General features: G+C 37.9%; 3 protein-coding genes and 1 pseudogene across 6 annotated transcripts; 1 reads left to right on the forward strand and 3 right to left on the reverse strand.

Annotated features, from left to right (window-relative positions):
• Positions 1–2,830: 2,830 nt before the first annotated feature.
• Positions 2,831–24,150, forward strand: SLC17A4 (solute carrier family 17 member 4). Its single transcript, XM_004043362.4, has 11 exons — positions 2,831–3,240; positions 10,175–10,380; positions 11,253–11,486; positions 11,570–11,657; positions 12,112–12,198; positions 14,457–14,575; positions 14,695–14,856; positions 17,770–17,902; positions 17,987–18,134; positions 19,088–19,178; positions 20,216–24,150. The coding sequence occupies exons 1-11, from the start codon at positions 3,150–3,152 to the stop codon at positions 20,348–20,350; spliced, it is 1,494 nt and encodes a 497-aa protein (XP_004043410.1). The 5' UTR covers positions 2,831–3,149; the 3' UTR covers positions 20,351–24,150.
• On the reverse strand, positions 24,057–73,259 carry SLC17A1 (solute carrier family 17 member 1). Of its 2 annotated transcripts, XM_004043363.4 has the most exons (13): positions 73,201–73,259; positions 71,722–71,805; positions 67,659–67,831; positions 60,888–61,121; positions 60,717–60,804; positions 60,276–60,362; positions 54,323–54,441; positions 54,059–54,220; positions 52,866–52,998; positions 52,626–52,773; positions 42,121–42,211; positions 40,009–40,145; positions 24,057–24,360 (listed from the first exon to the last, which is right to left on the reverse strand). In XM_004043363.4, exons 2-12 carry the CDS (start codon positions 71,753–71,755, stop codon positions 40,011–40,013), a joined length of 1,404 nt encoding a protein of 467 aa, XP_004043411.2. In that variant the 5' UTR covers positions 71,756–71,805; positions 73,201–73,259; the 3' UTR covers positions 24,057–24,360; positions 40,009–40,010. The 2 variants fall into 2 exon arrangements, with proteins under 2 accessions (XP_004043411.2, XP_055246385.1); XM_055390410.2 differs by lacking the exons at positions 67,659–67,831; positions 71,722–71,805; positions 73,201–73,259 and adding an exon at positions 62,739–62,816.
• A 3,609-nt stretch (positions 73,260–76,868) lies between these two features.
• On the reverse strand, positions 76,869–115,768 carry SLC17A3 (solute carrier family 17 member 3). Of its 3 annotated transcripts, XM_019029662.4 has the most exons (14): positions 115,658–115,768; positions 115,147–115,196; positions 109,769–109,892; positions 103,404–103,615; positions 102,967–103,200; positions 102,795–102,882; positions 96,305–96,391; positions 91,967–92,085; positions 91,667–91,828; positions 91,256–91,385; positions 91,013–91,160; positions 90,582–90,672; positions 86,591–86,727; positions 86,318–86,509 (listed from the first exon to the last, which is right to left on the reverse strand). In XM_019029662.4, exons 3-13 carry the CDS (start codon positions 109,857–109,859, stop codon positions 86,593–86,595), a joined length of 1,497 nt encoding a protein of 498 aa, XP_018885207.1. In that variant the 5' UTR covers positions 109,860–109,892; positions 115,147–115,196; positions 115,658–115,768; the 3' UTR covers positions 86,318–86,509; positions 86,591–86,592. The 3 variants fall into 3 exon arrangements, with proteins under 3 accessions (XP_018885208.1, XP_004043412.1, XP_018885207.1); XM_019029663.4 differs by lacking the exons at positions 86,318–86,509; positions 115,147–115,196 and adding an exon at positions 76,869–77,715; XM_004043364.5 differs by lacking the exon at positions 115,147–115,196 and having other exon boundaries at positions 86,068–86,509; positions 115,658–115,767.
• Positions 115,769–123,502: 7,734 nt separating this feature from the next.
• LOC101142505 (histone H2A type 1-like) lies at positions 123,503–123,923 on the reverse strand (annotated as a pseudogene).
• Positions 123,924–144,179: the final 20,256 nt, after the last annotated feature.

The following is a 144,179-nucleotide window of genomic DNA, read 5'->3' on the forward strand; positions in this document are numbered from 1 at the left end:
CTCTGATCTTGGTTATTTCTTTTCTTCTGCTGGGTTTGGGTTTGGTTTGTTCTTGTTTCTCTAGTTCCTTGAGGTGTAAACTTAGATTGTCTATTTGTGCTCTTTCAGACTTTTTGATGTAGGCATTTAATGGTATGAACTTTCCTCTTAGCACCGCTTTTGCTGTATCCCAGAGGTTTTGATAGGTTATGTCACGGTTGTCGTTCAGTTCAAAGAATTTTTTAATTTTCATCTTGATTTCATTGTTGAGCCAATGATCATTTAGGAGCAGCTTATTTAATTTCCATGTATTTCCACAGCTTTGAGAGTTCCTTTTGGAGTTGATTTCCAATTTTATTCCGCTGTGGTCTGAGGGAGTACTTGATATAATTTCGATTTCCTTAAATTTCTTGAGACTTGTTTTGTGGCCTATCATATGGTCTGTCTTGGAGAATGTTCCATGTGCTGATGAATAGAATATATATTCTGCAGTTGTTGGGTAGAGTGTTCTGTAAATATCTGTTAAGTCTATTTGTTCTAGGGTATAGTTTAAGTCCATTGTTTCTTTGCTGACTTTCTGTCTTGATGACCTGTCTAGTGCTGTCTGTGGAGTACTGAAGTCCCCCACTATTATTATGTTGCTGTCTATCTCATTTCTTAGGTCTAGTAGTAATTGTTTTATAAATTTAAGAGCTCCAGTGTTAGGTGCATATATATTTAGGATTGTGATATTTTCCTGTTGGACTAGTCCTTTTGTTGTTATATAATGTCTCTCTTCATCTTTTTCAACTGCTGTTGCTTATAAGTTTGTTTTGTCTGATATAAGAATAGCTAGTCCTCACTCCAGCCTGGGCGGCAGAAAAACAAAAAACAAAAAACAAACAAACAAACAAAGAATAGCTACTCCTGCTCGCTTTTGGTGTCCATTTGCATGGAATATCTAGTCCCACCTCTTTACCTTAAGTTTATGTGAATCCTTAGATGTTAGGTGAGTCTCTTGAAGACTATAGATACTTGGTTGTTTACCTGTCTTTTAAATCTTTATATGCTTTTATATATGTATCCAATTCTTTGATAGCTGTATAGTATTTCAGAAAATATCTGCATTTAACTATGCAAATATTAAATAATCATTAGTTAGCTCCTGACTTTTTGCTTTTACAAATATTGCTTTAAGGAATGTCCTGAAACATATTATTCTGTGTGGCTGTGCTTATTAGTCTCTGGTACACACCGTGAAGCAGCAATACAAGTGGGAGGATGCAGCTTGACTCCCTCAAACAATAGCTCATTTCCCCACATTTTTGCCTAAGCTTGGTGATCATAGTCTTTTAAAATGTTTATGAAAATTGATAGGTAAGAAATAATAGGATCTGGTTCTTTTAATATCCATGTCCTTGATAGCGAAGTGAAGCACATTTTCCCATGTTTGTTCTTAATCTATATTCATATATTATTCCAATAGTTTCCTACTTTTTACCAATTTACTGTATTTTTTTATTAGCTTGAAGAAGTTGAACAAATGCTACTCCATATCTGATAGAATGCTGTAATTAATTTCTTCCCTTCTATAAGTGATCTTTTATGGTATCTATTATTATAAATAAGTTTTGCTCTTTTTGTGTCCTGCAGTATCCTTAAATATGTTTAGGTGTAAATTTCATTTCATTTCTCTAGCTTGAGACTCATTTTGATTCCTGCATCTGAGAAATATTGTGGTTTCATCTCTTCTGAAAAATTCCTATTCGTTATTTCCTAAAGTATTGCCTTTTCTCAGTTCTCTTTATTTTGTCCTCCTAGAAGTCCTAGTCAACATACATTGGACCTTTTCACTCCATTTTCCAGGTTCTTAACTTTGCTGTCATCCCTCATCATCTCACTGAGCTTTATTCTGTACAATTTACATAGCTCATTACCGTTGATTTTGCTAGTTCTTTCATTAGCTATGTCTAGTCACTTAGTTTCAAATTTTAATGCCTAATTTTTTTTGTATTTCAAGTAGCATCTTTCTTAAATCTGCCTATTCTTTTTGGTATCTTTTTATGTTCTAGGGTCCATATTTTATTTCTTCAATTATTTAAAGCATACTTACATAATGCCTTTGTCAGTTTATTCTATTTTTGGAAGTTCTCAGTAGTTTAATTTTGCTACACATTGAGTCTGAAAACTTGTTTTGGATGGATCACTTCTTTGAGTGTTTATAATTTTTTATTTTGAGCTCATAATATATAGAGCTTCATCTGCAGTAATTCTGTGTAATCTGTTTTGAGTGAATCAGACTGGGCTTGATTCTTTGGTCAGTTTTTTAGCTGGGGGTGAGTTCTCAGACAATGAAGACAGTATGAATTCCAACCCTCAATTCTCCATAACCTAGATATGAACTTTCACAATTTTCAGGTGAAGTACTTTATTTTCAAACCACAACTCAGGACAAAGAGGGTTGTCACTGTTATTGTTGAAAGGGGAAGAGCCCCTTTAACCAAGTTTGGAACCCCTGTGAGGCATCTGACTCCATATCAGAATCTCCCTTATAATCGCCTCCCTGGCATGGGCTTAAGGCTTCATCCTTCATCCCCACAGGCACTGAGATCTCAGGCCTCCACATCACTGAAACTGATGCTTCTGTGACCCAATCTCATGGTCACTGAAGTTAGCACAGACATCTAACTCGATGGAGATATCTCTTACTGTCTTTGCAGCTATGTAAAAGGGTGTTTGCTATATTTTATGTAATATGTATAGGTGTTTATAATAGTTTTTCAGGTAATTTAATCCACTGGAATCTCCTAGATGAAATTTCAAATAAGGTTGTCAAGTTTTCATGTCCATTTGATACTAGTATCAATTTAGAGACATGGGAACACAGAACTAGAAAGGATATTACAATTTATGAAGGCAATCCAGGCCAGATTTCTCACTTGTGAGATATAGATACTAAGACCCAGGGTAAACTGCGACCTTTCAAAGACCAACCAATTGGTTAGTGATAGAGCCAGGATGACAAATTAGTTTTCATAAACCCTAATCTACCACTTTTCTTATACAGCAACATTTGCTCCTAGTTCTTAGAAAGAATTGGGGTAATATCATATAAGATTCTCCCTGTATTTGCTTTTGTATTCTTTTTATTTCAGTAAGTAAATGCCAGTCCCTAGAAAGAGAGAACCAAAATGTCTACCAGACCAGATGTCAAGGCTACAGTGGGGGACATTTCCAGTGATGGCAATTTAAACGTGGCTCAAGAGGAATGCTCCAGGAAAGGTAAAATCATGCACAGTAATCTGGTAGTAAATAAAACTAGGATCTGTGGCACTGTAACTTGTGGTACTAAATAAAACTAGGATCTGTGGCATCTTTTGTTGATACACATCATTTTCCTTGCTACCACCAATTGCCAATAATTCTATATGGTTATACATTGTTATTGATAATTATTTCATTTCTCATAAGAAACTTTGAAGGTATATAAGACAGGCAGGTATCATGACATTATTTAGAGATGAAGGAAAAAAATCAGAACAGGTTCTAAGTAGGAAATATAGAAACCAACCTTGGCTTGCCTGATTCTAAGTCCAAGACATGTCTTATTAGATCTCTCTGCTCATGTTAAATCCAGACCTGACCCCGAACCCCAAAATGGGCTTTTCGCTTCTACCATGTCATAGAAGTCACCTTTCTCCCTTTCTCTTATCTATATTACAACATCATGCTTTTTATAATATGCATTAAGGGAAACTGTAGAACATCTTATTTTACCCTAAATGCTTAATGAGTTATAACTATGTCATCCATTAATTCTTTTAAAGATATAGTCATTTCATAAGATAATGACTTCAAAAGGCAAAACACTAACCAAGATGGAATGCTTTGTAATACTCAACATTTTAGCCAGTTTGTCTGTTAAGAATTATGCATATCTTCAAGAAAAGAGATTTCTCCTAATCTCATCCATCACAGAAGAAATCAGGAAATGTGCATGTTACTACTCATCCTACAACTAGTCATCATTTGACCCAGGATGAATACTATTCCAGTAGTCTCGGCTGAAGGTCTCATCTGTTTCTAAGGATTTCAGAGTCTACTAGACTATACCATTGGCCAAATTCTTTTATCCTATCATTCTGTCTCTCCCTCAAAATTAATAATACGAAGAACTTATGTGTAAAATTTTACCAAGGTGCAGTATGGCATACTGGGTAAAAGCACAGGTCAGAAATCAGAATGCTTGAGTTTCCAATCCTGATTTTGCCATTTATGAGCTCATTATTACCACTCACATAGTGTCCCTTCCTCAGCCCACCTTTGGGCAGTCATTGGAAATTTCATTTATAATTTGTCTAAAGTGGAACTTCTATGGTCTTTCTGGTTCCTTCTATAGTCTCCTACAACATCTGGCCTACCATGCCACCCAGTCCTCTGGTGACCACTCCAGGCTATAGCTATATCAGACAACAACTTTGTAACCCACTTTACCCTGGCCTGTTGTTTCAAACAGCATCATGCTACTACACTCATCCTGTTTTGGTAGGCTCATCCTACCTAATAAGGCAGAACCCCAGCTACTCCTCCAAGCCTTACCAAGTTATTTTGTTGTGTATCCAAGTATTTCTCACAAATGCTTAGGAATAAACCTTGCAGATTGCTTTGTCAGTTGGTGTCCAACATCAGTTTTCTTCTCATCTCCTTCTCTGGCTCATGCTTACTGGACATGGCTGGATCTTCTGTATCAGACTCCCAGGGCACTGCTGGGGCTTTCTCTGGGTACCAGTACCCCCATCTCCAAAGGTCACTCATGTCTTTGCTGGGTTTCTAAGACACTCAGTGAGCTGAATCCAGGTGTTCCATGGGATGTGGAGAAATGCCCCCTCCCCCATTATCTGGTCACCTGCTTACACAAAGTAACTGTTCCAATAACCCAGAAACCTTGAGTGAAAAAAGCTGGGCCTTCAGGTTCTGCCTGAAGATCTGTAGTTTTTCTCTATCAGTCTCAGTTAGGGATTTCTGGGGCCAGGCTGTAGACAGACATCACTTTGACCTTCTGATCCCCTTTTCCCCCAGAAGTCCATGAGCTTCTGTATCAGTCAGGGTTATATCACAAAATCAAAAGCAAATCTAGGTATTTCTGAGAAGAAAGAAGATTAATATAGGGGACTGGAAGATTCCACAGACGTTGGAAGGCTAGGGAAGCAAAAGTCAGGTTGGTTACTTTCAGAAAATCCAGGACATGACACTGCCAATGATCCCAGCCATGTGCATCACAAAGTGGGTATTTTTCAGGAGGTTACCCCAAAGTCACAGGCAGAAATCCCATGTCTAACATGACTGATCCTCACTTATCCACCTGCAGCTGCCTCCAGAGCATAGTGGTTTCTCATTGAGTTCGGCCTGCCACATTGGGCCAGAATGCCCTCATTTGTGGAATCTGAATGGAATCCTGAGGATTGTAGTTTCCAGATATTTGTCCCTCTGTTACTGTGGAGACCAGAGAAGGGTGGGAAAGGCACTGAGAACAATATCAGGGACGGTATCCTTTCTCCATATCAAATGCCTGCAGGAAAGATATACTGCCCCCCACCATGGGGAAGAATGCCATCTGAAGGACAATTTACAACAACATCCCCTTCTGAAAGCCATGGAAATGAATAAAACAAGCACAACACTTTGAGAAAGTACTTCCATCTAGATTGAAACTAAGGAATTATTCCTACCACACACTACAAACTCCAAATCTTGCAGACAGATTTAATATAACTTGGAAGAAATTGAGAGAGGAGCCAAGAGCTCATAAAACTCCCATCCTTGAGGCATGGTGCAGTGTTATAGGAAGAACAAAGAGGATGCTGTGGAGCTTCAGCTTGTGCTCCTCAGCTTGGAGTGGCAGTGTCCAGAAGCTGGGCAGACCACAGACCCCATGAGCCCCTCAAGGGTATGCAGTGCTGGGATGTGCTGGGTGAAGCGTGCATGGGTCCACATCCTGCAGCTTTCCCCTCACGCTTCACTGGCCTTTCTGATCTGCAATTTAGCATCAGGGGCCAGTGCTACAAAGCAGAGGAAAATATGAGTAACTGCAGAAATCAACTTGGAAATTTGGAAGGCTTTCTCTCAAATTATACAATGTTATTGCAGAATTAAAATGGTACAGTAGTTAGCTTCCCTTGAATTGGTGAAAGAATTCCCTACCTCCTCCTCCCCACCCCTGCCACCAGCCCACCCACATACACCACCACATCATAGCTGGGCCTCAAACCAGCATGGGTGGCCCTGTGCAGGGGTTTCAAAATGTGAGAACAAAGTCACACACAACTGGCTTTTATGGTCCAAGGCTGTAGGGGTGGACTACAAGGAACCGACGTAAATATGTTTGCACAAAGGAAAGAATAAGGTAAGGCATGTGTTAGATAAAAAAAGAAATTGACAGGTACACTTATGAAAGATAACAGTTCATTATATAGCTGTCACATAATGAGTGCATGCCCTGTGTTAGACACTGTTCTAAGCAGTCTGTATGTATTAATTCATTGAATTCTCACAACAATCCTTCAGGAAAAGTGCTACTAGCATCATCCCCATTTTGTAGGAGCCTGCTCAGGCACAGAGGGATGAAGTAACACATCTTAATCATCCAGGCACAAAGAGGTAGCAGCTGGATTTAAACCAGCTGTTGTTAGCTTTTAAATCACACTGCTGTGCTTATGTTATTATGGGGAAATTGAGGAATATTTTCATCTTCAATTTCTTAAAGTTCTCAATAATGACAATAACAATAATAATAAAACATAGAGTGTAGGAAGTAAATCAACAGAAGAATATGGAAGAAGTCCCAATATAGATGAGAAAGGAAACTAAGGAGGAAAAAAATGTCACTGCAGAGTTAAAATGGAATTAGTAGCAGCAAGGAGAAGACAGATTTGAGAAAGGGAAGAAAACAAAGATTGTGTAATAAAAAATGAAAACTAGTTAATTAAACATCCAATTCACTGAGCCTACAACTTCAAGGAAATTACATAGAAAAATGAAATAGACAACTTAAATATAGAAAATAATGTGAACTCAAATCATGAAAAAATTGGATTAAAAATACATACAAGAGCTGGTTCTTTGATAAAAATGATGCTATTCATGGCAATAAAACAAACAATCCACTACTCAGATTAATCAGGCAGAGAGATTAAATACAAGCAATTATGAGAAAATAGGAGACAGAAGCATTGAAAATGTATAATATGCTAATTATAGGGAAAGTACATAAGCAAATGATTTTCTAGGAATTATAATTTATAATTATAAAAACTTTACATAATCATAATTAACTTATTAAAATTTAATATTTTAAATATAATTTAATTATAATTTTGTAGAAATTATTATTTCTAAGAATTATACATTTTTATGTTTCTAATTTATAAATATGAATAAAGAAAAAATTATACATGTCAAAAAACATCTAAGAAATGAAGAAAATTGTCAAAAAGTTATTCCTTTTAAAACAAACACAGAAACAAACAAATATATTCTAGTAGTTTCACTAGAAAAATTATATGAGATTTTTAAGGAGAGGAAAATGCCTATTTATCCTGTGCAGAAGAGTTCCAAATAGTTCGTATAGCACTCTACCTTCTGAAGATGGAGCTTAGCTCCTTGCTCCTTAAGTGTGACTGGTGCTTGTGACTTCTTCCAGAGTACATTTGTGCATATTAATTCATACAAAAAATTAAAAGGAGAAAAAGAAAAAAGAGATTAATTTTACAGTGGAGCAACCTGACAAACACTACCTCAAGCCAGGGCACCAAGATCAACTCAACAGTAAGAAGTCTTGTTGACAGTGTATGGCCTTAATATGATGTGATGAGAATGAGTTTACCTCCATGGCCTTCCTCTCAAAAACACATAATCCCAGTCTAATCATGAGAAAAATATCAGACAAATTTCAATTAAGGGATGCCCCACAAAACACCTGACTGGTGCGTTTCAAAACTATCAAGGTCTTTAGACATTTTAGACTACAAAGTATTTAGAATACATTTTAGAAACAAGGTACGTCTGAGAAAGTGTCATACCAAAGAAGAGCCCAAGGAGACATGACAACTAAGTGTAATGTGGCTCCCTATATGGGATTCTGGAAAAACGACATTAGTTAAAAATTAAGAGATCTGAATAAACTGTGGACTTTAGTAGTTAATAATATATCACTGCAGGTTTATTAATTGCAACAAATGCACCATAAGATGTTACTAACAGAGGAAATTTTGTGTGAGATATAGAGGAACTCAACAATTCTATAAATCTAAAACTGTCCTAAAATTAAAAATTTATTAAGAAAAATGGCTATGTACCTAAAACATTTCAGATCACAGATTGAGATGGAAGCTTATAACTTTAAAAAAAAACAAAGCTAGTATAGCAAAAAATAGCACATACATGTATACATAAACAACATTTTAAGCTCAACTATATATACTAAATAAAATTCCAGCTAAAATGCTAGCAAAATACATCATGTTTTTAAATTTTGTAATAGCCTATTAAGAATAAGAAGAGATCATCCCAATAATATGAAGGTGGTAGGCTATTATAATTATAATAAACTTACATAAACTTATTCAGTTGTTATCACAGTGCCTTGAGGTAGACTCTATTATTAATCTCATTTTTCAGGCAAAATTTGGGGGCCACAGAGAGCTCAGTACCTTGCCCCAGAGCACACAGCTATAAGTAGACCACACAAGCTGGAATTGGAATGCAGGTGTCTGTCTGCATTCTAGGATTAAAATACATTTTATAAAACTTATGTATCCCCATAAAAATATTTAAAAGTAGGAACAGAGTAGTTTAATATAATTAAAGGACATGTCACACCAACAACTAGCAGCATACCTAGTGGAGTAATGTGAGAAGCATTCTCAGTAAATGCAAATATAGCTGAGGTGCCCATTCTTACCATTCCTGCTTTGTCCATTTTTTTGAAAATGCTGGTGAATTAAATTACCCAGGAGAATGAAATAAGTGTTGCAAACGGTAAACATAATCAACTATATTTTTCATTATTTGTCCATAATTTGTCTTTCTTTATTGAATCAAAACTCAGTGGGGGAAATGCTGATGAATATGATAGGAAAAAGAACAGTTACACAACAATAAAAAGTAATTTACAAAATTTGTGAAGGCCTTAACTGAAGATAACTATAAAATTCCACCTCGGACTGAGTAGAAGACCAATACTGGTACATGGATAGGTATCTCTTCTTGACTAGAAGACAGTCCTACAAATGTGGCAATCCTTCTTAATTTAATCTGTCATATCAATATGACTGATCAAAATTCCAATGTAGATTTTCATGCGTGGTGCATTTGCTGAGTTGGGGATGGGGAACTAAATGCTCTCAGAGTTGAACCAAAGGTAAGAGCTAGAACTTAGCAAGAGCATTACTACACAAAATGAAACCATGCTGTCCATTCCAAGAGCATTTGCTCCCTTTCAGGAACCAAGAAAATGGCATCTTCATACCTTGTGATCATACATTACCTCTGGGATTTCTCTACAGGGATAGTGGATGAATTCTTCCCGCTGTTGTCAAACTAATGTATATGGACTCAACCACAGGCATATCCCCAGAGCTCCTACGGAACACTAGCAAATTTTGTGTAAGCATAGATTATAGTATTAAGATGAAGTTTAAATACTTCTATGATCTAACCATAGCCTATCTTTCAAGTTTCATCTCTCCCCAGCCCCAGACAAGCTAATCTTCCATGTTTCCTGGTTATAAATGGCACTTCCAGCTATCCCAGCTGCCCAAGCAGGGAACTTGGGAGTCATCTCCAGCAGTTTCCTCTCTCTCACTGTCCATACCCAATCGGTCACTGCTCCCAGCCAGTTCTTTCTCTAAATCCATTTCTTCCCATTCCTGTTCTAAACTTCTCATCCCAGAGCCCTGCCTAAAAAGCTCTCCCCTAATGCTTGTTCTGACCAACTCCACACATTCTTCAAGTCTCTGTTTGAGAAATGCTTCTGAGGGAGCCACCTCCCCCATTACCTCCCAGGGGGACAAAAGTCCACTACACACCTACAGAGGAATGTCTGCTCTCCCTATATTTCTGCATCTCAGACAGATACCAATCTTCTCCTTCTTCCAGACTTAGGCGGAGTGGGAGAAAAGCATTCTGATTGTGATTTTTCATGCCCTTTTCCTCTCAGGTTTTTGTTCAGTCCGACATGGGCTGGCCCTCATCTTGCAGCTCTGTAATTTTTCAATTTACACCCAACAAATGAACTTGAGCATTGCCATCCCAGCTATGGTGAACAACACAGCCCCACCTAGCCAGCCCAACGCCTCCACAGAACGGCCTTCCACTGACTCCCAGGGCTACTGGAATGAAACTCTAAAAGAATTTAAAGCAATGGTAAGTTTAATGAGACTCTGGACTCTTTCTTTGACTCAAATAATTTGACTTAAAGAGTTATAAAAGAGTGAGATTCATTTAACCACTAAGTATTTACTGAACATGTACTATGTGCCAGGAATGGCACAAGTACCTAAGTATCAGGCCGAGCATGGTGGCTCACACCTTTAGTCCCAGCACTTTGGGAGGCTGAGGCATCTTTACTAAAAATATGAAAATCAGCCAGGCATGGTCATAGGCACCTGTAGTCCCAGCTACTCTGGAGGCTGAGACAGAAGAATCGCTTGAACTGGGGAGGCAGAAGTTGCAGTGAGCGGAGATCGTGCCACTGCACTCCGGTCTGGGTGACAGAGTGAGATTCTGTCTTAAAAAAAAAAAAAAAAAAAGAAAGAAAAGAAAGGAATAAAGAACATAATAAGTATCTAAGGGGATTGCATCCCTACTTAGTGTCTATGAGTGTAACCAGGGACTAAGTTAGAATAAATGAAACATTTTACCATTTAGTGGACATAAATTCTTCCCCTACAATGATGAAAATCACTACAAAATATGTTTCACAGATTTGTCTGCTTTTTCTTCCTTCCACGTATTTTTTTTTATTACCTTGCCTATGATGCTTTCTTCTTTATAGCCTTTGTTTCTTTACGAACTTCCTTATATTTTAATTTTTGGTTAATTGTGTCAGGGTGAGCGGAAAGAGTATATTGGGCATATATTTAGGGTTTTTAAATACATGATACTAGTGTATTGGAGGAACTGGAGAAATGTAAAAAGAAAGATAACTGCCAATTAATTTTTGCCTCTCAAGTCCTCACAATGAAAACTGTCAATCCTTCAACTAAAGACAAACAGTAACTCTCTTTGTCATCTAGGCCCCTGCATATGACTGGAGTCCTGAAATCCAGGGAATCATCCTCAGCTCCCTCAACTATGGCTCGTTCTTGGCTCCAATCCCCAGTGGCTATGTGGCTGGAATATTTGGAGCCAAGTATGTGGTTGGTGCTGGCTTGTTTATTTCCTCATTCCTGACCCTCTTCATTCCACTGGCAGCTAATGCGGGAGTGGCCTTGCTCATTGTCCTCCGGATTGTACAAGGCATAGCCCAGGTACCAAGATGTTTTCCAGGTATAAGTGGAATATAGGTTCCAGAATGACCTCAGATCTCCAAGAATGGAATTTCCCCCCCCAGGTTATGGTATTAACTGGTCAGTATTCAATTTGGGTCAAATGGGCTCCCCCACTGGAAAGGAGTCAACTCACCACCATTGCTGGATCAGGTAACTGATACCCTAAACCCCACTTTACATGCACTGTCCAAGAGAACTCAGCAAAGTCCTGCCAACAGAACCAAGATCTTATGTATCAATCACTGTGTCTTCATAGTCCTTTCCTTAAAGCACTACCCCATACTGCCTTACTTGATTGTAACTGAATGAACAGAATGCTTACTATGTGCCAAACATTCTTGTGTTTTGCACATATTTTCATCTTATCCTCAAAATAATTTTATAAGTCAGCTATATATAATTACTTCCATTTCACACATATGGAATTTCAGACACAAATAGACTAATAACTTCTCCAAGATCACATAGTTACCAAGTGAAGGAACCTAGATAGTTTGGCTTGAAACTCATACCTTCACTCACTGTGCAACTCAGCATTGTAGAAAGCACATAGAGCCCCAAGACGAGTCCTCTCACCCAGAACATCCTCGTCTCTTCTGTTCAGGGTCAATGCTGGGGTCCTTCATTGTTCTACTTGCTGGTGGTCTCCTCTGCCAGACCATAGGATGGCCTTATGTCTTCTATATCTTTGGTGAGTGTGCTTTTCAAATCTCCAATTTTTATGACAGAGAATTCTGTGATGCAATTTATCTATGGTTAACCAAATCCTAATAGATATGGATATTTACATAGCTAAAGCTGGTAGTGTTCAGAGCCAACTACATTTAACATTTAAGTTTCAGCAGCCCGAGTGTGTAGCTAGAATAATCTTACGACATTAGAGGCATCATAACATTCCTTACTGCTTCTAAATTTGACCTAAAGGAATTCAGAGCAAATTATTTCATAAAATGTTGAAAATACTATCTTAGGCTAGGCGTGGTAGCTCATGCCTGTAATCCCAGCACTTTGGGAGGCTGAGGCAGGTGGATCACATGAGGCCAGGAGTTTGAAACCAGCCTGGCCAACATGGTTAAACCCCGTCTCTACTAAAAATATAAAAATTAGCTGAGTGTGATGGTGCATGCCTGTAATCCCAGCTACTCGGGAGGCTGAGGTGGGAGAATCGCTTGAACCCAGGAGGTGGAGGGTGCAGTGAGCCAAGATCACACTACTGCACTCCAGCCTGTGTGACAGAGTGAGACCCTGTCTCAAGAGAAAAAAAAAAAGAAAATGTTATTTTAGTCAGATTACATTTTAGTCATGCTTTTTAATTTAATATATTCTTTAAAATTTCTCCAGTTATTATTATGGCAAAAACCACAATTACTTTTGCACCAATCTAATATCATAGCTAGAAAATTGTGTGACTGTGACCTAATCATAGGTAAAATACTAATTAGAGTAGAGAATCAACTAGTGGAGACTGCAGGACAGGGCAGATTATGTGAGGTTCAGGAGTGGACATAATACACAGAGAGATGCTGCAGAAAGGTTCCAAAGACATGTGGAAAGTTCCAGAGGCAGTATTTTACTACGTTACAGTTTTACCTTCATGGAGCTGTGGTTGGAATCTGCCTAGCTGCTGTTACCTTTAGTTTGTTTAATATTTGAAACATTCTCCAAAATCGCACCCCTAAATTGTTTATGGTAATACCTTATAGTCCCACTAGTGTGTTCATTAGAGGACAGGCCTGTTAGATCAAGGGTTTCTGTAAAATCAGGTGAATATATTCACCAAAAATAAAATATGTAATGATTCCATAGCATATCAACCTTTAAAGTTTTTATCATGAAAACTTTGAAAGGGCAGGTTACAAAAATTATTCAAACAACAAGAAAATCTTACTGTGCTTATGATTTCAAGAAACAGTAAGGAGCATATACACAATAGAAACTCACTAAATATTTGTTGAATAAATATTAACATCCTCCAACCCCAATGTGCAACATTGCTAATTTTCATATCTATCCCTCCACATTTGATTAAGTTCCTTGATGGCAAAATTGTGTCTTCGCCATTTTATATTCTCAAAATTTAGCAAAAAGCCTGGTGTATAGTGGCTGCTGTATGATGTTTGTGAAGGAATTTGTAAATGACATTCTAGCCAAACAAAGAGAGCTCATAAGATTTCTTAAGATCCTAAAAAGGGAATTTGAAGATGGGCCATATTTCCACTCAATGCTGATAATGTTAAATTCCCAACTCTGTAATAATGTATATATTAGAAAAAATGTCTTTGCTGAGGATTCATTTCATTTCATATCTACAAATTGGGTAATTAATTTCACATAATGTACTGCTGCTCACTCTTATGTGTTTTGAGGAAGATAAGAGATAGATCCGGAAAGGTTTAATGATGAAAGGAACTCTGCAAAGCATGACTAGCAGGAGGGATGCTGACTGGTACGTGAATGGTGAGGGCATTTTCAAGCATGTGGGGCAAACACGCTACTAACTTGTAATGGTGCTATAGCTTTAATAATAGTGCATTTCAAAACCTCCCAAAACTCAGTGGTTTAAAACAATAATCATTTATTCCCATGGTTCTTTGTGGGACAGCTGGGTGGCTCCACTCTCTGTGTCTGTCATCTGCCTTGGTCGATGAGCTGGAGCATAGTCTTCCAATAGCAGTGGGCAAGACCCAACAGGATAAGTTTTAAAAAATGCTTTTTAATGCCTAGGCTTGAAACTCCTCCATGCCATTGGCAAAAGCAAGTTGTATGGCCAAGGCCAAAGTCAAGTGGTGAGGAAGTACCCTCCCCCATGATAGGGCCATGCAAGGGATAGATGCCAGGAAGAGTGTTGTACTGAGGCCAGTCACTCTGTCAACCACAGGGATCATCTTAGAGTCAAACTGAAAGAAGTACTTCAATTCATCCAGTGCTAACTGGATCCCCTTTTCCTAGGAGGAATTGGCTGTGCCTGTTGTCTTCTCTGGTTTCCTCTCATTTATGATGATCCTGTGAATCATCCCTTTATCAGTGCTGGTGAGAAGAGATACATTGTGTGTTCATTGGCTCAGCAGGTACATTGAGGAACTCCTCTGACATTTCTCTATGTCCCTCTAGACGTCTCAGAGATGAAGAATGTGATAGAGAGAGCTGCCTTCTGATGGAGGGGACATTAATGTGTGCTTTCTTCCAGGACTGTTCACCAGGCTGGTCTCTTCCCATTAGGGCTATGATCAAATCCTTACCACTCTGGGCCATTTTAGTCTCTTATTTCTGTGAATACTGGCTTTTTTATACCATTATGGCGTACACACCAACGTACATCAGCTCGGTACTTCAAGCCAACCTCAGAGATGTAAGTATAGAGAAAGCTCATTCTGATCTTCTGTTTAAATGCTTAAATAATGAGAGCTCATATATAATCCTCTGTCTGTCCCATAGTCACAAAATCGGGGGATTAGGACCAGGCAGGACCTCCATATAGGAAATGCAATCTAGTTAGTTTGGATTCTGATTGATCTCAATGTGGTTCACTACTTACTGCAGGAGGATGATACATATGGTTCTAGTTTGATTTTCATATACTATCATATTTTATTATACTATTTTCATATACTATTCATATTTATCATATTTTAAGGGCCCTGTGCAAAAATTTTATACTCAATCCCATCAAAATTTGCAAACAAGATGCTCTGCTGGCGGCATAAATAATAAAGATTAACCAAACAAATTCTGCCTTTGAGAAAATTGTGACAGAGAAACATAAACAACATATGCTGAAAATAAGACATTAATAGGACATAAAGTCCCAAATAAGACTTACATAGACATTTGTGGAGTAATGTTTGTTTTAAAAAATCATTTTTATTCAAGTATAACATAGAGAAAGAAAAGTGTGTATATGTGTACAGCTCTCTGAATTTTCACAAAATAGACAGATACTCTGAATGCCTGACAGGAGCCTTTCAATTCCTGCTGGATGGATGTCTTAAAAGTGGCTATCAGATTTCATAACATGTTAGTGACAGTTCATAAAGCCAGTGTTATTCTTGTACTCTCACTCCGTACTCAGGAAGAAGCCTTCTCGTATTGATTGGGTTCCTCTGGTGAAAATGTGCTAAGTAGCCAACAGAGAGCTGACCTTCTTAGCAGTAGTCAGCATCTGCATGCAAGCAGGCTGCAGGCACTGAGATTAGAAAGCCCCAGGAGGTAGTGGCTCTGGGTCTTTTCAAAGAGGAGGAGGGCCAGAAATTAAACCAGAACCTTAATCCAGGGGATTGGGACACCAGATAAGCAGGAGTCCAGTGCTAAGCAACAGACTTCCTGAGGCTGGCTGTTGGGAATGATTTGTCTTTGGTGTGAGGCTGGGTGGGCTTGACCCTCAGAGGCCAAGGCTGGGGAAGAGGAAAATGGGAAAATGAATGGAAAGACAAGTAGTGACCAGAAAGCAGAGCTTTCCAGGCTAAAAAGTCAAGAGACCTGGATTCTCATTGCCTTCAGGGCATTTTCTCACAAAGTCACATAACCTTGACAGCCTTGGCTTACTCATCTGTAAAATGAACTACTTGAACCAGATGAGTGCTGAATCCTTTCCATTGTTTGGATTATATACAACAGAGGAGTCTCCTTTTCATTGCATTATATTCGATAGAATTTTAGTTTAGAAGTTTAATTGATAACAACAAGGTTCAACATTTTAAAAACTATATTGAAACGTAGAGTGGGTCAGGTGTGGTGGCTCATGCCTATAATCCCAACACTTTGGGAGGATGAGGCAGGTGGATCATCTAAGGTCAGGTGTTTGAGACCAGCCTGGCCAACATAGTGAACCCCCTGTCTCTACTAAAACTACAAAAAATTAGCCAGGCGTTGTGGCATGTGCCTGTAGTCCCAGCTACTTAGGAGGCTGAGGCATGAGAATCGCTTGAGCTGGTGAGGCGGAGGTTTCAGTGAGCCGAGATTATGACATTGCACTCCAGCCTGGGAAACAAGAGCTAAACTCTGTCTAAAAAAAAAAAGAAAGACTGAAAAATCTTTCTTTCATTACTGTTCCTAATCTGCCCTGTCCTCCCAGCCCATTCCAATGATAATTCTTTCTATTTCTTTTTTCTTTTTCTTTCTTTCTTTTGAGACAACGTCTCACTGTGTTGCCCAGGCTGGAGTGCAGTGTTTCAATCATGGCTCACTAAAGCTTCGACCTCCCAGGCTCAAGCAATCCTCCTACCTCAGCCTCCAGAGTAGCTGGGACCACAGGCGTGTACCACCATGCCTGGCTAATTTTTTGTGGAGATGAGGTCTTGTTATATTGGCTAGCCTGGTCTCGAACTCCTGAGCTCAAGTGATCCTCCCACTACAGCCTCCCAAAGTGCTGGGATTACAGGTGTGAGCCACCATGGCTGGCCTAAATTTCCTATATATATTCTTTCTTTGTTTCTTTAGGAGAATGCAAGCATACATGAATGTGTATTCTTATTTTCCCAACTTTTAAAATACAAAACAGTATACTCTGTAATATGCCGCTATGCTTATATACTAGGTTTTTGCCACTTAATATGTCATGGAAATCTTCATATCAGTACATGAGAACCTTGCTGAGCAGTATTTGGATTGTTTCCCATCTTTGAGCAATGCTGCAGTGAAAACCTTGTTCATTTCTCATACCTTTGTGCAACTCTCTGTGGAGTAAATTTCTGCATATGAGATTATTGAGTCAAAGGGTAAATGCACTATAAACTTTTATATTTGTTGTCAAATTGCCCTCAATAGAGCACCAGTAATATTTGTGAGAACCTGATTCTCCACAGTGTTAGCACAGAGCATGCCAAAAAAAAGGGTGTTTTTGCCAATTTGATCCATGAAAAATAATATCTCACCATAGTTTTACTTTGTATTTCTTTCATTATGAGTAAAGTTGGATACCTTTTAACATGTTTAGGAGTCACTTATTTTTCTTTTTTTCTTCTTTTCTAAATTGTCTGCTTTTATCCTTTGCCTATTTTTGTACTGGGTTTTGGTCTTTTAAATATTTATTTCCAGGTGATTTTTATATATAAAGAGAGCCTTGTTCTTTTTATTTTTTTGCAAGCAGAGCTATGAACATACACATACTAAAAGTATATTGGCTCATTATAGTAACATGGAATTTGTATTAAAAGTGATGCGTATATAAAGAAAAGCCGCAAATGTGGACAGTCTGTCCAAGGTTGTCTGTGTCGTGGTGGGGGTGGTAAGGGCACATGCACCTGACCTAGTCTCTGGTCCTCAGAGTGGGATCCTGTCTGCCTTGCCGTTTGTTGTTGGATGTATCTGCATTATCCTTGGCGGTCTACTGGCAGACTTTCTTCTCTCCAGAAAAATCCTCAGACTCATCACCATCAGGAAACTCTTCACTGCCATTGGTAAGGGAGAGGCTGGACACAGGGGTGAAGGTGGGAAGCTCAGAGCAGCCTTCAGTTTACTCTGTGTTTGTCCTCCTACCCCAGGGGTTCTGTTCCCATCCGTGATCCTCGTGTCCCTGCCCTGGGTCAGATCCAGCCACAGCATGACCATGACCTTCTTGGTGCTGTCTTCTGCCATCAGCAGCTTCTGTGAATCAGGAGCCCTTGTTAACTTCTTGGATATTGCTCCTCGGTAGGGACCTCTTTTGCCTCATCCTTTCAGACACTCATTTCAAGTCTAGCAGCCCTAAATCTACTCTGATGTGAAAGTAAAATGTGGCAGGTACAACAGGTTGCAGGAAATGTCAGCACCAGCTCTACACCCTACATCTAAATAATTCCTGGAAGAGACTCAAAGCTGGTGGACCATTGTGAGCTTAGTTTTTCTGGGCGTGAACAAGAGGAGTCAGTGGCCATGCTCAGAGTCAACTGAGGGAGACTCACACAAACCTCTTTCTGTTGAGGAATGCAGCAGTTGCCTAAGGTGGAATCACTGAAAGAATTCTTGAGATTCTATAGGGTATGCTCATGAAAATCTTTAATAAAGGCAAAGGACACAGGACTGCAGGAGAAATATCTGTCTCTGATACAGAAAAAACAGAGTTGACTGAGACTTCTAAACGTAGCTCCCAGGGTCCTGTCCCAGTCAACAGGACATCCTTCATCTTCAGATAATGAACCACCAAGAAATGTGAGAGATGCCTTTGTCACAGGGGAGCCGACGTCTCATCTGGTGAGGGGTCTTTTATACCCACGGAGGGTATAAAAGTTACAAGATCAGACTCAACAGCAGAAGCCAAAACAACAACAACAACAACAACAACAACAAAAACCTTACAAACCAGGTGCAGACCATCAATCTGACCATCTTGCATAAACAATGTTGACAAGTTAATAGAGGTTACCCCCTTGGGAGTACCAATCCCTAGCACAGGATTATACTAATCATTGGTCAGTACATTTCATTCAGGTTTCGCCAGGGCTTACACAATTCCAGTCATCTCCAGAGATAAGCAGAGAGTTGCAGCAGACCAGCTGATATTAACCCTTTGTTTGCACAGGAATATTTGCCTCCCTCTCTCGGGTATTGAGACTTTCAAACATAGGTATACTTGGTTATAATAGAGTACCATCTCTCTCTCTCAGGTACACTGGCTTTCTCAAAGGACTATTGCAAGTCTTTGCACACATAGCTGGAGCCATCTCTCCTACTGCTGCTGGATTTTTCATCAGTCAGGTGAGGTCAAATGTTCTGATGAATATTCATAAGAGAAACATATAGAGGCATGGTTTTTTCACATATGCACGGCCTTGTATCCTAGAAGATGCTTTTAAAGTAGTCAAAAATAAACTAATTTACACGATGACTTAAGAATTAAAGAAACTTAAGATTCTTTAGTTTCTTAAGAATCTTACTGGTATAAACTTTACATGAATAAAGAAGTATGTGGCATTCTTATTTTCTGCCATATACTTCATTTACTGGAGAAAAACACTGCCATATACCATTCACTTACTGGTGAAAAACCACAGGAAAGTTAAAGAATGACTTTCCTGTGGTTTTGCACTGGTAAATCAGAAAAATAAATGAAGAATAACAAAGAAAGAGTATTCTTTATGAAATCAAGTTCCTTCTCTTTTCTTGAAGCTTCAGTTCCCTCCCAGGCACTAGCACACTGTCAGGAAATGGTTGTTTAAAATGGAAATTCTCAAACTGCTCTTGTTTCTCCTGTCATTCAATGACTTATTCATTCATTCATTCAATAAATATTAAACAGTAGTATGGGCTACGTGCTATTTAAGTGAATAAAACACAATTCCTTCCCTTGTGAAACCTATATTGTAGAAAAGAAACAGAAAGAAATATATGAAAGTAAAATATATGATATATTGAATGGTAACAGGAGAATAGCAAATGCTTAGCAAATGCTAAGAGGAGAATAAAGCACAAGGGGTGGAATTTCTAACTACAATGATCAAGGAAGGACTCACCGTAATCACTTGCTTAAAAAGAACACTTAAGCAAGGACTGAAAGGGAGTGAAGGTGTGAGACAAATAGGTATCTGGAGGAGGAGCGTTCCAGCCAAGGAAATGCCCAGTGCTTTGGACTCATGGCAGAAATGTACTTGAGTATTCTAGGACCAACTGGGAAGCCCATGGAAGCCAGAGTGGAGGTCGGGGAGGGAGCAGGAGGACACAGAGCCAAAGCCTTTCTGAACCAAGAGGGACAAGAACTGGGTGACCGTTAATAACTTGTAATTTTCTGCCTCCAGGATTCAGAGTTTGGTTGGAGAAATGTCTTCTTGCTTTCAGCTGCTGTTAACATATCGGGCCTGGTTTTCTACCTCATCTTTGGCCGAGCAGATGTGCAGGACTGGGCTAAAGAGCAGACATTCACCCACCTCTGAGCAAACCGAGAGATGTGCTAGATCCTGGTGCTTAGTTCATCATTGTTTTCCCTCACAGACATTTCTCTTTCATGCCTGCTTGACTGATAAGCCATTAGCTAGACCCTGACTATGTAACACTAAAGATTTTACCATGCCTGGAAATTTTACAGGGGAAGAAAACACGCTAGTTATTTAACTGCAAGCTACTAAAAGCATAGGTGTGTTGAGATTTCTGCGTTCTCCACTCTTCCACTGTTATCCTAGTAAAAGCATCAGGGGCTGGGGACAATTTCTTTCCAAAGCAAAAGAGGAAGCCAGACCTTAGGACCGAGAACTGAGAATCACAAGGGAGTTGCGCCCAACATGCAGAACATGAATCCTCTGAGCTGTCCTCAAAAGAAAGCCCCAAACAACAGAAAGCATAGTGTTTTCCATTGTTAGTGAAAAATGTCAAGGAGGAAAGAACAATAATGATTCCATCATGATAAGAGGAATGAACGTGTCTGCAACTAATGGGAGCAAGATAGTACACTTTAACTCTTTCAGACAACTTGCATTCTGTGGATGCCAGCTTTGGAATCAGAGCCACCTCTGGAATACCTGTGCTTCCAGAGTCAGCTTTTGGACAGTTACCTTCTTTCTGGCCATCTTGACTTCTGCCCCACATCTGCTTTTTGGCTTTGTGCAGATCTTTAACATGTTAGTGAACAGACATTGCCCAGTGTCTCTTCTAGCCCCTCCAACAGTTCTTCATGTAGCACTGCTTTTGGACAGTGACCCATGATATCTGCCTTCGTCTGCCCCTCTGACTGTTGGAATCCCACGCACCATTCAGTAGGATTCAATTCAACGTGGAACCATTCAACATTCACCTCATTAACCTAAAATGTCTCCCAAAGATGTATGTAAGACACACACTGCCCTAACCTCACTCCAAATGTCTGGAGAAATGTGTGTAGTGCTTTTGTTAAAGCCCCTATATGGGCAGCATGGAGGACCATAAGATAGCAAAACCATTTCAACACTAAATGAATATTAATGTACACACACCTTGTGGGGATGGCAGAAATCAAAACCATACACAGCATTAAGGAGTTCAGTGTCTCGGGAGGGCAGATAACTTTAATCAAAGTATCACACAAGTGAATATGTAATAACAACTGTAGAAATAATGAGTGGTTACATGGGTTATGAGAGTGGATGATAAGTGCACTAATCTGAGTGTAAGGAAGGGCCACCCCTGCAAAGTTTCAGCTGAGCTGGGATCTGAAGGATAATAGTTAACTGTTGTGGGAGACTGAGAGGAGAATATTTTAGGAAGAAAGAACAGCATAAGCAAAAGTTTCATGGCAGGAGGGAGAAATTAGCTATGGCCAGAGTATAGAGAATAAGGGAAGTATGATTTGTGAGGAGGCTGTAGAAGAATTAAGGTCAGGAGCACACAGGATGATGTAGGCCCAGTGAAGTGCGTTGGTCTTTATTTTGAAATCAGTAGGAAGTGTCCTGGTTTTCAAAGGCACTCTGCATGAGAGATTAGGTTGGAGTAGGAGCTTACAGTGTAGTCCAGGAGAGAACAATGGCCCCTGGCATGAGGCAATAGACATGGTGAGAGGTGAATGGATTATTTGATTTAGGTGGATTATTTGATTTAGGGAATAAACCTGACAGGTCCTATTACTAAGTGAGAGAGTGGAAGATGTCCAGAGTAACTCCTGAGTTTTGGTTTGCTATTATATTAATGGGGATGCCTCTAACACAGACAGCAACACAGATAGCAATTATATCCAAGTGAAGACAACAAGAAGGAAAATGGACACATGACTCTGGATTTCTCTTGTGAGACCTGGGCTCCATTTACAAACGTATAAATCATCTTGATATAGGTAGTGATTACAATTTTTGCATGGATGAGACATCCATGGGTGAAAGTGGCATAAGAAAAGGAAGCTTGGGAATAAGCCTTAAAGAATTCCAGTATTTAATGGTCAGCTGGAGGATGATTAGCAGAAAGAAAGAAAGAAAAGAAAGAAAGAGAGAGAGAGAGAAAGAAAGAAACAAAGAAAGAAAGAGAGGAAAGAAAAACAAAAGAAAGAAAGAAAAAGAAAGGGCCTGAAAGATAGAAGGAAAACCAAGAGAATATGGTGCTAAGAAAGGAAAGGGAAGAGAGAATGTTTCCAAAAAAAGTGAGTAGTTACCAATGCCAAATTTGCAGTGATCCGTCCAGATGAGAAGTGAGCAGAAAGTACAGAAAGGAGACCACTGCTGAGAAGTTTGGGTATGAAAGGGTGGTGTCTTTGTCGCTTTCGTGTTGCTATAAAGGAATGCCTGAGGCTGGGTAACTTATGAAGAAAAAGAGGTTTATTTGGATTGTGATTGTGATGGCTGGAAAGTTCAAGATTGGGCATCTGCATCTGGCGAGGGCCTCAGGCAGCTTCTGCTCATAGTGGAAAGTGAAGGAGTGTAGGCCTGTACAGAAAGCACATGGTGAGACAGGAAGCTGGGAGGGGGAGAGGAGGTGCCAGGTTTTTTAAAACAAGCAGCTCTTGTAGGAATGATCTCACTCACCCCTGAGGAAGAGCTTTAATGTCACTAGGGATTCACCCTTATGACACAAACACCTCCTGCAAGTGGACCCAACATTGGGATCAAATTTCAATATTAGATTTGGAGGGAACAGACATCTAAACCATAGCAGAAGGAAAGAGGCAAGAAAGTAGCTGCAAAAGCATATGGGCTCAAAGAAGGAGTTGAAAATAAACATGTTTAAGATTGTGAGAAGGTGCTAGCTGACAGAGAAAAGTCGCATATGCAAAAAACACAAAGCACTAATGGAAAGTTCCTGAGAAGGTTGTGACAAGGGAGGAATTTTGTGACTTGAAGCCCAGTTAGGAGAATGATGAGAGATGGCGTGAGGACAGCTCCTGCCTTTTCACCTGACAGCCCAAGATGGTGTCTTCATCTGCTAGTGCAAGATCCAGGGAGGGTCTTATTTTTATATCTTTCTTCCTACTTGGAAGGGAGGCAGTAAGTGGAGAAAGATAAAGGTCTGAAGTGCTCTTGTCAGACCAGAGGAGAGAGGCCCTGCAGGTTGCCTGGCAGGGCTATCGCCACACTGTTCCTCAGCTGCTTCATTTATGACAGTTTCCTCTACATAGTCTGAAGACAAGCTCTTAAAGTTCAGGAACCATGACATACATTATTTTGTAGCATCTTTAACACAAAGAACAACAGTATCATATACAGTAAGTGCCAGTAAATGCTGTTGAATCGCAGTATGAATCAATGAATGAACAGCTCCAGAGTGGTGGGAGAACAGTTAGGGGAGAAATGGATAGGAAGGAAAAGGACCAGATTTTTCTTTAATTGTATTTGTTTTCTGAGCATCGAGTCATCTAAACCTGTGGATTATCTTTTTTCATCTGGAATTAAGATGTTAGAGACTGGGTCTGCTCCGTATCATTTCTCCAACAGTCACCAAGCCAACCCTAGCCTCTCCCTGGATCCTGTTCTTTCTTTCTTATCTGTCACTTTTAGTTATTTCTGAAAATGAGTTACATTTCTCCCTGGGCCCACCAGCAAGGGAGCTGACTTGTGCTGTTTCCTCTAAAATGGGCCATCCTTAAATTATGGAAATCTCCTAAAATTTTGCACTAGCTCACACATCTACAATGAGAAAGAATAAAAGTTAAAAATTGTGGAAAAAGTCTTTCATGAAGCCTTAGAATAAAATTTTATCTTGTGTGTATTTATTGGTTTAACAATCATTTATAAAGCAACTGATGCAGAGAGGAAGACTAAGATAAATCACCACCCCCATTTAAAATTCAGATATATTACATGTTACAAACAATACATGTTAAAAAACGATGCACACAGGATATGTGGGAGGGTAAAACCGGCCCCTAGGACTCCTCCTACCACCTTCTTCCTGGTGCTGGTGACTGCCCCTCAGCCTCAGCCTCATGTGCTGGTCCCTCTTCCCTTCAATAAGGAGGTTGTCCCAGGCTCTGCAAGTGCTCTGTTTCACACTAAGTTTTGTAAACAAAGAAAAAAATAGTGCACACAAATGTCATTGGTGAGTCTTTGTACACAGAGGACATAAGAAAGTTTTTCAACATTTCAAAAAGATGGTCTCGTGTATTATATTTTTCTCAAGTTGTCTTCCTTGCCTCAGTGATAGGTGATCCTAAACATTATTTTACACTTCTCTCCTCTGGACATAAAAATAAATATGGCTGTCTGTGCAAGTTTATTATCCTTCCTCTTCCCTATTTTCAAAAATCTTTATGTAAAAGATCCAAACAACTCCAACATTTTGCTAGGTCCAGGTACATGGTATGAAAACATCCATCAGTTGCTCTATATCTATGTTGTGTCCTGAAAACAAAACAAATCCAAACAAAGCAAAAAAACACAGTGCACACCAGTGGGGTTTGACACTCAAGTAGTTTGATATTGCCACTCTCCCTAATAAGAATATATTTTATCCACAGCGATAATAAGACATACCTTTTGTACTGTTGCCAAATTCCCATTCTTTGTAAACCAACTTGTTATTAAGAAAATGAAAATAAAGCCCCCCTTTGTGGTCCAGCACCCACCACACACTCTTTTTTTTTTTTTTTTGGATCCTACCCAAAAGTGTCACTAGTCCTTTCAAAGAACAATTGCTGTCATCTGTGTTAACTGGGATAGTGGTCTCTGGCAAGTTGGGCTGAAACTGGGCTTTACCTGGTTAATAGGCGTCCAGATTAGCTCCTCTGATATCATATTCTCCAAAACCTGAAAAGGGGGAGTGGCCAAGGTTCTAAACTGGGGTGTCAATCCAGGGGCCTATCTGGAGTAACAATGAGGAAGGCACACACTATCTTTCCTTTGTATTGAAAATTTTTTCTTCCTTTTTGTATTTGAAGTTTTATTAGTTATTAAAACATGGCGTCCATACAAATAGACATTTTCTGGGTTTTCCAGTGGAAACAGCTGCTTACATTGCCTAATAACTGTCTAAACATGCTGCAGATGTTTCCACATGTTAGCTGAACATATGTATTCTCTTCACATAGGCAATCATGATACATCTTATCCTAGGGAGACAATATGTGTTGCTATAAAGGAATATCTGAGTCTGGGTAATTTATAAAGAAAAGAGGTTTATTTTGGCTCATGGTTCTGCAGGCTTTACAAGAAGCATGATGCCAGCGTCTGCTTCTGGTGAGGGTCTCAGGAATCTTCCAATCATGGCAGAAGGTGAAAGGGGAGCCAATGCATCACATGGTGAGAGCAGGGGCAATAGAGAGAGAGATGGGAGGTACCACACATTGTTATACAACCATATTCTCTCCTGAACTCAGAGTGAGAACTCACTCATTATCCAAAGGACAGCACCAAGCTGTCATGAGGGATCTGCCCCCATGACCTAAACACCTCGTACTACGCCCCACTTTTAACACTAGGAATTATATTTCAACATGAGATTTGGATGAGACAAACATCCAAACCGTACCTTACAGATATTGTTCAGGATGTCATAAAAAGCCATACGGCTTTTAGAGTCATACGGCTCTGAAACAGTTCAGGTTACATAAAAGTTAAAGCCTCAAGAGAGTGTAGATGAAGAAAGGCTTTGTAAGAATTTTAAAATATGTGTTTTCTCTCTAAGATCAGGAACAAGACAAAGATGTCTACTCTAGCCACTTCTGCTCAACATTATACTAGGGGTTCTATACAGGGCAATTAGGCAAGGGAAAGAAATAAAAGGAACCTAGATTGGAAAAACAGAAGTAAAACTATATCTTACAAATGATATAATCTTGCTTACAGAAATCCTAGGAAATCTACTAAAAATATTAGAACTAATGAGTTTAGCAAAGCTGCAGGACACAAGATCAATATACAAAAGTCAATTATATGTCTATACACTTGCAATGAGCCATCCAAAAATGAAACTAAGAAAACAATTCAATTTCAAGTAGCATAAAAAATAATAAAATACTTATAAATAAGTTTAACAAAAAGAGTACAAAACTTATATTTGAAAACTTCAAAATATTGTAGAAAGAAATTAAAGAAGCTGTCTTAGCTAAGGCTGCTATAACAAAATACTATTACCTCACACTATTTTTAAAAACCATCTCAAAATGAATCAAAGACCTAAATGTAAGAGCTAAAACAATACAACTCTTAGAAGAAAACTTAGGGGTACATCTTCATGACCTTTGAGTTGGCATTGATTACTTCTATATGACAACAAAGCCACAAGCAATAAAAGAAAAAATAGATAAATTAGACTTCATAAAAATCAAAAACTTTTCTTCAAACTTTGCATCAAAGGACATTAACAAGAAAGTAAAAAAAGACAACCTATAAAGCGGGAGAAACAATTTGCAAATCACATATCTGATTCTTATCAGTCTAGTATTTAGAATATCCAATACACTCTTATAACCCAACATCAAAAGACAAATAACTTAATTAAAATGTGGGCAAATACACTGAATATATATATTTCTGTAAAAAAATAGAATAGCCAATAAGCACATGAAAAGATGTTCAACATAATTACTTATTAGATAAAAGCAAATCAAAACCATAATGAGATGCCACTTCACATTCACTGAGATGGCTACTGAAAAAAAAAGAAACATAACAAGTGTTGATGAGGATATGGAGAATTGGAATTCTTCTACATTGCTGGTGAGAATGTAAAATAGTCTGATGCTGTGGAGAAGAGTTTGGCAGTCCCTCAAAACGTTAAACATAGAATTACCACATGACCAGCAACTCCACTTGTAGGTATATACCCCACAAAATTGAAACATATCTTCACATAAAAACTTGTACACACAAATGCACATAGTGGTCTATTCACAACAGCCAAAAGGTGTAAACAACTCAAATGCTCCTCAGTGGATTAATGTATAAACAAAATGTAGCATAGCCATACAGTCGAATACTACTGAGCCACAAAAAAAGAAGGAAGTATTGCTACGTGCTACGACATGAGTGAACTTTGAAAACATGTCAAGTGAAACAGGTCAGTCACAGACATATTATGTAATTTCATTTACATGAAATGTACAGAATAGGCAAATCAATATAGACAAATTATATCAATGGTTGCTTAGAGCCTAGTCTGTGTTTGGGTGGGCCCATGGGTCAGCTGTTGGTTTTCCTGAGGAATCTGGCAGTGAGGGGCTCTGATTTTCCACCCGAGGAACAAGGCAGAAAGACAGTGACCACTGCATTTGAAGTGGACGGGACCTCTCCATTTTGTTGGACCAGAGGCTACATGCGTGTTTCCCATGGATTAGATGCAGGTCACAGAGGACTGATAGCCAGGCCCAAGGGACCACCTAGAAGGGAGAAGGTATATCCACAAAGGGAGATTTGTGTGGAGTGGATCTGTGATGCCAAGGAGATGGGCAGCTGGAAAAACCAAGTGCATTTCCTGCCTTGTCAGCCTCTTATGCATGAAGAAAAGGGTCTGCTTTCAACACCTACCAGCCCAGGGAGCATGTGGGCAACTGACAATGGGGCCAAACAAGCCAGAAATTTCCATGCTTGCTTCCCCTCCTTTCTCTCCTGGTTACACCTCAGGAGGGGTCAGAGGTGGGGTCAGCATCCTAGCGGATGAGCAGAAAAGCCAGACAGAAGAAAGTGCTCACACCCCTCTCCCTGAAGGAGAAGGTCCGCCTGCAGCTTTGTCCCAGCTGGAGACACAGGGAAGGAGCCTTGTATGTGTATGACATTTGACTAGCTAAATTCCATATTTAAATAAATATTTTCAGTTATCTAAGTGGGAATGTGTGCTTGCTATTTAAAGTGACCACAGTACTTTTTACTACCTAAGAGGGCTTAACAAGGAAATAAATAAATAAATAAATAAATAAATAAATAAATAAGAGTGTGGGGTATAGTGGGGGTGGGATAACCTAGACTTAAAATTCTTTCTTCACTGAGCAGGTTTGAAGGGAAAAGGTAAACCCTTTGCATCCTCACTTAATTTTCTGAATTTGTTCAAAAGTTATTGGAGGCCAGGTGCAGTGGCTCACATCTGAAATTCCAGCACTTTAGGAGGCCAAGGTGGACGCATCACTTGAGCCCAGGAGTCAAGACCAGCCTGGGAAACATAGCTAAACCCCATCTCTACTTTAAAAAAAAAAAAAAGTTATTGGGATAGGGTAGGGAAATAACAAGCAAGGTAGGCTGCCTCACTGCAGGGCCAGATTAAGAACAATGATGCCCTAAATGCAGACCAACCATGTTGCCACCTTGAAACCATCCCTATAAACTTTACAAAATTAATCAGAGAAGAAGGGAGGGGGAGAAATGAAAATAAACAAGCTTGCAGCACATCCAGCACTAATCATGAAGTCAACTTATTCTCTCCTGCTTTCTCATAGTTGTTTGTTGCCTACTGCCTCAAAATCACGTAGACCTTGTCAAAAGATTACAGTTTCCCTTAGCTGCTCTGCAGATAACAACTTAAGCACTGTGAAACGTTAAGTTTTCTATTTGAGTTATTCTTTCAGGTCCTGCCTATCAGTGAAACTACAGTGTCAGTTGGTCTACAGGACCCCACAGGGAGCTGGCTCACCAAAGAATACATCCTGATGGCTTCATCCCCCTTACCCTGACCACTCAGTAACCTCAGTTTTCTAGCCCTTGCCCTCCAAGACTCCCTTAAAAATCCCAGCACAAGAGTCCTTGGGGGAAAAGGAGTTTCCTCTGGAAATGGAGATCCCTCTGAGGATTCGCCCAGTCTTCTTGCTTGGTCACCCTGTATTCATTAAATTCTTTCTCTGCTGCAAAACCTATGTGCTGAGTGCATTAGTTTGTTACTGAGTAGTGGGAATATGAATCTGGTGGTTATGTAACACCCTTGGCCCTTCCATTTCTTAAAATAAAGAGCTTAAGTGTTCTTTAAACAAATCAGCTGACGAGTTAAATGCTTGCCAGACACAGCCAGCTTTCAGGGAGGCAAAACCCTTAGAGCATGAGACAGAAACAAATGTTATATCTGATTTCACCTTCTAATCAAACTTTTAAACTTTAGTCACTCACCATGCCAAAGAGCACATTTGAAAAAATTTTAGATTATATCTAAACAGCAAATAAAGGCAATTACAAAAAATGTTACTAGCATCATATGACCAGTGAAAGACTTAAGGGCATGACAGCTGGGGGAAAGCTCTGTAGTGGCCTCTTTTCTTGGTGCCCTAAACACAAGCTTATTTTGCTTAATGGCTAACCTGGGGATGCTCCAGCAGGACACAGTGTGGGGAGCCACAGTGGCCCAGTGAGAGGTGTCAGAGCCTGTGCAGGGCGAGGATTGTGTTCCTGCAGGAGGACAGCCTGGCATAGGATGCTGAAGCCTGACCAGGTGCAGAGGGTGTCTGAGCTGGGTGACAGCCTCATCCACTGAAGTGGGTTGAGGAAAGCTTCTAGGCAAAGTTGTGCAACTTAGCAAAGATGTCCGTGTCCAAGAGATGAGGAAGGTTGCCTTGGTCCAGGAGGTGTGGCCTGTGTCAGGGAATCAGAGCATGGGCAGGAAAGGAGAGCATCCACAAGGGGGCATCAGAGTGAGGGGTGTAGGCCTGGGAAAAGAATGAGAAGGATGTCTGGAAATGGGATGATGGTGGCACACAAGGGGATTGACAATGTAAATACAAACATTAAGCCTAATAGGAGCTCACTGCTGGAAAAGAAAGTTAAAAATATGGAAAAGTAGAAAACTTGGAGAAACTTTGTGTTGGACTGGAATGGAAGTACTGGGGTAAATTCATGGATATCAATAGAAAGGTAGGTAGGTAGGTAGGTAGGTAGGTAGATAGATATGTATGAATACACATATAGTCCCTAACTTTGTCTACCTAGGGAACCTGAGGGCAGAGGCCCCAGAAGCCATGAACACATCTACCACTGAGATCTTGGTTTCTAAATACAATTCTCAAACATTAAGAGGAACTAGAGCTTATTAGAGTGAGGGCTGATTTCAGGGCTTGGTCAGGGAAAAACTCAAGATGACTCTGGAATTTTGTTTTGTGCCACAAAGTAAGAAAGTGCTCAAAGAATGATGAAGAACCTCCAACTGGCCAAAACTGAGATAAATTGAGCATCAAAGTAAACAAAAATAGTAATATATTATAAATCACTAAATAAAACAAAATTATGAGCTTTACTAAAATAAATAAGTGAATAAATTGAAAGTCTGATGTAGGATGAAATATTTACATAGTTCCAAAGTATGTAAATATTTACATAGTTCCAAAGTATGTAAATATTTACATAGTTCCAAATTAACAAACTACCTGTTGATTTCAATGGGAGAAGGAGTAACTTTGCAGAGGCAAAACCTGATAGGCCCCACCTTAATCAAATGAAGAGCCAGAAATGGTGCATATCAGCATCATATGACTCCGGTATAATGACATGAGAAGAACACAGGGACATCTTTGTGGTATACCTAACCTGAATTTAATCATGTGAAAACATCAAAGAAACCCACACTGGGGAACTTCTACAAAATAACTAGCCTGCACTCTCTAATTATGTCATCAAAGTCAAGGAAAGACTAAGAACAATTCTAGAGTTAAAGAAACTAAAGAGACATGGCAACTAAATGCAACATGAAATTCTGAAGTGAATCTTTTGGCCGAAAAGAATATCACTGATACAATTGATGAAATGTGAATGAGGTCTCAGAATTACATGGTAGAAATGTATCAGCATTAGTTACCTGATGTTGATGGTTGTTTTGTGGTTAAGTAGAAAAATGTCCTTGTTTGTAGGATACCCTAAAGTGTGTGAGTGGTGTGGAGATGATGGTGAGGGCGTCATGTTAGCAACTTACCCTCAAATGGTTAAGGAAAAAAAGCTCTTTGTACTACTCTTAAAAACTTTCCTGTACCTTGAGATTTTTTTCAAGTTAAACAAATAGGGAAGGTAGGAGATAAAAAAATAGAATTGCATTTTGATTACATCCCTTAAGTCATCTTTGTTCAACTCCATGGTTATAATGTTAACAATACTCCATCCGGGTATTTGGTAAACATCTGATTTAATACCCCAGTAGATTAATGAAGCCCAGATCCATGGGTCTGGAAGACGGTGGAGAAGCTCTTACCCCTATTTATGTTCTGTCCACAACATTATTCACTCGAAGAATTCAGTCCCAGGAAAGTTTTGCTTCCCTCAAAGCAATGTTGTTGATATATTTTTATTAGACAAAGAGCTTCTATTTTATTTTTTAATTGCATTTTCTATTTTATTTTTGATACTAAGAAGTTCAGAACTAAATATGTTGCTCCATTACCCCTTCAAACTAATCCCAAGTTCCTTGTAATATTAACTTTCTTTGATCTAAAAAGTTTTAATATCAGGAATGGAAGTCTGATTTTAATATTAAAAGTATATTTTATTAATAAATCACAACAAAGAAAAATATGCAATCATCTGAATAGAAGCTACAAACACATTTAACAAAACTCAATTTCTATTCTTGGTTTTTGATTTTCAATCTAAAAAAGAACAAAAAGACAATTCATTGACATAATTAAATGCCTATTTTAAATTAACAGCCAATTTATTGTTTAAGAATATGCCTAGAGGCTGTGCAATTAAAGCCATAAAGAATAAAGGAATCCCAATATTAGCCCATTATTATTGTTATTATTTGCAAATGATGAGGATCATCTACCCGAAAACACAAGAATCTATTATTCAAAACTAAACTAACAAGATAGCTTAGCAATAGTTTTTTCAGTTAAAAAATTAAATATATTAAAATGATATCTTTCCAATATTCCTGAAAATACAATGAATAAAAATCAAATTCAGAAAATATAAGATAACAACCTTAAGTTTTGTAAGAAATGCATAGGAAATGCAGGAAGCAAACTAGTACTTGACTGAGGAAAACCTGAAGCCAAGTTCAGCAATGGAAGTCTTATCATGTTCTTATATCAGTATTATTGAGTACTATTGATATTGAATATTGACATTGAGTACTGTTATAACTACCAATTTCTCTCCATTGGATTTATTGCAATTCAGTGCAACTCTAAAAACACTGCTATAGGTCTTTTTAAATAAGGTCCACTGATTATAAACTTTCCTGGAAGAATAAACAGCTGATACTAGAAAATAATATTTTCAAAAGTGAAAACGATGTGTTTTTTGACCTGCCTGATATTTACAAATATTAAAATTTAGACCACTGAATATATTGTATAATAGATCTAGTAATAGATATTAAACTAAAACTAAATATTAAGCCCAGAAATAGACATAAATATACAGAGATTCCTTTTACTAAAAGTTGGTATTTTAAGTCAGAGAGGAAAACGCAAATTATTTTTTAAAAAACAATGGTGGTAAAATTCAAACACTAGGAAAATAAACCCAAATCTTCACTTAAGCCATGCAATAAACGTCTACAGATGAACAAAAGACTATGAATTGTCTAGAAGGAAACACTCTTCTTTCTCTCCTTTTTGGCTCTGCGTGAGCTCACACCTTCTGGATGACTCCAAAGCTGCTGAATGCTTTAAGTGGTTAACACAGAAAATTTTAAAGGCCTACAGGAGGTTAAAATACTATCACAGTCCTGAAATTCTTTCCTGCCCATTGCCCATGTGGCTGTGACGATGTCTGAAGGAGAAATAGGCCTGTGAAGTGACCGAGTCCATTTGCAGGTGCAAAGGTGGCGGGAACATTTCCTACTACTTACGTGGCTTCATTCTCTGTCTCTGCCTTCAAGGAATAGAGCTGTACAGTCCATTTCTCTTTACAGACCCAAACACATTCACCTAAATCTACTGTTAAAAATCTATTTACATAGTGAACAAATGTGAATCCTTCAAGCCAATTCTTCAAGATGGATCCCAGGTGGCTAACTGGGCCTAAGTTTAAAATAGAGCCAAGAAGCAATTTTCTGACCAGGTAGGAGTCACACACATACTCTCAGTTCCCTGAAAATCTGCATCTTTTTATATTTGGGACTTCCAGCATTCACCTGAACCAACCAATCAGAGCTCAGCAGCCTCAGTCAATCAATCAGGGTTCAGCTGTATTGACCAACCAGAACTCATTTTTGCCAGCCAATGAGAAATCAACTACACTCACCAATCACAACTAAACGTGTTTCCATTTTTTATTTACATAAATGAACCTGATTAAAAACCTAGGTGGGGCCTCACACGGTGGCTCACGCCTGTAATCCCAGCACTTTGGTAGGCCAAGGCAGGCGAATCACTTGAGGTTAGGAGTTCGAGAGCAGTCTACAAGTCTTCCACATATTTGGGCTATACATTTGATTCCCCTTTAAAATTGTTCTAGCCTGTTTTAACAACTGTCTGCAAAAGACCCCCATCAGGATCATGCTGACCCAACATCCTTCATTTGCGTAAAGGAACTGAATGAGGACCTGAGCAGGAACCTTTGCTATAAAACCAGAGCCTTCCTTTTGATCTCTGAAACGTTTCAATTTAATGTGGACAAAATCCTACCCCATCCTCCTCCTTGTCAAGCTTTCCAATCTCGTAATAAACACTCTTTAGTTGCTAAAGCCAAAATCTAGGTCCTATCCTTGTTTCTTCTCTTTCTGCATAGTTCACAATCTCCCTGCCTTGTCTGGCCTGCTGTACCTCCAGAACTCATCTGAATCTGGCTGCTTCTCACCCTCTCCCCTGTCTACATCCTAGTCTGCACTGCCAACATCTCTCACTTGAACCTCTGAAACAGCATCTGTCCTGGTCTCACTGCCTCTACTCTTGTTTTCCTAAAGTCCTTCCTCTAGAAGGTGGCAAAAATGATCTTTATAAATCGTTGATCAGGAAAGTCACTCTTCTCGAAAGTATCCAATGGATTTGGTTATAGACAGAATTGGATGCAAACCAAGCTTTTGCCATGACCTGGAAGCACTACATTAATCACTTAACCTTAACCACTTACACAGTTTATCTCTCTTTACTTATGAGATTGAACCACCCTGCCCTTCATTCTCCCTCTTAGGAATACTGAGCTCACTCCCATCCCAGATTACTTTCCTTGGTTATTTTTTATGCTTGGAATACTCTTTCCCAGAGTATGTAAATTCACAGACCCTAGATTAAGAATCCCTGCTTTCTGATATTCATTCAGACAGTAAAGAAATACATTTAAGCACTTTTATAGGTGCTGGGATAGAACAGTGAGAGCTGGGTGCAAGTGAGAACAAATTTTGCCCAGTAGGTGACATTTGTGTTGAGACTTCAGTGATGAGAAAGAGAGGCACATTATTTTTTATCCTCAGAATACTCACTGACCTCCAGCAAAAACAGCCCTCTTGAACATGCTCTATCGTGTTACCCTATTTCATGTTCTTTTTAGTATATCAGTGCCTGGAATTATCCTGTTTAAATATAGCTATTTGTTTCCCCCTATCAAAATGTGAAGCTCTTTTAGGCACTGAAGTCCTGATGATGTTGCTCACTGCTCTATCCCAGCACCTACAAAAGTGCTTAAATATGTTTATTTACTGTCTGAATGAATATTAGATAGCAGGGATTCTTAATCCAGGGTCTGTGAGTTTACATAGAAAAAAATTGCATCTTTATTCCTTAACATCTGACTAAAATTTAACATTTCCTTCCATTATGAATGTAGGTAATACATCATAGCAGTGGTAGTACTGAGGACTTAGATATCAATAAAAATCACAGGTATTTTCCTATGACATTACAATTGTGAACTATGAAAGAACAAATCCTTCAAGTTGGATGCTGATTGGCTAACTGGGCTTAAAATCAAAATAGAGCCAAGCAGTCATTTGCTGACTGGAGGTCACACACGCACTTTGAGTTTCCATAAAACCCACACACCTTCTTAACTTTGGGAAGTTCATAGCTGCTTGTTCCTGTTTATGTGCCTGAACCAACAAATAGACTGCGGCCTGAGTTGACCAATCAAAATTCAGCAAGTGTCAACCTCTCAGAACTAAGCAAATCTGAATCATGCATTTGCATAAGTGGACCTGAGTGGGAACCTGGGAGGGAACTTTCTCTATAAAGGGTGAACTCTCCTTTTGCTCTTTAGACTGCACCTTAAATCTGCCTCTCCTTAGTTCACAAACTGTTCACTAGGATAGCCTCTTTCCTATAAATTTCTCTTCAGAGAACTTTTATTCAGACAATTATTGCTATTATCTCAAAATACTTTGTTTTGTTCAATATTGTTTTAAAACTAAAGCATTAATAAAAATCATGTTATCATAAACATACTTTTTAATATCTTGATAACTATTTCAACATAATCAGTCTCCTTTAGAATCCTCTGCATTATATTCTGAGTTGCAGTTCATTACACAAGAGATTGAGAAGCCCCACTGTAAAGGAACTACCACAAGCACAATGCATGCCCCTTATTCAGCTATTGTCCCTAGGATCCACTGAAATAAATTTAAAGAAGTAAAAATAGAACATTACAAAACCTAGAGAACTACCTCATACCCAAATCAACAAGGACTATTTACTATAATAAATTCAAAACACTGAGGACCAAAATAAAGGGTGACATTGGACATCAACTCACAGCTGTCTACTAAACTCATGAACCCGGTACATTCAGAGGGAAGAGAGGTGGAAACAGCAGTTCCAGGGCTGCGAAGCAACTTCTTCCTGGGTGAGGCTGGGTAGGAGCCAGGGCATCTGGGAACCAATGGACTTTTGCAATCCTGGTGTGCCAGGCATATTGGCAATGGCTTCTAGGCTACAGGAGAAACGCAAGGCCATGATTCTGCCTTTTCTTATTTTCTTCTAACTTCTAAAATTACAAGGCAAAGTTGTAAGGTAACCCGCTTTGCAACAGTGTGTCAGCTTGAGAGTGACAGGTAAAATACTGCTGATTCCACGAATAAAATGCCTGTGTGCTGCTGAATGGCTGACAGCCCTGAGGATACAGGTTGTTGAAGAAACAACCATCAGCACAGCAACACAAACAGCAAGGCCCAGGATACCTCCTGCACTATGGCACTATCCATACTGGTGTTCCCAGAGCCCCTCTGCCACTTAGCCTAATATCTAAAATGAGAATTCAAAACCTCCACTGCCAGCCTGATGGAAAGATGCCAAGGGCAACCAGGTAAACAAAGGAGAATGGAGGAAATTCTACCCACATCATCTTTGGGGAATTACAGGCTTATGTAGAATTAGCCTGAACTAAAGAAAAATAATTAGAAACATTGAATGTGTTTGATATTTTGGAAGGAGAAAAAAAGCAGAAAAAGAATATAGCATGTAAATAGAAAAAATGAACACATTTTCAAAGAAGAGTTAGAGAGCATAAGCACAATCAAAATTTAAAATATTCTACAAATCTAAATTGCTAGAGTCAGGCAAGGAGGCAGGAGGAGGAGAAGGACCAAAAAGATAAGGAGGATTTTTTTTAAGGGAATAGAAAATAAGATGCTGGAAAATGAAGTATATTTTTAATGACAATAACTGCAGTTGGATTGAAGTCATCTATATAAAGCAGATGGCTCTCAAAGTGGGTGAAATAATTGAACCCAGCTATATGCCCTCTACAAGAAAAACATTAAATAAAATGACTCAGTAAGGTGGAATTTAAAGGCAATGCAAAAGTATTCCAGGGAATCTAAAATAAGCACACACCCACACCCACAATTTAAGGTTGTCATATCAATATCAGAAAGTAAATTAAAAGTAAAAATTATGGAATGGGAAGGATTCATAAGTTTATAAAGTTAAAAGTAAATTTCAAATTAAGATATACTTGTCAAAGTCTTTTTGAAATTGTAACATCAGAATATAGTATTCAATAGTAACTGCCAAAGCAGACATAAAAAGAAAAATGGATAGAAATAATAATGGAAAACTTTGGTATAACTTTCAATATTTAACAGGTCAAATATATACAAAACAAATAAGATTTATGGAATCTGAATAAAGTAAAGTGATTGTTCTCATAGCTGTGCCCCACTCTGTGCCTTGGAAATAGAGGATAAACCTTCGCTAATGTCTATGGGATATTTTCTAGTGCTGTTATATGCTTATTTATAAGGACAATCTCAGATATTTCTACATTAAAATATTCAGATAAGCTTTTGTATTTTTAAACTGCTGGTTATATTCCATTCACTTAAACAAAATGTATTAACTAAGGCTGCATTGACAAACATGCTTAATTCCATATCCAGATTTTTGCCATTTCTAAATCAACGATCTTGAGTTATGCTTGCATCTTGGCAAATTTTTGTGAGTACACCATTATGGGAATTTTTAGTACTTGCAATACTAGATCAATTTAATACTGACTCAATTTCATTTTTGAGTGACGCTATCAATTTTCCTCCTTTAGCTGGGTGTAGTGTTGCATGCCTATAGTCCCAGCTACCCAGGAGGCTGAGGCACGAGGATTACTTGAGCCCAGGGGATTGAGACTGCAGTAAGTTATGATTGTGCCACTGTACTCCAGCCTGGGCAACAGAGTGAGATCCTATTTTTTAAAAAAATTTTTCTTCAAACATCATTTGGATCATTTCTTCCAATAAATTTGTTAACTGGCTATTTTTGTTTAAGGTGACAAATTTATTTATTAATAAATTTTCCAGGAAACTTACTGAATTCATTATTGTTTGTATAGTTTTCCAGTCAACCCACTTGGATTTTCTAAGTAGACAACCGCATCATCTGCTCATAATGATAATTTTACCTTCTTTACCAATATGTATTTTCTTCATTTCCTTGTCTCTCAGCCCCTCTCTGTTAACTGAGAACCTCATTGCTTATTGCACAGATGAGATACCAACCTATATACTAACCCATCACATATACAACACTGCCTTCTCTCTGCCACTGTGGATAAGCTCTAGGTTTCTACCCAAGGCCAACCCTGGCTGTGGTGCTTGAATTTCATCCCTTCCAGATGAGTCAAATACTTTTTAATTCTGTCATTGTGCCTTATCTCCTACATTGTGGGACCTCATTATTGAATTATACCATCACCTTATATGCTATTGCATGTATCTTCTGAAACAAACAAAAAACAAACAAACAAAACCCTCCTTGGTTTTACATCCCTTTACAGCTACCACACCATTTCTCTAATTTGCTTTATAGGAATGCCTATCCTGGCTGTCTCAGTTTCCTCAGCCTGTATTCTCTCTCTCTTGATTTCTCTTTTCATACTATAAAATAAAACACAGTGACACAGAAAATTGCACAAATATTTGGCTCAATGAATTATTATAGGATAAATGTTTGTAATCACTAGCCTGGACATGAAAAATAGAATATTGCCAGGATTCCCAAAGTTCTTCAAATGGTCACTCCCTGCCCCTAAAAGTAACAACTTCTTTGACATTTATAATAATAATCTATTTTTCTGTATTTCTTTATAGACTTATCACCCACATGTATACCTTTATAGTGTTTCATTTTGCCAATATTTAAAAATCTTTTATGTCATTTAAGTTCTTTCTAGAGCATCCATTTCTACCCCAGTTTTTTTTTTTTTTTTGAGACGGAATCTTGCTCTGTCACCCAGGCTAGAGTGCAGTGATCTCGGCTCAATGCAACCTCTGCCTCCTGAGTTCAAGAGATTCTCCTGCCTCAGCCTCCTAAATAACTGGGATTATAGGTGCCCACCACCGCGCCTGGCTAATTTTTGTATTTTTAGTAGAGCCGGGATTTCACCATCTTGGCCAGGCTGGTCTTGAACTCCTGACCTCATGATCCACCCGCCTCGTCCTCCCTATTTTTCTTTATATGTAATTTATTTATTAAAGGCCCTGAGCCTTTTGACCTATAAAATCTCCTACAGTTTAGATTTGCTAATGATACACTTGGATTTTGTCGAACATATTCTCTGTTTTCTATACTTCTTCCAAAGCGGTAGCTGTATCCAAGGTTTGATGAGATTCAGTTTGATTTTCTTAGCAAGATATTAGTGGTGGTGTGTTGTTTCATCAGAAGGTATACAATGTCTTCATGCCTCTCTTTTTGTGATACTAATGATCATTGATATTCAACACCTGGCTCTCTCAATTTATTGAGGGTTGCAAAATAAGGACATTCCGCATCTTTCAATTCTTATTTATGTATTAGCCAAAATTATTCTACAAAGAGACATTTCTCCTCCAATTCATTTACCACTGATAGAGTTTACATAAGCAAAGCACAGTGTTATACCTTGAACACACCTTAAAGGACTCTTTGTCTCCATCATTCATTTGAAAATCATTTTAGTTAGGGTTACCTTTAAAGTTTCTCTTGCCTAAACCATTGTAAATTCTTAGACCTTATATAATGTAATGTCTTGATATTATAGCACTTGCCAAAGGTCCTTGCTCCCAACCTTTTTCACTTCGAGTCTCCATTTTACAACTGTTCTTCCTACTTCGTTGAAGGCCTTTCCCAGTCTTTTTTGCAAAATTCTCTTTTTCATCCTCATCTTTTGATGTTAAAGAGGCCCAGCCTCCCAAATTTATATCTCCAGCCTTAGCATCCCCACAGAGTCCCACAGCCATTTCAGGATGTCTAATATTCTCAGGCTTAACATGGTCTCCTCTTCTCCAAACCTGCACCCCTTATTCCTCCTCATCTGAGGAGTCATCCTTAACTCCTCTGTCTCCTGCATTCTCAGTTTCAAAAATTGTCCTTAATCTGATCACTTCTCACCTTCAGAGACGTGTGTGTTGTTTTTCTTTAGCCCAGTCCTGAATTTCTGCTTTAGCAACTATAAGGTAGAAAATTAGGCCAGTCACATTAATGGCTGCCATCAGGATGAAGGTTTTAAACCAGGCGGATTCCGGATCCTAAGGAATTAAAATTCAAAGTAATTGTAAATTATTGCTCTTGTTTTTTTGTTTTGTAATGTTTAAAATGTAATATTAAAAATGTAGACTCAAGTCACTTAACAAATATGGAAAAACACACTTATACATAGCCGAAAACGTCATCATTTTACTTTATAAAATAATCACTTTTATTTTTCTACTATATACATGTTGTTTAAAATTCTATTTTCATCAGATATTAAGTTTACTAGTTTCTTATAGTTCATAATTAACTGATTTTTTTAATCTGATCTATTATTTTGAAGTTTTCTGCATCTTTTCAAGGTATCTTATGTAGCTGACATATTATTGTATCCTGTAAGCTTATATGGATAAAGAGTGTCTTCATATTTTAATTGGCAAATTTAACATACTTTCATCTATTGTAACTATTATTTTGTTAAGATTTATTACTCCCATATTATTTCATATTTTCCATTGCAATGCTTTTTTTTAAGTTTTGGATTCATTTTGAAGAGAATGAGTTTTCTTCTGCTGGTTTATAAAAGTTAACTATATTACTCATTAAACATTGTTCTTCAGATGTATGCTCAAGTTGAAATAGTTATCAGAGGAGAACCAGAAAAGTTATTGCGGCTGCAATAATTGACTTCCCAGGCTTGACTTCTGGCCACCAAATATTTGATTTACTCAAATTTCAAATGCTCAGAAGAGTATTCAGTTTTTCTCTCCTTTTAAAGCTGAGGCAGGGGCAGATGAGAACTGTGTAAGTTAACTTATAGGCAGAGACAATTTTGGACAGTTCTGGAGCCACATTTCCTTCCACATCTTGGATGTTTGCAGAGAAATTAGCTCCGCTAACAACTTTTGGAAGTCAGCTCTGCACACCTGAGTGAACTCAATGGAAGAATAAAGGCACTATGCTCAGAGGGAGGAAACAGACCATGGCCACCTGGTGCTTCCCATTTCTAATGAGGCCATTTCTCTGACCAGGGAGCTTCTGTGGTTCTAGTGATGTTTTCTTCTTTTCTGATACCATAAATACAGAGATTGTGGTGGTGGAAGACTCCTCTTTATGGGAAATGTGGCCATGGTGGATGCAGACCATCTCTCCCTGTCCCAACTTTGGGATAAGGAACATTCGGAGGAATTATCTACACACTACCATTCCTTTGGTTGTTAAGTGTTCCTACAAATAAAGTTTATATGTGATCCACATGGTGCTAGTGGTATGAAGGTGTAGTCCTTTGTGAGTACAGATTTATGCCAGCATTTCCATTCTGACTCTTCTTATTTGAGTGGCTTTAGGATGTTATCTCTTATCTTCTGCTTGTTCATTATAACTGAAGACATAGATTACCCAGGATAGGCAAAGACCCAAGGCAGCCAGTGGCTTCAATGGTCATTTACCTCTCTGGAATCAGGCTATTCTTTCATTTTTAATCTCTGAAATGTTCTTTTGCTTTACTTTTTTTGCAGATGAGGCATGCATTTAAAATAACTGTTAAAATTTGATAGGGCATTTTCAGTGTCCTTAAAAGGAAGATTTCAGGTAACTTTGTCCATGACACGTGCAAAAACAGAAGTCTGCCTTCATAGTCAGACATAGGTCAGTCTTTAACTTTATTTACTAGTGATTTTTCATTCTTTTTTTGAGAAAACTGTATCTTGTTACTTATATTACCACTCAGCCAGTCAAATACCTGTGTTGATCAATCCACACATTCATTATCAAAAATAACAGAAGTCCACTTCTGTACCAATGGGCAATTACTAAAGAGTTCTCAACATATCTAATTGACAAATAATGAGATAGAAATTGCATTATTTGTAGATTTGGAGAGATGCCTGATTTGACCAAATTTATTTTCATATGTTGCAAAAACTCATAAGTCATCTCCTTCTGGCATCTTCTCTGCAATTTTTCATATGCGTAATCTTTCTCTATACAATTAATATTGGAAAAATAACTACACATCTGTATGTTTCTTACCTGCTTAAGGATCAATCCAGTCAAAGTGGAAGCAATTAGTCCTCCTATCATTCCAGTTAAAGTTGAACATGCTTTAATAAATCCAAAATATCTATGCATAAAAGAGTAATACACAAATGTAAAGTAGTACAAATACTGCAGGAAATGCAAACCTAATCAAATGAAATTTAAGAGAGACAATTGCTCATTTTGCAAGTTCCTACTTCTCAAATTCCATTAAGATGTTAGAAAAAGTATATGAATATAGGCAACTTTCTAGTGTCACCGCAGACTCAGAAAGGTTGGCATTAGCAGTAAAGAATATGATGATATTAATAAAATGGGATTATATTTAGAGTGAAACCCAGTAGAATTAGAAAATACGTAAGTTCCATTGAGAAATTCAGAAGGTGATATGTTTTGGTAATGGGAACTGGTTTGGGGTTAATAAAAAATTGAAGGGCTTTGTTCACCTGGTTTACTCCCATAGGTCCAGAGCTACTGACCTCCAAAATTGCTTCCAATACTCAGGCAAGGAAATCAGAAGCCTAGTTTACAAGCAACTATAATTGGCCAATCCTGGAAGCTCAAACCAATTCCAGCAGAAAATTAGCTACAAACGCAGTGAAGCTGCAGCGAACGATAGATAAAGGGGTCAAACCCGTCAGCCATGAAGAGCAAGGTGGTGCTGTTTGGAGATCAGAATCAGTGTCTAATCAAGAAATGAGTTCAGTCCAGGGCTGGGAGTCTGTTTTTCCTGCCCTGTAGATTTCATCATTAAAATTCAGTGTGTTCAAGTCCTCCCTTTTATGAGAGGCAGAGTTTCTTGTTTCTTTTTTTTTCTGATCTTCTTATTTCCCTAGTCTTTCCCATTCCTACTCTGCCTTTACATGTTGAGTATGGGAGGAGGTGCCTGTTTTGTTTATTAATTTGTGGGTCCCTGTTCATAGAGGAGTCACATCAAGACCTAGAGTCCTTGAATGTTGAGCTATATGCAGTCACTGGGTAGGATTAGAGTTGTCTCTTTTTGACGATCTAGGGAGTGTGTTGTAATGGGAGAAGAAGTACATTTATGGTTATGAACATCCACAGGTAGAGCTTGGAATGGAAACTATTAATTATCCCCACTATTTGTTGTTCTGTTTTTCATTTCAGCAATAGAACCCCTGGAGTTTAGGTGGGAATTGGGACCACTCATGACTTTTGTAAGCCCTTTCCACTTTTGCTTTCATGAGCCTCTTCCCCCATAAAAATATTAAAAATTATATTTTATGACTGCTCTGGCATAAAGGCAAATACATTAACATTATACATTAAATCATTTTCTTCCACCTACGAGTTTGTTTTTTATCTTCCAATTTGGAAAAGATTTTCATGAGTTCCTAAAAATATTGTAGGCCATAGATACCATATCTTCTGTACAACTGGTAGAAATATGATTATTAAATTATTAGTGCATTTTAATTTACATATATTCTATATCACATAGTATATTATTGTTTTCATTTTGCAAATTCAATTATATTAGATTTGCCCTAATATTTTTCCTCTCCATTTCTCTTCTTTTGTTCCTATATTTCTGTGATTATTTATATGAAATTATTATTCTGTGATTATTTATCTGTAATTATTTCATTTCTGCCTGAAGAATTCTCATTTAGTAATCCTTTCATTGGAGGTCTATGACTGCTGAATTCTCTCAGTTTGCCTCGAAATGTTATTTTAACTTAGTTCTTCAAGGAAAGTTTTTGCTGGATATAGACTTCTAGGTTAACAGTAATTTTCCTTTTTGCATTTTAGAGATATCAGTTGATTGGCTCTGGCTTTCATTGTTTCTGTTAAGAAGGCAGATGTCAATTTTATTACTGCTTTCTTGGAAGTAATGAGCCTTTTCTAGGTGGCTGTTTTAAAGATTTTGTTCTCTCTCAGTCTCTCTCTCTCTCTTTCTGTCACCTCCTCCCATTCAATTTTAGCAGTTTCACTAGATAGGTTTAGGTGTGATTTTCTTTGTATTTATCCTATTATTTATTATTTATTTATGACGTTTTAATGACTATCTTCTTCTTTTTTTTTGTTTTTTTTTTTGAGACGCAGTCTTGCTCTGTCGCCCAGGCTGGAGTGCAGTGGCCCCATCTCGGCTCACTGCAAGCTCCACCTCCCAGGTTCACGCCATTCTCCTGCCTCAGCCTCCCGAGTAGCTGGGACTATAGGCGCCCACCACCATGCCCGGCTAATTTTTTGTATTTTTAGTAGAGACGGGGTTTCACCGTGTTAGCCAGGATGGTCTCGATCTCCTGACCTCATGATCCGCCTGCCTCAACCTCCCAAAGTGCTGGGATTACAGGCGTGAGCCACCGCGCCCGGCCCTGCAGGCATTTTTAAGATAGGTCTTGAACTGAATAAGTCAAATAAATACATGTCCTCATTTCTCTAGCACTGAGTTTGTGTAGATCTAGTGGGCAAGCTTCTTTATAAAATTGTAAGAAAGTGAGTTATTCTTGGTTGATTTTGCCTGTCTACCCCAAGGCCACTGCTCTACAAAACTTCAGAAAATTCTGTTCATATTGGATTTATGTTCTTCAGAGACTACTAACCCCACAAGGTACAATGTGAACAGTGTTCCCTGAGAGCTGAAAATGACAGAGCTACTTCTGTTAGTCACACTTATTATATCTCTAGAGGAGATATAATATCTTGAAAATAACATCTTGAAAAGAGCAAAGGTTTTTTGCCAAACAGGTCTGGATTAAAATCCTAGGTAAAATTTCAGACCAGTGGTGAGATTTTGAGCTCAAAATTAAGTATCTGAACCTCAGTTTCTTTAGTTGTAACGTAAATATGATTAACTGGTAGGTTGTTATGAGAATTAATAATATACGAATATGGACATAATAGCAATAATTATGGAGCAGCTAACCCTTACACAGTGCTTGCCAGAGTATGCCAGGTACTATTCTGTATACTTGACCTACATTAACTTATTCAATTATCTTAATAACTCTATGAGTAAACATTCTCTTATTAATCCATTTTATGTGTGAAAAAAATCATCACAGAGAAGGTAAATAATTTGTTTGATATAAATGGCTGTGCTGATATTGAAATTCAACTGTCTAACTCTAGAATCTGTGCTTCTAATCATAAGGATATACTTTTCACATACATATATGACAGACGCATACATCTGAATATATCATTAATGATTAATATCATTAATTAATGATTAACATATCATTAATTAATGATTATATCTGACTTATATAGATATTTCTTCAGAACTTTTGGCCTGGTGGTTATGAACAACAATGTAGCTTAACTATCCAGAATTCTCAGCAGAAACCTTACAAGCCAGAAGGGATTGAGGTCTTATCTAAGCTTCCTTAAACAGAAAACAACTGTCAGCCAAGAATTTTGTATCCAGTGAAACTTAAGTTTCATAAATGAAGGAGAAATAAAGTCATTTTCAGAAACAAATGATGAGGGAATTTGTCTCTAGCAGACTATCCCTACAAGAAATGCTAAAAGGAGTTCTAAATTCTGAAACAAAAGCTGATCTGCGCCAGAATAGAATCTCTTTACAGCATAAAACCCACAAGGCCTATAAAACAATAACACAATGAAGAAAACAAAGTAGGTAACATGATGACTGGAACAGTACCTCACATCTCAATATTCACATGGAAAGTGAATGGTCTAAATGCTCCACTTAAAAGATACAAAATGGCAGAATTAATAAAAAAAAATCACAAAACAAATATTTGCTGTCTTAAAGAGACTCACCTAACTCATAAGGATTCATATAAACTCAAGGTAAAAGGGTAGAAAAATATCTTACACACAAATGTAAACCAAAAGTGAGCAGGAGTAGCTATTCTTATATCATAAAACAGAGTTGAAAGCCACAACAGTAAAAAAAGACAAAGGAGGTCATTATATTATGATTAAAACATCAATCACACAAGAAGATATTACAATACTAAATTTATGTGGACCTAACATTGGAGCTCCAAGATTTATTTACACATTTACTACTAGACCTAAGAAATGAGATAGACAGCAACACAATAACAGTGGAAGGCTTCAACACTCCACTGACAGCAGTAGACAGATCATCCAGACAGAAAGTCAACAAAGAAACAATAAACTTAAACTACACTTTAGAACAAATGGATCTAACATATTTACAGAACATTCTACCCAAGAACTGCAGAATATACGGTCCTCTTATCAGCACATGAAACATTATCCAAGATATACCATATGATAGGCCACAAAAAAGTCTCAACAAATTTTTTAAAATTGATCAAGTATCTTATATTTAAAAATTATATCAAGTGTCTTCTCAGACCACAATGGAATAAAACTAGAAATAAACTACAAAAGGAACCATGAAAACTATCCAAATACATGGAAACTAATCTGCTCCAGAATGGGTTTTGGGTTAACAATGAAATCAAGATTGAAATAAATAGTGACACAAGTTACCAAAACATCTGGGATACAGCAAAAGCAACGCTAAGAGGAAAGTTTATAGTACTAAGTGCCTATTTCAAAAAGTCTGAAAGATCACAAATTGACAACCTAATGTCACACCTCAAGGAACTAGAGGAAAAAAGGAACAAACTAAACCCAAAGCTAGAAGAAGAAAGGAAATAACAAAGATCAGAGTAGAGCTAGATGAAATTGAAAGAATAGCAGTACAAAAGATCAATGAAACAAAAGCCTGGCTCTTTGAAGAGATAAATTAGATGATTAGCTAGATTAACCAAAAAAAGAGGAGAGAAGATTCAAATAAAACACAATTAGAAATGAAATTGGAGACATTGTAACTAATACCACAGAAATACAAAAGACCATTAGAGACTACTATGAACACCTCTATGCACATAAACTAGAAAAGCTAGAGGAAATGGACAAATTCCTGGAAACATACAACCCTTCTAGATTAAATTAGGAAAAAATAGAAACCCTGAACAGAGTAATAACAAGCAGTGAGATTAAATCAGTAATTTTAAAAAATTGCCAACAACAACAACAACAACAAAGCCCAGGGCCAGACAGATTCACAGCTAAATTCTACCAGACAATCAAAGAATTGGTGCCAATCCTACTGAAACTATTCCAAAAGATTGAGGAAGAGGGAATCCTCCTTAACTCATTCTATGAAGCCAGTATCACCCTGATACCAAAATCAGAAAAGGCTATAACAGAAAAAGAAAAGTGTAGATCAATATCCCTGATGAACATAGATGAAAAATCCTCCACAAAATTCTAGCTAACCAAATCCAGCAGCACATCAAATAGATAGAATAATACACCATGATTAAGTGGGTATCATCCTAGGGATGCAAGCATGGTTTAACATATGCAAGTCAATAAATGTGATATATAACATAAAGAGTTAAAAATAAAACCCATATGATCATTTCAACAGATACAGTAAATGCATTTGATAAAGTCCAGCATCCTTTGTAATAAATGTCCTTAACAAATTAAGCATAGAAGGGACTTACCTCAAAATAATAAAAGTCACATATAGCAAACACAACCAACATCATACTAAATAGGGAAAAGTTGAAAGCGTTCCTCCTGACAACTGGAACAAGACAAGGATGCCCACTTTCACCACTTCTGGTCAACATTTTACTGGAATTCCTAGCCAAAGCAATTAGGCAAAATAAAGAAATAAAGAGCATTCAAACTGGAAAAGAGGAAGTCAAAACCTAGGAAAAACTCTTCTGGACATTGGCCTAGGCAAAGAATTCATGATTAAGACCCCAAAAACAAATGCAAAAGAAACAAAAATAAATTAATGGGACCTAATTAAACTAAAAAGATCCTGTACAGCAAAAGAAATAATTATCAGAGTAAACAGATAACCCACAGAATGGGTGAAAAGATTTGCAAACTATGCATTGACAAAGAACTAATATCCACAATCTACAAGGAACTCAAACAAATCAGCAGGAAAAACATAATCTCATCAAAAAGTGGGCAATTGGCATGAATAGACATTTATCAAAAAAGAAAATATACAAATGGCCAACAAACATAAGAAAAAAGTGCTCAATATTACTAATCATCAGTGAAATGCAAATTAAAACCATAGTGAGATACTACCTTACTCCTGGAAGAATGGCCATTATTAAAAAGTTAAAAAACAATAGACATTGTTGTGGATGTGGCAAAAAGAGATTGCTTAATACACTGCTGATGGGAATGTAAATTACTACAACTTCTATGGAAAACAGTATGGAGATTTCCAAAAGAATTGAAAGTAGATCTACCATTCGATCCAGAAATTCCGCTACTGGGTATCCACCCAAAGGAAAATAAATCATTGTAAAAACAAACAGACAAAACACCTGCACATGTATATTTACTGCAGCACAATTCACAGTTGCAAAGATATGGAACCAACCTCAGTGCCCATCAACTGATGCATGTATAAAGAAAATGCGGTATATATACACAATTGAATACCACTCAGCCATTAAAAAGAATGAAATAACGTCTTTTGCAGTAACTTGGATGAAGCTGGAGACCATTATTCTAAGTGAAGTAACTCAGGAATGGAAAACCAAATGCTGTATGTTTTTTAAAATTATTATTTCAATAATTTTGGGGGAACAGGTGGTATTTGGTTACAGGGATACATTCTTTTGTGAGGATATTTGAGATTTTGGTGCACCCATCATCTGAGCAGTGCACATTGCACCCAATGTGTAGTATTTTAACCCTCACTCCCCTCCCACCCTTTTCCCTGAGTCCCTAGAGTCCACTATGTTATTTTTATACCTATGTCCTCATTGTTTAGCTCCCCAATTATAAGTGAGAACATAGAATGTTTGATTTTCCATTCCTGAGTTACAAGTTACTTTGCTTAGAATAATGGTCTCCAACTTCATCCAGGTTACTGTGAATGGCATTATTTTGTTTCTTTTTATGGCTGAGTAGTATTCCATAATATATATATCACCACATTTTCTTTATCTACTTACTGTTTGATGGGCATTTAAGCTGGTTCCATATTTTTGCAATTGCGAATTGTGCTGCTATAAACATGCATGTGCAAGTGTCTTTTTCATATAATGACTTCTTTTCCTCTGGGTAGATACCCAGTAGTGGGATTGCTGGGTCAAATGGTATTCTACCTCTAGTTCTTTAAGGAATCTCCACACTGTCTTCCATAGTGGTTGTACTAGTTTACATTCCCACCAACAGTGTAAAGGTGTTCCCTTTTCACCACACCCATGCCAACATCTATTATTTTGTTTTTTAATTATGGCCATTCTTGCAGGAGTAAGGTGGTATCACATTGTGGTTATGATATGCATTTCTCTGATTATTAGCGATGTGGAGCATTTTTTCATATGTTTGCCACCAAATGCCATATGTTTTCACTTATAAGTGGGAGCTAAGCTATGGGTATACAAAGGCATACAGAGTGATATAATGAACTATGGAGACTCAGAGGGGAGAAAATGGGAGGACGGGCAAGGGATAAAAAAAACCACATATTGGGTACAATGTACACTATTCCCATGATGGATGCACTAAAATCTTAGACATCACCACTGTCAATTCATCCATGTAACTAAAAACCACTTGTATTCCAAAAGCTATTGAAAAAAGAATTTTTTTTAAAAAAATTCAGAGTTAACAAGGAACTCCAACTTAACAACAACAAAATATAAATAACCACATTAAAAAAGTGGAAAAAAGACATAAGTAGACATTTTCAAAAGAAGACATATAAATGGACAATAAGCATATGAAAAAAACTTTCAACATCACTAACCCTCAGAGTAGCGCAAATTAAAACCACGATGAGATAACATCTTGCACCAGTCAGAATGATTATTATTAAAGTCAAAAAACAACAGATGTTGATGAGGTTGCACAGAAAAAGCAATGCTTATACACTGTTAGTGGAAATGTAAATTAGTACAACCTCTATGGAAAACAGTATGGAGATTTCTCAAAGAACTACAAATAGAACTACCATTAGATCCTGCAATTCTGTTACTGGGTGTCTACTCAAAGGAAAAGATATTATTGTATCAAAAAGATATCTGCACTCATGTGTTTATTGCAACACTATTCACAATAGCAAAGATATCAGCCTAAGTGTCCATTAACAGATGATTGGATGAGGAAAATGTGGTTCATATGCACAATGGAATACTACTCTGCCATAAAAAAGAATGAAAGCATGTCTTTTTCAGCAACATGGATGGAAATAAAGGCCCTTGTCTTAAGTGAAACAACTCAGAAACAGAAAACCAAATACTGCAAGTTCTCAGTTATAAAGTAAGAACTAAATAATGTATACACATGGACAGAGTGTAGAATAACAGACATTAGAGACTTGGAAGAGTGGGAGGAGGGTGAGGGTTAAAAAATTACTTAATAGGTATGATGTACATTATTCAGGTAATGGTTACCCTAAAAACCCAAACTTCACCACTACATAATATATCCACTTAACAAAACTGTATTTGCATGCCTTAAATTTATACAAAAGCAAGCAACTTTTAGCAACACTTTTGAGAGCTTGGATTTAAGAAAGAAAAAGATTTTTAAAAACTCTCCCTAGTTACAGTGAACTATCCACACACACACACACACAAAATCAATGAAACAATCCCATATATGATAGTTACAAGAAAAAAATTCTTAAAATAAATTTAACTGAATAGGTGAAAGACCACAATGAAAACTAAAACGTTGGTGGAAGATATTGAAGAAGACACAAACAAATGTAAAGATATCCTGTGCTTATGGATAGGAAGAATTAATGTTGTTAAAATGTCTGTACGATCCAAAGCAATCTAAAGATTCAATGCAATCCTTATCAAAATTCCCATGACATGTTTCGCAGAAATAGAAAAACAATCTTACAATTTCTATGGAAGTACAAAAGGTCCCAAATAACCAAAGTAATCTTAAACCAAAATAACAAAACTGGAGGCAGCACACTCTCTGATTTCAAAATATACTTCAAAGTTTTAATAATAAAAATAACATGATACTAGAATGAAAATAGATACATAGACCAATGGAGAAGAATAGAGAGTCCAGAAATAAATCCAACATTTAGGGTGAATTGATTTTTGACAGAGGTGCCAAGAACACAACATGAGGGAAGGACGGTGTCTTCAATAAATGCTGTTGGAGCAACTGGGTATCCACATGCAGAAGAATGGAATTAGACTCATTGCGTGCCATATATAAAAATCAACTCAAAATGGATAAAGACTTAAACATAAGACCTGAAACTGTAAAACTACTAGAAGAAAACAGGGGACAAGCTCTATGACTTTGACCTGGGCAATGATTTTTTTGGTTAGGATCACAAAAGCACAAGCAATGAAAGCAAAGACAGACAAATGGGATTATATCAAACTAAACAGCTTCTGCACAGGAAAAGAAACAATCAACAGACAGAAGAGACAACCTGAAGAACAGGAGAAAATATCTGCAGACTATACATATAATAAGCGGTTAATATCCAAAGAATACAAGGAACTCAAACTCAATAACAAGAAAACAACCCAATTAAAAAATGGGCAAAGGACCTGAATAGACATTTCTCAAAAAAAGATATACTATCAACAGGTATATGAAAACAATGCCCAACACCACTAATCACAGGGAAATTAAAATTAAAACCACAATGAGATATCCCCCTACACCTGTTAGAGTGTCTGTTATCAAAAATACAAAAGGTAAATGTTGATGGGGATGTGGAAAAAAGGGGAACTTTTGCATACCATTGGTGGGAATGTAAATTAGTACAGCTGTTACGGAAAACAGTATGGATGTTCCTCAAAAAATTAAAAGTATAACCACTATATGATCCAGCAATTCCACTCCTGGGTGTCTATCCAAAGGAAATGAAGTGAGAATGTCAAAAGAGATATCTGCACTACCATGTTCATTGCAGCATTATTCACAATAGCCAAGACATAGGATCAACCTAAGTGTCCATCAGCAGATGAATGGGATAACAAACATGTGGTATATATACACAATGGGATACTATTAAGCCTAAAAATGAAGGAAATCAAATCATTTGTGACAACTTGAATGAACCTGGAGGACATTAAGTGAAATAAGTCAGACACAGAAAGACAAACACTGCATGATCTCACTTACGTGTGGAATCTTACAAAATTGGACTTAGAATTAGAGTAGAATAGTGATTACTAGGCACTGGGAGTGAGATGTTAGCCAAAAGATACCAAATTTTATTTACATATGAGGAATAAGCTTAAGAGATCTATTGTATAACACAGTGACTATAGTATAAAACAATGTATTATATTCTTGAAAATTCCTAAGAGTAAATTTTGTGTTCCCACACACAAAAAAATGCTAAGTGTGTGAGGTAATGCATGTTACTTTGCTCGATTTTAGCCATTCCACAAAGTATCCATATTTTAAATCATCATGTTGTACACAATAAATATATACAATATTTATTTGTTAAAGGTTAAAAAAAGCATATAAACAAATCCTACCTGGGAGCAATATCCAAGCCATTTATAAACACTCCACCCAAGCAAAAGCTGCCTGTTGCACCAGCAAGTATTAGGAAAATGACAATGCTGTAGAAGCTGGAACTCAGGTAAGGCAGGCAGACACCAAAGATTGCAGGAAGGAGAAATCCTGGGGAGTGATTCAGACAACATAGTCAGGTGCATCCTAAAGATAGGGGAGAAGTATCTCCCAAGTGCTTAAATGTTCCGGCTGTTGCTTACCTGCTGCTGTGAAGAGTTTCCGGACAGCAATTACGCTGAGAATATTCCTGGTCAGGAAGAAGTCTGATAACTGACCTGCTAGGTTACCACAGATCCAGGCAAACAAATAGGGAAGGGAAGACAAGAACCCATTCTGAAGAGGAAACATTATTCTTGGAGTGAATTTGATGGGTAAAGCAGTACTGACACACAGAGTAATCCCTATGCTAAAATTTATTATCTAAAATGTGTACTTTCATATAGGAAACCATCAACATACAACAACAGAATTACTGCTGGGACCACATTACCCAAAAGAAAGAGAAAAATAGCTTTGAGGTCAGTAATATTTGTCATAATCTGTCAAATCTTCCAATTTCAGTATCATGAAACGTAAAAGCACTGGGTAATAGAGGAGGAAGACTACATTGGGAATAGGAAATACTGGCCCTGGGGAAAATGATAGGATAAAGATGACAATTACAGACATGCGTATGGTGCTTACACTGGACCAGCTGCTACCAGTCCTTGCAGCAACTTCAGGGTTTCATGAAGTATAAAATTGAGTCAGAGAGAGTTTATAAGACCTTACTGGTATGCCAGCCCCTAGGCTGGTTTACTGGAAGCTCATTACAGAATGCGGCAAAGTGGTAAGCCCAGACAGACTCCATTTCTAAAGGAGTCTTGTCTTGTCTGGTTATTATGGTATCGAACAATAGGAGTTTGCCCGCATCAGTGATTCTCCAAGCCAGATGAGCAATGGGTATGCCAGTCCTTCCAAAGTAAGACTTGAGTCTTGGCTTCATAGCCCAGACTCATTACCTTACTTTGGAGAGGATTGGTAAAAGCTTGGCAGAGTGACAGGGCCTGGCTAAGTGACTTTCGTAGGAGGCCCCCAGTCCCTGCAGGGAATGGTGGTGTTGAGCCTTAAGTAATATACAAAGGGAGTCACACAGTGAATGGGAGATGGGGAATGTGTGGAAATATAGATGCATGTGTGATGTTGCTGGAGTGCCAGACACTTATGTCTACATCAATGCCTTCTGTTTTGGGCAATGTTCATAGAAAGAGCAGAAACAGTTAGTTTCCAGGTGAAGAGCAGTAGCCAGACAGTGTGAGGAGCTGTCAAGAGCTGCGACTAGGGTCGTTAGAGACAGACAAATGTACACAGAGTCTTTCGTGAAGTTAAAAAAAAGAACAAATAGTATACTTACCTCTTTTATATTAACATGAAGCATGGAGTTGATAAACATTGGAGTGTATAGTGTCATGATGTTATGTGACCAGGAAAACGTAAAACTACCAATGGAAATAGCCCAGACTGGAAGCGACTTAAGCATAGCCTTGATAGGCAGAGGTTGTCTACTTGAACTGACCTGGAGAGAAATTCATTAACAATTAGCACATTAGAGCAAACTGGAACATGTTTAGTTTGGAGTAGAATCTGGGAGATGCCAATATGGAGAACTGTATTCTACCTGCTGGACCAGGGAGGATGTGATGTATTCCTTTTCACTGATGCTTATACATGGGTGGTCCTTGGGGTCATCATAAAACAGAACAAACCAGAGAAGACATACAGCACAGCCACAAGCACCTATCAAAGCAGGATAAGTTAGAATTGGAAGTCTCTGTTTGTAGTGGATCTCTTTCCCAAACTGGCATTTTTCAATGTATCAGGCTGAGAAACTGGACCTCCTCTTTCTTTTTTGAAACTTTCCAACAAGGCTTGTGTTTTTCAGTCCTCCTTTTATCCACAGGGACCCCTCCCTACTAGAAATGGGGTAAGGCCTATGCCCTTTCCTGATCTCCTATCCTCTGCTCCCTCCACTCCTGACAGCTGGACCTCCCTGCCCTCAGGCCCTCATCTTTTCAAATTCCTCATGTGTTCCACCATAAGAGGATGGCACAGCTGAGCCTGCACAGGGCTTGACAATTGCCCAGTTGTTTTGTTTTGTTTTGTTTTGTTTTTAATGTTTAAGTTCAGGGATACACGTGCAGGTTATTTATATAGGTAAACTTGTGTCATATGGGTTTATTGTACAGATTATTTCATCACCCAGGTATTAAGCCTAGTATCCATTAGTTATTTTTCCTGATCCTCTACCTCTTCTCACCCTTTACCCAGTGGTAGAGGGTGTTCCCCTCAGTGTGTGTTGTTCCCCTCTATGTGTTCACGTGTTCTCATCATTTAGCTCCCACTTACAAATGAGAACATGCGGTATTTAGTTTTCTGTTACTGTGTTAGTTTGCTAAGGAGAATGGCCCCCAGCTCCATCCATTTACCTGCAAAGGACACGATCTCATTCTTTTTATGGCTGCATAGTATTCAATGGTGTATATGTACCACATTTTGTTTATCCAGTCTATCACTGATGGGCATTTAGGTTGACTCCATGTCTTTGCTATTATCACCCAGTTTTGACAGCTTAGCCTCAGCTATGTTCCTGAGATACAGCCCAGGCTTCAGGGATTATTGGAGTTCTATAAGAGTTTGACAAATTGTTTCTATGAGTTTTTTATATTAATAATTTGACTGTGAGGAATTCTCTGCTGGGACAGAAAGTATATAGTGCTCATCGGTCAGTCTTCCAGAAGACTTGCATTCATTTGACAAATATTGATTAAGTGCCGATTATTTACCATGCACCTATTTTAAGTACTGGGGATACAGCAGTGAATAAAACAGACCAAAGTCCCTGCCTTTATGGAGTTGACTTTGTAGCGGACAAAAAAGAAAAAAATTATTTTATTCAATCAACTTCCCAAAAATTCATATAATACTGTTTATTATCTCTTTTTCAAAATGAGCAAACTGAGACTCAGAAAGTTCAAATTATTTGTGGGACACAAATGTTAGTGAGTGGTAGTTTACCCATAAGCATGAATTATATTGTCCAGGGAGAAACTACACCCCTAGATGGGGAGGCTAGGGTGCTGGAGATAAAAATACTATAATAGAAATAAAGAATGCCTTTGATGCATCAGTAGACTAGACATGACCAAGAAAAAATCAGTGAGCTTGATAAAATGGCTATAGAAATTTCTAAAACTGAATTGCAAAGACAGAAAAAAGAACTAAAAAGACAGAATGGGCTGGGCACGGTGGCTCACGCCTGTAATCCCAGCACTTTGGAAGGCCGAGGCGGATGGATCACGTGAGGTCAGGAGTTCATGACCAGCCTGGTCAACATGGTGAAGCCCTGTCTCTTCTAAAAATACAAAAAAATTAGCCAGGCATAGTGATGTGCCTCTGTAATCCCAGCTACTCAGGGGGTTGAGGCAGGAGAATCGCTTAAATCCAGGAGGCTGAGGTTGCAGTGAGCGAGATACTGCCATTGCACTCCAGGCTGGCCGACAAAAGCAAGACTCTGTCTCACAAAAAAAAAAAAAAAAAAAAAAAAAAAAAAAAGAATGAAATGTCTAAGAACTGTAGGACAATTATAAAAGCTGTAATATACATGTAATAAAAAAATACTGCAAGGTGTGATATACATGTAAAGAAACATACTGGAAGGAAGAAAGAAAGAAATAGAGAAAGAGAGAAAGAGAAAAAAAGAAAAAAGCGAAAGAAAGGAAGAAAGAAAAGAAAAAGCAAGGAAGGGAGGGAGGTAAAAAGGGAGGGAGGAATGAAGGGAGGGAGGGAGGCAGGGGAAAGAAAAAAATTAGAAAAAATATTTAAAGCAATAATTACTGAGAATTTCTTAAAATTAATAATAAACCTCAAACCACAGATATAGGAAGCCCAGAGAATGCCAAGAATAAATTAAAGAAAAAGTTACAACCTGACATGTTGTAACCAAATTACCCCAGTTTTTTAAGAAAACGGGAATGAATTACTATTTTTTGTTTTCTGAGACGAATTACTATTTTTTAAAGCTTTCTCTTCTTTTCCCCTTTCCCCTTTTCCTCTTGCTCCTCATTTCCAACTTAGCCCTTCAGAAATGCAAATATAACGTTTCACCTCCTCCCCTCACCAGACATTCGCTATAGGAAAAATTCTCCTAACTACGTGCTTCAAGACACAGCTCTCCTCCAGAGCTGACGGTCAATTTGCAGACCAAATTGCCAGGGAACTTTCATCTCTAGGGCGTGGCCTCGGAACTTCCACTCTCCTCGGAACTTTCTTCCACCTGGAGAGCATGTTTGAAAACATGCCCTTTTTGGTCACTTTTTCAATCTACTTCTGCCCATGTAAGCGCTACCTCAACTGTGCAGTAGATAACTGCCCGGTAGCAAGGGGACCCCTGCCCTTGCTCATTTCCTCCCCTACCATATGAAAATGCTTACTTTTTTTTTTTTTTTTTGCCACTTCAGCTGAAGGTGAAACGGCACATTTAAAAGCCAGAAATTTTGTGTCCCTTCCCCAAGCTAGCTTTGGAATGTACCAGACCCCACTCTTGTTAATTGGACTCTACATGTGGTAAGCAACTAACTTGATTTTCGGTTACAATATAATATTCAACTTCAGTAAATCAAAGACAATTTTGAAAGAAGCCAAAGGGAAAAAAATGACCTGAAGAGTCATGTTTAAATTTAGAATTCTGAACACAAATCTCTGGCGACTAGACTGAAGCTTGACCCATTCCTACCCAGATCCATTCCCACCTCACTAGGTACTTTGAATGGATATATGTGGAAACTCTTGCCTTCCCCATTGTGCACCATTCATATCTTATGCAAATAGTGCCTCCTACCTCCCTTGGTCACTCCCCGGTTCAATGGATGTTGGGAAGAGCCCTGCTGGTCTTTTCCAATATAACCAATAGCCTTGGTTCTATTTAAGCAAGACATTCCAGGCATGATGATTAGAAGCAGAGCCATGGGCTCTACTGAGCCTACTGTCTTGGCACCTGCCCTATGAAGACAGCCTAGCTAGAGAGGGTCTAGAATGGGCTCTCCACAGTGTGGAATCTAGGGCAAGCGCCCTCTGGCCTGGGCCTCAGGGCAGCGGTGACAGAAGCTGTAAGTGATCTTGACAATAGCTGTGTTTGATGCCACAGACACTAGTCAGATGTGAGTTAAGGAGAGCGTGAGATGCTAGGAAATGTAGGCAATGGGTACAGACAGATTATGCAATGATTTCAATGGTCAAAGGGAGGTTACTTGGGACAGAAGACAGGGAAAGGGAATCATTTTAGAGATTTGAGAAGAGTTAAGAAGTTTGAAATAGTCTTTAGGAGACAAATATAGCAGGATGGCCAGGCCATTTTTTTTTTTTTTTTTTTTTTTTGAGACGGAGTTTCACTCTTGTTGCCCAGGCTGGAGTGCAATGACACGATCTTGGCTCACTGCAAACTCTGCCTCCCGGATTCAAGTGATTCTCCTGCCTCAGCCTCCCAAGTAGCTGGGATTACAGGCGCCTGCCACCACGCCCAGCTAATTTTTTGTATTTTTAGTAGAGATGGGGTTTCACCATGTTGGCCAGGCTGGTCCCGAACTCCTGACTTTAGGTGATCCACCCACCTCAGCATCCCAAAGTGCTGGGATTACAGGCGTGAGCCACTGCGCCCAGCTGGCCAGGCCATTTTAAGTGCAAATGTAAGTCTGTGACTCAATTTACTCTATTTGGTAATCTCCAGCAATTATCAGCTGCTTAAAGACAGTTATTGTCGTATTCTTTAAAACAGTATCTATTCAGATTTGTTCAACTTTATTGGCAAGAATATTCAAATGGAATTTTAAAACAATCTTGGTTTTAATTTTCCCTCTGCCACTAACGAACAGGTCATTTGACATACGTGGACATCATATAATTTATAGTAAAAAGGTTGTGGGAGGCAGATACCTAAATTCCTAAACAGCTGTCATCTAATCCCTTTTCCTCAATTCTTAGTGATAAGGAAAAAACATGTGAGGGACTTCACAGTAAAGCTATTATCATAGTACAATGTGTAGTTGTGTAACACCTTCGTTTGAGTTTCATGAAGCCACCCATGATAACTGTAAGTGGCATACATTGCTGTACATGATCTTATCATAAAAATACAACATAAATATTAGATGTCATTCAACCCTTGATCAGCAATGTTGGGCAGCATTAGTTATTCAAAAGTTTTCCTTATATGGAGCTGAAACCTCACCCCTGCTCCCCTGCTCCCCCGTAATTTCTGTATATTTGGGTTAGTTTTGTAATTCAAAACAGGTCTGCATTTTATTTATATAAAGTCCTACAAGGTATGTTCTCTCAAGTTTTCTCTTCTTCAGGCTAGACATTCTCAGTTTTTTCATCCCCTTTCCTGATAAGGGGCTTTTGTTCCATCACTATGCTGACCATTGTCTACTACTGAAGACTAACACAGTCATTAACAGCAATGGAATTTTGAGGATGGAAGACATGTTTTCAGATTACGCCTCTGCCATCTGCTCACTGTATGTATTGGATGTCTTCTGTTTGTCCCCCTAGATGTACTCCTCATCCTTCTTCACCTTACTTTGGCTACAGATGGCTGATTTGAATGAACATCAGTAGGCCCCCATGTCCTCTGCTTCCACCTGGATTTGGCCAACAGAAATTCCCGGCAGAGATGAGAGGGAGAGAACTGAGTGAGATCAAGGTGTCTTTTCAAACCCTGGTTAGCTCTGTCTTATGATTGCCTCAATCTATGTGTCCTTTTATGAAAAATCATGAGTTCTTTGAAGGCATCCTGCTCTATAGGGCTCTCCTAATGGATTCTGATAACTACTTCCTTGCTTGATGCCTTTGGACCTGGGGATGCTAGATGTTCCGAGCTCCTGTATCGCTAGCCCCAGGTAACTGGACTATTCCTAGAATTTCACCGCATCTCATACCTACCTTTTTAAGTGATCATTTTGTAAATAAATTCTTCCAATTTTGCCTTAAGTATATGACTTTGATCAAGTTACCTAAGCCTTTTGAAGTTTCCTCACATATCAAATGGGCATAATAGAACCTATCCACATTTTCTTATTCACAAACCTGAAACCAAGATCAGAGAGCCAAAAGTGATTTTATCACTTATTTGTAAACCTTATTTCTTTATAGTTTTTTGTGTGTTCTAGTTTGCACAGATTTCATTTTTTACTGTAGAAATTAATGTGTTTGATTATGTGGTAGTGCTCCACATCATGCTTTGAATGTTAAGTATAAAAAGTAATATATTTCTAAAATCTGTAAACTTATTTATTCTGATCATCCTTTTCCTGGAGAGTTTCATATAAAAGCATATGCATCTATATCGCCTACATTATAGAATTATAAAAGTTATGTACAAAAATACATGTATAGTTCTAAGCATAATACCTTGCTTGTGATAGGAACTTAATGAGTATTGACTTCTCTCTTTCACTCAGTGGAGTTCGTGATTTTTAATATTAACTTTATATGAATTATTACATTATATTGGGTTTTAATGTTTAAATTTTTTTAGATTCTGAATAATAACTAGGATTTTACAGAAAGAGACTCACCAAAAATATAGAAGACCATGGGCCAGCCCAGAGATTCACAGATAACTCCAGTCACAAGTAGGACAATAAAGGGTCCCAGCAAAAACCCTAATCAGTAGGTACAAAGAACACCCCTAATTAATGCAGGCATCTGAAAGCAGAGATAATGTAGCCTCACTGTAGCAATGAACAATTTCCTGTGAAATAGATTTGTGTATCATAACACAAACATCAGAAGAAAATAATAAAAATATTTTCTTTTCTCTTTTTCTCTGTTGTTTGAGATAAGGATGCCTCTTCTCCATTCTATACAATTCTCTCATCTTCATAGCAAGAATGCTGAAACAGATGATTTCCAAAGCCCTTGACCATTCAAAACACACATTTCTTATGGCTCTAGGGAAGAATGTAATACAATGAGATGAAAATAGGATTCAAACATTCTAGGCTTTAATTCTTTACCTGATGTACTCATAGAAGTAAGTCGGCCTCGTTCCAGGGGAGGAGCCCATTTGACATATATTTCAAACTGGGCTGTTCCAACTATCCCCTGAAATGAGAAAGATTTGACATTTAATCTCTAATACTTCCTGTGAATTTAAACTCTGTTCAGTTTTAGCATTATTTTAATACCTGGGCTGCTCCCTGAACTGCTCGACATACAATGACCCAAGCTACTCCAATTCCAGCTGCTGGTGGGATGAGCAGGCTTAACACAGAGCTGAGACATAATGCAAAGCCAATCATTTTCTTTGTAGAATATATTCCAGAGAAGTATCCAACAGGAACTTGGATGATGATGACACCATAGGAGGTGGAACTCAAGATGATTCCCTGGATATCTGGGCTCCAATTATACACAGGGTTCTAAAAGACAAGGGGGGCATGTTGAATCACTCTGCATATCAGAAATTTACTGTGACATTTAGGGATTCAGGGAAACTGTTCTGGCTCACCTCATGGAAAGTAGCTCCCCTCTTACTAGTATTCTTTATCACAGGACCTTCTTTATTCTTTTATCACACCATTTTCTGTACATATTAACATTTTATCATTGGAGTAATGTAAAGTCCTCACAGCCAAGGACACCATCTGTACCTCCCTCCAGTACCTTTCACAGCATAGACATTTAATGCTTGTTTCTTGAATGTTGCTAAACTGCATGTAAACTCCTCCTGCGTAGCATACATACAATTAAATAGTTAATTTCCTGTACTTCATAGTACTACTCATACTGCAGTTGTGAATTTCCTCTTCCCTGTTTGCTTTCTCTAACTCCTCCATTAATTTAAGCTCATTCGCAAAATCACTTTTCCCCATATACGTATTGCTCCCAGAGAGCAAAGTCATGAAAGAGAGAAGATAAAACCATGAAGAGTTCTCAGACTGAACTGTGAAAACAACTGCACAGAACAATAAAAAGAAAAAGGCCATTTCTCTTCCTTCACTTGGCTCTGATGTGGCATATTTTTTCCAGAAATGTATTTGTTAGTCCATTCCTAGGTTAGAGGGCCTTCTGTTGCTTCTTTTTACATTATTAAAGAATGATGGCCGGGCGCGGTGGCTCACGCCTGTAATCCCAGCACTTTGGGAGGCCGAGGCGGGCAATCACGAGGTCAGGAGATCGAGACCATCCTGGCTAACACAGTGAAACCCCGTCTCTACTAGAAAACCCCATCTCTACTAAAAATACAAAAAATTAGCCGGGCGTGGTTGCAGGCGCCTGTAGTCCCAGCTACTCGGGAGGCTGAGGCAGGAGAATGGCGTGAACCTGGGAGGTGGAGCTTGCAGTGACCAAGATCGCGCCACTGCACTCCAGTCTGGGCGACAGAGCGAGACTCCATCTCAAAAAAAAAAAAAGAATGATAAAAGAAAATCCTAATATTGAATTTATTGTTGAGACTATGAGGGAGGAGGTTGCACAAGTTTTTGGACCCACTTAACAGGAAGAAATCTTAATGGTAGTAGAGGAGGACAGGATAAAGTTTATTTGGAAGTGTTTAAGATAGTGGCATTTTCTAAACTTTCTCTGTTACTTGCATAATTAGGAGGAACATATTAAATAACGAAGAGTTTCCTGAATAAACAGTGAATGTGCTGGATGTTATTTTTGGTTGAATATTAAATAAAATAGGTAGGAATCCATATGTTTGTTGTCATCACTATTATCCCTCCATTCCTCTTTTTTCTCTCCTTTTCAAGTCACTGTCACCCTATAGCTGTGGCCTCTAGAGTGTAATATTTCTCTTGGATGGAAAAGGACTTCCATGGAAAAATCTGGTAGGAGTGACTCTCTGAGAATACCAAATAATAACCAGTGAGGCACATCCGTACCGTAGCCTGGGTGCCAGGGAAGTTCCAGATCTTTTCCACTGAGGCGAAGGAGGCTACACAGAAGATGAAGCAGAATGCTCAGCCAGGTTTTGTTTTGTTTTATTTTTCTTGTTTTTTATCACAGGAAGCACCAAGGAAGTCAATACTCACCCTTACCCATATCAGGTGGGCCAGCAGGCATTTGTTCAACTCTCCCTGTGCATGTGAACACATCACTCAAAATCTTGGATAGTTTTTCTTATGGCTTAAAGCCATCACTCTCCACAGCAGAATGTAGAAAACAAAAAAAGTTCACCAGAATTGGTTTAAATCCCCTGAGCTCATACTGAAACTACTCACACCAGAAAGATAAATCCTCAGTTTATATTTTTCTATACAGTGCATTAACTAGTTGCCATTGAACAAAGTACTCCACATATAAATGTATAAATGACTCTAAGTAAATCTTAGAAATAAATATATATACTCATTTGTATGGGTCATATAAATGCATAAAAAATACCTCAGTAAGGAAAATGTATCCAGGTATCAACAGATAATTTATAAGAGAACAAAATGGAAATGATCAATAAACATAGGTCACAGAAGTATACAAATGTGTAATCCCATTAGTAATAAAAGAATATATACTTTAAAATTATGGTAGAATTTCTAACTGTCAGGTTGGTACACTTAAAAAAGAATAATGACACAATCTCCTTGACTTTGATGGAAGAGGGAAGACTGACTACAGAATATTCCTCATCTACCTTCTTTGTCATCTTCTTTTCTATAATCAGTGTTTCTTACTGTGGTAAAATATCTGTGTGTGTCTGTTCTTCCGTGTTTTTCTTGTTATTTCGTCTTTTTTTCTAAAATGTTTGTTCTGACTTTTTCATATTCCTTTCCTGTCAATTTCCTTTTTTCATTCATCTGCTTTCCAAGCAAAGCCTCTTGTGGTCTGGCCATGTCTACTTTGAGTTATTGTAGATACTGCACTATGGTGTTCCTTCCATAGCTATAATTGCTTTACTAATTTTTAGGTTATTTTGTAATGTTAGACTACAATTTAGATCTGCTTTGTGGAATAATTTTCTGGTGTGTTTTTCTATTTAGAATAATTATGTATTCTGTTTCTTCATTTTTAAATGTAGTACCTTATGTAGCAGTAAACTGAATTGTGACAGGAAATTTCATGGGATGGCAAAAGGTTTCATGGGGTGGCGGGCTGATGCATGTGCTAGAGAAATCTTTCAAGCTCTATAGCTCAAGAGCTCCCTCCTCTTTTAGAGCCATAGTGAAGGCTCTAAAATACAACTCCCGTGAGTAGCCATTTCTCTAGAATATGAGGTTCTCAGTATTTAAACCAAAGCACTGGAATATCATAAATATTTAAGAATATAATTCAAAACACTTAATATAAAATAGATTTTATACAAAATAGATTTCATACAGAATAGATTTTATGTAAAATAGATAATTGACACAATAAACTGTATCTATATATATACTTGTGAAGCTATCACCACAATTAAGACAGTGAACATATTCTTTATCTCCAAAAACTTCCTCCTATATTTTTTGTAATTCTTCCCTCCTGCCCTCCCCCACCACTGATCTGCTGCCTGTTGCTGTAACTTAGTTTTCATTTTCTAGAAGTTTTATATTAAGGGAATCCTACGGTATGTACTCTTTTTTATTGTCTAGCTTATTTCACTTGGCATAATTATCTTCAGTTTTATCTATGTTGTTCTTTGTGTCAGTAGTTCATTCCATTATACTGCTAAGTAGTACTCCATTTTGTGGATGTGCCATAGTTTGTTCATTCATTCACCTACTGATGGACATTTAGGTTATTTCCAGTTTTTTGGCTATCAGAAATAAAGCTAGACAAAAATGTTTATAGAACATTTATGTACAAGTCTCTGAATGGACATATGCTTTTATTTCTCTTCAGTAAATAACTAGCAGTGGAATGGCTGTCTCATATGGTAGGCATATGCTTAATTTTTTATGAAATGGCAAAGTGTATTCCAAGGTGGTTGTACCACATTGCATTCTCACCAGGACTGTAGGAGAATTCTAGTTCCTCCACATTCCTGCACACACTTTATATTTGCAATCATTACAATTTTAGCCATTTGAATCAGTGTGCAGTAATTTATCTTTGTAGTTGATGTTTGTCTCCAATGTCAAATGATATAGAGCATCTTTTCATGTGAGTATTTTTCCTCTGTGTATCTCCTTTGGTGAAATAGCTGTTCCCATCTTTTTTCCATTTTTTGTATTGGGTTATGTTTTTTAATTGAGTGTTGATAGAAGGTCTTTATAAGATATGATTAGCAAATATGTGCCCCTGTCACTGGCTTGTTTTTTCATTATCTTAACAGTATTTTAAATTCTGATGAAGTTCAGTTTTATGTTTGTTCTTTTGCATATCTTGAAAAATCAGTTGTTCATATGTGTGTCAGTCTCTCTATTATATTTCATTGATCTATTTTCTGTCTTTACACTAATTCTACACTGTCTTTATTACTATAACTCTGTGTAAGTCTTAAAATTAGCAGTAGGTAGTGTTACACCTCCAACTACTAATTTTCAATGAACATTCAGAGGCAATTCAGTGGAGAAAGAAAAGTTTTCTCAACAAATTGGGCTGAAAAAAATTGTATATCCATATGTAAAAAAAGATCTTTAATGCAACATGTACAAAAAGTAATTCAAAATGAATCATAGATTTAACAGTAAAATGAAAAATTATAAAACTTCTAAAACATAGAAAATTTTTTTTGATCTTGGGTTATGCAAAGATTTCTTATATGCAACAACAAAAGCACAACCCACAAAAAAATGTTAAGAGAAGTTCTTCAGGCAGAAGAAAAGTGATATAGCTAAAAAATGTGGATCTACATTTAAGAAGTAAGACCATTAGAAAAGAATAAATGCCATTATCATGTGTATGCTGGTCATCATGATCAGTGTGGTACAATTTTTAAAAATAAACTATCATGCCCTTCATGCCATTAAAAATAAATAAATAAACAAAAAATTAAAAAAGAATAAATGAAAGTGGAAAATATTTTATTTTGAATTGATCTAAAAGATAACTTTTTGTTGAAGGAATGTTTTGAGTGTTTATAACATATAGATACATAAAATGAATAACAGTAGTCACAGACATGGGAGAGAGGAATTAGAAATATTCTGTTATGAGATGCCTTCATGATACATGAAATAGTATAGTGTTATTTGGAGGTAGATTTGTATTATTACAAATGTATATTATAAAACCTATGGAAGCTATTAAAATAGTTTTTTTTCAGGTATAAATGATATATCAAGAGAGGAGATAAAATTCAATCATATAAAATGCTCAGTTAAACCCAGAGAAGGCAAAATGTGAATGAAAAAAAAAATTAACAAAGAACAGATTTAACAAGCAGAAAACAGTTACCAAGTATGTATTTTTCTATTCTTCCTTTCAGTTCTCACAGTTTTTGCCCCCTATATTTTGCTGCTCTGTTGTTAGGGATACACATGTTTAGAATCATTTGTTTTTGGAGAATTCACTCTTTTGATCATTGGGTAATGCCCTCTTTATCTCTGGTTATCGTCATTGCTATAAACTCTGCTTTGTCTAAAATTAATATAGCTACTTCAGTTTTCTTTTGATTTGTGTTTTCATGGTTGCATAGTTTACATCTTTCTTCATCCCTTTACTTCTAACTTATCCGAGTCTTTATATTTTAACAGGATTTCTTGTAGATAGAATATTTGAGGATCTTTATTTGTTATCAATTCTAACAATTTCTGTCTTTTAACTGATGTGTTTAGAACATTCACATTTAAAGTGATTATCAATATAGTTGGATTAAAATCTACCATCTTTCAACTTTTCTTTTGTGGTAAGCCTGCTGGCAGTAAATTCGTATATATGAAGGGAAAATCGAAGGACAAAAATTGAAAGACAATAAAGGCTTTCTCAAGTTATAGCTACAGCTTGAAATTTTACAGTCTTTCAATTTTGTCAATAATTTTATTGAATACAGAATTCTAGGTTGTCAGGGGTTTTCTTTCTTTCAACACCTTAAAAAGTTCACTTTTCTCTCCTTGTTTGCATGGATTCTGATAAGAAGTCTGCTGTAATTCTTATACTTGTTCCTCTGTAGGTATTTTCTTCATCTGGTTTTATTGAAATGTTCTTTTTGTCTTGGTTTTCTGCAATTTAAATATGGTATGCCTAGGTGGCTTTTCTTTGTTTTTGTTTTTGCTATTTATCTTGTTTGGTGTTCTCTGAGCTTCTTGGATCTGTGGTTTGATGTTTGTCATTAATTATGGAAAGTTCTCAGCCAATTTTTGAAAAAAATATTTCTTGTTTCCTATTCTCTCTGGTATTCTGGTCATGCACATGTTATACCATTTGATACTGTCTACAATTTGGGAAATATCTGTTAATTTTTTAAAATTCTCTTTCTCTTTGCATTTCAACTTTGGAAGTTTCTATTGACCCATGTTCATGTTCACTAATTATTTCCTCAGTGGTGTGGAGTCTACTGATGAGCCCCTCAAAAGCATTCTTTGTTATAATTTCCTTGATTTCTAGTATTGCTTTTTCATTCTTTTTATAGTTTCCATCTCTTTACTGACATTATCTATCTTGTTTTTATTTTTTCCTGCATCTACATCTTCTGGTAGATAACAACTGATTATCTTCCAGAGACGAAATTAATGAAACATTTAGATATCCTGCATGTCAAAAACTTAAAAGATGTAATGTGTCTTCACCTTCCACTCCTGATTTAAAATGCTTTCCCTTTTTTTTCTCTTGTCCAAATTTCTTGATTGTAAAGAAGCCCTAACTCTTGGGTTTTATTCTCTCTCACATAGAAGGATTTACACAACGAGCCCTTCAGAAATATTGAGGCATACTTTAATCATGGGACATTTTATTTAGGTCACTCCTGGCAAGGTAGGAAGACTTGAGCTTCTTTTTCAATTATACTATCATATCAATACAATTCCATATCTACACAAATTAGTTAGCAAGACAGGCTTTTAAACATTTGACTGTGGGGAAAATTATTGATGTACCTTTATATTATCCAGGAGCTTCTTTGTGGAGGTGTTGGGCAAACCATGTGGATCTGTGCTATTCACCATGACTACCATTGTGAGGTTCAGGCACGCGCGCTGTGCTGTTATTATAACATTACAACAGTGCACAAGGAAAGACAATCCATAGCGAAAGGAACAGAAACCTGGAACTACAAAGTAAAACAGAAAGTCGCAATTGTTGACAAAGCTGAGATAAAAACATACTTTAACTATAGGAGGGACATTCAGAAATTTGGAACCCTAGATATTAATTTAAAATTTTATTGTACTTAATGACCTTTGGTAATTATTATATAATAGGAAGATGTGAGACTGATATAATAATACCATATTCTCCTTAAAATTGTAATTCCAACTAGAAATTCCAAGAAAATCAAGCCAATCTTTCAAGTTCTTTGGCTCAAGTCTATTTTTTAAAAGACCCTTTATAAATACCCTGTGCTACTCTTGGACATAAGTCCCCCTAATTACAACAAAGACATTTTCTGTCAAGAAAACTATTCCTTTTCCAACATTTTAAAAATACTCTGGTTGAAAGACTTATATATGCCCAATGCAGAGAAAAAATGGCATTTAAAAAAATGTAATTACTTATTGATATAAGCTAGAGTAATCAGTTGGTGTACAGCCAAACAAGTTCATTGTTGGAAGAAAGTAGGGAGTCCAGAAACAGATACACATATATGGTTAACTTTTTAAAAATAAATGTAGTAGTGCAATCCATTGGAGGAAAGTAAAGTGTTTTTCAACTAATGGCATTTTTTTCAAGAGAAATATAGGTATATGTCTACAAAACAACACGTACAGAAATGTTTATAGCAGCTTTATTCAAAATAGCAGAATGTTTGGAAAGAATGGACATATCATGGTATGTTAATACAATGCATATTACTCAGAAATAAAAGGAAAGAACTACTTATACACAACAATTTGGATAAATCTGGATGAATTTCAACAAAAACATGTTCAGTTAAAGAAGCTAGACACCAGACAGTATATACTATAGGAATCTAGTTTTATGAAGTTCAAAAACAGGCGAAGTTAATCTATATGGCCCCCTCCATCTCCAAAATCAGCAATGGGAACCTACTTTATGTTGAATCCCTCTCACACTTTGAATCTAGCTACCCTGCCTCTGACCTGTACAACCAGATTTAAAGGGCTCATGTGATTAGATCTCTCCTAACTGCATAATTTCCCTATTTAAGATTAACTGATTTGGGACTATAATACATCTGCAAAACCCCTTGAAGCAGCACCTAGCTTAATGTTTGCTTAAATAACTGGGAGAAAGTGTGTATACACCAGGGGCTGGGAATCTTGAGAGAAAACTTAGAATTCTGCCTACTACAGTCCACCATCTGGCCCTTAAAGACTCATGTTCATTTCACATGCAAAACATATTCACCCATTTCAAGCTTCCCAAATTCTTCATCTTATTACATTATCAGCTCAAGTTCAAAACCTCATCAAAATCTCATAGCACAAAGTCCAAAATCTCATCATCTAAATCAGGTGTGGAAGAGGTGCCTATGATTAATCCATCCTAGGGCACAATTTCTATCTGTGGGCTTGTGAAACTAAAGAGACAAGTTATATGCCCCTAACACTTTTACCACGTAATGGTGGAACAGGTGTAGGATAAAGCTATAGACATTCCAGTTCCAAGGTGGGAAAAATAGAGGAGAAAAGGAGTCATCGATCCATAAAGGTTCTGAAGTTCAGCCCGGCCAATGTTGGATTTTTCATGAGGTCTGGAGATAATTCTTGTGGCTCTTGGCTCCACCCTCTGGGCTTTGGGCTGTATCCTCTGTGCTCGTTGTTCCACCCAAGAATAAAACAGGGGCCAGGGAGCTTGGGTGCCATCTTGGAATTCTGTCTACTGCGCATTCATAGTTAACTAAGAATTTTTTATTGCAAATAAATATTAATATCATAAATAAATAGATTTTTTATATCTATTGAGATAATCATACAGTTTTCCTCTTTCAATTAATTTGTGTGGAGTGACATGTATACATTTTCTAACATTAAGTTACTCTTTTATTTTAAGAATAAACCTGACTTAGTGTTGGTGGTTGCTTTTTCAATGTTTTTATAAATTCTTAGATTTGTTTTGTTCCGTTAATATTTTTTTTAGGATTTGGTATCTTTATAATTTTCATAAGACTATTTTGCTTTATATGTTGGAAGCTATTTTATTAGATGTATAAATATTTTACATCATCTTACCGAATTGAATTTTATATCATTTTGCAACATTCTTATAGAATCGTTTGAACTAGCAAAAGACTGTAAACAAATTAGATGTTTATAAATCAGTGACCATTTAAATAAATTGTAATATATCCATCCATACCAAAGTCATTTGCAGCTATAAAAATGCTAAGGAAAATCTCTGCCAAAAATTGTGGAATACTCTTTAGATAAACTGTTAAATGAAAAAAAGCATTAGTACCCAACAAATAGTTGGCTAGTTTTCTGGCCAACTGGGCTTCCGTTGTTAAAAGATAAGAATATTAGATAAAATATGCTTAAAATAAACCATTTTTTTAAAATCATGGGTGATCTAAGAGGAAAGATGAAATATTCAGGCCAAGGGCTTAGTGAAGATGGGGGCCTCAAAACATAAGTTGGGCATTGAAGTCAGATGTTTCACTGTGGACTTTTGATCTTGGGATTTTTGGCCTTCCATGATATGGGGACAACAGGAATCATATACCAAGGTCCTAGCGATGCGATAGTGTATAGTAGGAGACCCTCTCCTAAAATGCTTGGATGTCAAAGATTTACATGGTTCAATGGAGGATGAACACATTGCCCCCTTATCTTGTCAGTGGACTGCCAAGAAATTTTGTGCCATATGAACTTAAGAGCTGAATAGAAGGGGGGTAAAAGAATACCCCTGAGAAATTTAATCATCAGCCAGCCCTTCCTTTGATTTGCAGCCTAAACTCATTATCTTAGGGAAGTGAATGGATCTAGAAAGCTATCAGAAACTTTGTAAACACACCTGCAGGAGTCTCTACATGGTAAAGGGGAAGTCATTGTCACCATGTCAGAGAAGGGCTCATTGTCTTAGTCATTTAGGGGTATGCTTTTGAGTTTTACTCATTTCTCTCCTCCACATTGCTCCAGGAAGTCCATGAATTATGTCTAAACAAGTTTTAAGTTACAAAGAAGACCACAGGGGGAATTCTAAAGTGTTTGGGATTGAGTAATAAGAATACCGCATATCAAACTCATGGACAGAGTAAAATGTGCATCTGTAAATATATTTATCAAAAAAGAAAGAATTTAAACACTTGGAAACTGAGCAAAGGAACAAACCCAAAGAGTCTAAAAGGAATTAAATGCATAAGGGCAGAAATGAATAATATATAGAAAAATATATATATATATAAACTTTGAATGCAGATTAAATGGACAACTTAAACAATCAAAATAATTAAGTATCAAAGTTGATACAAGCAGAAATACATAATTTAATATACAGTAATTTTTCATAAGTTGAAAAAGTATACAATCTCTAGCTCATCTCCTTTTCTGGGATTTTGTCCCCTATGACATTGACACAACGCTAAGCCAATAGCAATAATCCTTTATTGTCATTACACTACCCTGCCTAAAATAAACAGCTTCTCTCAAAAAATATTCAGTACACATTCAGCTGTTGATGTCCAAGAACGCAGGGACTCAAGAACATTCATCCTGCCTTACTTCCTCTTACAGATCTATCTCTCTTTCTCTTGGAGATGGAACCAAAATAGCTCAGTTTTTTTCTGATATTTTCCACTAAATGATAAACTGACAAGTGCGCAAAAATGAAAATAAAGTGTAAGCCACCAGAGTATGTAGAATCTTTTTATTTAGGGCTTTTCTGGTGGAAAACCATAGTAGGACTGGTTTCTTCTACCTTCTTTTCTGAACATTTTTAAGACCCCATATGTATATCACAAAAATATTCTTCCACATGGAATCTGTGATGTAATATTTAAGAAAGAGAAAGCCTGTTTAATAGAACAGAATAAAGTGCTACCTTTTTTGGGAGGCAACCCGTTATCCATTTGCATACACGGCTGAAGTTGCTTCTCTTCTTGCTGAAGGGTTTTGCCTCCACCCACTGTGAGTGCAAAACACGTTGATGTCAGCATAATGTAGAGAGGCAACTGACCAAACACTACCCAGTACTCCTCTCTGATTTAAAACTGCTTCCAAGGATAACTTGCTCCATCATAGCAGTGCCCATTCACCTCCATTATGTGCTTCCCTTGATATTTATTTTACTTTTGTGATTGTTTTGGTTGATTAAAAATATATGGAAGACCTGAAAACTACAGAGAACAAACAAATAACCCTGCCAATCCAGAATTCTAAATCCGTGATAATATTCCTCCAAAGTGAGAAATGGAAAGAATTCACTGCCAGTAGACCTGCCCTATAAGGAACACTAAAAGAAGCCTTTCAGGCAGAAGGAGATTGCTATAGGTCAGAAACTTGGTAGTACGAAAAGAAAGGAAGAATGTCAGAAAAGGAGTAAGCAAAGGTAAAACAAACTCCTTTTTCCCCCCTGTATCTTAATAGAGCTGGAAGATACTATCTGCTTATTGATAAGATCAACTCAAGCAGAGGCTAATCATTCATTATACGTCCACATGCCCCTGTCCGTATCTTCAGTTTCCGTGGATAGGGCAGCCACCGCTGCAAAGTTTTATGGCAGGAAGCTCAGTGGAGAATCAGAATGGAGCAGTCTCCTATCAGGCAACCCCTTACCATCAGAATTCAGCACCAATATGTGCTGGTCAGCTTAGAGCTCAGGATTTTACCATATCAGATTATATGGTACCTAGTGCCCCAAAGATACCAAAGTCCTGAGATTGGATTTGCAAAGTATTTTTGAATAAGCAATTTGTTAACCATCATTATCACACATTGGAACCTCTTCTGGGGCTGCTGTTTATTTCAATACATATATAGATACACACCAAATGCACACACAAACCACCCATACGTATGCACCACATACATACATACAACATAAACACATGGTACAAACTCCCCTTATGTTCTCCACACATACACTCCAGACACATAGCAAACCAAACATATAAATACGTTACAATACTGCATCCTCAAAACGGAAGTACAAACTACAAACACCACACACATAACCACACACACACATAAATGATGGGCACAGATGCACCAGGCGTACACAGTGTGCCACACACATTACAGACACAGCACACCACAGCTATACAAGCATCACACACTGTACAACACATACTTCTCTTTTCTTGTGTCCCTATGAACCTCACACTGATTGCTAAAAATATATTCTTTTTTCTCTTGTGAAAAGCCTCAGAAGATAGGGCATATTCCACCCCTCCCCACATTTTCCCCTATTGCTAAGTACTTTCAATAATATCTTTGCCAGGGAATGCCCCCTTATGGCCCTCTGGGGAATCAACTGATTGCTCATTTCATTTAATGAGCCCTGTATAAGAGTGAGACTAACCTGATTCGGGACAAAAAAGTGATTTCTTCTTCCGCTGTGAAGACTTTTCTCTCAACTTTACACAATATTGATTTTCTAGGATTACCAAGTTTAGCCCCATAAATCATTCACCAAATCTTTTGACATCACTGTGTCAAAGTTAAAAGCTTAATTTTTAACTTTACTGTTACCTTTTCCTTAAAGCTTCAGGGAAGGTGTGTGGGTCAAAATCATCCAGTGGACCAGAAACTGGGAATCTGCCAGTAATTTCATGGCATAATAAGCAGACACCCTTAGTCTCTCTCCCTGCCCAGGAGGTAGAGCTTGCCTGCCATAAGTGCTCTCAAGATTTCTCTATTAAGGATGGCTCTGAGTATACAATGCTGTTCTCACAGGAATGTTGTGGCTTTCTAAAAGCCCCATAAATGCCATATTAAATTTTTACTCTTAATTCCCTTCCTTCCTTTCTTCCTCCTTTTCTTCCTTTTTTCTTTCTTTCTTCCTTCTGTTTCCCTTCTTCCTTTTCCCTCCTTCCTTGCTTCTCCTCCTTCCCTCACTCTGTCTCCTCCACACTCCTCTGTAAACAGTACATCTGTTTGACATTCAGCATACTCAGAAAGAGGTACATTTTATTGAGGCATGTCCTCTGGAAGGTGTGGCTTCTCTCATGGCTCTTCCTGCAATTACTGTAGGTTCTGGTTCATCCACTTGGTTATAGCAATATCCAGAAACATTAAAAAAAAAAGAGAGAGAGACAGGATCTCACTCTGTCACCCAGGCTGGAGTGCTATGGTGCAATTATAGCTCAGTGCAGACTTGAACTCCTGAGCTCAAGGGATCCTTCCACTTCAGCCCCAAGTAGCTGGGATTACAAGTATGCAACACTGTACCCAGCTAATTGGTAGAGACAGGGTCTTGCTGTGTTGCCCAGGTTGATATCAAACTTCTTGCCACAAGCAATCCTCGTGCCTTGGCCTCCCAAGTGTTGCAATGACAGGCGTGAGCCATCGTGCCTGGCCCCTAATACTTTTAACTTAGAACTCTTTGAAGGTAATCTACTAATTACTTAAAAATATCCAAGCACTAAAATCAGTGATTTTGCATTATAGGTAATTTATTTCATGCTTAACAAGTTTTTTTTTTATTTTTTATCATGATTTTAAAGTGCTCATTAAATGTTTGGCACATAGCAGATGCTCTGTAAATTCAACCGGTTATTTTTTTCCTCTAAAGAAATGTTGTAAATCTTTAACTCCTTTGCCCAGGAGACTTTGATGTTGTTATTCAGTTAGATTTTTTCTTTTTCAAAAGTCCAGATTCTGCTGGTCCTCTTCTGTGTGTTGCAGAATGTTTGTACTGTCTGTTCTGTTTCATGCTGGGCAATTTCTGGCATTTTCTGAAAGAGGAGCCCTTTTAGTGATTGAAACCCCTAGGTCAGCAGTTGTTCAATGTCCATGTGTTAAATAATAACACTCCCATCTGCCATCAGTATCCCAGTTCTGGATACTGATTACCTGAAGGAGAACCATCTTTCTGTTTGCTGGCCCCAAAGCTTTCTGCTGCTCTGTGAGATTCTTTGAAATTGTTTCTTTTGGATTCTGTGTTTTATGTATTAAGTTTTAAAATTTATCATTTTATTATGGAAATGTTTAAGCATACAAAAAAGTAGATCAGTTTAAGATAACTGTGTACATATTCACCCACTTCAATAATTATCAATATTTGACCATTTGAGTTTTCATTTGGCCATTTGAATGTTATCAACAACATTCAATGGTTGTTTTTTGTAGCATTTTAAAGCAAATCTCAGACATTATGTCATTTCTTCTATAAAACATTCAGCATGGCTATCTAATTCATTAGGACTTTAAAAGATATAACTAACATGGTATCAGCACATCTAGTAAATAAACAATAATCCCTTAACATCACCTAATATCCAAACTTTATGACAATTTTCCCAATTGCTTTGAAATTGTGTCCTTTATATTTGCTTGATTTAAGTGAGGATTTGAATAGGATCCACATAATGGCGCTTAATTGTTACGGCTGTCATGTCTCTTATTTTATAACAATCCCCTCTCCCAGTTTACATTTGCCATTACTTAAAAGCAACAACAATAAAACAGGATCCCTTGCAGAGTGTCTCTCCTAATTGGTTTGGCTAATAGCTCCCTTTTAGGATCATTTGATATATTTTTGTATTTCCTTACATCCTGCAAACTGTGAGGTATATATAGAGGCTTGGTTAGATTCAGCACAAAAACAATTCACAGGGATGTGGGATGATACAGGGTACTATCGCTCCGTGTTGGGAGGCACATAATAGCAGGTTGTCTCACTTTTAGTGGTGGTAAGATTAATCAGTAGTTTCAGATATTCTTAGCCTGACTTATTAATAAAGTTTTCACCAACCTTTCACCTATGGCTTTTAGCTACAGTTAGTAAATGTTGCCTAGATCCATCATTTGATTAGAAGTTATAAAATGGGCCGGGCGCGGTGGCTCATGCCTGTAATCCCAGCACTTTGGGAGGCCGAGGCGGGTGCATCACAAGGTCAGGAGATCGAGATCATCCTGGCTAACAGGGTGAAACCCCGTCTCTACTAATAATACAAAAAATTAGCCGGGCGTGGTGGCAGGCGCCTGTAGTCCCAGCTACTCGGGAGGCTGAGGCAGGAGAATGGCATGAACCCGGGAGGCGGAGCTTGCAGTGAGCAGAGATTGTGCCATTGCACTCCAGCCTGGGTGACAGAGCGAGACTCCGTCTCAAAAAAAAAAAAAAAAAAAAAAAGTTATAAAATAGTGATTTTCTAATTCTATCATGTCTCCTTCATTTATGAGCTAGAATTTTTTTATAAAAAAGGAAATTTACCTTATCAAACATTTGGTAAGCTGGAAATACAGATTTAATAGGAAAGTTACCATAGTTACTTGATAAAGTTCTAAAATAAGTTAGTGTCTTAGCAAAAATGACCAAGTACTATTATGACCTCATGGATTTTATTTGATGTTTTACAGTCTATTGCAGTTCTTATTCCTTTTCGATGCTCCAATTGTTCCTTCTTTGGTCAGTGGGAGTCCCTTCAAGCTGATTTCCATGTCATTATGATATGACTCTTGTGGTCTTGAATAGCTTTCTTGTCTTCCAACACACAAAAAACTTTCCAGCTTCCTCTTATATATTTTCTTTTTTTTCTTTTTTCTATTCTCAGATCTGGGCTTTCTTAGGAAGTGCTGGCTCCTTTCAGCAGGAAATAATGTTTAGAGACCACACTCTGAACACTAAGTGCTCATTGTTCCTGGCTCTCACTGCTTTTAGATGTTTTCAGTGGAAGAACTTGAAAAGGGTATTTTTTTGAAAAGAAATTATAATTTTTTCCTTATATTTCTAATTCAAATTTAGGATTAGGGCTATTCTCAAAATTCCTTTGATTTTATAGTCTTACATATTTCTCTTTTGTTGAATATCTTTGTTCCCAATGAATATACTTTTTTGCTTTATTATAGCATGCCTGTATTAACATGAAAATAATACTAATAGGATTGCCAAAATCAACTGCTGCCTTCCCCAGAAACAGATCCTGAGATGAAGATTAATGTTAAAGTGATGTAATGGTATTTTCAGGAAAACAAACCAACAACAAAAATAGTAAGGAGGTTGGGAAGTGGGCAGGGAAAGAAAGGAGACCAAACAAGGGTACGAAAACAAGCCAAGTCTGGAGGAAGGTAATTTTGGACTAATGCTACAAGAGAGCAGTGGGAACAGTGTAGTCTGCACCTCAGATTCATCCTAACCAAAGGTACAGAAGTTAGAGTATTTATATGCCAGTATCCATCAGTGGTTGGCTACAGGGTATCAGGTTTTGAAGGGAAGGCATGGGTTAAAGAAAGACATATACACACACACACACACACACACACACACAGAGAGAGAGAGAGAGAGAGAGCCTGGCTTAACAGCAAATGCTGGCTTTATGTCCAGCATTAGACCTACAGATGTGGGAGACCAGCTTAATGTCAGGGCCCACCGCTGCTTAAAGACTGGGGCAATTTATAGGTCTGGGCAGGAGGGGTCTGGCGGGGGCACGGTCTAATGCCTGGGAAAATGTTGATTACGTGTTCCCAGAATGAGGCCGTTCTAGCCCTTGTTCCGGCTGAATGTGGTGTTCTTTGCACTTTCGCACTTTCTCCCAGCAGAATATGATAAGAGGCAGGCTGTTTCTTATGGCCCAAACCCCCGTGGAATGTTTCACTTTGACCGAGGTCTGAGAAATGGAGGTGGGGGAGGCTTACAAAGTGGTGTAGTTTGGACTAACATTCTTGCCTTCTACTTTAATATAAAAGGGAAAGGGGTGTTGTTGACTATCTGGTTGCTTCCTGCTGAACAGGGGCTCTGTTATCAGGGTTGGGGTTTTGAAGTAGTGGGTGTCCAACTTCAGAGTTGTTTTCCTGGAGCTGCTGATACCAAACTTGGCAGAGGAGAAGGATGGCATCAATGGGTTTCTGGGTGGTTGCCTGGACAAGGGAGTTCAGCCTTCGGGAGATAAAGCAGGATATGCAGGTGAGTACACATGGGCCAATTGTTAGTATTTGGAGGAGGAAGGTTAGGGGTCCTAAGAAAGCGGTTACCCAAGGCGTATACTTTAGGAGGGATGACCCGTGCTACCAAGAGTTAGTGACTTGATGTTGGATTTCTGCATCCCTGTTACGGAGCCCATGGGCTTCTTCGCGAACAATCCCAGATTCATAAACATTAAAAAGCATTCTTCTTGGAGATACACACATGTGCCCCCATTTTCAGTGATGAGCAGGTCTAGGACCCTTTGGTTTTGGAGAATGACTCCCACAAGAGAGTTTATCTGCCTTGGGAGGCTTGCAATGGAAGTATGCATGTCCTCTAAGGTATTATAGAGGACTGTAGAGATTTTTTCAACATAGGGAAGTTGAGGTTGATATACTTGCTATTCCAGTACCAAGTGCATCTGAGATGCTTAATCCTGTTACCAGAGGAATAAGATTTAGAGCCCACTTAGTGCGTGTGGAGGAAGATGAAACAGAAGCTACCAAAGGAACCTGGATGGTCTGGTTGTTTAGCAAAATGCTAATGTTTGAAGATTGAAATCAAGGTGTACGTTCTTGACCAAATTGCCGGCAAGCAAAGATAAGAGTTTGTGCCACACAGAAAGAAAAGACCGGGGATTGAGAGGCAAAATTTGTAAGTGAATGTAGCAAGCTATGAGAAGATGGGGGTTGAATCCTGGACAAACATTTTGTTCCGACATTTTGTTTCTCCAGGTTGAATAAGCTATTAGCAAGGGAAGACCCTGTGAGGGTCTGATAGGGAATGTTGGTGTGGGAGGAGGTGAAGGCTGTTTGGTTTTGGAGAGAGGGAGAGAAATGGGTTTTTGTTAACTAACAGCCGTTGTGGCCCTGATGGGGCAGAAGGATATAGATTGCAGTTGAGGGAATTGTGTGTGCATTTTTTTTCCAGGGGGTATCCTTGGGTTGGATACATGAAAAGCTGGGCCAGCACAGAGGGGAGGGATTGGTAAGAGGTGTTTTATGGAATCGGGCTTGTAACATGTTTAGTTTAGAGGTTATGAGGTGAAGGATGGTGATGACCCTGTGTGTGATGATGTGAGTGGATTTGATAGATTGGAGGGAAAGGTGTTTAGCTGAGAAAGATTATAAACAGATTTCAGGAGTGGATTGGCTGAGTAGGTAAGATGCAGGTTTATTCTGGACCAGGGTTATGTAGTTAGGTTAACAGAAAGGGCAGTGAACTTCTGGATTTGTGTGGACTAACAAATTTAACAGTTGGAAGAAAGATGGGTGTGTGACTGATTTAAGAGGCAATGTGTGAGGTTGACAACGGGGGCCTGACTGCCAGAGGTTGGGTGGGGTGGGGACACTTAGAGTACCCCACAGACAAAGAAGACAAAAGGAGAAAAAGGAGATTTGAGAAGGAGTGAATATTTGGAAGGCCCTGCAGCCATAGCTCCTGGATTAATGTGAGAAATTGGAGTTGACTATTCAGGGACCTGGGGAGGGAATACCAAGAAATATCTGAAACAAGATATGATATAAAAGATTTACAATTGGAGGTGGAGAGTGTTATGGACTAGGGCCTTCTGGATTGGCAACTTCAGGAATTTTTAAGTGCAGTGAGTTTGGTCCTATGAGGGAGGAAGAATATTTTGGGGGTGAGGAAATTGCTGAATGTGGATCTGGTGCTCTTTTTAGTTTGGAATGGTATGTCCAGTGTGGAAAAGATGTTAGCTTTGTCTCTGTGGGAGTAGCTAGGATAACCTGGTGAGGGTCCAACAACTTAGGTTGGAAAGGGGCAGAGGAGTCTGCGATACAAACCCAGTCCCCTGGTTGTAAGGACAGGGAAGAGTGTTTTGAGGATGGACTTTCAGGCTGGGGCAAGTAAGTGTTAGCGTACTGTCTTATTAGATGTGTGATATATATTCCCTCTAAAACTTGATGAGGTTTACACCTTTTTTTTTTTTTTTTTTTTGCCAAGTTTTGTGATTCTTTCTTAGTGGTAGGAGTTTCAAGATATAACTTGTTCTTTACCTTGGAGATGATATTCTGGCATATTTGAGACCACTGGATCCCTGAAAACTTCACTTATGTGGCTAGTCCCTGACACTTTGTAGGCTTTCTCTCCCCTCCCTTGGGAGTGTATATATTTTTACATGGCATCCAGAGTCCTTGTTCCTTCTTGCTATTCAGCTCTAGTTAACATAACTGCATGCTTATAGTGAAACAATGTGATGTTGCAGATAATCAAGATCCTTTCAGATTGTGTTGTGAAAGAGGCTGGCAAGTTAACACATTCCTTGACAAAACTGTGAAAGAAGTACTGTTGTCTATCCCAAGTCAATGCAAACTACTTATAATCCTCCTTTCCAATGGCTCTTCCAAAGAACACACTCGCCATACTAATACCTGTATAGGAAGTAACAAAGCCTCTGTTGATGTGTTCCATCTGGCACACCATATGCAATTAAGGCTACCACTGGATCCCATCTGTGGTGGTCCTCCACCATCTGCCACAATCTATTTATTCTGGGGCCACATTGGTGAGTTGGATGGGAATACAATAGAGATCATTACTCTAGCATCTTCTACATCTTTACAAATGGCATTACTGTCTGCTATTCCACCTGGGCTGTGGTATTGCATCTGAATTACTAATTCAGCAAGAGTGAACTCTTTTTGAGCATTTTCATGTAAGCTTCAATGATATTAAATCCTGAGTCACAGCAGTGTGCCCTCATATTAACAAGATTTCCCTTATCTGGACTTACCTTCTGCCCCCAACACTCTGGTCCCATATTCTAGGCATGCTCTCCTTGTCCCTTCCACTTTAGCAGGGCCAGCACTACACTATTTGGACCATCCTAAGCCCTGACCTAGCTATTTGTCAAGTATTCAGGTTTACTATTTGTTAAGGTAATAGAGAACATGAGGATAGAATTTGAATAAGCAAGTATTGTCTTGCAAGGCCTCTGTATCAGCTATGTTTTCTGCATGGGAATCTTCAGGAAACGGGATGCTGCCATCCCGCAGCATGGGGTACTGGGATAAGGATACCAATAAGTTTGAGGGTAAATTTTAGGCCTTGACTTTATCATGAGACTTCCCAGGACTTGACTTTAGCATAAAGTTGAGTGTTTGTCTTTGTGTTTTCTGCTACTCTGACAATCAAATCCTGAGTCTGATCTTCAGAACATGTCTGCCCTCTGCTATTGGAGATCAGGATATCTTTAAATGCTGCCAGGGACATTTTCTGACTTTCACACCATTCTCTGATGTAATTGGCCATCTTGAGTACATCGGTGATCATGACCACCATCAAACAGCCAACTTCAAAGTTGTTCTAATTGCCATTTCCACACATTTCTCAAACGCTAGAGGTATTGACCAAGCCAGTGCCTTCCCTTACACCTGTATCCCATCTTTCATTCCAATGCACAACAGGACAGAGTCAGCAACTGTAATGCTACAGCAGGCCCAGGTTATCACCAACGCTTTTACAAACATCAAGGGGGGTCCCTGGGCCACCTGGCTTGTCAGTGATACAACTCTGGAAGTTATTATAAGAATCTGCATCCTAGGTCTTCTTGTGGAAACAACTGGCTTAGGTCAGATTCTTTAGAAGCAGACCCTGAGATGAGGATTCCTGTAAAAATGATTTATTAGGATGTATTTCCAGGGAAACCTGACTGAGGAGAGCATAAGTAGATCTGGAAAGGATATAAAGTAAGGTCCAGTTCAATTCTTAGGGGATTTGGGAGATAGTGTGAACCTTGCTTGCCAAGCAGAAGCAAAGGGAGATGGAGCATTTATATCTGTATAGTGATGCTTTGAGTAAGAGCTGTTCCCAGGCAGACACAAATTCCCAGGCACATCCAGGTTGGCAGGCAAAACTGGCTCCTGCAGCCTGAGGGAGCCCTCTAACAGAAAAAACAGGTTCCAGGTGTTGGGAATGAAAACTCATCAGGAGCTGGTATGCAGCAAAATGGTAAAGGGAACTGAGGGGATATTGGTGGAGTATTGAGTGTGTGCTATAATGACTGAATGCAACTATTTTTAAATTTTGATGGGAAAGAACCTCTAGATTGATTTATTTCTGCACTTCTGCGCATATACTCAACATGTAGTTAATGTGGGCATTGTCTCAGACTGAACCTAAACTGTTTTCATTGCTAATATTCAATGACATTGATACATGCCTGGTTTATGGAGAAGTCTAGTAGAGTTGGAGTCACTAGGAACTTCTTCATTAGTGACTAGAGAGCCCCTGGGAATGAGGAAAATCCCTAAGAAACTTACCCAAAGGAATAATGGAGGCAGGCACACAATGTCAGTATTAGCGATCTGGTAACAATGGTTAGGTAAATAGAAAAGAGACGCAATTAATGGAAGAGCAAAAGTGAGTGTAGGTTCAGACTCTAGAATCTCATGGAAGAGAGTGGCTGGTGGGTCAGAACTAAAGGACTGGCTTTACCAAAAACCTCTCCCAGACGTTGTAGACAAAGCAGTTCTGCTTGGAAACTCAGGCAGTGAATTGGAGTGAGATATTTGGAAGATGCCAATGTTTCAATTTCGTTCACCAGATATTCATTAAGTACTGACACTGAGGGCTCAAAGAAGCATGGCTCAGCCTTGGAACATCACGAGTTTCAGCTCATTGACAAGGTTAAAGATCTTTCATTTGCATGGACCATTTCCAAAGTCCTGGTGGGGAAGAGGGCACTAGTGACATGTTCATATAGTCCCATATTTTTGAAAATTTCTAGAAGTAAGCCATTTTAACCACAATTGTTTAAAGTTACTATCTCCATCCTATTGGGTACCATAGTACTATGGAGTTGCTCTTGGCATTTTTTGATATGGTGAAGGGAAGGCTGCAGTGGGAGTGTATTTCATTGGACTAAAATTTGGGATACATTTATGTGGTTTGGGTTGATAAGGGGAATTGCTACATTATTGCTAGCTACCTTGGTATAGAAACAGCTTCCTGGAATACTTAAATCATCCACTGTGCCTGTGTAATGGGATATCCAAATAATGGAAAATAGTAAATCAAGTGAACATACTGGAAATGGTTTTAAACTTCATATTGACTTGACACACGATCTTGACATTACAATGATAACACAAAACTCATAAAAACAGTCCTTCATTAGGATTCCCAGGAATATTTAAACTTCATTGGAGACTGAAGATTTGATAGAAGCAAACTGTGACTGGAGTCACACAAAGATAATTTTTCCCCCCATAACTGTGAATCATTACCCCATCCCTGTCCAAGGTTGGTATTGCCTGGGGAAACAAAGGTTTCACAATGCATGTCATTGTCTTTGAAAATCACCTAAAAATTTCCTGTCTTAATAAAATAGCTCACTAATTTTACCTTTAAACAGTTCACTCTCAGTATCATGTGGATTATACCTATTTAAAAATTCACACTAAAAATGACTAGATGAAAGACGTGGTACTAGAGGCTTTGTATATGCCTAGAAATGAATTTCTGAACATGAGATCATGGGAAGGGAGATTGGAGTGTATTGATAAAAGCAAGAGTACAGAAAAGAATACCAAGCATAAATCCATCCTAACTTGGTGCATCTCTGGTCATATGTGTGCTCAAGCAGGGAGGCCAGGTAACTGGATCTTTAATAGAAGAAACTGGTCACTTCTGGACAAACAACCCAAAATGCAGAATTTGAAATGTGATGAAGGTGAGCACATATGAAGAGCAGAAGGGGAACTGTCCCTTGCCCTTTGTTAGAACAACAATGAGGTGAGACCCACACTTCGAGAGGAGAACTTTCTCACGATGTTGAGTCAGACCTTGATGGCTGACCCTCAAGTGCCCTCCTTCCTTCAGGATTCTACACTCTGATGGTGAAATACCAACTAATGAAATATCCCTCTCTGCTATATGCCCATCTCCCTTTATCAAATTTTGTGAAAAGATTTCTCTTACTTTCTCTACCCTCTCATTCCCTTTCACTTACCAACAAACTGCGAACTGACCTGTACACTCATCTCTCTGCTAAATGTACCCTGAAAAAGCTACCAAGAATTCCTCAACAGAAGGAGGCTAAGTTCCTTTTCTGACCTCATCTACTTAAACTTCTTCACTACACTTGTTATTGCTCATCAGCGGTCTTTCTTAAAAGGCCATGTCCATGAGTCTTCAATGAGAGTTGTACTCTCCTCTTATTTCTCACACTTACACACCTGACTCTTTCATCTCTGTTATGTGTGGGCATTTCTTTTTTTGGCCCTTCTTAGATGTTGGCATTCTGTCTTGGCTTGTGGTTTTCCATCCACAGGCTCTTGTTGAGGCATTTGGTCTAAAGTCAGGTCTGTGGTACTGAACATTTGCATTTTTCTCCTTTATCTTTTTCTCCATTTCACTCTTATAGTTTCTGTAAGTTTCAGATTAGTGATCTGGCCCCTTATTGAGCTTGCTGCTATGGCTTGAATTATGTTCCCCCAAAAGATGTTGAAGTCCTAATACTCAGTATCTGTGAATGTGATTGTATTTGAAAATAGGGTCTTTGCAGATGATCAAGTTAAGATGATGTCATTAGAGTAGACCCTGATGCGATATGACTGATGTCCTTATAAAAGCAGAACATTTGGACACAGAGACAGATGTGTACAGAGAAGAGATGATGTGAGGACTCAGGGAGAAGGCCATCTACAAGCCAAAAATTGCCTGAGACTACTAGAAGCTAAAAGAATAAAAAAGGCATAGAACAGATTCTTCCTTATAGCCTTTAAAAGGAACCAACCCTGCCAACACCTCAATTTTGGACTTCTAGAGCTGTAAGACAATAAATTACTTTGTTTGAGCAACTTAGTTGGTGGCACTTTGTTAGAGCAGCCCCAGGAAGCTAATACACATGTCCACATGATTATCCCACTATTACCATTAACTCAACATGTCCCAAAGTCAAATCATGATCTTCCCCCCTGAAAAGGGCTCATCTTGCTACATTCCCTGGCTTAGTTGTTCAGACCACTCTCTATTCAGTCTCTCACATTAGAGACCCAGGACTCCTTGACACTTTTCTTCTCCTGCATCCATCTAGTCAAAAACCATGATCTTCCAGTTCTATCTTATAAATATTTTTCATGTCTCTCTTCTTGTCTTCATCTCAGCTTTTTCTGCCCTCACCACTGCTGAGGTGAGTTCAGTCCTCACCACTGCTGTGTAGGCCGCTGCACAGATGGTCATTTAACTAGTCTTCTTGATTCTCAAATTAGGTCAGAGTGTTCTATCTAGAGAGAAAATCTGCCCTTGTCAGTATTGATATGATTCCTATCATACTGCTTGTAGGTTATACCTTGAACTCCCTAACACAGCAAACAAGACCTCCTTACTCTGGCCACTCCCACTTCCCTAAATCCACCTTCTCTCCTTTCCTAACTGATTATGCAGGCAAGTGATTCCCTTCAGAATCCATCCTGCTTCTTACTTTTATTCTTTTGTGCAAGTTGGGCTCCAGTGTAAAATATCTTACCACTTGGTAAGATTTTACCATCACTTGGAATCGGCACTCCTCATCTGGTCTTTCATGATGCCCTACATGTTTCTCTGCTATTGTACCTAAAACAGTGTAGTGCTATCAATTATTGTGTCTGTCCTCCACGTTAGGATGGAGAATGACTGTGCCTCCTTTACTCCAGTGTCCCGAGATTCCAGATTCTGGAACATAACAAGATCTCAGTAATTGTTACGTTTATTCAAGCTTGGCCCTCTAAATCCTTGCCTTGATTTTTCACTTAGAACTATTGTCTATCACATTGCCTCTATATTAAATGGCTCAATGCCTCTAATCTTTATTCTACATGGTAGAAATCAGAACAGGGGTCAATCCAGACCATAGTCCTGAACTCACAAACACCTACAAATTATCATTTTACAAAAATACAAATTCATTCATATTTGAGCTTTATAAGTAATTGAACCACTGAACTATTTGGATCCCAGAAGAAGAAAAATGACAGACTTACAATGGGTAATTTGTGAGCATTGTTGAAAATGACAATTTACACAGGGTTAGGCAGGTGGTAGGGAAAACACAAGGGATTCTGGAGAACCCCACAGCTTGCCAAATAAAGGCAAATAAAAAAGGCTGAAGGGACAAGGAAGAGAGAAGTTACTAGAACATATGGAAAGGGCTGCCTTCCAGGAGCTGTGAGCTGTAGAAAGCTCAGCCATCTGCACACCCTAAAAGAGAGACTGTCAGGGATAAACACCGCCTGACTCTACCTATCTCCCTTAAAAATCTAGCAGAAGCCAATGGACAAGGGAGTGCAGGATGCAATCCATATGGGTCAGCCTCTTGGAGCCTGAGCAGGGTGGAGATAAATGGAGGACATACAGAGAAGAACACATGGACAATACCCAACCCAATAAATAGAAAGTAATATTAATTTTCACAAACAGGAAAAATCATTGCCCTAGTGAGGTTGTCACCCTGGATTAAAGGTTTTAAAACATTGTTTCTTGTATCCAGTAATGGAATCTAACATACTGGGTCCCACACAGCAAGCCCTCTTAATCCATTGTTAATTCTATGAAGATGACAACTGCATTCTTAGTTATCATTTTATTTGAATTTTTATTCATCTTACATTTCTCTCAAAAAAAAGTCTGAATAAAATAATGAACTGATCTCATAATTGAAAAGAGCCACAGGAAAAAAAAATCTTTTCACTGGTATTTTCATCACGGAAGCCTTCTATTTTATGCAATACGGTGCCTAATGACTTTTCCATCCAAGGTGGGATAACTAAGAAAGGAAAATGATATAGAATTTAAAACTTCAGCTGCTTCTATGGCTATAACCATGCATAAAATCACTATCCTTTACCTTCATAAACGAGTGAGTTTTCTCTCTTTAGCCCATTCTTGGACATCTGCTTCTCCAAATATGAGGTAGAAGAGTAGTCCTAACAGGTTAACAGCAAACAGCAAGAAGAAGACATTCCTCCACCCAAACTCAGGGTCCTGGAGACACAAAACCCCAAGTATATATTACCCCTTTCATATTTTTCTATGAAACATTATATTAATAGTTCAGATGACAACATTCACTGGTGGGTTTCCTTGTAGAAATTCATTTCCTGAAAGTGGCTTGATAAATGCAAAGGATTTCAAAATACATTCAGTGTTCTTAATAAAGGGTATTTGGGGAACTTTGTGATTAATCTACATAAATGCATTTGTCACTATTTATCCAAGTGCCATACATTTTCTCTTTTGCATGAATCTCGACTATATAAGCTATGCTGAGAATCCTTTCAAGATTCTTCTTATGTTGTGCTGGAATTGTGAAAAGATTATGGGCTTTTGAGCTATACATGTTTAAGTTTGAAGAATTCTGATTGTTCATCCTTATTGTGGAAAGACTTATGCTAACAGATTTTCAGCTTGTTAGGGAATGAAAATAATAAAATTCCATTTTCACAAGTGATGTGAGAATCAATAGTTAAATGAGTTTACAGCATATGAAATACCTATGCATACATCACACACTTAATGTTTGCTTTCACTATCCCCTTTTTGGCATGATTGTGCAAATGAAAATTTTTAATGTATAATTATTTACAATTTTCTAGAAATTTTGTTTTTTTAAATCAATTAAATTTTAAAAGGAACTATTTTATCACTATTTGAAATAGATAAACAGAATTACTTGCCTTTAATAAAAAACAGCCATAATGAATGCAATGAAACCAAAACACTGTTATTCTTGTGAAAAGAAAACAATGTTCATAGCAGCCTTATTGATAATAGCCAAACAACTCAAATGTCCACAAAAGTACAATAGATAATTTGTGATTAGCCACACAATGAGACACTACACAGCAATAGAAAAGAACAAGCTATTATAACATCCAATGGATGAATCTCAAAAACATGACGGATGAAATAAGCTAGGGTAGGTACTATATGATTCCATTTCTATGAAAGGCAAGAATGGGAAAATATAATCTATGGAAACAGAAGTCAAGGTAATAGTTACAACCAGGAGGGGTACTGAATGGAAAGGAGCACAAAAGAACCATCTGGGTGATGGAAATATTCTTTTCTTTTCTTTTTTTTTTTTTTGAGACAGAGTCTCACTTTGTCGCCCAGGCTGGAGTGCAGTGGCGCGATCTCGGCTCACTGCAGCCTCCGCCTCCTGGGTTCAAGCAATTCTCCTGCCTCAGCCTCCCGAGTAGCTGGGACTACAGGTGTGCACTACCACATCTGGCTAATTGTTTTGTATTTTTAGTAGAGACGGGGTTTCACCATGTTGGCCAGGATGGTCTTGATCTCCTGACCTCGTGATTGCCTGCCTCGGCCTCCCAAAGTGCTGGGTTTACAAGTGTGAGCCCACCGCACCTGGCCAGAAATATTATTTTCTAAAAAAAAAACTTTTAGGCTTAGAGGCACATGTGCAGTTGTGGTATATAGGTAAACTCATGTAATGGGGGTTTGTTGTACAGATATTTCATCACCCAGGTACTAAGCCTAGTCCCCAATAGTTTTTTTTTTCTGACTCTTTCCCTCCTCCCACCCTTCACTCTCAAGTAAGATCCAGTGTCTGTTGTTCCCCTCCTTGTGTCCATGAACACTCATCCTTTGTCTTCTACTTATAAGTGAGAACATGTGGTATTTGGTTTTCTGTTCCTGAGTTAGTTTGCTAGGATAATGGCCTCCAGCACCATCCATTTTCCTACAAAAGATATGATCTCATTCTGCATAGTATTTCATGGTGTATATGTACCATATTTCTTTATCCAATCTGTCATTGATGGGCATTTGGGTTGATTCCATGTCTTTTCCATTGTGAATAGTGCTGCAGAGAACGTAAGTGTTCATGTGTCTTTATGGTAGAATAATTTACATTCTTTTGGGTATATACCCAGTAATGGAATTGCTGGGTAGAATGGAAGATCTGTTTTTAGCTCTTTGAGGAATCACCACACTGCTTTCCACAATGGTTGAACTAATTTACACTCCCACCAACAGTGTATAAGCGTTCCCTTTTCTCTGTAACCTCTCCAGCATTTGTTATTTTTTGACTTTTTAATAATAGACATTCTGACTGCTGTGAGATGATCTCATTGTGGTTTTGATTTACATTTCTCTAATGATCAGTGATATTTAGCTTTTTTCGTACCTTTGTTGGCTGCATATATGTCTTCTTTTAAAAATTTTTTATTTTATTTTATTATTATTTTTTAATTTTTTTATTTCCATAGGTTTTTGGGGAACAGGTGATATTTGGTTACATGAGTAAGTTCTTTAGTGGTGATATGTGAGATTTTGGTGCACCCATCACCCAATCGGAATACACTGAACCGGATTTGTAGTCTTTTAACCCTTACCCCCTTCCCACACCTTCCCCCTGAGTCCTCAAAGTCCACTGTGTCACTCTTAAGCCTTTGCATCATCATAGTTTAGCTCCCACTTGTGAGTGAGAATGTATGATGTTTGGTTTTCCATTCCTAAGTTACTTCACTTAGAATAATAGTCTCCAATTCCATCCAGATTGCTGTGAATGCCATTAATTCATTCCTTTTTATGGCTGAGTGGTATTCCATCATATATATGTATACCACAGTTTCTTTATCCACTAATTGATTAATGGGCATTTGGGTTGGTTGCACATTTTTGCAATTGTGAATTGTGCTGCCATAAACATGTCTGTGCAATTATCTTTTTCGTATAATGACTTCTTTTCTCTGGGTAGAAACCCAGTAGTGGGATGGCTGGATCAAACAGTAGTTCTACTTTTAGTTCTTTAAGGAATATACACACTGTTTTTCATGCTGGTTGTACTAGTTTACATTCCTACCAACAGTCATCCAGGCCAACAACAATGGCCAACCTTGCAGGAGTAAGGTAATACCGCATTGTGGTTTTGATTTGCATTTCCCTGATCATTAGTGATGCTGAGCATTTTTTCACATGTTTTTTGGACATTTAGTGGGGAAAGGACACCCTATTCAACAAATAGTGCTGGGATAATTGGCAAGCCACATGTAGGAGAATGAAACTGGATTCTCATCTCTCACCTTATACAAAAATCAACTCAAGATAGATCAAGGACTTAAATCTAAGACCTGAAACTATAACAATTCTAGAAGATAACATCAGAAAAACCCTTCTAGACACCGGCTTAGGCAAGGATTTCATGACCAAGAACCCAAAAGCAAATGCAATAAAAACAAAAATAGCTGGGACTTAATTAAACTAAAGAGCTTTTGCACAGCAAAAGAAACAGTCAGCAGAATAAACAGACAACCCACAGACTGGGAGAAAATTTTCACAATCTATACATCTGAGAAAGGACTAATATCCAGAACCTACAACGAACTCAAATAAATTAGCGAGACAAAAATAAACAGTCCCATCAAAAAGTGGGCTAAGGACATGAACAGACAATTCTCAAAAGAAGAACGTATATGTCTTCTTTTGAAAAGAATCTGGTCACGTTCTTTGCAAACTCTTTAAAGGGTTCATTTGTTTTTTGTAAACTTAAGTTCCTTGTAGATGCTGGATACAAATTCAAAGTATTGCCCAAAACATAGCAGGTTGGCATTTATGCGTGGAATCATTATCCCAAGACACCTGTGCAGCTGTGTGGTTTCAGTTTCAAAGATAGCAATCACTATTTAGTTCTTTGCTTGAGAATGAACTAGGCTTTAGTTCACCAAAGAAATGATTCTATATTTTTCTTTACCAGGTTCATCTTAATGACAAATTACCCAAATTTAACTTTATTTTTCAGTCTTTGAATACATGCTATCACCTTTATAAGTGGATTTAGCAGAGCATTTTTGGAGTCCTTCATGACAAAAAAATTGTACCTGACTAAGAAGAAATCCGCTGACAGTGGGTACAATGACAGGTGCTATGCTCGAAAATCCTCTTGATGCTCCCATGAGAAAACTGGAATACCTGTGGGTGGCAGGAATGTTCCGGTCTAGATCCAGAGATGTTTGACAGTATCCTTCAGCCCTGATCCAAGTATGAATCTATAACTCAATTATATTTCACAATTATATATAATTATAATTAGACGATTATATCAAAAAGGACTTGCACTATGTATATTCAAGGAGAGGGATGAAGACAAATCAATACCCCTTCCTCAACATACCTGAAAAAAATGGCCACAGGTCTATCTGTGGTTCTTCCCCTGTGGTTTATTCATTTCCTAAGTTTGGGGATCCCAGAAAGCTGAAAGCTAAATCTTTTAAAGAAAATGTGAAACTAATAGTGGAGATCAGAGTCCTACCTTGGAGCAATATCTAAGATATTGATATAAATCCCTGACTGACACAATGTGCTTAATCCGCACGAGAGCGTCAGCAAGGCAGTTGCTGTGATATAGCCGGAATTGAGGTAAGGCAGAGACACAATGAGTGCTGAAGAGGGGAGACTTCCTAGGAAATGAAGAAGAAACCAATTAAACAGTGAGGTGCATTCTTTGGCTGTTGTATGCTACGCGAATTATCTGACCCTCAAGCTCTGTTCTTACCTAAAATTGTGGCAATTTTCCTCACAGTGATGAGTCTGAACTTTTTGGTTAGAAGGAAATCTGCCAGATAGCCTCCCACCATGCCTATGACCCAGGCAACAATAAAAGGAAGGGCAGATAGAAGTCCATTCTAAAGAGAAAAGATTGAGTAAATTACCATAATAAAGGCAGTGAGACCACAACTTTTGTTGATAAATTACTACTAATAATAATGACATTCTGAAATCATACTTTCTTAGGAAAATCAGTAACCTCTTAAATCATACACCAGAAAAGCTACTGGCATGAGTATTAAATATTACATTATTTTTGGTAATAAGAAATACATTTCTCAGATGGAATGATTAGTGAGGGCAGAGTAATTGGTCAGCCATGCAAGCAGGAGAAAGGAAGGGAAGGAAACATACTCACGTCTCTGATGTTAACATGGTACACAGAGCTGATGTAAGTTGGTATGTATACAATCATTGTGCTAACTAACCATTGATGGCTGAAACAGCCTAAACATATGGACCAAATGGGTAGAGATCTGAGCATAGCTTTGATGGGAAGAGGCTGCTTAGAAGACCTGACCTGAAAACAAATTTACTGGTCAGAACGGTAAATCAGACAGATGCTCACACACTTAGTCACCCTTAAAAATCCAGATTTAAGGCCTCAAGAAAATCCAGATACAAGGTCTCAGAAAAGTGTTGGTGTCTTTATATGTACCTGTTGTTTCAAGGAGGATATGATGTATTCTTTTTCTGAGGTGCTTATCCATGGATAGGAAACAGGGTCATCATAAATCACAACAAACCAGAGAAGGCAGCAGACACAGCCAACACCTCCTGTAAGCACAGGGTAAATTTGGTAAATGGGCTGTTTTCTGCTTTTTGGGTGAACTTCTTTTATGTTGGGATATTTTCTGTTATAAGTTCTAGGAAAAGCTCATGTTCATTATATCCCTTTTCCATTTCTGAAACAATTCACCCATTTTACATTTCCTGTTTATTTGTGTGTGTGGAAATTACAGAGCCTAGAAGTGGCACCACACTTGATATCTCAATATTTTTAATATTAGCCATTCTGATAGGTGTGTGGAGATATCTTATGGTTTTTATTTGTATTTCTTAAATAACTAAGGATGAGTTGAGCATCTTTTCATGTGCCTATTTTCCCTCTATCTTTTTTTGATGAAGTGTCTTTGCCCAATTTCTTTTTGGTTTTTTATTATTGAGTTTTGAGAATTATTTACACATTCTGAATAAAAGCCCTTATTATATATGTGTTTTGCAATTATTTTCTCCTGGGATCAGCTTGTCTTTTTATTATCCTAACAATGCCTTTTGATGAGGATATATTTCTAACTTTGATGAAATCCAATTTATCAATTAATTTTATGAATTATGCTTTTGGTGTCATATTTAGGAAATCTTTGTGTAAATAAGCAAGATTATCGCCTATGTTTTCTAGAAGGATAATAATTTCAGGTTTTATATTTAGGTCTGGGATTCATTTTGGTTTAGTTTTTATATATGATCCAAGGTATGGATGGAAGTTCATTTTTTTGCATGTGGATATCCAATTTTTGAGCACCTTCTGTTAAAGAGACTATCCTTTATCTATTGAACCTTTCTCAAATATCAGTTCAGTTTACTTTATATGAAGTAAATAGAATCGTGAGTCTATGATTCTATTTTGTTTCATTGATCTATTTGCCAATCTTTATGTCAATACCACTCTGTCTTAAAGACTATAACTTTATAATATGTCTTGACATCAGGTAGTGTTAGTCCTACAACTTTGTAATTTATTTTCAAAGGTGTTTGGCTATTCTAAAATCTTTGCATTTCCATGAAAATTTAGTTTTCAGTGCACAGTCCTCACATATCTTTTGGCAGGTTTATCCCTATGTTGAATATTTTTTATGCTATTGAAAATCGTACTGTTCTCTTTAATTGACATTTCTAATTATTTCAGCTTTTCTACATCTGAAAACATCTCTATTTTGCATTTGTTTTTGAAACTTTTTTTTTTCACTGGGTCTAGAATTCCAGGTTGACAGGTTTTGGTTTTTGTTTCTGTTTCGGTTTGTATTTTTGCACTACTTTAAAGATGTTGTTCCACTGCCTTCTCTCTTGCACTGCTTCTAACAGGAAGGAATGCTGCATTCAGCATTATCTTTGTTCCTCTCTCTATAACACATCTTTTAGCTTTGGCTACTTTAAGATTTTCTCTTTACTTCTGGTTTTGAGCCATTTGATTAGAATGTAACTTGATGTAGTTTTCTTCATGTTTCTTGGGCTTGAGTTTCATTGACTTTTTGGATCTGTGAATTTATAGTTTTCATCCAATTTGGAAAATTTTTGGCCATTGTTTCTTCAAATATTTTTGAAAAATGTTGTTTTTGTTCTCCCATCCTACTTTTCTGTTTTGGGCACTCCACAACTTACTGATGTTCTCATTTTAATATTATAATTTTCTCTGTGTGGTGCGTTTTGGATGATTTCTATTGTTGTTTTTAAGTTCATTAATCTTTTATTTTATTGTATCTAATCTGTCATTAACTCCATTCAGTGCATTTTTCATCTCAGATACTGTACTTTTCATCTCTATAAGTTTTATTGGGTCTTCTTTATATTTACTATGTCTCCACTTAACTTTCTGAACATACAGACTTATGCTATAATGTAGCTATAGTAACTATTTCAATGCCCTTGTTTACTAATTCTAAAATCTCTGTCAGCTCTGGGTTAGTTTTGATCAATTTATTATTCTCTTCATTATAAGTTGTATTTTTCTCCTTTTCTTCATGTCTGGTAATCTATGGTTGGAGCCAGACATTATGAATTATATCCAGCTGGGTGCCAGATAGTTTTGTATTCCTGTAAATCTTATTAAGCTTTGTTTTGGGATATGATTAAATTATGTGGAAATAGTTTGCCCCTTTTAGGTCTGGCCATCACCATTTGTTAGAGAGATCCACAGCAGTACTCCCTGTAAGACTAATAATTTCTCACTACTGAGGAACAACATTTATGAGTATTCCATCCAGTGACCCATGAATTATGAATTTTTCAGTCTGTCTTATGAAAATGAGTATTATCTCTGATTTTCTGTGAGTGTAGGCACCGTCCTCAGCCTTCACCAATGATTTTCCCCTGCCTACATGAATGAATGAAAAAGTCCTCTTTTTCATTCTTGATATTGGTTATTTTTCTTTCCTTTCTCTCTCTCTCTCTGTTTCTCTCTCTTTCTCTCTCTCTCTCTCTCTCCATCTGGCTAAAGATTTGTCAATGCTATTGATCTTTTCAAATAACCAATTGTAGATTGAACAAAATCTCTTTTTTGGTTTAAATCCATTAATTTCTGCATGTATTTTTTTTTTTTTGGAGACGGAGTCTCGCCCTGTGGCCCAGGCTGGAGTGCAGTGGTGCGATCTCGGCTCACTGCAAGCTCCGCCTCCCAGGTTCACGCCATTCTCCCGCCTCAGCCTCCCGAGTAGCTGGGACTACAGGTGCCCGCCACCAAGCCTGGCTAATTTTTTTGTATTTTTAGTAGAGAAGGGGTTTCACCGTGTTAGCCAGGATGGTCTCGATCTCCTGATCCGCCCACCTTGGCCTCCCAAAGTGCTGGGATTACAGGCGTGAGCCACCACACCCGGCCTTCTGCATGTATTTTTGTTATTTTCTTCCTTCAGTTTGATTTAGATTTACTTAAATCATCTTTTTCTAGGTATTTTAAGGCATAAGCTTAGATCATTAATTTGAGAACCATCTTTTCTAATATAAGCATTTAATGTTAAAAGTTTCTCTCTAAGCATTGTTTTAATTACATCCTACAAAATTTGATATATTGATTTTCATTTTCATTCAATTTGATTAAAAACTTTCCCTCGTGTCTTTTTCTTTAACTCATTGGAAGTATGTTGCTAAGTTTTTAAATATTTAGGGTATTTCCAGAGGCTTTTCTGTCACTCATTTCTAGTTTAATTTTATTATGTTCAAAGAACATATTTTCTATTATTTTCAACTCATTTAAATTTGTTCCATCTTATTTTTGCAGGCCATAAATTGTCTATCCTGGTGAATGTTTGAAGCACACTTGAAAATAAGTACTCTACTGTTGTTGAATAAAATGTACTTAATCTGTGTTCTTATTCTATTGATTATTAAGAGAAGAATATTGAGGCCTCCATCTTTAATTGTGGATTTGTTGATTTCTCCTTACTCTTCTATCAGTTTTTGCTTCATGTATTTTGAAGTTCTGTCATTAGGTGCATATACATTTCAGATTGTTATGTCTTCTTGCGAATTGGTAATATTCCTTGTTCTGAAGCCATTCTTATCTGACATTAATATATCCCCCCAGTTTTCTCTTGATTAATGTTTCCATGGTAACTAACATCTTTGTTCCCTGGACTCTGTACAGTCCCAAGAACCAACAGGACTCTATCTCTGCCCTCAAAGAGCTCACTGTCCAGAAGGGGAGTTAAATGTATAAACAAATGAATGCAAACTAATGAAAGGTTTGAAAGTAGAATGTAAAAGCTGCTAAAGTGGAAGTTATGGAGGGAGCAGTTCTTTCTCGATTTCTAATAACTAAATGGAAGGCTTTGGGACAAATGCGGAGGTTGGCAAAATTCAACCCCTTGGTGTTTCGTGTTTTGTCCTCTCTAAGAAGCTTGAGCCTTACTCAGGATGCCTTGCTCCTGTGCTTACTCTGAGACAAAACCCACAGCAGCACCTACCTCTCTGGATTTCTTCCTTCCGTGTCTTACCACTGACCTGCAAGCCTATCCCCTACTGCCTTCAATGGCAGCAGAGTATGACTGATTACCCTGTGATAATAACACAATATGGTGGGTTAATAGCACTTTATAATAGGCAGGAGAACTTCCAAATTTTTTTATGGCATTGACTAATTATTCCCTTAGATTAAGATATTTTGTTTTCTAGGATTTATCTGTCTTGACTCATTTCCTTTGGAAAACTATACACAAAATATACTTACTGAGGAGAATCTTTCTGCATATGAAACTCTGGGAACTGGGAGATAGTAGCTTACCAAAGATATAGAAGACAAAGGGCCACCCAAGGGTTTCACTAATGAAGCCACCTATGAGGATGGCAGTAAAGCATCCCAGTAACATTCCTGCAAAGAGAGAGAAAGTAAGCTGTGGGACTCTAGACTTCTACCTGGCAAACACATACAGATTGATAGATGACATATTATAGAGCAGTAGCTTTAAACCATAAGGAGACGAGCATATTAGAATGCACAAACTTCAAATTTATGATTTAAGAACATATAATTTCATATGTTCTCCTGAGAGCACATTTTTCTGGTAGCTCCCTATAACATAGCAGATGACTGTCATACTTCCTCTCATGTTCTTTTAATTACACAAGTTATATATGCTTATTGTAAAAGTAAACTACTACAAGGAGCCAAAGTTCCCCTCATGTGCCTTCCTAGCCATTCTCACTCGTTTCTCTAAAATTAACCATTAGTAACAATGTGTTATATAATATATAATTGCATACCTTTTCTTTTCTGCACACATAAATAATATATATCTACACATAGTCATCCTCTTGGTAAATGCATTACATAATATGTAGACAGAAAGCTAGATTTTTCTATAAATTTGCTAATAAATATTTTAACTTTTATAGCTTTTCAGAATGTTCTAATATGGTAGGGCATGTTCCCTTTTTATTACTTTTTCAAGCATTTCTAGGTGATTGTGTTTTTTTATTTTCCAGATGAACATTAATATTAAGCCATCAAATACTATATATGTGTATAGGTATTATCATTTTTAAGTAAACAGGATCATAATGTTTCTATTGTTTTGTGACTTCACTTTTTATTCAACAATTAGTCTTGTAAGCGTTTTTATGTCATTCTAGAGTCTACGCAGTTACTCTGAACACAGACATAATTTATTTCTGCACAATAGAATAGCAGAAGTGGACTTGCTAGGTCAAAGTCTAGATCAAAGGCTACGTGCATTTTAAATTTTGGTAAATACTGACAAAGTACCTTATTAGAAGTGTGTAGTACCAAATTAAATTGCCAAAAATATTGGGTTTTTTTTTCTCGTCTCTTTGACAGCATTTAATATCCTCAAAGGTTTTTTCTTGTTGTTGTTTCTTTTTTTGTTGTTTGAGACAGAGTCTTGCTCTGTCACTCAGGCTGGAGATTTATTACAATGGTGCAATCACAGTTTACTGTAATCTCAAACTCCTAGGCTCAAGCAATCCTTCCACCTCAACCTCCGAAGAAATAGAATGACGGGTGCATGCCACCACACTTGGCTAACTTAAAAAAATTCTTTATAGAGATGGGAATCTTGCTGTGTTGCCCAGGCTGGCCTTGAACTCCTGGCCTCAAGTGATCCTTCCATCTTGGCCTCCCAAAGCACTGGATTACAGGCATAAGCCACCATGCCCAGCCCCTCAAAGTTTTTAAAAGTTGCCTTTCCGGCCGGGCGCAGTGGCTCACGCTTGTAATCCCAGCACTTTGGAAGGCCGAGGCAGGCGAATCATGAGGTTAGGAGTTCGAGACCAGCCTGGCCAACATGGTGAAATCCTGCCTCTATTAAAAATACAAAATATTAGCTGGGCTTTGTCGGGGGCGCCTGTAATCCCAGCTACTGTGGAGGCTGACGCAGGAGAATTGCTTGAACCCAGGAGGCGGAGGTTGCAGTGAGCCGAGATTGTGCCACTGCACTCCAGCCTGGGCGACAGAGTGAGACTCTGTCTCAAAAAAAAAAAAAAAAAAAAAAAAATTACCTTTCCAATATTAATGAAAAAGCGAAAAAGAGAGCTAGGGGTGGTGGCTGATGCCTGTAATCCCAGCACTTTGGGAGGCCGAGGTGGGAAGATCAGTTGAGGCCAGGAATTCAAGTCCAGCCTGGGCAATGAGTAATATCCTGTGTCTACAAAAAACAAAAAGTAAAACATTATCCAGACATGGTGGTGCCTGACTGTAGTTTCAGCTATTCAGGAATCTGAGGCAGGAGCATCACTAGAGCCTAGGAGTTCAAGGCTGCAGTGAGCTGAGATCATGCCACTGCACTGTAGCCTGGGTGGCGAAGGGAGACCTTATCTCAAAAAAAAAAAAAAGTAGAGTAAATAATAAAGAGTATCCCATTTTAGTTTCCTTTTTCATAGTAAAGTTGCACATGTTTTTCTATCTTTAACTATTACTTTTTATTTCTTCTGTGAACTGTCTGTTCATAATCTTTTTATCTTTGTTTCTTTTGCTTGTTTAATTTTGCCTTAATTTACAGAATCTTTATGTATTGGGAATGATCCTTTGTCTGTATGCTGGCTGCAATTATCCTCCCATCTTTAACTTTTTTATGTTGTGTTTTGTAATTCAGCTGTAAGCTTTTACGGAGCCAGATCTCTCATTCTCCTCTATAATGACCTCTACGTTTACTCTTTTGTTTAGAAGATCTTTTCCCACCACATAACGTAAAAAAAAAAAAAGAAAAAAAGTCACTTATTTACTTGTGTTGCCTCATTTAAGCCCTAGTAGTCAGATTTATAATTGAGTAAATAGAGAGAAAAATTAAATAACTTGCCAAAGTTCACATTGTTAATAACAGGGGAAGGTAGTGTTGGAAATGAGACTGCCTGACCCCAGGCCACAGATACATGGAGATGGAAAACAGCATCTTTTTCTACCACTAAGTCCACCAAATTTGCATCTTTTCCTTGAACTCTCTGCCTTTGCTTTGACTATAATGGGGGGCAGGTTCCTGCATTGCATCCATCCAAAGCCAGGTCCCTTCTTGTCCTCTGGACCCCATCTCCTCCAATCTATCCCAGGTTTGGACTCCTAAGAGTATGTATTCTCTCTCTGCATCCTCACTTCCCTCCTCAACTCTTGAATGTTTCCCATAATTTCTGAGTACACAAGCATATGTTATTCGTGAACTTTTTTTGGAGGGGATGGAGTCTCATTCTGTTGCCCAGGCTGGAGTGCAGTGGCATGATCTTGGCTCACTGCAACCTCTGCCTCCTGGGTTCAAGCGATTCTCATGACTCAACTTCCTGAGTAGCTGCAAATATAGCTTCCTGTGGCTCATGATAAAAACAAAACAAAACAAAACAAACCCTTCAGAACCCCCTCCATGCACTTTGACATTTCTGTGCCTCTCTTCAAGGCAAAACTTCCCAAAAGGCTGTGCTAACTGCCTCCATTCTCTTTCTTCTTGTTCTTTCCTCAGCCAACTCCCAACACACCTCCATTTTCACTCTCAAAACACTGACACGGTTCTTGTTCAGGTGTTTTGTGACTTCCACCCTGCTGGACTTGTGGCCACTTGCTCAACCCCAGCAGCATGTGGTACAGTTGGCCTCTGACTGACTGTTGTCTTGAGGCATCTGTCACACACACCTACCTTGTTTTCCCACTGCCTCATGGGAAGCTTCTCAGAACATTTGCTGGCCTGTCATTCTCTTCTGTCTAAGTCCTGAATGCTGGAAGTCCTCACGGCTATTCCCTTGATTTTCTCCTCTTCTCCATCTATGTTCTTTCTCTAGGTGGTCTTGTCCAGGACCAGGGCTTTAAATACCATTCCTATTGAAATACTGAGGAATTTTCAGTATGTCCTGTTTTTTCTCATGTCGCTACCGAATTCCAAATTATAAACCAATCTCCATTCAGATGCCTAACAGTTCATGGCTAATAGTTGATTTACATTGGCTTATTTAATGCTCAAATATACACACACAAATACATATACATGCATTCACATCTATCATAGATTGATATCACATGTATCAACCTGTGTGTGAGCTGTATCATATATATGTTCATATCTAAAGTGTATTTGTTTTGTTTTTATGTTTTGGGCTTCATTAAAGTTGTATCATCCTGGATGTCCTTTTCTAAGACACTGTAATGTGTTTGCTGTATTATATGAGAATATTCATTTCTACCTTAGAAAATAAATAAATTCACCTTATAAGACATTAGTCAAATATCATAAGATGTGTTGGGTATTGATTATAACAAAGTCAGTAATTTGAGAGATATGGATAGATGAGATTCATAAACTATGTAAATTAAAGATAAGTAATTTACTAAGAATACCATGTTTATCTTTGAACATAGATATAAAAGGATATGAAGACTAAGAGACAAATAATGTTAGTCAGGCAATAATTTTAAACATGAGTCTCTGAACATTCATGGAGGTTTAGAGGCACTCAATCAGGGAAGCACTGAAGCTTGTGAAATTCAAATGTGGCCATCTCTTCCCAACTCTGCATTCAGTGACTTGACTGAATCTTGAAATCAGCTATGGTGGGAGTGTTTAGAGCACAGAAACTGATAAATACTATAAATGAGCTTATTTTCCCCCCTAAAAAGTCTGTTTAACAACACAGCACTGCTGACTCAATATTTGTCTGGGCCTAATTCAGCACCCACTGGAGATACCCATTCTGTCTCCATGTGCTCAAGAAACACAAAGCCATGGCAGTTAGTTAGTTCTTTAGGGAATGGAGCTGTGGCCAGCAGCACTCATCCTTGTGTTTTTCCCATTCAGCAAGTGCATGTCATTGGCCCTGATGCCTTTCCTCTGGACACCCCTGTTTGAACCTCAACTCTGGTTCTCAGAACCACACCATCAGTGGTAAGGCTGGTGCAGCAGAAAGACAGAGAAAGGATGTTTGAACACTTGAACATTTTGCACACTTGATTCAGGTCATGCAATCCTTCTACCTGCTTGTACTCTATCTCACATGGGTTAACATACCCCATTTCCACTCCTCCCCCTTACTTTTTACCCTGTGTTTTAAATTGACTGTAACTGTGCAATTACAGCACCTAATGTGGTCTGTGAGCCTATCTGTTCTATGACCTCTGGGATAGCTTGTCTGGTAGTGTACCTTAGGCTACCAAAGTATCAAGGCATTTTCCTTCATGATAGATGTGCTTTATTCATACAACATTTGTGTTTCTAAGATTAATCTATGTTGTTTCATGCAGCTACAGTTTCTTCATTTTCACTGCTGTATGATATTGCATTATTTTTAGATTAAAGGTGTTTGGGTTAATTTTTCTTATCAACTATTAAACCTGCCTTAAATATGAACTACCAGTTCTGTTTGGTCTGCTCAGTCCCTTAAGTTACTAAGCTCCTTAAGTGGCTGCGAAGTTTCCTATCTACAATAGATGCACCTTTCTAGGCTCCCTTAGAAGATACAGTACACCGTGTCCTAGAGGCTGGCAATGCTTGAGCCCTTCCACTAAAGGCAGGTGCCTTCTGGGGTAGTCCTATGCCAACCTTATGAGCTGAGCAATTCCATCCACCAGTACAGTCGGCAGAGGAGCCCCAGGATCATCAGAAATGGTGATTTCTATAAGATCTACTGAGGAAAGCAGGCAGGTTCAGCTCACTCCACCTGCTGATGGGATTCTCCAGTGGCTTTCTGTTGGGTGTCTTCAGACAATCATGGGCTCTATGCTCTCTAAACTAGGTTTGGAGGCCAGAAAGGATCACCTGCCTGGAGCCTCTGAAACAGCCCTTCAACACCGAAGATGAGAAAACTTCTGGAACCTGCACCCTTTGTAGGCTACTGAGATTCCTCTAGATACTGTCATTTTACCTATTCTGGTTGTTCAGTCTCTATATACTCAGAAGTGAGAGGAAAGGGAGTTGCTACTTTCCATAAGGTCAGTGTCTTCAGTCCAAGTCTTTTAACTTTTCTTTCATGCTTTCCATCTCCTGATTTTCTTGTGCTGTATTCTGAGATAATCCCTCAGTGTGATAAACAAAGTGAATTTTCTGAGTCCAAGTTCTAAATGGCAGAGACTAATCTTCCAGAATTGTGAGGGCTTTAGAGTGTGCTGTCAGGGTGTGTGTGTAGCTTATTTTCTGGACTTGAAGGGTCCCTGGCTTCTTGGTACTCATAAATTACCTGGAGAGTTACCCTTTTGTTTCTCACCCAGCACCCACTTTAGCAGTCTCCTGTTTCTTAACCATACACTGTCCATTTTCCACACTTCCCCAGTATAACTTAGACTTCTTCCTCCAGAATATTCATTCAGAGCACAGTGTCCAGGCAGATCATTGTCAGCAAGAAGTTCTCAGGACAACTGAGAGCAACTCCAAAGAAGATTAAGTTGAATCTTGACCTTCCACTGAATAATAGTAAACTCCCAAATGTCAGGAATTAATATATAAAGATAAAACCATATAAACTGAAGAAAAAAAAACATGGGTGGAGTTTTTTTTATAAGCTTTCCATCTATGACTCAAAATCCAGATGCCATGAAAATGATCAATTTGAACACATAAAAGTACTTTTTAAATGCTCCAAGTCATAGTAAAGGCAAAGTCATGGCACAAATGACATCCTAGGGAAAATAACTGAAAGTCATGTCATAGATAAAGGACCAGTCTTTTTAATTTAAAAATACTTCACTGACATTGGGCAGATGATGAGGAACCATGCAATGAAAAGTTGTCAAGGAACCCAGTGGGAGAATGTTGGATTGTAGTGTACCCATTTGGATTACATGTCCTTACCTGATAAAGCAATGCTGCAGAGTCTGCTTCGTTCATGTGGAGGGCCCCACTTTTCCCAAATTGCAAACTGACCCCCAAGTATTGAGGACTGAAATTAAAATGATTAGAGTTCTTAATGTGTGGTGCCATGTAGAAATTCATATCCAACTCAGATTTATAAAATATTGGGTACCTGGCTTAGGCCCTGGACTATTCGAGTTACAATGAGCAAGACTATTCCAAAGTCAGCGGCCAGAGGGATGCATAGAGTGAGAAATGAAGTTGCAAACAAAGAAATGCCAACCACTCGCTTTGTTCCTACTCTTCCAGCCAGGTATCCACTGGGAGCCATTGTCAGTATGCCACCATAGCCAACAGCACCAAAGATGATGCCTTGGATTTGAGGAGACCAGTCATACACAGGAGCCTTAGAGAAACAGAGAATGCTGTAGTAAACCTTACACAAAAAGGTTCTTACATACCCTAGAAAGCTTCTTTAGACCTTTTGCTTGCTTTCAAATCACTATTTTCTCCATTAAAGTTTTTAAACATACATACTCTAGAAAAATAAATATCCAAGCAAACAAACAGCAAAAAGAAAAGCACAAATTTATATCTTATGTTGCTTACCTTTGCAGGAAGACTCTTTGGGGCTTTACTTAGGCCACCAAATGAGTCAACAGGCAGCCCCTCAGAGGAGTCATTGAGCTGGGATTGAGGGCTTGTGCTGTTGACCATGGCTACCATGGTGATGTTCATGATGACATTTTGTGCTATCATTGTGAAATTGCAGAAATGTAAGACGAGGGCTATTCCATAGCGAGCAGAACATAAACTTGGAACTGGAAATATTATGACATCATATTAGTGTTTTTTAAAATTGAGCTAACATTAGTTTTTCACAAGATATGATTTAAAAAGTACCTGATCACTTAACGATTTAAATCATTACTTAAATGACACTTCTGTTGGCTTTATGAAAGGAAGATACAAAAGGAGATCACTGAGTTGAGCTAAAGGACGTTTTATACCACAGCTTTGTAGAGCCTAACTTGATCTCGGGGATTCTGTTCATCCTAGAATTTTGTATCTACCATTCCCAGGTCATTGTGTTCTACAGTTGATGAAATTACTCACAAGAAAATGCATATACATATGTGTGTGTGTGTATATGTAACACATACATATGAAAAGAAAATATATACATATGAATATGTGCACATATTTAAATAGCTACATATAATTTATAATATATTACATATAATATATATTACATATAATATATATATTATTACATATAATATATGTATATATTATTACATATAATTACATACATATTATTACATATAATATATATTACATATAATATATATTACATATAATATATTACATATAATATATATAATATATTACATATACGTTGTATATATTTATAATATATTACATATACATATAATTATGCATGTATAATTATATATACATGTATAGCATATAATTTATATGTGACATGTATTGTTATATATAATGCACTATATATTATGTATAATATGTATAAATTTTATGTATGTAAATGAAATGTAAGTTACACTTTGAAGAGAGTTGTCCATTGGTATAGATGTATTCCATTCACATCTTCAAGTATTGAAGATATACTTTCATTTAAATTTTGAGATTAAACTCCAATGAAGATTCTCTCATTAGAGAAATTGACACCCACAAACTATGAAAAAATCAAGCGAAAAATAGTGGAAAAAGAAATGAGCACAGCATTCAAATAATGTGTATTTGTACAGCCAGGAAAGATGGCAACTAAAACGCAGAAATCTCATTCTCCCTTTTCCAGATCCTGGCTAAATTGTCCAAAAAATGTAGTAAAACATAGGGAAATCAGCATTTGTGGTTGAAATTAAAGAACTCTTCAGAAGTTAAAATCTGGGAAAAATATCAGATGAGATTGAATGGTATAAAAGTTTCAAAGGTTAGGTCTCTACTCAACTTCTTAAAAAGTCTTGCAACATTATATTAAGTGAGTAGAAGGTATCCTGGCAGAACACAGCTAACAGTCTAATTTGAAGAGCAAATAAAATATAAAATGTATGAGCCAAGAAGCTGTATTTATCTGGGCTCAGATTTATTACACAAGGACTTCAGGCAGAGCAGCTCTTTGGAACTCTCTCCAACCCTTTCACTTTTTTCTGTGTGGGAAGAAAGGGGACTTAGATCAATGAGATTGGGTAAATAAATGGAGCATGTGTACCCTTTCTCTTTTTTCTGCGTGGGAAGAAAAGGGACTTCAATCAATGAGATTGGGTAAATAAATTGAGCATGTGTAGCTCTGTATCTTCTCCAACTGCCTGGAAGCTGTCTACTCTCCTACCATGTAGCTACTTTAGCAGAGCAAGCCTGGGATTGTCCAGTTCACCCTATGCTTGGGTGGATAAATCTATTCAATGCAGGAGAAATAGCAGGGAGCTGGATTGACCACTCTTCTAGGCCACGTCCTCCAGTCCAGATTTGACATCTTCAATCAATCATCGAACAAAACACTTATCAATCACCTCCAATATTGGGCCCTAGAAGTGTAGCAGCAAACATAGCACACAAATAGCCCTGTGTTTGGGGACCTCACATTCCAGAGAGAAGCACAAAATATGAAACACAAACAGTAAATCAAATAATGTATTAGAAGGTGATAAATGCTGTAGAGAAAATAAAGCAAGAAAGGAGGAAGTCCCAATGACATACCAGAGAGGTTGTCATGCTGACCTCTGGGGAAAGAACATACCAAGTAGAGGGAACACCCCTGGAGCTGGTTGGAGAGCGCCTGGTATGTTCAAAGAATCAAAAAGAGGGGATTATGACAGAATGGAGTGAGCCAGGGGTACAAGAAGAGATGTCAGGAAAGCTAGATCATGGGGCCTGAATTGTTCAAGACATGTGGGCCATTGCAGGTACTTTGGCTTTTACTTTGAGTGGGATGGGGGCCACTGGAGGGTTTTCAGCAGAAGGGGGACATGATATGACTTACATTTTGAAAGGATCTCTTTGGCTGCAGAAATGAGAACAAAACGATAGGGAGGAAGTGCAGTTAGGAAGCTATTGCAATAATTCAGAAGAGAAGTGAAGCTATCTTGGATTAGGGTCATGGCAGTAGCTAAGATGTGGTCAGACCCCAGATTAATCCCAGCGTGGAAAAAACACCAAATAAGAGTTTCAGTTTTACAGGTGGGTGGAAGGCAAGGAGAAGGGGAGTTTGAGAGGTTCTTGTTCTAAACAACAAGAAGAATGAAGTTCTACTTTCCTAGGAAGAAAGTTCTTTGGAAGGAGCAGGTTTGAAAGGTAGGGTGGTCAAGAGCTTACTACTGGACTTGTTAAAACAGAGATGCCTCTTAGGCACCAAAGAGAAGATGTTGAGCATGTTGGATATACAGTTCTTAAGTTTAGAAGAGAAGTAGGAGTTGAGGCATAACATTGGGAGTTAATAACCTACAGAAGATACTTAAAGCCATAAAACTTGGGAAATTGAAATAAATAGAGAAGAGATCCAAAGACTAACTCTGGGGCTCTCCAGTGTTTGGAGGTTGAATAGATGGGGGAGGAACAAACAAAGGAAAGTGAAAAGGAATGGGTGGTGGGATAAGAAGAAAACCAGGAGAGTGCAGTGTCCTGGAAGCCAAGGGGACAAGAGTTTCAGGGAAGAGGAAGTCAGTAGGTACTTCAAATGTCCGTGATAGGTCATGTAACATGATGTCAAATCCTCACAATAACACTATGAGGCAGCTATTACTACTATTTTACAGACGAAGAAACACAGGCACAGAGAGACCAGCTCACAATGTAGCTCACATGTCTATGCTCTTAACTACTGTAGCACATATATATGGTGGCTTCTGTTTTGTCCAAGATGATTCCATGAGAATACTTCTGTGATTAATACAATCCACATGCACCCAGCTGTAGGGTTTATGTGGCTCTGTGATGTGGGATAAAGAGGTGCCTTGAGATTAATAAAGGAGGATTCCCCTTATGGCTATGCTATCTTCTATTGATGAAGTACAAGTCTTTGTAGTGAATGAACTGAAACATAATATCTTTGTAAGGGTTTTTTTCAATCTGATTCGCCACTGGTGGTGACTTCCTCTACCAATCAAGTCAACTAATAATTTGTGAGTTCTTGTGGCCTCTGATTTTCCCAAGTTCCCTTGGGATCCCAGGTGTCAAAAGCTACCAAAAAGGGTATCAGCAAACCAAGAGACTAATGGCTTACAAATGAGGAGGTTGAACATTTGCCTCATGAGAATGTTGAAAGATTAACTAGAGAGTGTATTTAAAAGGATTAGTCTGGTGCTCGCCAGATGTTAAGTGTTTCCTACAGGCCACTATTTGTGTCCTTAAAAGTTATTTGTGTCCTGTGTCCATTCTGAATGAACTATACCAGTTGTGCCTACTCTAACAGATTGGTGCCAGTGATGTGCTGTCTGTTAAATTTTTTGTGATCACCCCTAGCTATACAAGAATGTGTGGGTCTGTATGCATGTGAGAAAGTGTAAATTAAGAAGCACCTGAGGGTATTCTATTTAACTACTGGAAGAGGGCACTGACACCATGAAATCATAGGTTTCTGAATGTGAGAGGTTATATTAATGAATTCAGTACTACTGTACTCAGAATCCAGGAAGCTTATTTCTTAATTTGATGTGACAGACAGACCTTAAGGTGGCCCCAGTGATTACCACCTCATGGTATCCTCACTTTTATCTAATTCCCTTCCCTTGTGTGGGGCCAGGACCTTTCACTTGCTTGTATCCAACAGAATACGGCAAAGGTGATGGGACGTCACTACCATGATTACATTATGTTATATAAGACTCCATCTTAGAAGGCTAAAGATAAACACTCTTCATGTGGGCTTGATGAAGTAAGCAGGAAGTTGGAGAACCTAACATGATAAGGAACCACAAACATCCTCTAAGACCTGAGAATGGCCTTCAGCCAAAATCTAGCAAACAGCCAGAGCCCTCAGTCATACAGGTATAAGAAAATGAATTTTTCCAACAACCTGAATAAGCCTGGAAGTGGGCTCTTCCCTAGTCTATACTGCAGGTGAGAATGCAACTTAATCAACCAATCAATTGTAGCCTTGTGAGACCCAGAGAAGCAGAGAAGAAGAACCAGTTCAGCCAAACTGTGCCTGGAGCTCTGAGCCACAGAAACTGTAACATAATAAATGTATGTTGTTTCAGACTACTATGTTTATGGTAATATGCATGCAGAAATAGAAAATGAGTACAGTTGGCAAAAAATAATAAAGCCTAGTTGAATGACTATACAAGAATTTTGGGAGGTAAGTATTGAAAAATATTTGCATTACAAAATTTATCATGAGACTAAAATGTTAAGACATTATTGTATTGAAGAATAAGAATACTCAGAAAAATCTAAGGAACAATAGAAAAACATCCAAAAGAATCATGCAGTGTGTAAATGGTGTTGTGGCAATTAATGGAAGAAAACTAGATCATGTAATTAGTACTGCTAAGATAATTGGTTACATAAGTGGAAAATACTATTGGTGCAATAGCATGTTTTAAATTAAAATAAAGCATAGATATAATACAATAATACTGCATTTTGTCAAACTGAAGACACCATTGATACATCATTATTTTTGTTCCACTAAAACTCAATTGATCAACTGATTAACAGATCAAACTGAATAGGTCCAAAACCAAACTCTTGAGCCCTACCACCTCAAAACTTCTACCCAGAGTCTTTCCCAGCTCAGTTGATAGAAATCTCATTCTTCCAAACACTTTGCAATCCTTGATCTGGAATGTACTATTGTCTTCATATTCAAAATGTGTATAGAATCCAACAACTTCTCACAAGGGCCACTGTTATTTTTTGGCTAAGAGCTAATTCCATGTGGTTCTAGTTACCAATATCTCCTGCCTGAATTTCTGCAGTAACCTTCAGCTTGGTTCCTTGCTTCTAATCTATTCTCAACACAGCAGTTGGAGTATTCTCACCATACCATAAATAAAATCACCTCCTCTTCTGCTCAAAATCCTCCCTGTGTTTTCATTTTTGTTTGGATTAAAAACTAACGCCTCTGTAGTGAACAAAGGAAATGAAATACGTAAACTCTTTGCCTCACAATTTTCATTTCTTAGGAATAAACCCTGAAGAAATAATTCCAATGTGGACTAGTGTCATGTTAAATAATATTCATTTATCATCATATATAATAACTTACATACATAGTTCATAAACATCTAATAACCTAAGTAACATATATAGTTCATATATAGATATAATAGCCGAGTAACAAAAGAAAACCCTACAAATTAAATATCCAGTCACAAGAAGATTTTTCAGCTAAAAAATACTTCATCTATTGGATATGTTGGAATATAATGTGTATCCTTTAAGAATCCATATTGCTTTATGAGATTCACAAAGATATTCACACTTTGTGAATCTAATAAAGCAATATAGAAAACTATATGCTGTCAAGTTAGAAAATATACAACACAATACATAAAGTATAGAACTATTCAAAATATGCATACAAAATAAAGGCAATAAAATTAAATTATAGTCATTGAATTAAGCTTATGACAATCTTTTTATTTCTTGTTTTTTGAAGTATCTATAATTAGCTTTTTTACTTTTTTAAATTAAGCAATACAGTTACATTTAAAATATTACATGCAATCAAAAGCAGGACACACAATACTATGTGTAGACAATTCAGTAGCAATTATCAAGAATGTAAAGATTGGATAGATACAGATTGAAAGATAACTGTCAAAAATAAAACACTTCTTTTTAGTAATTTTTATTTCCTTCATATTTGCAAAATATGTTAATTTCACTGGATTTGTAAAAAGAATTAAAGAACTTAAAAATCACAAATTCATTTTTATAGTAATACGTTGACAAAAAGAATTCACTGTAAAATCCTAAAACCAAGTAGTTGAGGTCAAATTTACCTTTCCTGGGGATCAGCGTCTCATCCACTTGCATATCTTGTGCGTTCTTGCTCTCCCTTGCTGTGGGACTCAACTCTGTCTTGGTGGCCATTGTGTTTCTCCTCTCCTAGTGAACAGTTTTCACCTATCAGGGAGATATGTAATTCACATGCATCAGTTGAGAGAAAGGGACTCCCCGTTGAAATATTTAAACAAGGGCACCAAGGAAAAAAAAGCTGGCCCATTCCATCTGGTTGGAGACAGGGAGGCTCATTATCCCCTCTTGGCTCAACACAGCAGGCATACTGCACCTAAGGTTTGGAATTGTTTATTTGTTAGGATCTAGAGTGCTCTCGGTGTGCCAGTTTATGAGCAATGGCTTTGGAGTTAAGCATTCCCAAGTTCAAACTCAGGTTCATGATTTACTGTGCCAAGTGCCACTAGGAGCACATTTGTGTGTTTCAGTTTCCTCATCTGTTGTTAATAACAATAACATCTTCATCAAAAAGTTGCTGTTGGCTTAAACAGATTGCACATGCCTAGAACACTGCCAGACACCCAGTAAGTAAAAGCTGTATAACACAGTTTATTGTCATCATCACTGGAGCTACCATAGCAGTGGGTCACCTCAGAGCTATGCTCCTCTGGAATCCTCTACCTGCACCTGAGAACCTGGCTTCTACTACCCCTGACAACTCCCATACTGCTTCCTCATTTGACTCACTGTAAGTATCACTGATATGTGTGTCACTCATAATTGGGGACCAAATTTGCATAGTGAGAAGATAACATTCAAATCTTATATTATTATTGTCCATAGGTTGATGATGTGTCTGTAGAGTTCTAGAAATAACTAACATGGAGGTTGTGACCCTTTTGCATATAAGAGAACTAAAAAGAACCATTACTACATTACAATACTAGGATCTTCAATGCCTAAGGAGAGTTTTATGTGTTACTATGTGTAGAATTGTAATATTTGTGCTTTGTTTAGTGCTCATATTATTAAATTTATGATTCTCTTAAAGAAAAAGTCTCAAAATATATAACTGCTTCTACCAGTAATAAACCAAACTTGTTAGCTTAATAAATTAAATCCTCTTAAACGTCTAAGCACTAGTACTTAACCACAACTGCCCTGATATCCTTGTTGCAAACTAAGGAATAACTTCTTAGTATCTCTTTATAATAAAAGTTTTATTATTCAGAGGTATGTTTTCACCAAGACAGGAGTGACATAAGGACATACCCAAGGCTGGGTAATTCATAAAGAAAAAGAGGTTTAATGGACTCACAGTTTCACACGGCTGCGGAGGCCTCACACTCATGGCAAAAAGCAAAGAAGGAGCAAAGATACATCTTACATGGCAGCAAGCAAGAGAGCTTGTGCAGGGGAACTCCCATTTATAAAACTATCAGAACTCATGAGACTTCTTTACTGCCATGAGAACAGTATGGGGGAAACTTCCCCCATGATTCAATTATCTCCACCTGGCCCCACCTTTGACACTTGGGTATTATGTGGGCCACAATTCAAGATGAGATCTGGGTGGGGACACATCCAAACCATATCAGGAATTATAAAGTATGTACTCACTTTTCTCCTGGTTTATTTCACTCAGTATAATTATTTTAAAATCCATCCATGTTGTTGTACATATTAATAGTTCATTCCTTCTAATTACTGAGTAATATTCCACCCCATGGCTATATCACAATTTGTTTATCCATTTATTTACCTTTTGATGAAAACCTGCATTGTTTGCAGTTTTTTGACATTACAAATAAAGCTGCTGTGAACATTAATGTACAGGTCTTTGTATAGACATGTGCTTTCATTTCTCTCAGATAAACACTTAGAAGTGGAATACCTGGATCGTATGATAAGTGTAGTATTAATGTCTCTTCAGATCTTGGCATTGGGCATTCTAATTCCATGGTGTGGCCAGGACATTTTAAAAATAGGTCTTCTGTTTCTAGGGAAATTGCCCTGGTTCTATATTCAAAGATTGCCTGGGAGATATTTTACCAAATGACAAAGCTGGGTCAACCTGCATTGTTTTGTGCTACATGGCAATGCTAAACAAGAATATGATGTTTCCATTAGCAATTTTTCTCCCTTGAATGATACTTATTCTCACTCCCCTGCTCCTTTATGAGGTGAATTTAATGTGACTCTATTGCTGTGAGACTTTATACCGCCTACTAGGGGCTCTGCTTGGATTGGAACATTCTAAAATGTCAGGTTTCCATTCTGAAGCCACTCCAAGATTATCCTGAATTAAGCAGCAATGGGAGTTGCCCAGATCTACGGCCTCTTCACAGCACATCAGCCTCTGCATTCTTGAACTTGGTTATATGACAGAAAGACTGGGTGTTGCATCATCAATCACTGTCAAGGAAGAAGTGCTTAGTGAGAACCTGATAGTTGGTGGAGGCCCCTACAACATGGACTCGTGACTGCCTGAAATGAACTGTATTTCTGTCATAAACAGGTTCTGTTTGGTTAAAGTTATACCCTCTTATTTTAGTAACAGGTAGTTGTGTTTGTGAAGCTGCTTTCAACTGACACATAGCATGAAAAACTGATACCATATATGTAATCCAGAAGGGAAAATGAAGGTAAAACTTGAAGATCAAAATGTTGTCTCTTAACAATTGGGTCTGAGTTCAGAAATGATGCCCACATGTTTGAATACACCCCATGTTAGCAGCCAAGAATGGTGGCTTAAGACTCTGGGTTCTCCACTTTTACACTGTTGGTGGGACTGTAAACTAGTTCAACCATTGTAGAAGTCAGTGTGGAGATTCCTCAGGGATCTAGAACTAGAAATACCATTTGACCCAGCCATCCCATTACTGGGGATATACCCAAAGGATTATAAAACATGCTGCTATAAAGACACACGTACACGTATGTTTATTGTGGCACTATTCACAATAGCAAAGACTCGGAACCAACCCAAATGTCCAACAATGACAGACTGGATTAAGAAAATGTGGCACATATACACCATGGAATACTATGCAGCCATAAAAAATGATGAGTTCATGTCCTTTGTAGGGACATGGATGAAGCTGGAAACCATCATTCTCAGCAAAATATCGCAAGGACAAAAAACCAAACACCGCATGTTCTCACTCATAGGTGGGAATTGAACAATGAGAGCACATGGACACAGGAAGGGGAACATGACACACCAGGGCCTGTTGTGGGGTGGGGGCGGGGGAGGGATAGCATTAGGAGATATACCTAATGTTAAATGACGAGTTAATGGGTGCAGCACACCAACATGGCACATGTATACATATGTAACAAACCTGCACATTGTGCACATGTACCCTAAAACTTAAAGTGTAATAAAAAAAATTAAAAAATAAAAAAAAGACTCTGGGTTCTCTGAATTATTGATGTTGGAACAAGTTCTTAGTTTCCCCGTCCTTAGATAACTTAGATGAGGGCTACGTGGCATCTGACTGTTGTCTCAATCCAAGAAATTCAATAACTTCTTGATGGGAAGGATGGTTGGCTTTTTGTTTCTAAGGTTAAATGAAGATCCTAAAAAGAGAAATGAAACAACCAAACAGACATATCCAAGTATGGTAAGTTATATCAGAGGGAAAAATTATGTAAATAGATAAAGGCATGGAAGAACCTGAATTAAGGCAGGGAATTAAAACTATTCTCAGAAAGAATAGTGCACAGTAGGGCAATGATGTACTGGAACCAACTCACTTGGGGCCAAAAGAGCTCATTATTAATGTTTTTAGAAATTTTTCAAGCTAGTTGTTGAACATAGCCATTAACTATTAAATGATATGAATTTAGAGTTCAATTAATTATATTTTTAAAGGTATTATTTTAACTTTATGACTTCATAATTATTTCATGGTATTTTACTGTAAGCTCCACTCTTGAGGCTTTTTACATCTCTTGTATCTATATGGTGGGAATACTGTATAAAGATGTGCTATTGCACATCTCTCCCCAACTCTGAATTCAGTAATGTCATGATGGTAGCTTGGAATTGGCCATAATACGAGCTTTAACACCAAAAAAAAAAAAAAAAAAAAAGGCAAAGGCTGCAAATTTGGGCTTAATTTATTGTTTTATGGACTTCTTGGACTTAAGAAATTTATCAAACAATGTTCATCTAAGTGTGTGTGTCCGTGTGTGTGGGTGTGTTTGTATGTATACACACTACATATCTATATCCACAAAGACACAAAGACACACACTTACATAAACATATAGAAATAGATATGTAGTATGTATACTACATTCATTACTATATATATGTATATTTTATACATATATATTTTTATACATATATATATATTTATATATATAATGAATGCTTTTCCGGCATGAAAACCCTGAAACATGAGTCAGACTTCACTTCCCACTGATTTCCTTTGCAATGATGTGACCTCTTCTGCAAAGCATGGGTACTCTTGCTAAGATGACATCCTTCATACCCAGCCCTACATCTGCATTGCCACTGCCTCTATTCATCAGTATCATCTCCAGTCTCCACAGACAGGTCAAGGTCCCCTGATTCCATACCGATCTTCCCGTTTGTCTCCTGACTTTTGAAAATATTAATACTTTTTAAAGCTATCTAAGGTTTCACATGACAGTCTACCACCTGCACACAGCTTGTACCAACACACTATCTCTAAGCGAACCAGGATGTCACATCTTTTCCTGCCAGCAGGTCTGGTCTACCCACCTCACCATGACAGACACCTACTGCCATGGTAACCTCAAAACATTTCACTGACTTAAAAAGCTGAATTCAAGCTCTGCTGACCCTTCCCACACCCTGGGGCTATAACTAGAGGAAAGAGAAGTAATCTAGAGGGAAATTCCAAGGCACCCACAGGTGAGCCAAGAACAGGCTCAAGTAGCACAACATAGAAAATGCACTCTCATTATCTTCTCTTAAATGTGCCCTTCCAATCAGTCTTATAGCCTGTCTACACCTTGGCTTTACTCAAGTAAATTCCTTTTGTTTTAACAGCTCTCTTTATTTTCCACTAAAAATCTATGCTGGTTATCTGGGTCAGAAACTATATATTGCACTCTGAGAAGTTTCTGGTCCAAAGCAGTGTTCATAGAGAACCACACTGAGGATCAGCTTTCAGTAGAGATGGTTAGTTTAAAGGCAGGGAGTGTTCTAACAGCATCTTCCCACACATCTGTGAAGTTGCAGCTGCCACAAAACGTTGCACCTTCTCCATTCTGGCCTTGAGGACTCCCTGATTCCCTCCTTCCCACTGCCCTCAGCCCACCTACCATCTTCTGCTGACTCTGGTGACTGTCCCATTGCCTCATCTCTCCATTTCCTCTTCTATCCCTAGCCATTTTAGTTTGGTTAAATTTCACACCAACTCACCGGATCTTGATGCAGCATTTCTCCAGATGCTTTCTTGGACCAGAGCCACCCTAGCCATTGGTATAATAGAAATAATTATTATTGCCACTCTTATAAATTACTGCACCAGCCAGTCTACATCAATCCCAGATGGAGATATTACTGACCCTCTTCCTCCAGGTCACCCAGTTGGTAAATGAAAGAGATGATATTGTTCAGAAGCCAGTCTGACCTGCAAAATTTTGCTTTTAAACATCTCACAAGAGTGCCTATTTCTTGGAATTATCTTCCATAGCTGCTACTGTCTCCATTAGCTAGTTTCAAAGCATATGGATGATCAGATACAAAGCTTCAGCTTCCTGCCACTTCTCCCTCACTTTTGTCAGTCTTGTTAATATGGATTTTTACATTTTTCATTTTTATTTTTATCATATGAGGAAACTTGGGGTTGGGGAGTATATAAAAATTGTCCATTGCTATACAGAAAAGAGTTTTGGAGGTCTTCATCTCAATACCAAGAGAAGTGACTTACCGACTTAATGTCTGTGGAAGGGCTTCAAGTTGAACCCAGCGTTTCCTCCAAGCTTGCTCCCTTGGACTTTTTGGAGCAGAGAGATGAGGATTCTTTGCCACCCTAGGGCTTAAGTTGCTAATCATTAATAAAAGTCATCAAACTACAAAGTTGACTCAGAAGGGCTTCTTGCCAAATAGGCTTTGAAGAAGCATTCGGAAATCCAGCCCAATCCCCTCTGCAGTTCTTTCTGCTTTTTGGCTGATGTAAGCTTCTCCACCTTCTCCTTGAGAGTGTCTCCTCGGGACCTCATAGGTGTCCTGTCGTTCAGACACTTGCATATAGCTATTTTGCTTTGCTTTGTGGTGTCTTCAATGTCTTTAGTCTTTTTTGAAAAGGTTAAAAAGAGATAAATTATAATTAAAGAGTTCAGTATTTTTGTGTTTTTTCCTTTGCTATTTTTGATTTTCCCCCTTAATTGAAATTTTGTTAATTTTTTTCTTCTTTGAAATATGTGAATTGTAATATTATGGGTAAACTTGAACTTCATTCACTCTGTTGCTTTCTCTTTCCCTGGGTCCTTGTCCTTTTCTCAGCAAACCAAACCAAACCAAACAAAACAAGCCTGACATAAATATAATATGATTTCTCCATTTTTTTCTATTCTTACTATTTATATGAGTATTCACAAACTATATGTAATAATGCTTTGTATTATTTCTAAATTTGCACACATGCTATCATGTAGTATTTATGGGCCATTCTATAACCACTTTGGAAAATAAGTGGCATAAATTTGGCATACCTACATGTGCACAGTGAAGGCCAAACTCTTTCAATTTCTTGTGGTTAACTCTTGCGCTAACACCCAGGAAGTCAAAAGCACTGTCACTGCTTTCCAAGAATGTGTAAGTTCTGCTTGTCCTTGTCTCATAGATGAGGCAAAGCCTTCAGACTCCTAGCTTTCTGTAGTTTATTTCCAGCTCTCTGAATGCCTTGGGTTCATAATCCAGACTCCTTTCTTTATATGAGCATTAGAGTCAGCCATGGAAATTTACACCTTGTTCTGTGCTTTAATGGCTTTCCTGGCCTTAGCTCATACTCACCACTTTGACTTTAAATCCCTTCTTACTTTATGGCCCTTAGGAGATCTCCTTTAGATTCTAAGTTTGACTCTTTATACCTATTTGAACTGTATTGTGAGAGGAGAGTGAGTAAACTACCTCTCAACACCCTGGCTGAGAAGTGGGAGCCTGGCAGGATATATCATAGATCAAGAATTCAGAAGGAGGAACCCGGGTCCTGGGGAGTCAGAGCTACCATTTACTGCGCATTTATTACATGTCATCCTCACAATGCTTTCAGGTAAGTTTTATTATATTCTTTATAACATAAAAGAAAAAAACAGATTTCTTCCATCTGCACTTTAAGAATTTAAGTATGGAAAATTTAAGCCCGTTATCGTGTGGGGGTAGTGTCAATTTCACCTTTCTAGGTAAAAGATTTTTCCCTGAGTCATTTCTGAAGGACTCTGGACCCTGGGATAAACAATGATCAACTTTGGGATTCACATATCACAGGAAATGTTTCTGACCCTGAATTATCCAAGTCAGAAAATGTTACTTGGTTTTGCAATTTAATGTTTAACTTCATTTAAAGTGCTCCTGAGTTCTTTACATGCTACTTGGTTTGACTTGGTAGAAATAGACCCAAGTTGTCTCTGTGTAGAAAGAATAACAATTCAGCTTTTCTTCACCTCTATGATTAAACACTTGAATATGAATTGAGATATTTCCTTGACTTAGGTTGTAATATCCATCCCTTTTAAAAAAAGAATTTTACATTTTCCTTTTGAATAAGATTTATTTTTAAACTGCTTTGTTTTAGCCATGGGGATCATCAGAAAAGATAGAGTACACATTTCTCCTTTAACAGTTATCTTTAGCCAGGCGTGGTGCTTCACACCTGTAATCCCAGTGCTTTGGGTGGCCAAGGCCAGAGGATTACTTGAGGCCAGGAGTTTGAGACAAGCATGGGCAACAGTGAGACCTCCTCTCTACAAATTTTTTTTAGAAAATTGGCTGGAGATGGAGGACGCATTTGTAGTCCTAACTACTCAGGAGGCTGATGAGGAGGATTCCTTGAGCCTAGGAGTTCAAGGTTACAGTGAGCTATGATCATGCCAGTGCACTCCAGCCTAGATGACACAGCAAGACTCTCTCTAAAACAAAACAACAACCAAAAAAAAAAAAAAAGCTATCTTCAGACTTGTTTCATAAGACTGTGAACATTGTTGTTAATAATCAGTCACATGACAGCTCAGCAGGATGCAGGCTCTGATTCTGGGTTACATTTCAGAGGAGTCCAGTGCACAATCCTGTTGTGATCATAGGAAACCTGTCTCTAGTCTTCCTAGAGGAAGCCCAGGATGGGTCCAGGGAGAGGAAGCACCTTTAAGAGTCAGACCCTCCCTCAAAGCTCACGATGTCCAGCAGGGATTCTGATGAATCAGGGGTAGCTGTCAAGCAAACACACTGAATGAGCCTAAGTCTTAAAACAGAAGACTTGACTAAATGGCAGTGGTCATTCACTGGAGCTTGGCTGGTTTTTCGCACACACTCTGGTCTAAACAATGAACCCATATGTGATGTTATATCTGCTCAGAACCTTACATCTTCATGGTTCTGGCAAATCCTTTTTTCTCCAAGTTCAAGTCAGACTCCTGTTTTGCCTTACCATCTCTATGACAAATGGGGTCAATCTGGTCACTGTAGTTATCAGGCTGACATCATCTGGTCATGGGCTTGGCAGTCCATGTAGAACACTAGTGGAACACTCCATCTCTATTATTTTGTCTTCTATCAGCTGAGCAAAATGGTGCATTTTTTGTTATCTACACAATGCATTAACTTATGTCCTAGATTGCCATACTGAAAACACGTTTTACTTTTTTCCTTACACGTGTCTGCTTTCTAGTCTACTTTCCAGTTTCGATGCCATTTCTTTCAGCAACTATTTTACCAGGAATGCCCAGCTAAAACTGCAAAATCATATATTGAGGACAATGGCTATGGAAAAGAAGAAAGAACAATTGTGACAAGTATAATCTCTAGGAGAATACACACAAAAAAATCAGGAGTGCTTATGGGCTGAGGTGTTATATGCTTTCAGATAGAATAGTAAACAAAATTGATATCTGTAGTGCATAAAGGATGTCATAATTATCAAGTGAGAAAGTGTTGCATTCTTTAACCAGCACAAGTTACAAAATTATACCATGCTGAATTCATATCAAGACAACTTCACCTACTACCTGGGACTTAGAGTAAATGTATTTTACTTTGTTGAGTCTCACTTGGAGATCATTGAAAAAAATTAGGAATAAATCATGAAACAAAATGAAACCATCCACCATACTTTGCATATAACAGAAAATCAATCAATGAAGGTCATCTGTCATAATTATCATTATCATTATTATTTCTATGACCACCTCTGAGATGTCATGATTAATATTCATGATTGAAATAAAGCAATTAAAAATCAAATTCATTCAAAATAATCAAATATAATTTAATTAAAAAGTTGGAGGCAGTCAGCCATCAGTCAAAAAATATTGTTACTATATGCATTCCAAAAAGAAATGTAAAGGGATAGCATTCCCTACAAACAATGAATAAAATAAAATTCCCTGTATTTAATAAACAGCATCTGTAAAACCTACAACAAACATTCCGAAGGTGAATCTTCCTGTTACAATCAGATACATAAAAGAGGTGTTTGCTACATCTATTCACTGGAAGGCCTAACTAGCACAATAACACAAGAAAGAAATGTGAAGCAATTAGAAAACAGGTAAAACTATGATTATTAACAGATGATATGAGTGTCTACATAAGAAAACAAAAAAAATCTGTACATAAATTACTTAACTAATGTGAGTTTGGCAAATTTGACAGATGGAAAAGTGATATTCAAAGACCGACTGCATTTTAATTACCAGCCCAAAACAAAAAAAAAGATATTATAAAAAGAGATACAATTCACAATGGCAATAAAAGAATGTAACAGCAACAAAAGGATATAAAACCTAGGAATAAATCTAATAAAAGCTGTAGAAGATCGTTATGCAGAAAATTGTAAAGCTTTATTGTAAGGTATTGAAGTCGAACTAAATAAAGAGACATAACATTTTTATGAACAGGAACATTCAAAAATGTAAAAATCTCGTCTCTCCAGACTAATCCATATGCCATTCCAACCAATATTCCAAAATAATTTTCCATATAATTTAATTTACTAAATATATCCTCAAATAAAGATGGTGATTATCTCTTTCTTTGTAATCATTCTTCTACTCTGCCCCTCACCCCCTTTTCAGAGACTCCTTGTAATAAGGCCTATTTAACACTAAATATGTGCTGAGCACTATTCTAAGCACTTTACATACAATAACACTTTTACTTCTCATAGCAAACTTCTATGGTAGGTACTATTATTATGCCAGTTTACAGAGAGGTTAAGTAACTTGCTAGTAAGCTATGGAGTCAGGAATCCAACCACCCAGAAAGTCTGGCTGTTGTGTCCATTCTCTTACCCTCCAGACTATTTCATCTGTTAGGCAAACATTGAAACCAACTTTCAACATCAGTTTCCTATAAAATTTACCTCTCATTATTCTTCCTTTTGTATCTTGGTATTACTGTGAATTTCACCTGTATCAATTTTCTTCCAAATTCCTGAGATCACCTGCCTACCTTCCTTCCCTTCCTTCCTTCTTTCCTTCTTCCTTCCTCCCTCCTTCCCTCCTTCTCTCCTTTCCTTCCTTCTTCCCTGCTTCATTTTTTTCTTATTCTTTCCTTCCTCTTTCCCTTCCTTTCTTATTTCTTTCCTTTTTCCCTTATTCTAAGGATATTTGTCATTTCTAAGAAAATCTTCTTTTTCACACATCTAATTTTTGTTTTAAGTATGTCAGCATATATTTCTGATATTATTCACTTATTTATGTTAAATATTTGTACTAACATTCTTCTAGTTTGGAGAGGGGTTCTAGTTTTTCTGTTAATTTTGGTGCTCTGTCTTGAGGATGTTGAGTTGTACTTGTCTATTGGTTTTTGTTACAAGTGATGGTGTTGAATTGCCAAATAGAAGAATACATTTCCAAAACTTAAATGTTATTTGCTACTGAAGTTCAGGTTAATGAACTCTCTGATTCTGAGAACTTGTCTTAGCAGATGAGGGTGAATGTTGGTTGTGCTGCCAGGATGGGTGTATGAGGTGCTGGCATTTTGAATCTGGGAGCTCCATGTTCTTATCTGAAACATTTTTATTTCTTAGCCCCTAGTGACCACATCAATCACTTAAAGTGTAGCTAGATTGCAAGTCTTAGCTTGGAGAAAAATGAAAAAGGTAATTTCTCTCTTATTCTCCTCTTTTTTATTTTATTTTTTCCCTCTGCCTCTTTTATAAAGGGAAGTTTGCTGCGGCTTGACATGGCTTTTCTCAGCTTCCAACATTTACACCAAAAGCTCTTCATTTGGCTCAGTTCCTTTTGATTCCTCCCTCTCCCACTCAGACTCTTATTTTTCTCTTGGTGCTAAACCAGGATGAGGAGCAAGATCATGTCAATGTTGTTACAAGAGAGGATTAAGGGCCAAACCTAGTTATTGGCCTTTGTATTGCAAAGTTTAGTTTTTATTGTACTCAGTTGTGGCTTCTATTTGTCAGACACCTGTGCTTACAAGTGATAGAAGTCCAACTGAAATGGCTTTGGAAGAGAAAGAAAGAGAAAAAGAAAATATGGAGACTGAGGTAGGTCACAGAATATAAGAATGAGCAGCTGTAACAAGCACAGTTCCAGGGACCAGAGACTGGAATTAAATCTCTGCCCCAAAATAAATGAAGACCTTTCGAACTCTTATTTCAGCTGTTCTTTTGCACTTTCTCCCTTCTCTTAAATCTACTCCAAGAGGCAACAGACAAGTCTGTTGGCAGTTTTGGAGTCTCATTCATCACATCCATGAAAGAGAAGAAAAAGCAGCTGTGTTCAAAACCTAGGAGAGGCTCTTATTGGCCCAGCCCAGAGTACTTTATTACCATTTGAACCAATTGCTGCAGCCTTGTGGGTGCAGTGCCAAGTTGTCTGATTGGTCACTCCCATCATCCCAGTGATTTTCAACCTACAGGTCATTACTCTTATCAATTTAGCACCTCTTATCAATTTAGCCACTATGGTTTTTTAAACAAAATGGATGAGGCCTGAATAGAATGGAACAGATCATAGTGCATCCCACTTAGTAAGAGTCAGGATTATTTTGTGAAACTTTTGATGCTGCAACACATATGTTTACATAATAAGCCTATATATTAGTATTGCAGCACACTTTAAAAATGTATGTTTTTTACTCTAGGTCAGTCATACTCCAAAAGGGTTAAAATTCTTCTCTTTACTGCACGTTTTATGTATTTTATTTCTATTGATAATGTCTCTGATTCCCAGACATAATGCTTTTGGTTGGACTTTCAAAAAGGACGGCCTAGAAGATAATTGTTCAACCATGTAATTGCTTCACTTTTCATTACCCTGTGGGTTTATTGGGCAGCTACATCTATTTCTCCTCTGGACTCCAAAGTCAAAGGTTGTATTTTGTACGCATGCTTCTTTCTTTACTCTGGGTCGAACTCTATTCCACAGTCCAGTCTGGGAACAGACGTAAGCTTCTAGTTGTTAGACAATGGTAGCCATCAAAGAAACTGAAGGTGATCTAAAGTTAGGTTTAATAAAAGTAAATTTTAGACTAACATCTGCCATATGCACAGATATTTATGAAACCATCTAACCATCAGATTGCACCAAATGTTCATTCCTAGCAGATGCAAAACCATTCCAGAGACAGGATTTTGTTACCCTTAGAGTTAGTATCAGGCAAAAGGAAATCAATCTAAACCAATGCTTTGGACACAAGCTTATCTAGAAATGAAGCCTAGGGTATCCTCCATAAAACTACAGGTTACAGACCTTACTGAACTCTCCAGATCTGGACTCTGCAGAGTCCAGCTTTGGCAGAAATGTGGCTGATAGAGGCCATTACAGGAGCGTCCTTTGGCCTGTAACCCTCTTTTACATCAGCCTGGCTGACCACCCTGGAATGAGACCTCTTGGGAAAGCTGACAGCCCACAGAGTGAAACCTTCAACCAATTGGCACATACATACCTCCCTATAGTAAAATACCTAAAGGCTAAATACAATCTTAAACATGCCAAATAAAAAGCACTGAAGCATGTCCCTTAGGCTTGAAGAAATTAATCATCAGTTGACAAATTCATTATAACTTGATGGCAAATAAAACAGCCCACATAAACAAAACTGTTTTATAAGTGCTTTTCTGGATACCACATAAAAATCTCTTTCACAAAATTATTAGGTTGATGCAAAAGTAATCGCGGTTTTTGCCATTAAAAGTAATGGCTTCCCACAACCAGATGTCCCCTGCAAAGTAGTGCCCTCTAATGCCAAACCAAAAGCAGAGGTCATAAAGACTATATCCCTTACACACACACACACACACGCGTTAAAATAATGGCAAAAACCGCGATTACTTTTGCACCAACCTAATACAGCTTGCATTGAAATCCAGTGCTAAACTCAGCTTTCAGGAAACCAATGTGACATAATATTGGTAAAGAAAACAAAGTGGAGAGTATCAGGGTAATGAATGAAAGGAATGGAGAGTCTTTATTGAAATACTCTTGGGCATTATCTGCCTATGCTTTTACTTGAACTCGTGGCTGGCTTTTGGTTTTACTTTATCTTTCCCCTCGAAAAGTAGGTCATCTGCTCTGCTGGGCTTTATTATCTGGGGACGTTACTTGCCCTTGGCCTTGTGGTGGCTCTTGGTCTTCTGGGGCAGAAGCACGCCCTGAATGTTGGGCAGGACACCGCCCTGCGCGATGGTGACTTCGCCCAGCAGCTTGTTAAGCTCCTCGCCGTTGCGAATTGCCAGCTACAGGTGGCGCAGGATGATGCGGGTCTTCTTGTCGCGGGCCGGGTTGCCAGCCAGCTCCAGGATCTCGGCGGTCAGGTGCTCCAGCACGGCCGCCAGGTACACCTGCGCTCTGGCCCCGACACGCTCGGCATAGATGCCTTTGCGGAGCAGACGGTGCTGGAGCCCGGCCAGGGAAGACCAAGTCTGGGACTTCAGCGCCAGCCTCGCCACCCTGCTTCCCACAACCAGATGTCTCCTGCGAAGTAGCGCCCTCTAATGCCAAACCAAAAGCAGAGGTCATAAGGACTATATCCCTTACACACACACACACACACACACACACACACACACACACACACACACACCCCTTAACGGCTAACTTCTCTGGAAGGTGCCTCATCCAAGCAAAGCAGAACTGAAGATACTTTTACATGGCTTTTTCCATTATTTTTTATCCAATCAGACTTTTTCAGACTTCCTTTGAATACAGGTATCTGCAGGATTTTCCTTGTCACCTGTAGACACTTTTTCTCTTTTCAAGGAAGCTAGAAACAGATTTTGATACGCCTAAAGTTTTGAAGTGTTCTACAATCTCTAGAAAGGGCTCCAAGAAAGCCATGTGTAATATGCATTTTTTGTATAATTTGAGAATATTTATTTCCTCTATAGAGGGCAAGAAAATGAATGGGAAGTGGATGTATGAAAGTCATGTGTTATGTATTCACGGAAATTAATAAGTATATCATACATAGGTTAAGAAATGGGAGGACAAAGAGATAACTATATTCATGAGGCCTGAAATAAACAAGACACCTGGGCACAAGATACTTATGATATACTAAATATACAGCTAACACTAGATATCCAGGGTACACTGAAGTTTATACAAGCACCCAGTATTTTCAAGGCCTTGATTCAGCCACCTACTGGGGACACCCATTCTGTCACCATGTGTTCTCTGTTCAAGAAACACACTACTATTCAGCCTTTAACAATAAGGAAGTCATGCTGTTTGTGAAAACATGGGTGAACCCAAGGAACATTAGGGTAAGCAAAAAACAAAACAAAACAACAACAACAACAAAAAACAGGCACAGAAATGCAAACACTACATCATCTCACTTGTATATGGAATCTAAGTATATCAAACTTATAGAAGCAGAGAGAACAGAGGTTACCAAACGTTACGGGTTGGGGAAATGTTGGTCAAAGCATACAAAATTTTAGTTAGACAGGAGGAATAAGTTCAGTTCAGGAGATCTATTGTAAAACATGCTGACTGTAATTAATACAATGTATTGTATACTTGAAAATCGCTATGAGAGTAGATTTGAAACGTTCTCACTACAAAAAGAAACGTATGTGAGGTAATGAATAATTATCTTGATTTAGCTGTTCTACAGTGTATACATATATCAAAACATCATGTTGTACAACATAAATATATATATATACAAGATTTATTTGTCAATTTAAAAAAAGAAATAAATAAAACCCATGGCTGTTTAGCATGTCTTTCTCATAGAGCAAGTGTGTGTCATTATCCTCTCCTACGGCACTTCCTGTCTGTGGGCTCCCTTGCTGGAATCTCAGTGCTAGTCCTTGTAATCACACCATTAGCTGGGAAAGTTAATGTGGCAGAGAAAGACAGGATGTTGGCACATTCTGTACTCCCAGGTCAGCACTATGGTCCTACCATCTTGCTTGCTCCCTATTCTAAGCATGTAAAATTATGCTATCTTTCTCCCTTGCTTCTTGCAGTGGATTTTAAATTTATTTAACCAACCATGCATATCTATCATCTTTATTTGGCCTGTGAGATTTTCTGTTCCATAGATGGCCTGCCTCCTTATAGCAAACTTGGAAGCTCCATTGCATCAGAATATTTTCCAACAGGATGCCAGGGTTAAGATCAAGAAAGACGAGAGAAATAGAAGTTCTGCTGCTCAGAGACTCTAAGTGAACAACTAGTAATCTTGTAGGATGTTGAAACAGATACACTGGCATCTGACCCAAGGCCATGTGAATCATAAATTCCTTTTGCAATGGCATCCTTGAGTGGATCACTGGTAAGGCCTCCCATCTGGCCCATTGTAACAGATGATTGACCATACCTCCAGGCAGTTCAAAAGGCCAAATGCTTCCTACTGCCTGGGGTGCTGGACAAGAACACTATTGGCCAACACCAAGTACACTAGCTGCCAGTGAGTTCCTTTTATCAGACTTGAACATCATATACCAAAAACAGTTTCAGAACTACCTTGGTTTTTAAAATTAGAGTTCTAGTTAATGTTTTTGCTAATAATCTATTGGTTGTGTTAGTAATTAATAATTCATGGATTGTGAATCACCTAATCAAGTAGTATATTAACACAGCAGGAGGTGGGGGAGAAATTTTAAATTTCTCTCAACTTTAACATGTTTTCTTATGTGGTTTGTTTTCTTTAGTGGTTTGTTTTTAAGATTATAGAGTACTGTGTCCATGTGCTCTAATGTACCACTTATGAAGTGACAGCCTCTGTTCCTTTGCTTTTTCATTAAAGTCTTTAAATATCATTTTGTGCTCTGTTTGAAGTTTAAATATCTTCATAATGTTCTCAACCTCTTATGGTATCTTGGTTTAATCTGTTTCCTAATTTGCTAGTCCAACTCTTTCCCCATAATTTTTAAAATAATTTTTCCAATTTACTAAGATTTTGAATCAGTCCTGGAGACACTGGTCCCTAAATCTAAGTGCCATGTTTTCCAGGATCACTTTTCTTTTCCAGGTCAGATAATTCCTGCTCAAGCTAGGGTTCACTCAAAAAGGCAGCTTCTGACAGCAGTTGATTGTAGGTGGCTGGATTTATGACCCAAACTTGACCGGTGTCATTTCTCATAGACTTAGGTTGAGGAGGTTAGTTTCTCTCAAGTAGTTGAAGCTGAAACCTACAAAATTTAGGTGCTGTAGGAAGAATCTTTTCAAAGTACTCTTGGTACAGGCCACACTCGGGTACTAGGCTGTCTGGTATTGCTTTCTGAGTGGTTCATGCCAAATATGAACACTATTAAATCAGAGTGGAATTTGATCAGCTCATTTACATGCATTATTTAGTTTTCGTCCACTGAGAGATTGGGTTGTCCCTATGCTTTCTTTGAATATGGCAACTATAAATAATTCCTACTTGGTACTGGCTGCCAGTCTTTTTATCTCTAAGTAGTGTGAGGCTGAATCTACTATGCCTGGGTCTTCCTTTAAGTAGTTTGCTATCACCATAATTGACTTTAAGAACATTGGTTTGCCATCTCCAAAAACAACTCAAAGAAACTTTTACCAAAACTCAGAAGATTAGCATGAGAGATGCCCTACACAGAACTACTCCATCTGCTTTAACAAGGTCTTGAAACAAGTGTGCTCCAACATGGGCATTTCATACAAGGCAACATGTTTTGAGAACTATTTTATCAAGGATATCGTCAAGCACACAGTAGGACAAGACTCTCTCTAGGCCCATTGTAACAGATACTGCACTATCGCCTCCAGAGAGAGCTAATGATCTGTGCAGCTGCTCCTACCCAGGGAATTGATTAGGCATGCTATATCTGAGGACATCAAGGCCATTATTAACTACACCAATTCTATCCAAATAAGCTGCTGTTGAGGATTCAAAGAACATAAGACAAAGGCTCTGTTCACAGCCATCAACATTTTCTGTTAATAGCTACCTCTTAATGTATTCATATTTCTGATGGATAGCCCTTTGTATTACCTCTTTGTGAATTGCTCAGGATCCTATATAATTGACTTAGTAAAACTTTTCTCCTTTCTACCTTAAATATTAAAAAGTAGGTCTATTTTGTTTATGATTTTTCCTAATGAGGGATAGCACATGCTTGTATGTTTGTGTTTCAAAAAACATACTATGTGGCCAAAAATGGTCTCAGTTCACCACATGATTTAGTGAAGGCCCCTGTATTAGTCTGTTCTCATGCTGTTAATAAAGACATGCCTGAGACTGGGTAATTTATAAAGGAAGGATGTTTAACGGACTCACAGTGTTTCACAAAGAGAGTTTCAGAACTACCTTGGTTTTTAAAATTAGAGTTCTAGTTAGTTCTAGTTAATGTGTTTTAGCTAATAATTTATTGGTTGTGTTAATAATTCATGGAAACAGCATGGCTGGGGGGGCCTCACAGTCATGGCAGGAGGCAAATGAGAAGCAAAGGCATGTCTTACATGGCAGCAGGCAAAAGAGAGCTTGTGCAGGGGAATTCCCACTTACAAAAACATCAAATCTCATGGGACTTCTTCACTGCCATGAAAACAGTATGGGGGAAACTGCCCCCATGATTCAATAATCTCCACCTGGCCCCACCTTTGACACATGGGGATTATTACAATTCAAGGTGAGATTTGGGTGGGGACACAGCCAAACCTTATCAGCCCCATTGCTTTTAATGTGAATAGCCTGAATTAATTTATCTAATTATTGAGGTTAGACACATGTTGTATAATTGTTGGATTTATTTTTTTTTCTGGTTTCAATTGCCATCATCTTGTGTCTTAGTTTTAACATATTTTTGGCCACAGTAGGGGAACTGCCCTTTGAAAGTATTGGAATCATCTTTGATTCCAATTAAACCGTACAAATGTTTTGTTTTTCAACTTCTGAAGACAGTTCTATCAGAATTGCATTGAATTTTTAGATTAATATAGATGACAGACATTTGTATAGACTTGTGATTTGCCATTTAAGAAGCTAGATGCTTTGAGGCATGAAAACTCTTTTTGTACTTCTTTAAAGCTTTATTGTGTTCTTCATGGGGCTTTACACATTTCGTGGAGCTTATTTTAAGTTATTTTTCTTGCTTATTAACATATCTGTGTATAAATATAATGCAAGACTGTTACATTATATTTTTAACTGCTTTTCTATCAATGAATGCTATTGATATTTGTGTTATAATACTGTATTTGGCTGCTTTGCTAAATTTTATCATTTCAGTTTTCCAGGTTTTCCTCTAGGATTTTCCAGGTAGACAGTAATCTGTCAAGCAGGTAAGTAGTTTCTAAGCAGCAGCACAGGGGCAGCTGCTAGGCTAGCTTACCACATTTTTACGTATTTAGCCAGGAAGGAGACAACGAATCCAAATGTTAGACAGTTTGTCTTAATCAGTTTGGGCTGCCATGAAAAATTACTATAGGCTTAAAAAATAGAAATTTATTTCTCACAGTTCCAGAGGCTGAGAAATCCAAGATCAAGGCACCAGGAGATCCAGTGTCTGCTGAGGACCCACCTCCTGACTTGCAAATGGCCCTCTTCTCCCTGTATCCCCACATGGCAGAGAGCAGAAAAAGAGAGAGAAAGCAAGCTCTCTCTTGTTTTATAAGGATGCTAATCCCATTCATGAGCTCTCCATTATCATGGCCTATTTACCTCCCGAAAGCCTCACCTCCTAATTCTATCACAATTGAGGTTGAGGTTTCTATATCTGAATTTGGAGAGAACAAACATTCAGTCCATAGCACAGTTTATGCAAAACTGTTTTGCATAATAGCAAAAACAGTTTTTTTGCAAATAGCAAAAACAAAATCAACATGATGTTACATCCCTGTTTGCCTAGTTCCAAAAGAAGACATGAAACTGGAAGGGCCAAATGACAAATGACACAAGAGGTGGGCTGTTCTGTCATTGAGGAGCCAACTCCACACTACAGCCACGCAATTTTATAGCCTGCGTCTACCCAAAGGGCAGATGTAGAAAGTCCTATGCCTCACTGGAACCAGAGAAGTGATAGATGAGAAACTACCTCACAGCAGCTTCCCACAATGTAAGTAACTTCCATCTAGTTGGGGAGGCTGATGATAAGTGGCCTTGTGACAATTCCTCACAAAACTGCCTCTTCACATATAAATATAATATAATTATAATTATAATATGATATATTACAGGGAATTCTGCCATACAGGGGATTCTGGGAGGATCACATGGCATTCTACCATAATGAATCAGAGTGCAACTGAGTCTTGCCTGTGTGGCCTATGTGCAGATCTGCAAAGTTGCCAGGGTGCCATAGAAGAGCCACTGTCCTCCACAAATCATATGATTATTTTACTCTGTTTGTTTCAGTAATTAAACCTCTTCTCTAAACACATTATATAATAGTCTGAAGTGATGATTTAAAATAGTGATAATAGTAGACTTGAATTTCTCAGATATAATACACACTTTTCTTCGATATATATTTCTGCCATGTTACTAACAGGCTTTAATTAAAAATAAGTATAAAATATTAGCATCTACCCATTTAGCAACTAGTAGATGCATATGGTTCTTTTCTCCTTTGTGTCATGAATTACATTTATAATTTTTATCATTAGCAACAATAGAAGCCATAATAATGGAAAAATATCCTGAAAATGCTGTGGCAAAACATTTTTCAATCTAGAATTCTATGCACTGCTAAACTACAATTATAGGATGAGAGTAAAATAAAGACATATAGACAAAGACTGAAAAATTTTACAACTCACAGAAAGACACTTAAGTTAATGTATAGTAAAAGAAAATAATATTTTCACCATTTGGATTTCAGAAATCTAAAAGTTTTATAACACATTGTTAGTAAGAACATAAGGAAATGAGCAATGAAATAAATTATTGATAGATGTGTAATTTGTTGCAGCCCTCTGTGAAGAGCAATTTAGAAGTGTCCATTAATATTTAAACACAGATACTTTTGACCTGCAAATTCAACCAAGAGATTTTCACCTGTAGTTACACTTGCACTGGTGTGGGCTGAAGTATATGCAAGAATATTTATTGCTACATTGTTAATAGCAAAGAAAGAAATCAATAATATAAATCAATAATATAAAACATATAGCATTTAATATGGTGAACACCCTGTTAAGAGCTTTACGTATGTTAACTCATGTATTAACTCTCCCAACAATCCTCTAAGGCCAGAGCAATTATCATCCCACATGACAGATGAGGAAACTGAGGAGCAAAGCTGTTAAATAACATGGCAGGCACTGTTATGAGTCTTTTACCTCTTGTGGAAAAGACAGTCTTAAATTTTGACAAACCCATTTTTATTTTCCTGAGCTACTGGACTGCTCATTCCCATCATCCTTTGAAGTCACCTTGTGTGCCTCCATTGAACAGCCTGCATTGGATGGTGATGCCAGTAGGAAATAAATATTTGCTTTCTTAAACCACTGAGATTTTGTACAGTTTATTTGTTAACACTGTATAGTCTAGCTTACTCTGACTAGTTCAGAAATTGGTACCAGAGGTGGAGTACTGCCTTAACAAAAAAACTAAAATAATTCTGCTGTCATTGCTCCATGAAAAAATCATGGAGGTAGTGAAGATAATGCAGTATGAACTGTATTTCAGTGAGGATGGGGCACAAACTGGATGCAGACAAGTAACAGCCAATTAGTTTTCAAGGGTAATGTGGCATGTTTCACTTCTTTGTTGGCTGGGCCAAACTCCATTTTAAGATCCCTACTTCTTTATTCACCTGTATTTACTTTAAAAAGAGCTCTAAAAGCAAAAAACTCAGTTTTCAAGCCTCCTTGCAACTAATGTGGTCTTGATGCACATTTCTGGCCAGGAACACATAAGGATTTTCTGATTTGAGAGTTGATGTGAACTCTGGATATGCACCCAATGATTATGAAACAGAAAAATGAGGAGGGAAGCCAAAAGACTCGGCATAGGTATATTAGCCTAGAGGTGACAGATAAACTGAAAATCTCAGTAGCTTACAAAAATAAAGGTGTATATCTTGTTCATGCTACATTCATTGAGATTGGCTGTAGCCCTTCTCCATGTCATCTTCCTGTCAAGATCTAGGTCAATAAGGTAGATTCTATGTGGAAGATGAGTGGTTGCATTACGGAGAGAAAATAAATAATTTGGTGAGCCATGAACTGATGGTAAAAGTTTATTGTGGATGTGACTCATGTGACTTCTATTCACATTTTATTGACCAAAGTAAGTCATATAGATATGCCTGATGCCAATTGCCTAGGAAAGTATCACCATCCCAAAAGGAAGGGCAGAGATATTTGTAATTAAAAATACAATCCATCACAATCCAAATTTCTGATCACAAATATTCAGTTCATGCTCCTTTCCACACACAAAATATATTCAATGGGTGCTCCTCTCCCACTCCAAGAAAGAAAACCCAAAAGTCCTATCCAGTCACAGCATCAGCATTGAAGTGCAGGATCTCATGATAATCTCTGCATAAGTCTGGATTTGGGTCCTTTTGTTCTGAAACCAATAAAATTACAAGTCTGCCCCACCACTACTCTACCGCACAACTGCATGTACAACAGTGGAACAGGAATAGGATAGCTACAAAAATAGGAAACAGACAATACTCACTTGTTGGAGGAAATTATGAAATCATCCAGGGCAGATATTGCAAAGTTTTTCTACACTGGAGGTGTACTGACTAATTCCTTGCTTAGTCCGTAGTTCTTCACCCGCAGAACAGCTCGTTATTTTCCATGGCCTTTGGCTCCACCTTCTGGGAAATCTTTTCTTTTCCATTATTCCTTTTGGCCATATTTGAAGAGGACATTGGATATGCCCCTCCTTAGGAACTGAGCATCTTTCGCAGTCCATCTTCTGCCAAAAAAATTAAAAATAAATAAAATTTAAAAATTGGTATACCAGGGTAAACCAATATATTTTTTGAGTCCTGAAGTTACGGTCTCCTTTAATCCAGACTGATTTGTACAACTGTCAAGGCCCTTTACATTGCCTTGCTTACAACCAACTTTGCATGCTAACTTTACTTGCCACCCCTCCCTTCCCAATTAATTTGAAGATGTGCTCTTCTCTCTTCAAATCTTTCTCTCGACTTAATTTTGGGCACTTCAAGCCTATCAGTTTCCCATGGGAAAGCCATGTTCTTTGTCTCATTTTTCTGAGCCATTTTGTTGAATCAAAAGTATTTACTAGATACTATCTTAATTCAGAGGTTTGAACAACAAACATGAACATGGTTGAGCATAGTTCCCTCATTGTTTTGACTTTAGTTCTTGTCATGAGAATGACTTTTAACAAGTTTTTTGCTTCTTAAGTAATTTCTCAATTGAGATGAAGTTTTTTTCTTCCAAACCTAAAAGTCTAGATATTCTGAAACTGGCCGACTATTTTTGGGCCTCCTATATTTTTGGAGAACGTTGTCAAATGCAACCAATAGTAATAAAGGCACACTACTAACAGCCAATATCTCAACCACTTCACCCAAAGCAAGAAGCTCATTAGGTATATTATCAGCTTTCCAAGTTGCTTTAGGCAAAAGTTTAATGTATTTCAAAGGTTATGCTTCTAGCCTCTAAAATTTTTTTTTCCTTTGCCTCCTGATAAGTCCTGAAGCCAACACTACACGCATTTGGACTTTTGTTTGTTCATTTGTTTGTTTCTCTTATGGTAGCATTTGACTTCTAGTACTAATTTTTTTTAAACCAGTCAGAACAGGGTAGGTTATGCTGTAGTAGCAAATAATCCCCCAAATCTCAATAGTTTGCAAGAACCTCCTTCATGCTACATATGCAATGGACAGCTGTTGCTGTGTTCCACATCATCTTCACAATAGCACTGGATTTATAGGACAGCTTCCATCTAGAACATAATAAGTCTCATGACAGAAAAGAGAGAGTGTTGAAAAAGTTTTTGACTGGAAATGACACATCATTTTGGCTTAAATTACAGTAGTCAAATTAAACCACATGAACAATTTTGATATTAACGAAGAAGGGAAATATAATCCTTCCTCAAGAGAGGGGAAGAAAATATCTGTGTACAAATCATTTGTGGACTCAAAAAGTAGAACGAGCTTCGATCCTTGATGTCATCATTTTACCACTGCCTTACTTTTGAGCTGTCTAAACCAGTGTTTCCAGTTCATGAGTTCAGCTATTCTAATTTACTACTTAACTCACATGTTAAGGTCTTGCTTTTCTTCAATGATAGTAATTATCCGGTTTTTACATCTCGTATGCATAACTGTTTGGTCTATTCCTATTCACTCTTTTTGCTATTATAGTCATCATTTCTATTATTTCTTCTTATGTTCACTTATCTGAAAATTTGAGGATGGCTATTTGAATTTCCTTAACTCATGGTAGGTTGTTTCCAGATATGCTTTGTAATTTCTGATGGTGAGAACATAGCAGATAGAAATTTATTTGAGGGTACTCTAATGGCTAGGAATTTAGTGATGAACGCTTTTGAGATGATTTCTGTTTGATTCTGCTAAGTATCACCAAACTATTTTTATGTTCATTTCATGGCTTTCCAGGTCATGTATATATTGTACATTTGAATCCTAAAACAAGGCAAGTACAAACTGGTATTTATGCACTCTCAACATGGGCTAACAGAGAAAACCTATCTTGTCTCCCAGTCCCAATAAACATATGTTTTCTAGTTTACCTGCCACTGCAGCTATGGCCTTTTTGCATCCTGGCTTTATGCAGAGTGGCAAGGGGGAAAAGAGATTCATTGAGGAAATTTTAACTGTAATGTCAAATAAAGAAGGACATTAGATTGGTACATGTAACTAGAAAAAATATGTTTAATTCTCTTGAGTTGTTGGCATGATGTTTTTTAAAGTAGGCTGATACATGATGGACATTGTGTGATAAGAGTTTGTTTTGACTTGACAATGTAGCTGAATGTAATTCAGGATAAGAAATATAATAGTCAGTTACCTCTATTTCTATTGTGTAGGGTGACCTTGGAAGTAGCAGTCATGACCAATTTTAGAAAAATTATAAGATAATAATAAAAAAGACTTGAAGGGAAAGAACCCATCTTACTGCCCTGAAGTAGATTCATAGCAGCAAAGGCAAATATAGGAGAAGTGGGCCTATGAAGATGAAGTCAGGAATGCTTTGATGTGCCTCCAATCTCCTCTTCAGTAAGACTAGCCATGCTTATCTTTAACCATTGTCTTAGACCATTTCATGCTGCTATAACAAAATATCACAGACTGCATAATTTATGAATAAAAGAAATTTATTTATCACAGTTCTGGAGGCTGGAAGTCCAAGATGAAGGTTCTGGCAGGATTGGTGTCTGGTGAAGGCCAGGTCTCTGCTTCCAAGATAGTGCTTTGTTGCTGCATTCTCCAAAGGGGAAAAACACTGTGTCCTTACATGGAAGGGCAAGAGGGCCAAACTCACTCCCTCAAACCCTTTTTTGTTAGGACACCTAATCCTATTTATGTGGGAGCCCTCATTACCTAATCATTTCCCAAAAGGTCCCACTTCTCAATACCACCACCATAAGGATTAAGTTTAACGTGAATTTTGAAGGGAACACCATCATTCAAACTAAAGCAACCATAAGCTTGTTTTTAATTGTTTTTATTCTTTGGACAAATAGCAAAAATCCGTTCTTTTACTGGATTTCAAACTTCCTCTTTACCTAGCCCTTATTCTTCATATATTTTCTGATGACAAGCTAAGATTAAGAACAAGGTTAACTTCTTCATAAAGTGAAGAGTGATGATGGGTCAGGATGAAGGGCCAAGTTTATTTTATTGGCTATCATGCTGGGATTGGGGTTTTCATTGTATCAAGTTAAAGGTTGTGGCTCACATATGTCGGGCATATATGATGCCTCAGGTAGAAAGCCACATTGAACCAACTTCAGGAAAGAAAGCAACTGGGTTAGGGAGCTCACCAAACAGAAAGAACAATGGATGGAGCAAGAACAGCTCCAGAGATCTCATGGTCTGGAATTCAAGATTTTAATCTCATTCTCTTCCTCCCCCTTTCCTTCCCTCTCCCTTCTTTTTTCCCTTTCTTTTTCTCTCTCTCTCATTCTCTCTCCTTTCTTTTTTCTTTCTCTACTCTTTCCTCACCCATGACCCCAGCTGCTCTAATTTCTGTGGTTTTCTTGCCCATCACATTCCTTCAGTTAATCTTTTCTAAGAGAGAAAAGCCCTTTGCCTGGCAGTCTGGAGTCTCATCCTTACATCTTTACTATAAGAGAAGAAGAGGTATTTGGGTTCAGCCTCCATATCAGAGAGACTCATGAAGGACTTTTATTTTATTATCATCAGCTCTGGTCACTTCCCTAATTCTTGAACATATCATCCCAGCTGATAGAGGCAGAGTTCTCCCTTTGGCCAAGCTTGTAGGAACCTTTGGTAACTTGGAGGGCTCTGACTAGCTAAGACCATAAAACCAGAGTTTTCCAAAGCACTAATTATGACTCACTAGTGAAATCAATTTGAATTGATATGAACAATATTTTTAAAAAATGAGATATATAATAGGATAAATCAAGGCCTTATTCAATAAAATTAAAAATTTCAGAGTGTATTTCACTCTGAAATAAAGGTAACTGTTTCGTAAATATTCTATTTTATTTATATGTGTTTGTGTTTCTGAGTATGTCCTGAGTTGCACGATAATACTATATTTCTTATTGGGTAATATTGTCAGAAAAGTTTCTAAAAACTTTCTCTGCTGCACATATTTTATACATTTTATTTATGTTAATAATCTCACATTTAACACACTTGTGATTTGTTCTTAACAGAAGAAGGTGATATTTCTTTCATTTAGTCTTTTAAAAAGCTCACATTATCAAATGATTGCTCAATCATTTAATCTCTTTGCTTCTCTTACATGCATTGATTTAATAAATATGTATACTAGTTTCTCCATCGATTCTTTAGATTTAAACCTTATTTTCCTTTTGTTCTTACAAAACTGACTTGTCTATAGGCCCACTTCTTCCTTTATTCTATCATCCTCCTCAACTTATTCTGTGGTCAAAGAATGGAGAAATAATATTAATAATATGCTTTTCTCTTCAATGACTTCCACCTGTTCTCTGAGAAATTCAGCTTCAAGAACTTTAGTTTGATATGACTGAAAAGATAATACACAGTCTAAATCACAAAAATGTCTCAAAGGATTTTTTTTAATTTGTTTCTTTGAAATATATGTGAACAGGCATGTTTCTCCCCTGTAGTACAATTTGTGTGAAATTCTGGGATGCACTTAAGAGGATGTCCTAAAATACCAATATTTAATTGATTCTAAGTCATGTATTGTATCACATTTTTGCCCATGGATTATTGAAATCCATGGACAAAACTGATAGTATTTTAGAACTTCCTTTGTCTAGTGGCAGTCTTGATATATTCACACTATCTATTGACAAAATATCTAAAGCATCAGGCTCAAAGCTTGCAGCATAGGTGTCAGTGATTTGGAGGAAATCTCCAGGGCAATAGTAGAGGCATTTTTAACCCCTAGCAACTAAATGATCTTTAGAAGTGAGTGATTTCCTCACTCATGACCCCCAACTGCTCTAATTTCTATTGTTTTCTTGCAGACATGAGAGCAGGTGGGGTCATGGGTGAGGAATGAGGTGTTGAAAGTGAATGAGGTGTTGAAAGCAAGATGTTTAGCAGTGTTCTGAAAGCATACATTTAAATAGGCTATCCGGACAGTGTCAATAGCTAAGTGTCAAGCTAAGTACTCTATTTTATTCTAAGAACTATTTTTAGAAATGCTGGATCAACAAATCTGAGAAGGCACAGAGGTTGTCATTTTTGAATAATATGAATATCAGTAATTTTAGTTGGAAAAGAAGACTTTCAAAGAGCCATCTAAGTTTCCAAAATAAGTGTTGTAGTCACATTAAGTACTATATTTTCCTGCCTGTTGATCTACTGCCTGTGAATTGCTTATCAAACCAACAACCAACTGGAATACATAGACTGCATGTCTTGTTCATTTCCTGCATTTGCAAGTAATGGCTTAACAAACTCATGAGCTTACTCTTTAATCTGAACCACGTTTAATTTCAATTATGTTGATTTAGTCTAAGGATGCAGAATTTATTTTATAGTTATGTAGGAACTGGAATCCAAAATGTAATATGCCTCCAAGCTTCTCTTTGTCAGCCTCTGAAGGAGCATCACCCCTACAACTTCGACATTTCTATGAATACCTCTGGGGAGCTGTTCATCTCAGGACCCAAATTTGGAAAAAGGAAAGTGCCACTTTGGAGGAGTGCTCTGAGCAGCTGATCCATTAAATGTCCCAATCACATGCACGTGGAAGTGTCATTGCAATATCTGCACTAACAGAAGCTCAGTGACTTGAGAAGTGAGTCTGGAATTCTAAGAAAAAGGCAAGGCATCTCTCTTGCCACTTGTTATTTCTCCAGTCAGGCAACTGTGACAAGAGGGCATGGAGAGCAGGAAGAAGTGAAAAATCCCAGGAAAGTCTGGAGTGGAATCATTAAACCAATTCTGCTCCCTCTCTAGGCCAACTTGGGCCTATGAATAAGGAGGTCTCTTATAATCCATCTAACTCCACTCAGGAACAATTTGGGGATCTGAGACTGTAAACTCAGTGGGCAAAAAAATATTTCTTGGCCTATCATTCTCTGTAGGATGTTAAGGACAGGTTTCTGTACGTGGAGTCCTCAGTTTTTGCCTTCTCTCCCTGAGATATTTTTATGCCATTTAGTAATTGATGGCCACAGTCGATCAACCACATTTCTGGGCAACTCTAATAATCCTTGTTATATTAATCATTGGACCAATCTTGATTGTGTATGACCATTATCTTGTAGCTACCACCTCTATGTGGATGCTCTCCTCACCCTGCTTAAGTGCCAGTGTCTGTGCTATGGGCCTACCTGTCACATGGATAATCTCTTCACTCCAGTCAGGCTCCAACATTAACACAGGGCTGTTCTCTTGTCCCCCTTTGAAGACAGCTTCATCACTCTATTCAAGTTGCAGTACTCTCACTGGGCCTCCACTGTTGCCTCTCTCTCACTCTGCTTAGGTTTCTTCACTCCACTCCAGGCAACTGTCACTAAACATCCTTCCCCCATATATACACAGACATCTACCTTGCTTGGCCAAACCCACTGGATTTCAGACTCAATCATTCAGAGAGTAAGACAGAGAGGGGTTCATTTTTTATTTTATTTTATTTTTTATTTTTTGAGACGTTGTCTCACCCTGTCACCCAGGCTGGAGTGCAGTGGTGCAGTCTTGGCTCACTGCAACCCCCACCTCCCAGGTTCAAATGATTCTCCTGCCTCAGTCTCCCGAGCAGCTGGGATTACAGGTGCCTGCCACCATGCCCAGCTAATTTTTGTATTTTTATTAGAGACGGGGTTTCACCGTGTTGGCCAGGCTGGTCTCGAACTCCTGACCTCAAGTGATCCACCCGCCTCGGCCTCCCAAAATGCTGGGATTACAGGCGTGAGCCACTGCTGAACAGAATACTGATAGATTTCAGCACCAAGGTTAGAACTGCTACCACACCTAATCCCACCTTATCCCCGTTTCCTTCTTTAATTTTTTCCATAGCACTTACCAGTATCTGACAAACTGTATATGTTTTTACTTTTTTTATTGTCTGTAGCTCCCAAGTAGAATACAAACATCTGAAACTCACTGTATCCATCCTGAGTAATGTTCTTTTCAGCTCAGTCACAATCATTTTTTGATATCCTATCCTATAAGCTTAACTTATGGTGTTAATCAGTATTAATACATCTTAGTGGGAAAGAAGGAAAAAATAAATGATCACACACACACACACACACACACACACATACATTTACGTAACAGAGCAAGTGTGAAAATACCTAAAGGCTTTATAGCTCCTTTTGTCAATGGATACATGACAGCATTTTTGGCATTCTTTACCACTCTTATTCTATGCTCCATTTGTCTTCAGTCAGCACCTCAGCTGCCCTTATGTTTTACTTGGTAAGGCAAATTCCTAAATGAGCCTGGTAATTAGTCATCCAGCTTATATGAAGGTACTATAGTTTTTCATTAACTTTTTCACTGGGCTTGAGAGTAGTAAGGACTCCCAGAGAATTCCTTGTGTTCCAAAAGTACTTCTCCGTGACATCTTGGTATAGGATTAACTCTGTTTACCTTTGATAATCAGGAAGAATGACTCCAGCTAGTACAATTATGTGATGCCTATACATTCCTTTTTTTCTGGGAAAAATGTAATGTGAAATTAAGTGCAAAAACCATGCCTTGTTTATGTATGTATCAAACACTTCTAGAGCTTTCCCAATACAGTTCTCTTCTCAGCAAACAAGAGGACTATACCCTCATCCCTACCCCTGCACTTAGGTGTAGCCAATGTGTTGTAACTTAAAGAGGAGAGGGCACTGGATGAAGGGAAATCTGTCTAACAAGCTTCATTTCACCTAGTGGAAAAAAGCCTTAATCTGCAGTGGGGCAGTTCTCAAGAACATAGACTGAATTGGCTCATGCATTTATGGAAGATGAGGAGTCCCATGATCTGTAATCTGCAAGCTGGAGACCCAGGAAAGCTGGTGGTATGATTCAGTCTGAATCTGAAGGCCTGAGAACCAGAGGAACTGATGATGTAAATCCCAGTTCAAGAGCAGGAGACCAGATGAGATGTCCCAGCTGAAGCAGTGAGGCAGAAAAAAAGGCCCAAATTCCCCCTTCCTCTGCTTTTTCTTCTATTCAGACCCTGAATATCAGGTGGCATAATGCCATCCACTTTGGGAAAGACAGTTTACTTTACTAGCATCACCTATTCAAAGGCTAATCTCATCCAGAAACACGCTCACAAACACAGCCAGAAATAATGTTTAACCAGATAGCTGGTTATCCCCTGACTCAGTCAAGTTGACACATAAAATGAACTATTTCAAAGCTTACTGTAATCAACAGTTTTGTCAAAAAGATAGACACAAATCAGTGGAATGAGATAAAGAGTCTAGAAATAAACCAACAAAAATATTGTCAACTAAGGCAAAGGTAATCAATGGAAAAAAGATAGTCTTAGCAACAAATAGTACTGGAACACCACAGTGTGTTAATAAAGTGAACCTGGAGACATCTCTCACACCTTATACAAAAGTAACTAAAAATAAATCAAAGGACTAGATGTAATGTATCAAACAGTCAAGCTTTTAGAATAAAATATAGAAGAAAATTTACATGATCTAAGATTTGGCCCCAATGAAGTTTTAGCTATAACAACAAAAGTATTATTCATGGAAGAAAACAAAATTGATAAGTTCAGGGTGGGCTAAAGTAAGGGAAAAAAATCACTTTGCAGTAGAGAAACCTGAAACATTACCTAAACCAAATGATGAAGGTTAATATCAGTGATGTCATGTGGATATCATGTTCTCCCTAAAATGATGTGACAAGAAGGGCCCTTTGCCCTTGTGGTATTATTTCAAAAAATCTATAACTCCAGTGTAATTATGAAAAAAAAGCAAATGATCTTCAGGACTGTTAAGGTCATGAAAAGCAAGAAAAGACTGAGACATTGTCACAGACAAAAAAAGACTAGGGAGATATGACAAGTAAATGCAGTGTGGTACTCCAGATTGGACCTTGGAACAGAAAGAAAACATTAGTGGAAAAAGTGGTGAAATCCACATAAAGTCTAGGGTTTGGTTAATAGAGTTTCATGTATCAATGTGAGTTGCTTATATTTGACAAATGTATCATAATAATGTAAAATCCTAACAATGGGGGAAAGCTAGGTGAAAGATATATGGGAACTCTCCTGTACTGTCTTTGTACTATGTTTGCAACTTTCCTGAAAATCCAAGTTATTCTAAAACAGAAAAGTTCATTCTATTAGAAGTGAGGATAGACGTTACCTTGAAGGAGCTGAGGTCTAGAAGAGACCATGAAGGGTCTAATTAGCTAACACACGTTGAGTATCCCTTATGCTTAGAACCAGAAGTATTTCAGATTTTTTCAGATTTGGAATGTTTGCATTATACAGAGTATCTCAAATCCAAAAATCCAAAATCTGAAATACTCCATGAGCACTCCTTTGAGAATCATGTTAGCATTCAAAAAGTTGCAGATTTTGGAGCATTTTGAATTTCCAATTTTTAGATTAGGAATACTCAACCTGAGTAGAGGCTACCTGCTAATTACCTGGGAGCTAATTACATGGATATGTCATTTTGAGAAAGTTTAGCTTGCTGATATGGATGATTTTCTGGATACAAATTATACTTTGATAACAATTCTTTTAAAGGAGACAATAGTTATTAACTTTTAAGTACTTTTTAGCTCTACAATTCAGAATTATTTAGTGCTAAATATTACATATTTTGAAACAAAAGTTTTGTTTATATTTATTTATTTGTTTCTCCCCCCTTTTTTTTTGAGACAAGTTCTCACCTTATTGCCCAGGCTATAGTGCAGTGGGTGATTATAGCTCACTGCAGCCTCAAACTCCTGGACTCAAAGGATCCTCCTGCCTCAACCTTCCAAGTAGCTAGGAGTACAAGCATGCACCACCATATCCAGCTAATTTTTGTTTCTTTATTTCTACAGAGGCAGGGTCTCACTATGTTGCCCAGGCTGATCTCAAATTCCTGGCCTCAAGTATCCTCCCACCTCTGCTTCCCAAAGCGCTGGGATTACAGGTGTAAGTCATTGCACCCAGCCAAAAGTTTTATTTTAAACTTATTATTATGAGCATGTAACAGATTTATGTGGTTTGAAATTCAAACCTACAAAAGAAAATAATAAAAAGCTAACAGATAGACAAATACAAAAGCAAAACCCCACTTGGCCATGCTCTCTAGTTCCTCATTGCTCTCTTGGAAGAAACCAGAGCAATGTTCCCTGTGTATCCTTCCAGAGATAATTTTTTAAAATACTTTTTTCTTTTTAACAGAAGAGATGGTAGACTACTTCTTTTAAATTAAATTAATATACATTTACTTGTTTCTTTTTATTGCTATAGAAAATGAAGTTGGGGAAACAGGAAAAATGACCTAGGATTATCATACTAACACACCAAAATTTTTCAGTTATATGTATTTCCTGTTTCAGTTTTTACCCCACTTGTTTTTTATTTGGTTTGAAATCATAGTACAGATAAAAACTTGAGGCAGGTATTTTAGACTTGTTTTTCTTTTGTAACATAAAACTTTGAGAGCACCAGGAAATCTGGAAATATTCATTTAGTTATTCATAATTCAAAATATTGTTATATCCACTTTGTGTCAGACTATTTGTTAAGAACTAAACTAAAAGAAAAAGATGGGGCTGGACATGGTGGCTCACGCCTGTAATCCCAGCACTTTGGGAGGCTGAGGCGGGTGGATCACCTGAGTTTGGGAGTTCGAGGCCAGCCTTGCCAACATGGTGAAACCCTGTCTCTACTAAAAATACAAAAATTAGCCGGGTGTGGTGACACACGTCTGTAATCCCAGCTACTCAGGAGGCTGAGGCAGGAGAATCACTTGAACCCAGGAGGTGGAGGTTGCTGTGAGCCGAGATCATGCCACTGCACTCCAGCCTGGGCAACAAAGCAAGACTCCATCTCAAAAAAAAAGATGATAACACCCTCTGGGAGATTACATTCAGATAGAACAAATAAAGGTGTAGAACCTAAGATGTGACAAGGACACTGTTGGGTGACTGATTCTTCCTGGGAATATTTATAAAGCCTTCCTAGGGGAGGGCATGTTTGTGTTAGAGCTTTCCAGGTCGGAAAGTATGTACAGTGGAAAATGTATATGAAAAGACCGTGTTTGGGAATCAGGGATTATATATTGTGATTAGAGGAAAGAGTCCTAGGGTTTGATACCTACAAAGAATTAGAGTTTCTAGGTGCTTCTGGACATGTGGATTGATGACACCAATACTAAAAATACAAAAATTAGTGGGGCATGGTGGTGAGCGCCTGTAGTCCCAGGTACTTGGGAGGCTGAGGCAGGAGAATAGCTTGAACCCGGGAGGCTGAGGTTGCAGTGAGCCGAGATTGTGCCACTGCACTCCAGCCTGGGTGACAGAACGAGACTCCGTCTCAAAAAAAAAAAAAAAGCAAAAAAAGCAGGAGTTAGCAGAAAACCAACAAGACATGGGAAGGAGAGAGAGAGCTGCAACACCCAAGAGGAAAAATAGCAATGCTGAAATCAAAGTATAATGAAGGAGAGAGGATGCTGGAAGCTAGGAAATTCTTTCTGTGAGGCAATGGGGCAATGACCCTAGAACTGCTGAGTTAGCAGCAGTGACAGACTCAGTGCCAAATCATATATTAGAAAAAAAAATCAGATAGAGGTAAAGTCCAGATCCAAAGAAGAGGGTTTTTAGCAGTAAAGCAGACAGTAGAACCCACCCAGCTTTCTAGGGTGCAGGGGGCCTCCCTTCCAGGCATCATGAACAGTGGAGGACCATAACTAGGCACGATGGCTTCAGATACAGGGCCTGTTCATCTCTTGGTGTGGTCAGGCACTGCCTAATGAGAGCAACCCCTTCCAAATGCTACTTCTGTGTTTAACTAGGGCTCTTGATAATCTGACCAGCTTCTGTCTTACTGATTTTAGGAGAAAAATGGAGCAACCTGTAAGATGAGTGGGATTAGCCTCGTGCTGTCTCCCATGCGCACCACTCATGCACACTTGGCGAGCATGGCAGTTCCATTTATTTTGCGCCCAGTTGTGATTTAAAAACTTTTAATTAATTAGTCTTATTAGCCTTCAGTTGGATTTAAATGCCAAATAATAACCTT

Source organism: Gorilla gorilla, chromosome 5, assembly GCF_029281585.2.
Source record: "Gorilla gorilla gorilla isolate KB3781 chromosome 5, NHGRI_mGorGor1-v2.1_pri, whole genome shotgun sequence".
In the NCBI taxonomy this organism is placed as follows: Eukaryota; Metazoa; Chordata; class Mammalia; order Primates; family Hominidae; genus Gorilla; species Gorilla gorilla.

Excerpts from the sequence above, each read along its gene's own strand:
- SLC17A3 (XM_019029663.4), bottom strand. The coding sequence starts at position 109,859 with ATGGCCACCAAGACAGAGTTGAGTCCCACAGCAAGGGAGAGCAAGAAC. Across the intron at positions 96,392-102,794 it reads CTGCAGCATTGCTTTATCAG|GAATGTTACTGGGATGCTTT; the intron begins GTAAGGACATGT and ends CTCTCTTTGCAG. Across the intron at positions 91,161-91,255 it reads GAAAATTGCCACAATTTTAG|GAAGTCTCCCCTCTTCAGCA; the intron begins GTAAGAACAGAG and ends TTCATTTCCTAG.
- SLC17A4 (XM_004043362.4), top strand. The coding sequence starts at position 3,150 with ATGTCTACCAGACCAGATGTCAAGGCTACAGTGGGGGACATTTCCAGT. Across the intron at positions 3,241-10,174 it reads AGAGGAATGCTCCAGGAAAG|GTTTTTGTTCAGTCCGACAT; the intron begins GTAAAATCATGC and ends TTTTCCTCTCAG. Across the intron at positions 17,903-17,986 it reads GAAACTCTTCACTGCCATTG|GGGTTCTGTTCCCATCCGTG; the intron begins GTAAGGGAGAGG and ends CTCCTACCCCAG.
- SLC17A1 (XM_004043363.4), bottom strand. The coding sequence starts at position 71,755 with ATGCAAATGGATAACGGGTTGCCTCCCAAAAAAG. Across the intron at positions 60,363-60,716 it reads TACTTCTATGAGTACATCAG|GGTTTTTGCTGGGACCCTTT; the intron begins GTAAAGAATTAA and ends CCTACTGATTAG. Across the intron at positions 54,442-60,275 it reads CATGGTCTTCTATATTTTTG|GTGCTTGTGGCTGTGCTGTA; the intron begins GTGAGTCTCTTT and ends CTGCTTTGATAG.